Below are 117747 nucleotides of genomic sequence, written 5' to 3'. Positions count from 1 at the left end.
TTTTTAAATTAACAAATTCCTATATTCTTAATGAATAACAAACGTTTAATTAAAAAAGTTTATTTAAAAATTTTAAATTTGCACTAGCTAATTAGAAAACTCTATTTAAAAATTTAAAATTTAAAATTCTAATATTAATTCCTAATGAAGTGGCTTCTTAACCGTTTTGATTTTTAAATTTAAAATTTTTTATTTGTCACATTTATAATTTTTTTCTATTTATTTCGTTTACATTGTTATTTTTTAGATTATTTCAGCACAACAATAGAGGTACTTTCATCTTTTTCTCTCTTTTTACTTATAAGTTATTCATTTTCAATCTCTTTATTTAAGAAAATGAAAAAAAAATAATTTTAACTATAAGTTGAATTTATTGATCGTGAGATTAAACTTATATTTATTTGAAAAAAGGTACTTTTGTAAAAAAATATATATTATTTTCCGTAAAATATGTTTACGTAACTAAATAAATGAGAATAAAAAAGAAATTAAAGCAACCATTGAAGATAAAACCTGTGCAATTTTACATATTTATCTTTTTTTACGCTTTTGTACAAATATTTACTTTAGATATAACTAATTTATCTATAACTCTTTTTTCAAATTTGAAATGAAATGTGTAACAAGGAGCACAACATTATATGCCAATTACTTTTCTAATGAAGTTAGTAAGATACTACGTTGTCGATAAATTTTTATTAGCTTTTTGATATAAAATTTAGGGTAAAATTAACATGCTATTATTACAGTTATATATGTTCTTATTTTTTTATGTCTCCCTCCTTATGGTTCAAGAATATTATAAACTTCAAACTCTTCTATTTATATTTTACTTTGAATAAAGATAAAATAACATATTTAACACGTTTATTATATAACGACGATAATAGTGTTATACTAAATTAAAAAAATATATGGTTATAAAATATTATTTTTAATTTAACTTATCAAATTTAAATATAAGCCCGTGCATCGCACGGGTTTAACACTAGTATCTCATAAAGGGCATAAAGCCGCAGCAATGATCTCTAATGCACTTGAGCACAAGATTATTACTTTGTAGTTACTTTGCTTTCACAAATGACGGTTTTACCATTCAACAACTACCACAGATCTATTACGAATCTACGATTGTTCATGTGATCCATGTGTATGAAAAAGGCTTGATGATGAATGATTATTTAAATTTTTAATCGAGGCTTTCTTTTATATAAAATCAAACTAAATTAAAATTCAATCATCATATCATTTTGTACATAATTTTACACCAAGTGTGTGACAATAGTATATTATTTTTGAATTGGCCGAGTAGATATTCAATTGTCTATTTAAATTTTAAACAAGTGTAAAAAATTCGAATTTTATCGTATGTACAATATATTTGTCAGAAAATAAAAGTCAGATATTAATAAATCAATTTTTAATCTATTAAATTAAAAAATATTATAAAAAATAAAAAAATGATATCTCTAATTATTGATGTAGACATAATTATTAATTGGGTTTATTTTTTATATTAAATTTGGTGTATTTTACTTTTATATACTATACTTAAATGTACGACAATTTGTAAATGAAAATCAGACTAATTTGGTGTAGAAAACAGATAATAAAATAAAATTAAATATTAAATATTAAATATTAAATAAAATTTAAAATTTTTTCAATGTTTAAATAGATCTGTTCGATTTACTCTAAAATAATATTGTATTATTAAAAAACAAAATTACACCATTTGATTCTAATGCCATTAATTTAAAAAATCGAATTTGTCTTATACCGTATTTTAAAAATATTATTGGTATGGTAAAATTAGTCACTAAATTTAACTATAAATGTATTTATATAAATATATGTGTAGTTTAATTTATTTTTAATGTATATTTATATTCTAACATGTATTTTATACTAGTGACTAATTTTAATGACTAATTTTAATATATAGGCAGCATAATTGCCATGTTTTTGTGTAACACTAAAACTCCGAAACGACTAATATATTCATTATATTCTCTTCTCGATCTCATAAAAAAAAAGAGTAAAATAACAATTAGATCTTTAAAGATTTTGACTTTGGACTAATTAATCTTTAAAGAAAAAAAAATTCTGTCAATTTATCAACTAAAATTTAATGGTGATGCTTATATGTACTATTAATTACTCTAGCGTGTCTATCTATGAAAAATAATCATATAGATAACAATTTTTGGAACAAAACTTTACCTGTTTTAATAGAATTTTTGATAAATAAAGGGTAATTGATAAAAAAAAATATAAAAACTCAAAAGATAATAATTATTAAATATTTTACGGTCTAAAACTACATTGTATTCATACTTATATGATAATAATGAGACATATATCACTATAAATAATGAAATATATGAACCATTTCATTTTATGTCGTACTATTTATTCACAGAAAAATATACATATTTACTGTTTGCTATATTAAAAATTTAATTGATATTTAAAAAAAAAAAACTAATTATTCCAAAATCAATCTCTTCAAAGATGAGAAAAAATTTTGCCCAATAATAATAATGAAGTGAAAAATATCTTAAGGGTGATTGAATAATGAACATAAGAGCTAAGCAAATAATTGGATGGTTGGGTCCGTTACCAAAACGAAGAGAGAGGCAGAGCAGTTCCACGTTCACACTCTTCCTTCTTGCCATGTCCATGGCTTCCTCGAACAAAACGTTATTGCTCAGCACCTTCTTCCTTCTCATCATCATAACGGCTCACCAAGTTTCCACCTTGAAATACCCATTTCACCCTCGGGACCTTCTCCCTCTGCTCCCAAAGCAACTCTCTTGGCCGATCCTCAACTCTCTCCACAGTGCGGTCGACCTTCTTCCGGTCTTCGTCGGCGCCGCCTCTAACACCTCCTCACCGGATAACTCAGTCGAGTGGAAAGGTGCTTGCTTCTATGAGAACAAGGCTTGGATGGTGTTCCATAACAATAGTCAAACCCAGTATGGCGGTGGCACCCTTCACTTAAAGGTCTCCTTTTTATTTTTATTTTTTCTATGTATTATTAGCTTTTGTTTTAGTTTAACTCCTTCATGTGAATTTCAAGTTTTGGCAATCTAGGCAGATGGTATTTATTAGAGAGAGACAGAGAGAATGAAAATCTTGAATTTGAGATTTTAAGATAGGTCTTATGGTAAAAATTGTAGTTTACTAGTTGAATTAGATCGATGAATTAAGCAACCTTGTTTTTGCTGACGTTATGAAATCTTAGTATTGACTGGCATATAAGATAAGCATTAAGTAGAAATTGATCATAATTTTTTAGCTATTTTGTATTTTCCCCCCATTCAGTTGGAAAAGTATAAAGATAATCCTGTGGGATTTTGGTGTGCCTGAGAGTATTTTCAATTTTCAACATATTAGGGTGCCTAAATGAGGAGAGGGTAACAGACCTATTATGGAGTTTTGCTTCAGATACAAGTTTGTGTTTGAGTAGTTTTTGGTAGAATTTGATTGGAGATATTGACATTTGGAAGGTTTAGAAATTTTCCTTTGGTGGTCATCTAGATTAGATTGCATCAAAAGAGAATGAGGTGACTCGATTTACAGCAAATCGTTATTTTGATAAGTCATTATTACTGTATGCAGTTCTATGTTTATATTTCTATCACCTTCTGATTTTACCCATGCAAACATGTCTTTGGTCGTTGAAGGAAGCTGACTTATTGCTGTATCTATATGCTTATCTAGGTTAGCGAAGCTCATAGTTGGACATGCTTAGATCTTTATATATTTGCTACCCCGTATCGAGTAACATGGGATTATTATTTCCTTTCACGGGAGCATACACTCGAGTTCAGCGAGTGGGAAGGCAAAGCTGAGTATGAGTATGTAAGTGGCCATCGCTCCTCTTTACACTATCATTGAGTACGGTGTTGAAATACGTGTTTTGGTTTTAGAGATACTAACTCTCTTTGTCAATTAGGTGAAAAACCATGGGGTATCAATTTTCCTTATGAAAGCTGGGATGTTGGGAACACTTGAAGCACTATGGGAGGTCTTTCCTTTATTTACAAATACTGGATGGGGTGAGAACTCCAATATCAACTTTTTAAAGAAGCATATGGGAGCTTCTTTCGAAGCACGTCCTGAGCCGTGGGTTACAAATGTCACCGCTGACGATATCCACTCTGGTGATTTCCTTGCTGTTTCAAAGATCCGAGGTCGTTGGGGTGCTTTTGAGTCTCTAGAGAAGTGGGTTAGTGGAGCGTATGCTGGACACACTGCCGTTTGCTTAAGGGATTCCGATGGAAAGCTTTGGATTGGGGAGTCAGGACATGAAAATGAAGAGGTAAAATATTTAAGTTGCATTATCAGTTTACATATCATTTGTTATATATTGTTGTTATTTCTTGATAATTCCATGACTTTCCAATTATACTAATCCTTCGCAATTTGAATATTTCTTGAAATCTGTATATATAGCTTTGAGTATTTTTTTTTTTATCTTCAAAGAACATTTTCCATTAACCATGTCTTCAACAGAGTAGTTAAGCCTACATTTTCAATTGCAGGGAGAAGATATAATTGCTTTGATTCCATGGGATGAGTGGTGGGAATTTGAGCTGAATGAAGATGACTCCAATCCCCATATTGCACTTCTTCCTTTGCATCCTGATGTTCGTGCCAAATTTAATGAGACTGCTGCCTGGGAGTATGCAAGAAGCATGGAAGGAAAGCCATATGGTTACCACAACATGATCTTCAGTTGGATAGACACTTTAACCGGAAACTATCCACCTCCTATAGATGCTAATGTGGTATTAATGAAATCATCAATTCTTATTAAATTGTGTTAGATTGCATGCAACCTTGAGTTGTTTCCCCCTAAATTTGAAGCCTTATCTTTTCCGACAGACAGAGAATCATCATACATAACATTGATTTTTGCAGAAATTTGGCATGAGCTTTGACACAAATTATACAGATAATATATTTTTTTTTCTTCAAGTACTGTATCATCAGCTCATATGTGTCTTATTGTAATTGCTTGTCTGCTACCTAAAAAGGTCTTTGCTTAATTCCAAAAACAAACAAAAAGTGAAGGATAAATTTACAAAATGTAAACTATGTCTCATATTTGTTTTAGCTACATGCTACAAATCGTACGATTCTCATGAATGAGTCTTTTGTACTTTGTTCCTCTGCAGGTTGCTTGTGTTATGACAATTTGGAGTCAACTACAACCTGCATATGCTGCAAATATGTGGAATGAAGCTTTGAACAAACGATTAGGCACTAAGGTATGCCTGTTTTAGCAGAAGATGCTTGTGATGTGATCTATTGTATATATTAGTACACCATGGTCATTTTGGATTCGTATGTATCAGTATATTCAAGATATTGTTAGGCACCTAATATGAAAAACTGAACTGTGTAATATTTTGGTGTATCAACAGGGACTTGATCTTTCACAAGTTTTGGTCGAAGTTGAAAAGCGTGGATCATCTTTTGAACAATTGCTGACAATTCCGGAGCAGGATGACTGGGTCTACAGTGATGGGAAGTCAACTTCTTGCATTGCTTTTATACTTGAGATGTACAAAGCGGCTGGATTGTTCAACCCAATTGCTAGTTCTGTTCAAGTGACAGAGTTTACAGTGAGTTTGTCTATGAAGTTAGAAAAACTTCTTTGTAGTAGTTTCTTGACCAAGTGCACATGGACTTACTTTTTTTTATGCAATTAATGCAGATAAAAGATGCATACATTCTGAATTTTTTCGAGAACAACTCTAGTCGATTGCCGAATTGGTGCAATGATGGAGACACTGTGAAGCTTCCATATTGTCAGATCAAAGGAAAGTACCGAATGGAACTTCCGGGATACAACAGCATGGAACCGTATCCTCATATGAATGAAAGGTGCCCATCTCTTCCCACAAAGTACTACAGACCTGAAAACTGCTAGGAGTCATCACTCATCATCTCCACTCCATGGGATGATTCTTTCACCAGATTTTTTCGCCTCTTAGATTTGGATCATTTAGGACATACCAGATGAATTATTGATATTGGTTGTAAACATATGTTGAAATAAGAAGTTATCAACAGTTCAACATTGTAGATGTTCTTGTATCAGAAAGTTCATGTATCATGGATTATGATTATCTTTATAGTTTGTAGCCAAATTTGAACATGTAAATATATACAAATTGATTGCCTTTGTATCATGCAAAATTTATTTAAATGTCTATATCAGATACAAAACCTGTCCCAAGTCTTGCAACATTTTCCCCCTTCCATGATTGATTTAGCTACATTTTTAGTTGGAAATGGTTGGATTGTGAGCTGTGAAAAATGGCACATTTGTAGATGTCTAGTTGACATTGGTTCTTTTCCCGTTTATCCATTTCTTCCCATTTAAACAAACGCAAAATATGGTTAAGTTTCTTTGTATTCTCTTAAAAATGTAGTTTTAACTTCTAACCACATCAGAAAAGTGGAAAAAAATTCTTCTTTAAAATGCATAATTAATCATTCAAATGATTTGAGAGTGAAAAATTGGTTTATTATGAACTACTCTACTCGTTGATCAATTCTAACCAATTAAGTATTCTTATTGTTATATATGGTTGTTTGCCAAGTTTAATAGGGAATATACAGAAAGCATCATTAATTGTAAACCGACCCTATATCCTCTTCACCTCAGCATTTATTTGAAAAAAGTACAAAATCATATGAAAAAGCCAGCTTGAGTTTAATTTATGTGGTAACCTGCCAACAATGGCTTATTTATGGTACTACAGTTCTTGACATGAAGGTTTAGTCTTTAAGGAAGATTTTTCCTTGGCCAAATCTCAATTGGAAGCCCTTGAGTTGGAACTGGCATTGGATCTCTACTGAAGTTATCGTCTGCACATAATTTCCAACTGAAGCTTGTCACAAGATAATGGATTGAAACAAGAGTTTCAATCCTGGCCAACTCATATCCTGGACATATTCTTGATCCCCCACCAAATGCAATGAAGCAGTATGGAGGAATAGACAATTGGTCTTCAAATCTACTTGGATCAAACTTTGTTGGCTCTGGGAATATGCTATTGTCCATTTGAGTCATTGCTGTAACCCAGAAGATCTATAAACATGAAAAGTTATAGAAAGATTTTTAGTCACTGACATGATTGAATAACTAATAATATAACGAAGTTCATTGATAACTGTCACCCTTAAGATTAGTTGGATGCAGTTTCTCCCAATGGTAAATCTAAATCTTTATTAAGGGAACTTTGAAATTGCACATTGGTGTTAGAAAGTTTGTCTGAGTGGTGATTGTTTATCTTACTTGCCACCCTTTGGGAATAATGTATCCATCATATTCAATATCTGTCACTGCCTTTCTGAAGCTACCAAAGATGGGAGGAAACATCCTAAGAGTTTCCAATGCTACTCTCCATGTGTACTTCATCTTTGCAAGGTCTTCCCAAGTTAGAGGCTCTCTTGATTGCTTGCTTTTTGCTATCTCTTCTTGTTCTGCAAGCACATACCCAAATACATACATGTCTTATACTAGTTTGAGTGAAGTACCAAAATATCCTCCGAAAGAGAACTTTGCCGGCGAAATAACCTGTTAAAAAATGAATATTCATCTGATATACCCAAAGATTAGCTCTATTTGACAAAATCACTCAATCGTACGTCAGACTACTTTTGGTTGGCGGAAATGCTTACATGCCATCTGGTTATTCACAACAATGTAAGCAATTCTGTCAACTGAAATCTAGGATTGAGTGAATATGTCAAAGGAAGCTAACCTTTTGGATATTATCGGATGAATATTCAATCCTCTGTTGATTATTTTGTCAGTGAAGCAATCTTTCGAAGATTATTTCAGCAGAAATATGCCACCCTTTATGTTACACACAGAATCATCTATTCATCATATTCATACCTTGAAGAACTGCTGCAAAAATTGCAGGTTCATTAGCTAAGAGTCTGATAAGGAAAGTGATTAGAACAGATGAAGTGTCATATCCAGCAACCATGACAAGCATGCTATTATGAATGATCTCCTTCTCAGTGATAACCTGTTCATCACCAGCACTTTGTATGCCAATTAAGCAAGTGATCAAATCTTGGTGAGTAGAGGCTTGATTTCGCTCAAGTTCAACCCTTTTTCTGTCCACAATCTGCTTCAACATCTTCTGGATCCTTGCACTTGCTCTGAGGCTGCGATTGTAGCGTGTGAACGGCAAGTTAATAGGAATTGACCACATTCCTTTGATCATTGTATGGAAAGAAACTAGGAACTGATCTCTCTGCTTTCCAGGCTCAAGACCAAACAAAAGAGAGCAAATTATGTTGAATGTGAGTGTCTTCATCAGAGGTAACACCTACCAAAATAAACAAAAAAACAGAAGGTTAGACAATATTTTCTTCCAACATTGATTTGCCTCCTACAATCTGCTAGAAAAGAAGGAACACTCTAAACTTGCTTTTTGTTAGGATTTGAATATCTCTTCTTTTCCCTCTCTACATGACATTATTAGAATATTTAGATTGCGTTATTGTACAACTTGGTTTTTCTTTCATAGTCACATCACATACCTTAACATTCTGTTTTCCCTTCCAATGCATCTCAAGGTGCCTCCTAACTTCTCCATCAATCTTCTGCACATACAGCTTCAAGGATTCTGGCTTGAGGAACGACATGAGCGCGCTTCTGACTCGCTTATGATCTTCGCCATTAAGTTCAAGTATGTTCCGATCTCCCAAGATCATCTTAACGGACTGTGTTTGCTGGTTAGCAATTGTGCCTCCATTGTTAGAGAATATGAACTTGTTTGCAGCCTGTCCATAAATCAAAACAGCTGGTGTTCCAAACAAGTTTAGCTTAGAAACAGGACCATACTTTCTGATCCTCTGTTCAATCCATTTCTCTGCATTGTTTGAACGCATAGCTCTAAGAAGGCCAAGGCTTTGACCAATGATTGGTATTCCAAGTGAACCAGGTGGGACCCTTTTGGATGGCTTTCTTCTTCTGATCAAAAGAAGAAGAACTGGGATTAGTAAGAGGAGAGTAGCAAGGAGAACACTCATGGTTTCTTGGATTCTAAAGATTCCTAGCAGTGTTTTCTGTTTCAGTGATGCTTTTTATAAAAAAAACAAACTACTCTGAGTAGCTGCAGCCGGCTGTGTACACCTTCCATTGAATCTTTTATCTTTTAAATGATCGAAACTCTAGTAGTTAATTAATTCTAATCCAATAATGTTTTGACACATGGTATGATCTAATTTTATTATTGATATATGTTTGGCAGTTTAGCTTTTAAATATATGGTTTCTAGCTATTTTATTATACAGGTAATCATCACATCATTGCTGGTATTTTTTTTTCTTTCGTCTCTTTTCTCTAATTTTCAACTTTCAAATCAATGCTCAAGAATGCTCAGGATGTCAAAATCTCCATTTATTATAGAGTATGGGTGTTAGAACATAGATAAGAACTGTGAAGAGGATATGTGTATGTAAATAGGCAAGTTCTTCAAAGGCAAAGGTTTCTTGTGCCTACACTATTTTGTTGTTACTTGTTAGCTTTGTTCTCTTTATATTTGAGATTTATAACAGTTTACAAAGATTTAAGTACCTAAAAGATCAAATTGTTGACTGTTAGAAAGTAATTCTTGTCCATTTGACAATGTAGGTGGTGTGAGAAAAGAATTAGATACTAAAAGTATTATTATTCATGTAGTATAAGATTTAATAGTAAGGATTTGTTTGGTTCATTGATTCTGTGTGAAATTAAGGAAAAGAGATTTACAAATAACTTCTAGAGAAAAGGACAAATAGGTCCTTGATCTTTTGATCTGCGGACATTTAAATCCCCAACGATTTAAAAACACATTTAAGTCTCTGACCTTTTCAAAATCTAGACACATCGATATATGGATGTACACGTGGGAGAGTTTTTAAAATGGGACAAATTAGACCCGGGGATCGATATGTCCAGATTTTGAAAAAGTCAAGGACTTAGATGTATTTTCAAATTCTTTAGAATATAAATGTTTGGAGACTAAAAGGCCAAAGACTTATTTGTTCTTTTCTCTAACTTCTATTATAAAATATAACTTAAAATATCACTTTTGTCTCAAATATTTATTTGAGAGTTGAGACAAAGATATTACTTTATAATAATAAAATACTAAAATCTACTATATTTTAGCTCAGAAAACTCAACTATTAAAAATTCCACCATATTTTTACCAAAACCAGATTCATCCTAAGGCTGAGGATGTAAGTCTAGTGGTATCAAACTCTGGCTTCAAGCGTTATATTCCGTAGAGCGTATGGACAAACTACTTTGCAAACACAAGATTGACCTTACATTCTTGTAATCCTAATATATATATATTAGTGGATATTACTTGCCAATTTCGCTGAAGTTTTTAGGCACATTGGTTTTTTATTTCTTCCCATTTTTATCTTTTTTTTTTTTGGGTCAAAGATTTAGACCAAAATCTGGCCCAAATCTAATACAAAAGCTCAAAGCCCCCAACTCAATCCGGAAATCAAACACACGTTTCCCTCTTCATTTTTCCACAAAGCTAGACTCTTTAACTTCCATTATAGCAAGTTTTCCTCAGCAAGCAAAGCAGATGAACGGCCGCTCTCGACGCGGAAGAGCTCCAAATCTAGGACTTGTACTTGGAGTAGGCCTGGAAACCTTTTTTTCATGAGCGTAAGTTTTTTAGAAGTATCATCGGCATGATTTAGTTAATAAGTAATAGACTTATAGTCCCTGAAAGTCACTAGTTTGTTGGTAAGATCAGCACCCCGAGTATGACTTAACAGAATAAAGTCAGTTCATGATTTAATTGAATTTAACTACGTAATACATCTCAGATGACAGGTAGATTCAAGCCAAACCAGGAAGAATTTTATTCCCAGAGTATGGACAAATGAATATTTAGACAGTAGCCAAATAACAAATGTTAATACATTTCATTTGCAATTTCATCAATTTAGTCAATCATGCAATAAACAAGGTGCTTGCCAAGTGTGGTATGGTGATATGGTCTCATACTCTCATGTATATTTAGACAACGGAAACAACTACTTTCAGTTCCATACAATGAAATCACCAAGTATACAAGTACAATGATATAGTTCAGTCATCTGAGAATGTATGCAGGTCGTCCAAACATATCTTGATTCTAGGAAGAAAACATTTGGATATATCATTTTATTGTTCACTCTGCCTTGGCAGAGAGATGGTTGCCACCAGTTGCTAGTTTGAAGAAATAAAAGAGGGTCATAAGAGCACTGCAACAAGAAAAGAAAGGCAGAATGTCTTAATTCCATACACAAGCAATTCAATGTTGCAGCTTGGAATGCAATCAATGAACATCCATAGGCAGTAGTTTATAAATAATAAACAGCCTAACCTAAATTGCCCCAAGTCAATAATATCAACTAAAATTTAAAGATCAAATTATAAAAGTAAAATAATCCACCGCCAGCATAAATGTTCAGTGAGACACCATTAACAATGTTTAATGCAAAATAGTGCTTGGTGACAGGTGGAGCAATTGGACAAAATATAAGGGTAATATATAGTGTTACTATAATCACCAATGAGATGCTAAAACAAATTATCTTGAAAAAATGGGATGGGGAAGCCTTCATTTTCTAGAAAAATAAAAGATTCAGAGAAAATAACTAGCTTTGCGGGTTTGCATTAATTTCATCATATAATCACAAGTTGGCAACGCCAGTGAGAATAAATATGTTTGGCGTATGAGGGTGAGAATTAATCCATTATCTTAATTACCTAAGTCCTGCTACAAGACCAGCAGGCATAATCTTGGATGTTTCCATGTATCGCTGTCCCATGACCCATGTTAGTGCGACTGCGGTAACTGAGAAAAAAAAGGAGAGATTATTTCACAAATATTTACCATAGTTAATACAGCGTGAATGGCATGTAAGATGAATATTCATGATTAATTTTTGGATGCATAGATACGAACAATGCATGTCATTTAGTTCTATTCTGCCAAAGTTTCTGCATGCACTTATTATTTGGTAGGGCTAATGACAATCGTTGCTGATTGTTGCTCGTATGGAGAATGCTTTTACATTTAAATGTCTGCATTACTGTTAGAGATATAACCATTCAAGTTGCCTCCTCAAGCTTTTTCATTCGGATCTTAACAGACATGGCAGCAATCCTAGAGCACTCACTCAGCTCTACTTTATATGAAAATTTTATTTCTAAAGAATCCTTCTCTTCTTTTCCAGTGAATAGAAACAAACAAATTTAACAGAAAACAAACATGTTCTTTCAATTTGTAAGCATTCTAAACCTAAAACAATTTTCAATATACAATTTTACTTTCAGAACAATATCTTCGTTCACTTTACTAACGAGGATAAATGCATTCATACAAATCTCTCATCTCTTTATTATGTATCACCTATTTCACTCTCTCCCTCTTAGAAAATCCTACTAAACTAGTAAGCTTCTGGTTAGTTAAATTAGAAGCTATAAGCTACTTAAAATCCTAAAAACCAAAAACAGAATCAATTTACTACTTTTAATTTGATTAAATTGATCATTATTATTACTCTTAAGCAGATTCAAATCTTCCAAATCGTAAACTGAATCACACAAACGGACCAGCTAAATCACGATTTCTAAACATACGACTAATTTGAAAGTCAACGATGAAAATAATACAAAATCTGAGTAAAACAGAAGCAGCTGAAGGATGAGAAAGAGCTATTACTTGTTTCGATAAACAAAGCGAGGTAAGAGTTCTTGCGCTTGTTGAAGGCATTGAGACTGAGATAACCGGCGAAGATGAGAACCAAGCCGGAGCCAACGCCTCCGCCGAGAGAAGCCAGGCTTCCTCTCCTGATGAAAGCGAAGAGTCCACCGCCTACCAGAATCAAACCGTACGGAATCGTGAAGCAGAAATCGTGCATTTTGTATTTTTTTTTTTTCTTGGAAAGTGAAATTTTCCCGGAGAATTCAGATGTTTCGAATCGGAGAAACGAGAGAGAGAGAAAAGAAAAGAAATGTTAGCTCAGATCGCAAGGAAGACCGGAAGAGTGTGTAAGAATCTGAAAAACTGTGAGCTAAGTGGCGCGTGGATTGCACAAGTCAATACTAATACAGAATGGGAATTTTACTTTTCGTTTCCGTATTTGCCCCTTGACTATTGAGTAATTTCGAAATTGTCCTTTTTAGTTTGTTGGGTCAAAGTCAACCTATTTCTTTCTTTTGAATTGGTTAACTTAAAACTTAAAAGGGAAAGTGTGGCAAATGCTACTTCCATGCATGTTCTACTCATGTTTGAGGAGTAAAATAGTCGATGAATCCAAACCATACAAATCAATCTGACGGTTGAGATTAAATATTTTATTTCATTTTTCTAAATAAAATGCAGTTAGAGCATGCAGCAACATTATTTCAAGAACCTTTGGTGAACTACTATATCTGTGGTAGTGTAATTAAATTTAATATTTTTGACAACTTTTTAATATTGGATTTAAAATCAATTTTTTTTATGTAATACTCTCTTCGTCACAAAATAGTTATATGAATTAAAAAGATAAAGACGCTGAAAACGTCTTTTTATAAAGATATTTTTAATAATTAAAATTTAATACATATAATCGATTAAATTGTGTTATTTTTGTCAAAATTAGGCTAGACAAATTGATCTGACCGAAAAATGGTGAATCAAATCTTGAACTGATCTAAATTAATATTTTTTTATAGAAAATGACTACAATACCCTCATTATAGAAAATGATTAAAATACTTCTATTATATATATATATATATATATATATATATATATATATTAATTTTGAGAATCTTAAATTTTAGTTCTTTATTTTTCTATCGTAGGGTTAGGATTTAGAATTTTTTAAATTAATAAGAGTATTTTAATCATTCTTTATAATAAGGATATTGTAATCATTTTTTATAAAAAAATTAATATTAATTTAAACCAGTTCAAGATTTGATTCACCATTTTTTAGGTTAATTCAATTTGTCTAACCTAATTTTGACAAAAATAAGATAATTCAATCGATTATATATATTAAATTTTAATTAGTGAAAAATATCTTTAAAAAAAGACGTTTTAAACTTCTTTATCTGAGTAGCTCCCATTGAAAATATCTTAATTTAAAAAAAATTTAAATAGGTATATGAAATTATGGTTATTAATTATTATTTAACCCTTACATATACGTACACTCTCCTTTTTTATTTATTCTCTCTCTTTTTAATAGTGTTAATAAAGAGAATTATATATCATTAAATATTTGTGTAAAAATCTTCACTGCAAATTTATCCTTGGACCACTAAAATGTAATGGAATTGCTTGAATAAACAATTGGTACCTAGATAAAAACTAAATTAAAGAACTAATTCTTTACCTAGCTTCTATATGGTAATATTCTCTTTTTTCATGCCAGCCTCACGTTTTATTTTTTTGTCATTTCTATATATATATTTACCAGTTTCCTTCTTCATTCCTTCCTTATCTAATTTAATATATCTTCACCAATCATTTTAAAGTAACATATTTTCATCATCCACATTGCATTGCACATTAATATCATTACCGTTCTCTTGTATATTTCAACATACCAGGTAAACAATACGATGGGAACACTTGTTTTCCTCTCACTCTATTATCTAATAATTAACCTCTCACGTGTATATGCATGTTACTATTTTTAGTCTTAGTCTTGTGTATGTCATGGAGCTATAATTTATCAACACATAATATGATACAACCTATATATATTATATATATTTATATACCTATATAATAATATATACTAATAGGCTTCATATAAATAACCGTATTTGGTTATTGTTGTAGACAAGATACGCCAATTAATGTTAAGTAGTGTTTACTTTGTCTGAGAACACAGAATATATATACCCTTTTTTTTTCTTCTCGTTTTTCCGTCTGAACATATAGAAATTAAACTTGAATAACAAGTTAAAGATTTAGCTATCCAATTTTGTAACTTGTAGATAAAAGGTTCATGCATGGCTTCTAACATTGAACTAACATTGAAAACTCAAGTACAATCGACTTCGCGTGAAGTTGATAATTGAGAACTACTGTTAAATAAAAATTTAGTTAAATTAGTCAAATCATCTGCTCAGTTATCAACTTCACGTGAAGTCGACTACATCTGAGTTTTTACCATAATCTAATATATTAGGGTGTTATCATTTCTAATGGTTATGTTACGTTGTGATGCATGCATGTGGATAGATATATGGAGAATGATGTAGCTATAGCGGTTGAAGCAATGCTGAAGAACGCACAACCTTTGTTTACAACCGAAAGTTGCTGCATCTACAAGGTGCCCAGTCAAATTCGCCAATCAAACGAAGATGCATACACTCCAAAGATTGTTTCTATTGGCCCTCTTCATCACGGGAATTCCAGGCTGGTAACTATGGAAGGGCACAAACAGGTTTACTGTCAACATTTCATTCAGAGATCGGAGGTAAGTTTAACCGACTTGGTGAGTTGCGTGCAACAGTTGGAACCTCAAATCCGTGCATGTTACTCTGAGAAGATCGATCTCACAGTGGATGAATTGGTGAAGGTGATATTCATAGACTGTTGTTTCGTAATTGAGCTTTTCCTCGGACATGTGTGGATGAGAAATGATGCTATCCATTCAAAATCGTGGATGGGTACTCGGGTAGCGCAAGATCTGATATTACTTGAGAATCAGATTCCTTTTTTTGTCTTTGAGAAGATATACAATCTAGCTTTTGCTTCTCGCTTAAACGGTGGTAAACTCCGTTCATTTATGTGGATTGCTGTTATTATGTTTCCATATCACAACAAACAAGGAGTGTTACCACCGGCAGGTGGCAATATAGCACACTTCACTGATCTGGTTAGATACTTGTACTTGCCACCATCTCATAGAATACCTTCAAGGAACCCTGTACCATTAGTTATTGGTCAGAGTGCATCTGAGTTAGTTGAAGCAGGAGTCAAGTTCACAGTAAATAAACCATGGCACGGCATTGGCATACTAGACTTGGAATTTGAACATGGTATTCTTAAAATCCCGGATATTGTAGTAGATGATTCCACTGAAGTTTGGTTGAGGAACATTGTGGCTTTGGAGCAGTGTCACTATCCTCGACATCACTACATCGCCGACTACGTTAACTTCCTTACTCGACTTGTCAACAGAGACAAGGATGCGGATGTCCTCATTAAAGCTGGAATAATTCGGAGTACGATAAGTGGTAACGATACTTCAGTGGCTAAGCTATTTAAGGATGTTGATAAAAATTTTACAGTGTTTAATGTCAATGCTAATTATCTCGAAATTTGTGATGATTTGAAAGCTTATTGCAAGCATCCTTGCCACACTAAAATGGCAACTCTCAGACGCGATTATTTTACCACTCCATGGAAGACAGCAACTTCCATCGCTGGAATTGTATTACTCTTTCTTACTTTTGTTCAGACTATATGTTCTATTCTCCAAGTTTAATAAGTAGTACTAAGGTTACCACATAACCACATGCATTCACAAAAGGCTACTTAAATTTGAGATGTGTTAGTTATTATTGTCAACACTGCAGAATTTTAATTTGTATTCTTTCATTAATTTAAGATTGTAATATATGTTACTACTCTTTTGAGTTTGTAATTTATATATATTATTATTGTTGCATTCCATTTTAATTAATTTGTCAATAATAATTAGATTTAGCTAGAAAGCAAAACAAAACACTACCAAAGTGATTGGAGAAACAAATAAACATGCGCCTTACTCGGAGAAGATGAGATCAATCTCACGGCGGATGACTTTCGGGAAGGTGATATATATTGATATTCTTAATTGAGCTCTTCCCAGGAGCTGAGTGGACAAAGTCTCACATATTTTAAATATAAGGTCTCTAAATAGTTTATAAATGAAAATTTTTATGAGAAATGCTAGGGGCCAGTAATTTTGGTGTTTTGTAACTATCAATTGGCCATCAATAGTGTTTTTAATGGTGTAAGATTATATTTAATGGTGGGAGATCATTTACTTTTGTTTTGATGGTTAAGTGCTAGCCAAAAACCACAAAAATTGTTGACTTCATAGACTTTTTTAATTTTTATTTCACAAATTAAATTTTAAAGTTAAAATTGATTCACTCAATCTCAAAGTTAATATAACTTATAATTTAATAGATTATATTATGTATGTATACATTAAAATCAGTTACAAATATATTGTTAGACTTAGATTTTGAACATGGTATTCTCACTCTAATATGACTATACCTTTGGTGAATTGAATATGATGACTATGGTCTATCTACAAATCAGGAAATGATTAGTGGCAAGGTTTTGACCTCCTTAATAACTTCTATCCCAAAATGAGTTCCAACAATCTTCACTGCAAATTTATCTGATCCATGGACCACCAAAATGCAAGGGAATAGCTTGAATAAACAATTGGTACCTAAACAAAAACTAAACTAAAGAAAAAATTCTTTACTTCTATATGTGGTAGTTTTCTCTTTTTCATGTCAGTCTCACCGTTTTTTTGTCATTTCTATATATTTACCAGTTTCCTTCACTCTTGCCTTAGCTAATTAATCAGTATCTTCATCAATCATTTGAAAGTATCATATTTTCATCATCCACATTGAAGTGAACACTAATATCATTAACGCTTCCTTGTATATTTTCACATACCAATTACCAGGTAAACGACACGATGGAAACACTTATTTATTTATCTTTTTTTAAAAATCTAATATCTAATAATTAGTAGGAATTATAAGGCAGGCTATCTACTCTGTCCTTTATATGTACAGTGCATGCAAATACATATTATTTATTTTATCAATTCATATTCAAATTCTGTATAATATAAATACAAATTACACTAATTTATTTATTTATTTATATATAGTTATGTATCTTGTGTTGGTAAAAAAATTGTCAGTTATAAACAGAATGCTTGCCTCGTCTGAATATAGATATAGGTAGCTAAATTTGTCCATAACTTGTAGAGAAAAGGTTCATGCGTGCATGGCTTTCATTAATTATTATCATTTCTATAACCTTTCTTCTTCCTGGTGGCGCTATATAGATATATGGAGAATCATGTAGCTAAAGAGTTGGAAGCAATGCTGAAGGAGGCACAACCTTCGTTTACAACCAAAAGCTGCTGTATTTACAAGGTGCCCCATGAAATCCGTCAATTAAACGAAGATGCATACACCCCAGTACTTGTTTCTATTGGCCCTCTTCATCACCGGAATTCCAGACTGGTAACCATGGAAGGTCACAAACAGGTTTATTGCCAACACTTGGTTGGAAAATCGGAGGCAAGTTTGAGCGATTTGGTGAGTTGCGTGCAACAGTTGGAACCACAAATCCGTGCATGTTACTCTGAGAATATCGATCTGACAGCGGATGAGTTGGTGAAGGTGATATTCATAGACTGTTGTTTCATAATTGAGCTTTTCCTCAGAAGTTTGGCGCAGAAGACAGAGGATGATGTTATCCTCCCAAAAGATTGGAAGGAGCATCGAGTGAGATATGATTTGATATTACTTGAGAATCAGGTTCCTTTGTTTGTTGTTGAGAAAATATACAATCTAACTTTTGCTTCTCGCTTAGATAGTGGTCGATTCCCTTCATTTATGTGGCTTGCTGCTGACATATATTTTTCATATTACAACAAACAAGGAGTGTTAACACCGGCTAGTAGCAGTATAGCACACTTCACTGATCTGCTTAGATACTTCCACTTGCCACCATCTCATAGAATACCTTCAAGGAACCTTGCACCGTTTGTTCTTGGTCACAGTGCATCTGAGTTAGTTGAAGCAGGACTGAAGTTCCAAGTAAATAAATCAAGTCATTGCATACTTGACTTGGAATTTGAACATGGTATTCTTAAAATCCCACACGTTATAGTGCATGATAGGACTGAAGTTTGGTTGAGGAACATTGTGGCTTTGGAGCAGTGTCACTATCCTCGACATCACTACATCACTGACTACGTTAACTTCCTTGCTCAACTTGTCAACACAAACAAGGATGCGGATGTCCTCATCAAAGCTCGAATAATTCAGAGTGATATAAGTGGTAATGACACTTCAGTGGCTAAGTTATTCAGAGATGTTGATAAGAATACTATACTGATAAATCATAATGCCAATTGTGTCAAAATTTGTGATGATTTGAATGCTTTTTACGAACATCCCTGCCGCACTAAAATAGCAACTCTGAGACGCGATTATTTCACCACTCCATGGAAGACAGCAACTTCTATTGCTGGAATTGTATTGCTCCTTCTTACTGTTATTCAGACTGTATGTTCCATTCTCCAGCTTCATTCTTAAATAACTAGTATTAAGGCTACTACTATAGCCACCTGCATTCACAAAAGAGGCTACTTAAATTGGAGATTTGCTAGTTATTATATTATTGCAACACTCTATTACGGATTCTAATTTAATTTGTATTCTTTCATTAATTTGTTGTCATGAATGATATCATGACAATTATTGTAATATATGTGACTACTCTTTTCAGCTTTGTATTGATATTATTGTTGCATTATTCAATTTCGTAAATAATATATAATAATATTGATAATGAGATTTAGCTAGAAAGCAAAACACTACCAAAGTGATTAGATAGAAATAAACAAACATGCACTCATACAGGTAGGCCGTGGTAGAGATAGGAAAAATACATAGAGCAAGAAAGAGAGAAGGTCATTATATTTGCTTTATTTACTATGACTCACTAAATTTTTACGCTAAGAATTTTTAAGTTTTCATGTTATCATCAAAAAGAAAAAAAAAAAAAAAAAGAAGAAATCCATGTAATGAAATCATGCTAGCTAAAATGTCATTTATTTTTTCCAAACTTGTCAGGAAAAATTAAAAACCTTAGAGCAAAAATATGAAAAGATGATTATGAAATATAAAAAATATTAAAACATAAATATTACATCTAATTCAAAATTTTAAGATAAAAAATTAATGGTCTGTTATCTTATAAATTTTTTATTTTTTGTTATTTTCTTTAATATAGAACTAATTTCATACACTACTCCTCACACTTGCAATATTAACACGCAGTTTAGGGATATTAGAGTATAAGTTAGTTATCACAATAAGAGTTAGTTAGATTTCTGGTATGTAAGTCTTGCATGACAGCATAGGATATATATACTTGTTATCAATTCACTACGTATTCTCTCATTCTCTTCTTGTTTCTCTTTCTCTCTTCTCTTCAACCTAATTCAATATTCCTATACTAACAATAAGTAAAGAAAAAAAGGTAGGTTAAAGGATTAGTACCTGTACCTAACCAAACTATATTACATTAAGAAGTAACATATTCAAGTCTTTGCTTCCTTTGCATTCTTTTTTCCTTTTACAAATTATGTATATATAGTTGTTGGCTTCCTTCAATACTTAATCACTATCTTCAATCACTTTTGAAGGCTTTCTGATCTCTAGTACTATTCTTTTAATTTGCTTCCTTGCATTCATTTTTTATATGTTTCTCATTGAGCCATACCTTATGATATATGTACACAGTAATAGTAATACATAGTTATATGTGCTTTTTTACATAGAAGAATGGAATGATGTTTTATCACTTTTTTATTTATACATCTATTTAAAAACTTTCTTTTAGGTATACAAGGGAAGTCTTAGATTTTATCTTCCCTATGTTTATCAATATTTTTAATATCAAAAATAGGTACATACTAGAATATATTTCTCTCATATTTTACATATTTATTCAATATAATTCACTCCTCTATCAAATTCTAAAAAGTCAATAACTTTCAACAACAATAGTTGACTGACACACATAAATGAGCATATGCACGCATAGATTAATAGAAAGCATCTATAGACATAAACAAAGATAAATTATCTAAAAATAATGTAAATTCATAATTTATTGAGTTATAATGTATTTATAATTTGCCACAATAAATTCACCTTTTACAATTTGCCGTGGTATTTTTTATAATTTATCCCTATTGATGGATCATTTTTGAAGTTTTATTTAAAAAATACAATTCATTTCCGGAGATTTGATTTAAAAAAATGAAGTTGAACAAAAACTGAACAGGAACCCGGTACTCTCACACTTTTAATTCAATCAAAAAATGAACTTGAACAATCTTCACTGAAAATTTATTCTTGAACTACCAAAATGTAATGGAATACCTTGAATAAAGAATTGGTACGTATGCAAAAACTAAATTAAAGAACAAATTCTTTACTTCTCTATATGGCAGTATTCACTTTGTCATGCCTCACATTTTTCTTTTTGTCATTTCTATATATTTTACCATTTTCTTTCACTCTTTCGCTAGCTAAATTCGGCATCTTCATAATCATTTAGAAGTGATATTTCAAATAATTTTCATCATCCAAGTTGAATCTGGTGGGTGCTACTCTACGGTTTGCACATACATATCATCCACATTGAATTGGACACAGTTTTGGACAATAATATCATTATTATTACTGCTCTCTTAGCTTGTCTATTCCAACGTATACCAGGTAAACGAGTGGACAAATTTATATTGTGTATTACAAATTTCCTTTCATTCTTGTCCAACATAAATATGTCACAAGTAGCATAATAATTAGGCATAAGCATGCACATGCATAAGATTCAATGTTTGTCTCTTGTCATACTGCTAATTACATCAATTTTTCTTTTCTTTTGAAGATGGAAAGTTAACTAAGATAAAGATTTAGCTAGCTAGCAAGCCAATATATTAAACAAAATTGTTATATGAGTCATTTTAATATATATTTTATACTGATAATAAATTTTGATAATATCTACTATAATTATAAATTAAAACATACTTAAAAACGCCATCTTCACCTAATTATTTTGTCTATGAGTTTCAATTATATAATTTCATGTTTTTATTTTTGTTTTTTCAAAAAATACACCTTGAAAAATAAATAGATAATATATATTTATGCACATATATATATATATAGTTGTTTTTTCTTAGAGTAATTTATTACTTCTAACCAAAAAATAAAATAAAATAAAATGGTGTTTATATTTTTTATTTACACTTTCTTTTTATGGTATAAAAGATGTTTTTTTTTTAAAAAAATTTCTTTCACTTCTTATATAAAAAATAAAATATAAAAAAAAAGATGTACATAAATTAGAAAGAGTAATACTAGGGGGCCAGCAGTATTTGTGATTGGTAGCCATCAATGATGATTTGATGGTGTGAGATTGGTGTGAGATTTCATCCAATGGCTCACCTTTCTCTACTGGTTACATGCTGGCCAAAATGCAATAAAATTGCTGCCCCCTAGACTTTTCCAATTAGAAATGATGCATATAGTATTATTTAAAAGAATTTTAATAATTAACAATTTTTTTAATTAGAAAAAATATAAACTAACTCAAAACTCGTAAAAAATTAATTAAAATGAATAATTCGTTAAATAATTTTGTGAAATGAATTCATTATTTCAGTATCATAACTTGCCTTCAAATCTTTCATCTTGAGAAAATAAGAGTTTACAACTATCATCACCTTGATATATATATTATCATAGATATGGAAAATGAGGATCATGTAGCTATAGAGTTTGAAGCTATGCTGGAGAAGGCACAGCCTCTGTTTTCAAACAAAAGCTGCTGCATCTACAAGGTGCCCCACGATATCCGGCAAACCAATGAAGATGCATACACCCCCATGGTTGTTTCTGTTGGCCCTCTTCATCATCAAAATCCAAGGGTTTTAAATATGGAAAGCCACAAGCAGGTTTATTGCAGACATTTTATTGAAAGATCCAAGGCAAGTTTGACCGATTTGATGAGTTGTGTTAGAGAGTTCGAACCACAAATCCGTGTATGTTATTCTGAGAAGATCGATCTCACAGTAGATGAATTCGTGAAGTTGATATTGGTAGATTGTGGTTTCGTAATTGAGCTTTTCCTCAGAAATTATAAGTGGATGACAAGGGATGATGTTATCTTCTCAAAACCATGGCTGAAGCTTCGGCTAACCTATGATTTGTTGTTACTCGAGAATCAACTTCCTCTTTTTGTTTTCGTGAAGCTATACAATCTAGCTTTTGCTTCTCCTGATGGTGACGATGAATTCCCTTCGTTTATGGATCTTTCTTGCGGTTATTTGACTTATTTCTCAACTGAAAATATCAACATCAATAATGTCAACGACCAAATAGTGCACTTCACTGATTTGTTTAGATACTTTATTTTACAAAAACGACGACCTTGTGAAAGAAAACACAAAGATTTGGTTCTTGGTCACAGTGCATCTGAGTTAGTTGAAGCAGGACTGAAGTTCCAAGTAGTAAATAAATCAAGTCCTATTGACATACTAGACTTGAAATTTGAACATGGTGTTCTTACAATCCCGCATATTATTGTAGATGATTCCACTGAAGTTTGGTTGAGGAACATTGTGGCTTTGGAACAATGTCACTATCCTCATGAACACTACATCGCTGACTATGTTAACTTCCTCGAACAACTTGTCAACTCAAACAGGGATGCGGATGTTCTCATCAAAGCTGGAATAATTCAGAGTGATGTAAGTGGTAGTGACACTTCAGTGGCTAAGCTATTCAGAGATGTTGATAAACATATTGTAGTGGAAAATTATAATGTTAATTATCTCCAAATTTGTGATGATTTGAATGCTTATTACAAGCATCCTTGCAACACTAAAATGGCAACCCTGAGACGCGATTATTTCCCCACTCCATGGAAGACAGCAGCTTCCATTGCTGGAATTATATTGCTCCTTCTTTCTGTTATTCAGACCGTATGTTCTATTCTCCAAGTTAAATAACTATAGCTACAAAAAAAGGCAAGCTATTCATGAGCTTCTGAAGGTGGTTGATTCAATAATCTACTTAAATTTGTATTGTCTTAGTTATTATATTATTGCCAAGACTGCATGGTATATTTTAATTTCTGTTCTTTCTTTTAATTTAATTAACATTGTATAATATATGTGACAACTCTTTTAATTTGAGCTTTGTAAATTGTAATTGATATATATTATTGTCGCGTTCCATATTGTCAATGATATATAATAATATTAAGAAGATTTAGCTAGAAAAGAAAACACTAGCAAAGTGATTAGAGAAACAAATAAACATGCACTCATATATGTTAGATACCAGACAAATGACACAGCAAAATATAGAGATGAAAAATTAGAAATTTGTATAAAATATGGAAACAATTGAATAACTTTCTTTGAGAATTACAACTTCTCTCTATCACAAGGAGACTACAATAACACTCTCTCTTGACAAAAGGAGAACACACTTTTCTCTATATATATAGAAGAAAACTACTCAAAGAAATATTATGTTATTCTCTTTGGATGACTTGATTGAAATGAATTAAAGAAAAACTCAATTTATAGGTGACTCTCTTCAATATGAACCATCCGTCAATTAGAGGTATATAATTCTTCTCTTTTTCAACCACTAAAATTCTAAGGTTATAAACTAAGATTGTTTATTACCTCTCATTTTATTTAGTTATTATTTATTTATATATTTTCTAAAATTAGCTTTACTAATTTTCACAATCTCCCACTTAAAGCTAATTTTGATAAATTTTCAAAATTCATGTTGCTCATGTATTCCATAGGCCGTATGAGGATCTACACCATTCAAACTTTTCTGTGTTGATTGGTTTTGTCATGGCATCTGCTAGGTTATCTTTAGTGTGAATCTTCTGCATATCAACACTTCCTTCTTCTACTACTTCCCGAACAAAGTGATATTGTACTCCAATGTGTTTTGTTCTTGAATGAAAGGCAGGATTCCTTGCAATGTGCAAGGCACTCTGACTATCACAATACACAGAAATCTTCTGTTGTTTGTGCCCGAGTTTTTCTATCAACCTTTGGATCCAAATAGCTTCCTTGCATGCTTGTGTAGCTGTCATATATTCAGCTTCTGTAGTAGATAAAGCTACAACAGTCTGTAATTTAGATAGCCAGCTGCGCTCACAGTTCCTCCTGCAAGTGTAAACACATAGCCTGTAGTAGATTTTTGTTTATCAAGATCACCTGCAAAGTCTGAGTCGACATATCCATTGACAATGAATTCTGATCCTCCAAAATATAATGCAACATTTGAGGTTCCTTTGATGTATCTCAAGATCCTCTTAACAACATTCCAATGCTCTTTACCCGGATCTGCCATAAATCGACTTACCACCGCAACTGCTTGAGCAATATCTGGCCTTGTACAGATCATGGCATACATAAGGCTTCCCACCACTGATGCATACGGTACTCGAGACATTTCCATCCTCTCTGCTTCACTACTAGGGCACATACTTGAGGATAATTTGAAATTCATAGGAAGTGGGGTTGAAATTGGCTTACATTCTTGCATATTGAAGCGTTGCAAGATTTTCTTCAAATAATTCTTTTGCGATAGCCAAATCTTCCTATCCTTTTTGTCTCGGTAAATTTGCATCCCTAAAATCTTGTTTGCTGGTCCCAAGTCTTTCATATCAAACTCCCTAGCCAACTGTGCCTTCAATTCTTGGATTTGATCTTTGTTGGGACCTACCACCAACATGTCATCCACATACAACAGTAGAATGATAAAATCATTATCACCAGACCTCTTGTAATAAGTACAATGATCTGAACTAAGTTTGTTGTATCCAAGACTAATAATGAAAGAATCAAATCTCTTGTACCAACACCTTGGCGCCTGCTTTAGACCGTACAGAGATTTAGTTAACCTGCAAACCAAGTTTTCTTTTCCTTGTTCTTCAAAACCTTCTGGTTGAAGCATATATATCTCTTCTTCAAGTTCTCCATGAAGAAAAGCAGTCTTTACATCTAATTGCTCTAGATGTAAATCAAATGCAGCACACATAGCCAAAACTACTCTAATAGTAGTTAGTCTCACCACCGGAGAAAATATTTCATTGAAGTCAATACCTTCTTTCTGAGCATATCCCTTGACAACCAATCTTGCACGATATCGTTCCACCTGATCATTACTATCTCGTTTGATCTTGTAAACCCATTTGTTACCAATGGCTTTCCGACCTGCTGGAAGTTCAACAAGTTTCCAGGTATGGTTCCTATGTAATGCCTCAATTTCTTCTTGCATTGCTGTCATCCACATAGAAGCGTCTGGATTGCGCATAGCCTCCATAAAAGTTGTTGGCTCTCCATCTTTTGTCAAAAGACAATATGCATCATGGTTTGTCAAAACATAATTTGAGTGTCATGATGGTGTTCTTCTTTGTCGAGTGGATCGACGAACTTCTATGTCATTAGCCTCTGCTTCTTGTTCTTCGTGCTGTGGTTCTGCTTCAGAAAGATCACCTTCTCTGCATTTTTCATCTATTTGAACAGTGGTTATCTCTTTAATAGTGCTGTCATTTTCTTGTTCTTTTTGCAATTCATCTTCTGCAAATATCACATCTCTACTGACAACTACCTTGCGGGCAGTGGGATCCCACAGGCGATACCCGTTAACACCGTCAGCATAACCCAAGAATATACATTTTCTAGACTTTGGGTCTAGCTTTGTTCTTTCTTGGGAATTGTACATCACGTACACAGGACAACCAAATATATGTAAAGAAGAATAATTAGGTGGCTTACCTTGCCACATCTCCATTGGTGTCTTTAACCCAATTGTAGTTGATGGTGACCGATTTATCACATAACAGGCGGTTTTAACAGCTTCTGCCCAAAAAGACTTGGCTAAACCTGCAGTTTGCAATATAGCTCGTGCTCTTTCTAGGAGAGTCCTATTCATTCGCTCTACTACACCATTTTGCTGAGGCGTATATGCAACTATGAATTGTCGTTGAATACCTGCTTGCTTGCAAAATGTTAGAAAATCACCATCAACATATTCTCCTCCATTATCTGTCCTTAAACACTTGATCTTCTTTCCAGATTCAAGTTCTAACTTTGCTTTGAACTCTTTGAACATCGCAAACACGTCTGACTTTTTCTTGATCGGGTACACCCATAGCCTCCTAAAGTAATCATCAATAAATGATACAAGATATTTTGCTCCTCCTAGGGATATCTCCGGCGATTCCCACACATCAGAATGAATCAACTCCAATATGTGCTTGCTCCGAGCAGTTGATCTACCAAACGTCAATCTATGTTGTTTGCTTGTAACGCAGTGCTTACAAAATGGTAAGTTTACCGATTTGAGCCCGGGAATGAGATTACGTTCTACAAGAATCTTCAAGCCTCGTTCTGACATGTGGCCTAGTTTGCAATGCCATATCATCGTCATTTCTTCTTGGCTTGTTGAAGCAACTGATGCCTCTGCCTCTTGCAAAGTATCTCCCATAAGCATGTATAGATTTGCTGCAATCTTTTCTGCTTTTATTACCACAAGAGCTCCTTTAACAACTTTTAAGATCCCACCTTCAATATGGGTCTTACAACCAAATTCATCCAATTGCCCAATCGACAACAAATTCTTCTTCAAGCCTTTCACGTGTCTTACCCCTTGAAGTGAACGAATAGAACCATCAAACATTTTTATTTTGACAGTACCAATTCCAACAATTTCTAAGGCATGATCGGTTCCCATAAACACAGATCCTTCCAAGACAGGTTCATATGTACAAAACTAATCACGATGAGGAGTCATGTGCCATGTTGCTCCTGAATCAACAATCCAAACATCAGTGAGCTGTTTACTGCCTTTAGAACCAATTGTTGCTTCGCCATACAGGATTTCTCCATCATTAGAGGTACTTGCAATACATCCTTGAGAACTTGATCCTTCTGGAACCTTCTCTATACTCTTCTTATTCCAACAATCTTTTTTGAAGTGCCCTCTCTTACCACAATTGTAGCATTTGACCTGCTTCTTATTTTGTGACTTTGGTTTACTTTGACTCCCACTGAAACCACGCTCCATTGATCTCCCTCTTGTCATCAACAAAGCCTCTACTTGTTTTGAGCTTTCTAATCTATCTTCCTTATTCTTGCGCCTAGATTCTTCTTCAAGAACCGCAGCAGCCATGTCATCAAAAGAAAGATAATCAGTCAAAACATTATTAGTTAAGTTAATGATAAGCTGATCATATGAATCTGGTAGACTTTGAAGTAAGAGCTCTGCACGTTCATTTTTCGCTATGGTATATTCCAACGATGAGAGTTGGAAAAATAGCGTATTTAGATTGTTGATGTGATCCGTTGCCGATGTGGATTCACTCATTCGAAAAGTATAAAGTCTTCTCTTCAAGAATATCTTGTTGTGAAGTGACTTGACTTCATATAATTTGGTGAGAGCATCCCAAATTTCCTTTGCTGTCTTTTTCTCTGCTACACTTGATAAAACTGAATCAGCTAGTGCCAAGTGTAAGTTTGCAACAGCATTGTTGTCCATCTCCTTCCATTTTTCATCTGTAATTCCAGTGGGTCTACCTTCAATTGCTGTCACGCAATTGTCTTTTCTCATAATGGCTTTTATCTTCAATTTCCATATGGAAAAATTACTCCCACTGAATTTTGAAATTTCATACTTTGCTGCCATTTTTTTTAAACGGTAACTCGCAGCGGAAAAAAAAATATTAATCAGCAACCTTTGGCTCTGATACCACTGTTAGGTGCCAGACAAATGACACAGCAAAATATAGAGATGAAAAATTAGAAATTTGTATAAAATATGGAAACAATTGAATAACTTTTTTTGAGAATTACAACTTCTCTCTATCACAAGGAGACTACAATAACACTCTCTCTTGACAAAAGGAGAACACACTTCTCTCTATATATATAGAAGAAAACTACTCAAAGAAATATTATGTTATTCTCTTTGGATGACTTGATTGAAATGAATTAAAGAAAAACTCAATTTATATGTGACTCTCTTCAATATGAACCATCCGTCAATTACAGGTATATAATTCTTCTCTTTTTCAACCACTAAAATTCTAAGGTTATAAACTAAGATTGTTTATTTCCTCTCATTTTATTTAGTTATTATTTATTTATATATTTTCTAAAATTAGTTTTACTAATTTTCACAATATAGAGTAGAGATAGGAAACATTAATAAAACAAGAAAAAGAGAAATGGTCATTATATTTGCTTTATTTTTAATACGACTTAATAATAAATTGTTTACACCAATAATTTTCAACTTTTGATTTTATCATAAAAAAGAAAAAAATTCCATGAGACCAAATCATGCTAAAATTTCATTATTATTTTTTCTCAAATTAAACATATCAGAATAAATTAATAATTTAATTAATTTCTTCTGCCTTTCAAATTTTAAACTGAATTTTTCTGAAGTTGTAAAAATCAATAAGTACTTAGTAACAGAGTTCTTCAGCTTCAATAGTTTTCTTGGTTAGCATATAGTATTTTAGAATAATTGGAGCCTTAATCTAACAATTGAGATTAAATATTTTATTTCATTTTGTTAAATGGCGTGCAGGGTAAAACACTTCACTAATTATCATTAGATATATATACACTCTATTTAACCCTTATATACACTCTACTTCTTTATTTATTCTCTCTCTATCTTTTGATAGTGCTAATGAAAAAAAAATATTAATGGTACGTGGTCTTTTAAATAATAATTACCTTTTTACCAAATAAATTTGAAAAGTAGAAACTATTCAAAGAGAATTATATATCATGAGATATTTGTGTAAAACTATTTGGTGAAATTGTGTTGTGTACTCTCATGGACCACCAAAATGCAAGGGAATAGCTTGAATAAACAACTGGTACCTAAACAAAAACTAAATTAAAGAATTAATTCTTTACTTCAATTCTATATGGTATGTAGTACAGTATTCTCTTTTTCATGCCAGCAGCCGCACGTTTTATTTATTCATTTTTGTCATTTCTATATATTTACCATAGTTTCCTTCACTCTTCCTTAGCTAATTCAATATCTTCACCAATCATTTTAAAGTACCATATTTTCATCATCCACATTGAATTGCACATACCAGGTATATTTCAACATACCAGGTAAACAATACGATGGAAATACGTGTTTTTCTCTAATTTAATATCTAATAGCTAGTTAGCCTCCCACGTTCTATATTGACTTATTTTTAAATAGTTTTCGGATATATTCTTTGATTATTTTTCAATATGATATTTAGACACAAAATTTCATTTAAATTAATAATTTGATGCTTTTAATAAGGATATACCAAATTCTATCACGTGGAGTGATTTTTCTAGATAAATTATATTATATTTTAAAATAATTTTTAAAATATATTAATAAGTGTATTGATTTTGTTTTCCAAATTGAGCTCCGTTAGTCGTCAGCCATAGTTTTATTTTATTTTATTTTTTTGTTAACATACACTTCTAAAAAGCGTGCAAAATCTAAAATATAATTCATATGTGCATTTTTTTTTTATTAATTTGTGTGTAAATTTTATGTAAGATAAATACATATTAATTATACTAATGAGAATGTTAAGAGGTCAATATTTTTAGTATAAAAAAGTTGTGTTTAAATACAAGATGAAAATAAATTAAATAAAAAAAAGTTGGGAAGATAAGATTTTTAAATTTGTTTTCATTCTTATCCAATATATATATATATATATATGTCACAAGTGTACCAACACAATGTTTACTTCTGATGAACTGAGAAATTAAACTTGAATAACAAGTTCAAGATTTAGCTAGCCAATTTTATAATAAAATCTTTACGCATGCATGGTTTTTATGAATATTATTGCCTATTCATATAAAGATAATTTTATATAAAAATAATAATTAGATAATTTAATATATTTAATTATTATTTTTACATAAAATATCATTTATATATTAAATAAGAAATATTCAAAATTTATTATTTTTTGTTATCACTTAATTATCAATTTAATTTCTGTAGTCTAATTAATTTTTTTAGTCTAGTACTCAAACAATATAATTTATCCCATATTTTGAACATTAACGACTAAATAATGGATAAAAATAATAAATTATAGTAATCCACTAATATTTTTCTTGTATCATTTCTAACCTTATTTCTTTTTTTTTTTTTTTTCTTTCTTTCTCTTGTGCACATGCATAGATATATGGAGAATGATGTAGCTACAGAGCTTGAAGAAATGCTGAAGAAGGCACAACCTTTGTTTACAACCAAAAGCTGCTGCATCTACAAGGTACCCCATGAGATTCGCCAATCAAACAAGGATGCATATACCCCGGTGATTGTTTCTGTTGGCCCACTTCATCACGGGAATTCTGGGTTGGTATCCATGGAAGGCCAGAAACAATTTTATTCTCAACACATGATTCAAAGATCGGAGGCAAGTTTGAGCGATTTGGTGAGTTGCGTGCAACAGTTGGAACCACAAATTCGTGCATGTTACTCAGAGAAGATCGATCTGACTGCGAATGAGTTGGTGAAGGTGATATTCATAGACTGTTGTTTCATAATTGAGCTTTTTCTCAGAGATTATCAGAAGACTACAGAGGATGATGTTATCTTATCAAAATCGTGGATGCTTACCGGGGTAATGTATGATTTGATATTACTTGAGAATCAGGTTCCTTTGTTTGTTTTTGAGAAGATATACAATCTAGCTTTTGCTTCTCGCATACATGGTGGTAGATTCCCTTCATTTATGTTGCTTGCTGTTATTTATTTTTCATATTTCAACAAAGGAGTGTTAACACCGGCTAGTAGCAGTATAGCACACTTTACTGATCTGTATAGATACTTCATCTTGCCACCATCTCATAAAAGACCTTCAAGGAATCGTGGATCCTTAGTCCTTGGTCACAGTGCATCTGAGTTAGTTGAAGCAGGAGTCAAGTTCCAAGTAAATAAATCAAGTCATGGCTGCATACTTGACTTGGAATTTGAGCATGGTATCCTTAAAATCCCACACATTATAGTCCATGATTCCACTGAACTTTTGTTGAGGAACATTGTGGCTTTGGAACAGTGTCACTATCCTTATGACCACTACATCACTGACTATGTTAGCTTCCTTACTCGACTTGTCAACAGAGACAAGGATGCGGATGTCCTCATCAAAGCTGGAATAATTGAGAGTATGATGAGTGGTAATGACACTTCAGTGGCTAAGCTCTTCAACGATGTTGATAAAAATCTTATAGTGTCAAATGTCAATGCTAATTATCTCAAAATTTGTGATGATTTGAAAGCTTACTATAAGCATCCTTGCCACACTAAAATGGCAACTCTCAGACGCGATTATTTCACCACTCCATGGAAGACAGCGGCTTCCATTGCTGGAATTATATTGCTCCTTCTTACTGTTGTTCAGACCGTATGTTCTATTCTCCAAGTTAAGTGCGATGAGTAGCACTAAGGTTTTACACACTACTTTTACTAGCTACTACATATATATCCTCAAAAAGAGGCTACTTAAATTTGAGGTGTGTTACGTTATTATTGCCAAGACTCCATTACAGATTCTAATTTAATTTGTATTCTTTCATTAATTTAAGGTAAAAACTCAAGGTGAAGTCGACTTCACGTGAAGTTGATATCTGAGAGCCGTTAGATGAAAATTTAGTCAAATCAGTCAAATCATTTAACGGCTCTCAATATCAACTTTACATGAAGTCGACTGCATTTGATTTTCCACCTTAATTTAATTAAGATTGTTGTTAGAGATATAATTATTTATATTGTTTTTTTTTTCGTTTAAACTTTTGAGGTGAATTATATCATGACAATTATTGTAACATATGTGATTATTCTTTTGAGCTTTGTATTGATATTATTGTTGCATCATTCAATTTGGTCAATAATATATAGATGAAAAAGTATAGGTAATTAACAACATTGGTAAACAATGTAAACAATAGATATATTGGATGTTCATTTCATTAGGTGCGCGGATGGTTATTCTAATTTAAAATTTAAGTGAGTAATTTGGAGGTGTAATATATTTTTATTTTATTGATAGTTGTTCATGTTATTCAAGAAAGTCGTTGGTAATTAACACCCAACCAATTAATTACCAACCAACTTTTCATCAATTGGTAATTTTAATTTTTTAAATTATCATTAATTAATGATTATTCAATTTTTTTTTAAAAAAATATATAATTAATAATTATTAATTACAGTTGTTTAATATTGATTGATTAAAAGTTATTTACTTATACTTTTTCATAATAATATTGATAATGAGATTTAGCTAGAAAGAAAAACACTACCAAAGTGATTAGAGAGAAATAAATAAACATGCACTCGTATAGGTAGGGTGGTAGAGATAGGAAAAATATATACATAGTACAAGAAAAAGAGAAGGTCATTATATTTGCTTTATTTACTACGACTTACTAAATTTTTACGCTAAGAATTTTCAAGTTTTCATGTTATTATAAAAAAAAAAAAAAAAAAGAAAGAAGAAATCCATGAAATAAAATCATTCTAGCTAAAACGTCATTTATTTTTTCCAAACTTTTCAGGAAAAATTAAAAACCTTAGAGCAAAAATATGAAATGATGATTATGAAATATCAAAAATATTAAAGCAATTACATTCTACATTTTTACTTAAAGATCTTAGAGAGCTAAGTTTTTTTTTTTCCCTAGGAATTGAAGCAATTCATCAATACAAAATTGGACATGCAAGTGAAAGAATATAAGATGAGAAGACACAATATTCAATTCAAAACATCAAAGTTTGAGTTTCTCATTTTATAAACTCATGACTCATCCTTACTTTCTTTAATATGAGACTAATTTCATACACTACTCCTCATATTTGCAACATTAACACTTAGTTTCTGACGGAATATTAGAGTATATGTGAAGAAAGTTAGTCATCACGGTAAGAGTTAGTTATCCATGTTAAGAAAGTTAGTTATCAAGATTTCTGGTATGTAAGTCTTGCATGACAAGCATAGGATATATATACTTGTTATCAATTCACTACGTACTCTCTCATTCTCTTCTTGTTTCTCTTTCTCTCTTCTCTTTAACCTTATTCAATATTCTTATACTAACAATAACCGTTATAGGAATAAAGTAAAGAAAAAACGTAGGTTAAAGAATTAGTACCTAACCAAACTATATTACATTAATAAGGAACATATTCAATTCTTTGCTTCGTTTGCATTCTTTTTTCCTTTTACAAATTATGTATATATAGTTGTTGGCTTCCTTCAATACTTAATCACTATCTTCAATCACTTTTGAAGGCTTTCAGATCTCTAATACTATTCTTTTAATTTGCTTCCTTTCATTCATTTTTTATATGTTTCTCATTGATGAGCCATACCATATGATATATGTACACAGTAATAGTAATACATAGTTATATTTGCTTTTTTACATAGAAGAATTGAATGATGTTTTATCACTTCTTTATTTTTACATCTATTTAAAAACTTTCTTTTAGGTATAAAAGGGAAGTCTTAGATTTTATCTTCTCTTATTTTTTATCAATATTTTTAATATCAAAATTAGGTACATTACTGTGTTGAGGAACCCTATATTACTGAGACAGAGACACTGACTATGTTATGTTATACTCATTGGTCATGTTAGATTCTCTTGGTTAAGAACAAGATCATTCTTAATCTTCACTGCAAGCAGAAATTTATCCTTGGACCACCAAAATGTAAGGGAATAATAGCTTGAATAAACAATAATTGATGCATAAATTAAACAAAAACTAAATTAAAGAACAAATTCTTTACTTCTATATGGTAGTATTTTCTTTTCCGTGCCAGCCTCACATTTTCTTCTCTGTCATTTCTATATATTTACCAGTTTCCTTCACTCCTTCCTTAACTAATTCAATATCTTCATCAATCATTTTAAAGTATCATATTTTCATCATCCCCATTGAATTGAGCATTAATATCACTATCGCTCCCTTGTATCCTTCAACATACCAGGTAATTAAACAATAATACGATTGGAACACTTGTTTTTTTCTAAATCTAATATGTAATAATTAGTAGGGGTGCTAAAGTAGGTTACCTATATGTATAATGCATGCACAAATTTTTAATTTTATGTATTTGTATTCAAGTTCTGTATACTGATTTATTATTTATATATGTATGCTGTGTTGGTTAAGTATTGGTCAAAATTTATCAGATTTGTAAACATAATGTATACCTTTTCTGACAATACCGATTATACCTCTTTTTCCTTCTGATCATAGAAATTGAACTATACTAACTGTTAAAGTAATTAACTTGTAGACAAAGGGTTGGCTTTTATCAATCATTATCGGTTCTTACCTTTCTTTCAATCTGGTGGTTATATTATCATGCATGCATGTGAATAGATATATATATATGGAGAATGATGTAGCTAAAGAGGTTGAAGCAATGCTGGAGAAGGCACAACCTTTGTTTACAACCGAAAGCTGCTGCATCTATAAAGTGCCCCACCCAATCCGCCAATCAAGCGAAGATGCATACACCCCAGTGCTTGTTTCAATTGGCCCTCTGCATCACGGAAATTCTAGACTGGTAACCATGGAAGGGCACAAACAGTTTTATTGTCAACATTTCATTCAAAGATCGGAAGCAAGTTTGTCCGATTTGGTGAGTTGCGTGAAACAATTGGAACCTCAAATTCGTGCATGTTACTCGGAGAAAATCGAACTCACAGTAGATGAATTGGTGAAGGTGATATTCATAGACTGTTGCTTCGTAATTGATCTTTTTCTCAGAGATTATGAGCGGACAACAGAGGATGATGTTATCTTCTCAAAAGATTGGGTTTGGAATCGGGTAAGCGATGATTTGATATTACTTGAAAATCAGGTTCCTTTGTTTGTTGTTGAGAAAATATACAATCTAGCTTTTGCTTCTCACTTACATGGTGGTGGATTCCCTTCATTTATGCTAACAGTATAGAACACTTCACTGATCTGCTTAGATACTTCAACTTGCCACCATCTCATACAACAACACCACTTTTAAGGGAACCCAAAGCGTTAGTTCTTGGTCACAGTGCATCTGAGTTAGTTGAAGCAGGAGTCAAATTCCAAGTAACAAATAAACCAAGTCATAGACACCAAAAGAATAAATCAAGTCATGGACACCAAAAAGATGAATCAAGTCATGGCTGCATGCTAGACTTGAAATTTGAACGTGGTACTCTTAATATTCCACATATTGAAGCGGATGATGCGACTGAAATTTTCTTGAGGAACATTGTGGCTTTGGAGCAGTGTCACTATCCTAAAGAACACTACATCCTTGATTATGTTATATTCCTTGGTCACCTGATGAAAACAAACAAGGATGCTGGTGTCCTAATCAAAGCTGGAATAATCGGTTGCATATTTGGTGGTGATTATGAAAGTAAAGTGGCTAACCTATTCGGTGGTGTTGGGAAGAATACTGTGGTGTCAACGACTAGTGCTTGTTATCTCAAGTTTTGTAATGATTTGGATGACTACTGTATTCATCCATGGCACAGTCTAATGGCAACTCTGAGGCGCGATTATTTCACCTCTCCATGGAAGACAGCAGCTTCCTTTGGTGGAATTGTGCTGCTAATTCTCACTGTTATTCAAACCGTATGTTCTCTTCGCCAAGTTTAATGGTAGTAGGTTTGAGGTTTATGTGTTTAAATAATGTAGACATCCACAATTCACTAAGAAGGTGTGGATTACTGCAAGTGCTGCTAATAATATAGTGGTATATATAGTTGCTTCAATGTTATGTTATTTGTATGTGCTACTATTTTGAACTTTTGAATTGATATTGTTTCTTCCATTGTTCTAATTGGGTTCCATTTTGTCAACATATAACCAGTTTCAGTATTATTGCATGAGAAGACAGAAGCTTTACAATCTAATGCATGCTAATATGTCCAAATTAAAGTTGCAATAAGTTGGATGCTATATACATAGATCCATGCAACGCTCTGCCTGTAAGTTGATAAGGACTGCTAATAATAGGTACTCTAATTCGTGATAATTTAGACACAAAATTCTACTTTTGGTTATGGAAATTAAGATATACACACAAAATTATTTTATTTTTAGAGATAGAAAATTTATTCTATAGTTTCAATACTGCAAAAGAAAATTGGCGACAAATTTAAAAATATTGTCCTATCCTTATTCTTCTTATTTAATTAATTACTTTATTTATCTTTGCATGTATTTCTTTTTCAAAGACAGAATCCAAACACACTCTAAAAATTAGGAATATACTGAAATAAAGTAAAAGAATAACTTACATTAAGAAGTAGTAACCAGAAAACTATATTCAATTCTTTCCTTCGTTATATAAAGTTATCAATTTCCTTCAATAATAACGATCTGCAACCATGATCCATATTGAGTCCCACCCCTTGTTTTCGATTTTCAAGAAGAAGATGGTAAAAGCAGAACGTGACCAAAATGCTTCTTTCAATTGGACCTCTTAGCATGGAACCACAAGGTATTGTTAGACATAGAAGCTAAGATAGATATTTATAATTAATACTCTACATTTATAAAGTAATTAAATATCATCTCACACTATTAAAAAATATTAGTGATGGCTAATTGATGATTACAAATCACAAAATGTACTGATCTTATAGCACTACTGATCATTATAATTAGATTTTATTCTTTAGCCAAATAGATAATAGGAGAGGTGGGTTCTCACATTCAGATTACAATGATATATAGAATACATAGAACACATATTACAACCCCAAAAAAAAAAAAGAAAAAAAAAGGAACACGCTCTCCCTCTCAGATAAAAATTTAAATTAATACTTATTATTTTATAGTAAAAAAAATTGTAAGTATTAATTTGAATATATGATAAAAGAATCAAGCCTCGCATTTTCTAAAATAGAAATTCTAATAGCTGTTATAAGTCCAAGATAATCCTTATCTCAAACCATAACAAGATGTATTTTAGTGTTGTTGCATGAGACAAGTTTTTCCCATATTATATTCATTCTAACGAAAATTTGTAACCTTTATTGACTTGGGTCAACTCATGAAGTCAAGCTATTCTTATTGAATATTAGTATATTACATAGGATGCTTCCTCTTCAATAATTGGAAAGGCCTGTTGCTTTTGATCTTACTTTTACTTTCCTTTCTTGTGCCTAGCTAGCTTCCACCCAATATGCATTGTTTTGGTTTAAGCACTAAGCAAATTTCAGCCACACTATCTTTCACTTCCTGCTGGTAGCTAGAAATTATTATCGAAGGATCATCACACTTTGAGGCTGCAACATCTTACTGTGAGTTAAATTCCACATATCTCATTCTTACTTAATTAGCTCTATATTCTTCATTTCTAATATTTATTTACTATTGGAACAATGATTGTGCTGTGAAAATCTACTCTCTTAGCCATATTTTTTTTTAATCTTTCATATTAGTGAAAAGTAAGATCTACTGCGATGAGGTTGGTATTTAAGAATTTGATTATATTAACACGGAGTTAATAATTCGAGTGACAGTGGAATGTTTACAGTTCAAGAAATTAGAAAAAACCTCGTGTGTGTGTTCTCTTGCTAAAAAAAAAAAAACTCGATTATAGAAGATAACTTTTTGTCAACGATAAATTTTGAAAAATCCTCTGTTTCACTACCTTAAGTTTTCTAACTAGTTATCACAAATTTCTTTTTCTTTTTTATTTTTTCTTTCTGAACATAGAAATAGAAATTGAACTTGAATAAGTGAAAGATATATTAATGTTGCAAGTGTGAAAAGTGCATGAAATTAGTCCCACGTCAAAGAAAATAAGGAAGAGTGAGCAGTTTATAAGATGAGAGACCATTAATTTATTATTTTAAGATTTTGAGTTGGATGTGGTATCTTCTCATCTTATGTTATCTCACTTAATTCTTCTTCAAAATTTCTCCGGTGGTTGAGAGCTCTCCAGGGGCGCTCAACAAGATATAGCTAGCTAATTTTGTCCATAACATGTATACAAAAGGTTCATGCATGGCTTTCATCAAGTATTATCATTTCTAACCTTTCTTTTACTAATCAAACCTCTCTCCCTTCCTTAATATACCTCTTTGAGGTGTCTTTTGCGAGATGATTTAGAGATCCTCCTCCTGCGAATCCTCCATTTATCATATGAACATGTCTGTCAGGGGTGTGAGGTGGACGTTCAACTCGTCCGACCTCTTCGGTGTGAGGTGGACGTTCAACTCGTCCGACCTCTTCAGTGTGAGGTGGACGTTCAACTCGCCCGACCTCTTTGGTTTGAGGTGGACGTTCAACTTGTCCGACCTCTTCGGTGTAAGGTGGACGTTTAACTCGTCCGACCTCTTCGTCCCTTCTTCTTTTTCTTGGTTTATCCACTTTATTGGCTAAGTACCAATCTAATCGCCCTTCTCTTGCCAATTTCTCTATGACATTCTTTAGGTCGAAACACTCGTTCGTAGGATGTCCGTATATTCGGTGGTATTCACAGTATTCTGTCTGATTTCCTCCTCCTTTCTTACTTTTGAGTGGGCGAGGTGGTGGGATCTTCTCGGTATGGCATACTTCTCGCTAAACATCCACAAGAGACACTCGAAGAGGGGTGTAATTGTGGTATTTTGTAGGCTTCTCACCGAGTTGATCTTCTTTTTTCTTGGACTCTTTATCCTTGTCCCGTGGTGGGTTAGGAGAATTCGGTTTTTGAGCTCTCTCATAGTCGATAGTTCTCCTCCATGTTGATATATTTTTCCGTCCTTTCTTGAACCTCGTTTAGAGATGTTGGGTACTTCTTGGATATTGAGTAGCTGAAAGGTCCTTCTCTTAGGCCATTGATGAGTCCCATGATGGCCGCTTCTGTTGGAAGACTTTGTATGTCAAGACATGCTTTGTTGAATCTTTTCATGTAGTTGCGAAAACTCTCCCGATCTCCTTGCTTGATCCCTAATAAGCTTGGAGCGTGTTTGGCTTTGTCCTTCTGGATGAAAAATCTGGCAAGAAATTTCTTAGCTAGGTCATCAAAACTTGTGATGGATCTAGGGGGTAAAGTGTCAAACCACTTAATTGCTGTCTTTGTTAGGGTTGTTGGGAAGGCTTTGCATCGAATAGCGTCTGAGACGTCGGTGAGATATATTCTGCTTCTGAAATTGCTGAGATGATGGCTTGGATCCGATGTGCCGTCGTACGGAGTCATGTCGGGAGCTTTGAAATATTTTGGGACTTTGGCCTTTATGATCTCTTTGGTGAATGGGTCTTGATCTTTGTGGGAGCTATCTTCGGGATCAGGCCAGATGGTTTTTGTTTTAAGGTCGGCTTCGAGCTTTAAGAGCTTGTCCTCTAACTCTCGATGTCGCCTAATTTCTCTTCGAAGGTCCCTCTCAGCTTCCCGTTGAAACTCGGTCTCTTTTTCGAGCTGTTTGAGGCGATCTTGTTGAGCTTGAAGTGCCTCCATAATTTCTGTACTTGGCGAGTTTTTGTCTTTATTTGGTTGAGATGCATCTTTTGGTGTGGTGTCCGCGTTCTTATGCGGCATCCTGTTCTCTAGATCAGAGTCGTGGTCGTGGTCAAGGTTGTCCGCCATGATGATGGGATGACTTCCAGGTCCCCGGCAACGGCACCAATGTTCCGAGGGTTACCTGAAACTGTAGGTCAATCTCGGACGAGATCTTCTGTGCTGGTCGGAGTGGACGTGTCCGACTTGTGGATGGTGACCGGAGCTGTCGTGTCCGACTTGTTGGACGGGGTGTGCTGCTGATCCTTCGTCACCGGAGGGTGGTGGTACCTGCAAGGGACTCCGATGCTTAAGTTAGCATGGATTTTTAGCAGGTTATTAGTAGAATCAGAGTATGAGTTATACCTGGGTGCTCCAGTGTATTTATAATAGTGTGGAGTGACCTTTCTGGAGATAAGATAGTTATCTTATCTTATCTTTGAGTGAAGTCATCTTATCTTTAAGGGGAATCGCCTTTATCTTTCTGGGCTTTTGACTGCCTTTAGATTGGGCTGTATTCCTTCGTTTGGGCCTACTTTGGGCTCCTCTGGCGATTTGGCCGAGCTCTTTGAGAAGAGGTCGGTAATGAGCCAACCTTCCAAGAGGTCGGTCATGGGCCAACCTTCCAAGAGGTCGGCCAACCCGGTCCATTATAACTCGAACCGATGCATGAATAGAAATGAAAATCACCTTTAACTTCTGACTTCTTCTTGATACAGATTGATGTGGGTGATTAGACTTCAACCTTGTGCTTAACCTTCTTTTTCTTGCTTCTTTAGTGAATAGTTTAGGGAATAAGCTTTCTCGCACTTCTGTGATTTCTGACCAAGATGAAAAGTGAACATTACTTTTGGTAAAAGCAAATGAGAGGGATCAGCTTGGAGTGATGGATACAGGCTTGGATTATTATTTGAACTTTTATTTGAGCTTCGTAATGAAGATTATTATTATTGCATTGCCTTTATTTTGTCAATAATATATAATAAGCAAATGTTATTCGTACATTCAAATTACTTACTAAAATCAGTAATAAATGTATTTATGTATAAATATATATGTAATTTAAGTTATTTTAATATGTATTTATATTTCAACATGTATTTTATACTAATAACTAATTTTAATAGCGCCAATGAATTATAACTCAAATGGTATAGTCTCCTTACATTCAGCTAAGAGGTCGCAAATTTGAGTCTCTCTATTTTTGATAAAAAAAAAAAAAAAAACTAATTTTAGTATATATATATATAATAATATAGTCTTATATAATAATATTAAGATTTAATTAGCTAGAAAACATGTTATTGCTTTGTTTTTGACGTTGGATTCAAATAGGTGAATATTATTGAATGATTTGTATCCTAATTAATAATTAAATTATAAATTAATCTCTAAATCGCTTGTTATTCCAATAATTATTCACTTTTTTAAGTTTTGGACAATCTCTTCTCTTGAATAACTATTAATAATTGTCTATTTTATAAATAGTTAAATATTACCATGCATTATTTAAATATAACTAACTAGAATAAAACAAGTCAGTTATAGCATATACGAAGATGATGGAAAATGTTTTTTTTTTTTTTTACATAAAATCTTGCTTCGAGTATATATAATAAAAATATTAGCTTAAAATAATTGACTTGAGATTAAATAAATACATTAGATAAAATTAATTATACAATTTGAGTTTTGTGCATAAAAAGCTAGAACAAAATATTTGTTCGGAGAATCAATCAAATGAGAGAACATAAGATAAGAAGACACTACATTTAAATCAAAATTTTAAGATAATAAGTTAGTGGATCTTTTAACTTATAAATTCCTCACTCTTTTTTGTTTTCTTTGATGTGAGACTAATTTCATACACTTTTCACACTTGCAACATTAACAATACTCACTTGAAAATAGAAGAAAAAAAAAACCGAGTACTTATAAAGTGACAGGATATTATAGCATGATATATGTAAGAGCCAGTATAATAGAAATGAACATAATCAACATTGCCAAGTGTCAACAGTTTGACAATCTAAGATAGACATAATCAACATCTTTTTTTTTTACATCTGTTAAATTATTATAAATCATTATTCCTTGGTTGCGTCTCATATTTTTTTTTATAATATATTATATTTTTTATTACTTCTTTATATCCACTTATAATAAGTGTTTAAAAATAATTCAGTGGGAAAATAAATTTACAATAAATTTAATTATAAATTTCGACATAATTAATTAATAATCCAAAATCCAAATTTTGACATTCTTAATTAAATTATAAAATTGATAACTGAGAGTTTTTAGATATAACAATTTAGTCAAATCTATCAAATTATTTAATAACTTTTAATTATCAACTTAATTACAAGTGATGAATTTCTACTATATTTATTTGTTAGTAAAAATACTTTCTTGGAAGAAGAAAGTATCGGCGTATTAGAGCCTTGAAGTTTAGGAAGAGGAGAAGATTCAATGGTGGTCGCATGAGTAGCAGAAGTACAATTAGAAGTTTAGAACAAGTGTTCGAGAAGAAAAAGTAGAGAACACCAATTGGCCTTTTTTATTTTTAAATACTCTAAAGTCTAAATTCTATATTCTTACGGAAGGTTTGTGCTTTTTTCTTTTAAATTTATTATTATTATTATTATTATTATTATTACTAAAATAAATACTTAACTTCTAATCCTTTAATATTAGTGAAAAGTAAGATATATGGTGATGATGAGGTTGGTATTTAAGAATTTGATTAATATGGAGTTAATAATTTGAGTGACAGTAGTGGAATGTTTACCGTTCAAGAAAAAAAAAAAATCGTGTGTGTGTTTTCTTGTTTAAAAAAAAAAAGAAAAAGCTGAAATATTGGTAAGAATATTAAACTAACTTCTTAATCTTTAGAAGAACTTAAACGATAATAAATATAAGACGTAAATTATATTCCACTCAACTACATTTAACAAGGAGGATACATGCATGAAATTATTTATATTAATAAGAAAAAGGAAGCTTTTATAAATTAGGCAATATAGAACTTTTAAGAAGAATAAAGTTTGCTGTACTAAACAATAATTTATTTTAATATATATTTTATATTAACAGTTAATTTTAGTGTTTAAATTTAATATTCTCCTAGTATGGTTAGATTTTATATATGATGAAACGTGATATGCATGTTTCAATCATTAATTCTTTGCCACTAAAAATATTTTGTCCATTAGCTATTAATGAAATAATAAATGATTGTCTAGGTTAGGTATATGGGTATAGTAGCAAGTTTAAAGTTAATGGTTCTCATTGTGTGAGCTCACTTGTTGGCTGTTGCAATACACAACACAAACGCAAAACACAAAGGAATACGATAACAGCATAACATAAAATATTAAAAATAAGACCCAAAAAATAAAACATAAAAATTAACATTTTATATTTTATTTAAAAATTTTGAAAAGAAAAATAAAATAATAAAAAAGATAATTATAAAAAATTAATAAAAATAATAAAAAACAAAAATAAATTATATCTTTTATTATTATTTTTATATTTTTTTATTAAAATAAATACAAAATATATTAATTTAATATTTTTAGACATAATATTTCTATTTATATCTAATCTGCTAAACACATTTTTATATTTTAATATTTTTGTGCCGATAAACAATCACAACCCAAAAGATAACTTTTCATTCTTGATTTAGCCCCTTTCACTTTTAGTTATTACTTGACCACATGGTTAGCGAACCAGGCAGCTATTCACCTCGTTAGACGGTAGTTATGACCCACTTTTAATTCCTAGCCCAATTGCCAGAACGGAGACACAGTATATAGTACCTTCAAAACATTAATGGGTGGGATAGAATTCACCTAAATATTAATTCAATTCAACAATGTTAGGTAACCAAAAAATTTTGTATAGCTTGGGTCAACTCATGATTTCAAGTCGTCTCGATTGCAAAGGATCCTTCCGTTTGCTTTTAGTATTTGCTTATATAAACCAATACTTTCAGTGCCAAGCTTCCATCCAATACATACTTCCTATTGAAAGAAAGAATTTGGTATAGTCACTAATAAGCAAATTCAGGCACACTATCTTTCACTTTCTGGTGGCCAAAATTATAGAAGGATCATCACAGTGTGAGGCTGCAGCATCTTGCTGTGAGTAAAATTGCACCTATCACTTTCTTACTAAGTTCTATACTACTGTTCATGTCTAATATTTATTTATTTATTTATTTATTATTTTGAAGCAATGGTTGTGCTGTTAAATCTACTGTCTTAGCAATATGTTCTCTTTTAACCTTTCATAGAGTTATCATCTTAATATTAGTGAAAAGTAAGATTCGGGGTGACGAGAAGTATAGGAAAACAACCAATTTTTTTTAACAATCTAAAAAATAAGTTAAAAAAAGGTTAATTTTAATTTTAAAAATTAAATTTTAAATTAATTAGATATAATATTTATTTTGAATTTGGCTTTTATTTATGTTTCATCTGTCAAATACAATTTTATATTTTAGTATTTTTGTGCTTATAAACAAATACAATCCAAAAGATAACAAGGCAATTCAAAGCTTTTAAATAGTAATTTATGAGTACAATTTTTATTATGATACAGTGAAGATAATATATATACCTAAAAATAATAAAAGTCTATGTGACAAGTAATATGTACTAGAGGTTGATTATACTTTTTAGTATTTATTAGATATTATAAATTGTGTAAGAAAAATATTTTATTTTGATATATTATATTTAATTATCGTTAAACATAGACATATTTTAAAATATTGATTTTAAATTTTTTCTACGTAAAATATTAGTGTTATTTTTTTAATCTATTTTAATGGTATATTAATTTGGTCACCTTTTACGTAAGTTATTTATTTCGTTTCAGTTCCGATGCAAATTATTCCTTAATAATAAAATTATTATAATTAAAATTTTATCCTTTTATCATGTAGAGATAATAGAAAAATAGTAGAAAACTAACACTTTTAGTAAAATAAAATAGAAAATTAATTATTATTGATTTAAATACAAGACAAAAGTAAAAAAAATCATTAGATATGGCTAAAATTTCAATTTGATTCGCACTAAAATCATTGGATTCAATATCCGTAATTTTTAACTTGGATCCATCCGCAAATGTGCGAATTGGATATCAGATATATTCGCAAAATACAAAAATATTTTTAAAAACTTATTTTTATTAAAAAAGTATCAATAAAATTCACTTTTCTATTCTTTTAAATATGTTTACTTTTAAAATAATATTAAACATATTTTTTTAAAATAATAAATTAAAATAATATAACATATATGATAATTATTAGTTGAAATAAAATATAAAAAAATATTTATTTTTTATTTTTTTAAATTAATTAGTGATTATTCAAATTTTATTTTTTTAAAATATAAAATTAATAATTATTAATTGTAGTTGTTTAACATTGATTGATTAGAAGTTGTTTACTTATACTTTTTCGTAATAATATTGATAATGAGATTTAGCTAGAAAGCAATACACTACCAAAGTGATTAGAGAGAAATAAATAAACATGCACTCATGTAGGTAGGGTGGTAGAGATAGGAAAAATACATAGAGCAGGAAAAAGAGAAGGTCATTAATTCATTATATTTGCTTTATTTACTACGACTAAATAAATTTTTACGCTAAGAATTTTCAAGTTTTCATGTTATCATCAAAAAGAAAAAAAAATCCATGAAATGAAATCATGCTAGCTAAAACCTTAAAAACCTTAGAACAAAAATATGAAATGATGATTATGAAATATCAAAAATATTATAGTATATGTGAAGAAAGTTAGTTATCACAGTAAGAGTTAATTAGTTATCCATGTTAAGAAAGGTAGTTATCAAGATTTCTGGTATGTAAGTCTTGCATGACAAGCATAGGATATATATACTTGTAGCATACAGAGCATAATGCACACAGAGAACTCATTTCAATTCTTTCTCTCTTCTCTTCAACCTTATTCAACATTCCTATACTAACAATAACCGTTATAGGAATAAAGTAAAGAAAAAACGTAGGTTAAAGAATTAGTACCTGTACCTAACCAAACTATATTACATTAATAAGGAATATGATCCAATCAGTGGCTAAGAGAATAGGGTTGAATTTTAGTCCCTTTTTTGTTGAGTAATATTTGTTGTTTTATAGAATGTTTCAGGAGAATTTTCTGCGTTTTGTCTCATAATTAGATACGAGATATTTTTTTAATTTTGTCTCCTTAACAACAGAAACTGAAATGGAGTAGAAGAGAAAGAGATAATCACACCAAGAAGTATCCTGGTTCAGCTGCTAAGTGCAATGCAACCTACGTCCAGTCTCCATCACAACAATGATAGAATTTCACTATAATCAAACAGATTACATACACCAATTCTTCCCTAAAAACTACCCATTCCTATATGGGACAAGTCCAGAATCTATCCCCAATCCTGAACTTGACTTGGTCACCTACCAAGCTTTCAACTCCTAAGTGCTAACCCAACTTGCAAGGGGATTCCCACAGAATCATGATACACAACACATAGATGTACAAAGGACCTCTAAGACACCTATGACTTTTTCTTTAATTTTGTACACTCTGCCTTTTTTCACTCACTGACTTTTTCTTACAAACCTTACACCGTTTGCCTTTTTCACCATGAGACTCAGAGAGACAAAACTACAGAAAATACAAAATGAAACATATTAAAGGAGAAGAACTTCTGTTAGCTTGGGTAGCTATAAGAACTCTGTGCTTACTCTCCTTGTCTCAAGTCTTGGCTGTTCACCTTTATTATAGAAGGGGAAGCTTCCAAGGTTGAAACGGTTCAACCGAGCCAACTTCTTCTTCTTCAATACCAAAACCGGTTCGGACAGAGAGAAGAGAGAGGGAACCGAAAGCAAAAACCAACATGCAATTACCTCTCTCTCATCCCTTCTCATCAAGGTTCATCAATCTTAGCCTTCCATCTTGACTTGGTCCCCAATAAGGATTTCTGACCCTTGATGAACGCTCGATCCTTGACAGCTCCATCTGTTCCATTTTTGCTTCCTCATTCACGTAGCTACAGTAGCTACCTTCTGTGATGGATGAACAAAAAGTAGAAACGAGGCATACCACATGGACCTTCTTCTCTGACCAAATTGGATTGCTACCATTTTTAGGCATGTAGATCTTAAGGCTTCTTCACCACATCTTGCCATTAGTGGTAAAGATCTCAGCCACACTATACTGTAGATCTTCCTTTTGCAAGGGCCATCATCACCTTAGCCGCTTGCTTCTTCCTAACTTCTATTTTCTTCTTCTGATTACTTACTTCTACCATCTTCTTCTCTAACACTGAAATGACCGAAATGAAGAGAGAGAAGAGAGAGAAGTGAGAAAAGCTTTCAATGGAAGTAAAGAAAGAAATTAAAATTAATTAAAACCCATTTTCTATCTCTCTAGCCTTGTAACGTGTGAAAAGTAAATGCCATCAAATCAATTTTAACTTTCTCTTTCATGTTACCAATACAATTAAACCAAGTTAATTAAACTTGAATTCCATCAAAGAGGAAAATTGGGTAACCGTGAAAAGCATGCACCATTACTTTCTTTCTTCTTCTAATTTTCGGACCAAGCCTTGTTGGTCTTATAACAAAGATTAATTGGGCTTGCTCATTAATTTTCTGGCCCAACTAACATATGAATAATTCAGCTATATGTCATGTAGAATATTTGTGCAAGACTGAATATATTTTCTTAACATATTTTGGGTTTTAAGTTGCTTTATACCCAATAATCAAGATTTGCACACAAAATAAAAATTATTAACTAAATAATTTAAAACTTTAAAAATAAATTAATAATTTTTAATATTTTTAATAATGTTTGATCATCACAGTGAACTTGAAGTTTTCCAAACTTAACAGAACATATTCAATTCTTTTCTTTGTTTGCATTCTTTTTTCCTTTTACAAATTATGTATATATAGTTGTTGGCTTCCTCCAATACTTAATCACTATCTTCAATCACTTTTGAAGGCTTTCAGATCTCTAGTAGTATTCTTTTGCCTCCTTTCATTCATTTTTTATGTTTCTCATTGACCTATACCATATGATATATGTACACAGTAATAGTAATGGATAATGCTAGTTAATCAATGAATTTTTTGAATAACATAAATAACAGGCTTTAAAATTAACCCAATTTAAATAAAACACACTTCACTCTAAATTACTCACCTAAATCTTAATATTAGATAACTATCTGCACACCTAGTAAATTGAATATCAGATATATCCATTGTTTATATTGTTTAATATTTTCATTATCTACCTATATTTTTCTAATAGTACTACATAGTTATATGTGCTTTTTTACATAGAAGAATTGATTGATGTTTTATCACTTTTTTATTTATACATCTATTTAAAAACTTTCTTTTAGGTATAAAAGGAAAATCTTAGATTTTATCTTCTCTTATTATTTATCACTTTTAGGTATATATATTACTGTGTTAGCAACTCTATAATTCTTAATCTTCACTGCAAGCAGAAATTTATCCTTGGACCGCCAAAATGCAAGGGAATAATAGCTTGAATAAACAATAATTGATGAGTAAATTAAACAAAAACTAAATTAAAGAACAAATTCTTTACTTCTATATGGTAGTATTTTTTTTTCCGTACCAGCCTCACATTTTCTTCTCTGTCATTTCTATATACTTATCAGTTTCCTTCACTCCTTCCTTGACTAATTCAATATCTTCATCAATCATTTTAAAGTATCATATTTTTATCATCCCTATTGAATTGAGCATTAATATCACTATCGCTCCCTTGTATCTTTCAACATACCAGGTATAATTAAACAATAGTACGATTGGAACACATGTTCTTTTTCTCCTAAATCTAATATCTAATAATAATTAGTAGGGCTGCTAAAGTAGGTTACCTATATAAAGTATAATGCATGCACAAATTTTTAATTTTATGTATTTGTATTCAAGTTTTGTATACTAATTTATTATGGAAAAGTATAAGTAACCAACAATATTTTTGAACAATGGGAATTAATATTTTTAGTCAAAATTTATCAGATTTGTAAACAGAATGTATACCTTTTCTGACAATACCGATTATACCTCTTTTTCCTTCTGATCATAGAAATTGAACTATGATAACTGTTAAAGATTGAGATAGCCAATTATGTCCATAATTAACTTGTAGACAAAGGGTTGGCTTTTATCAATCATTATCGGTTCTTACATCCTATACTGTGAAAAGGTTATATATACAGTGCCGTTTGTTTTTTTTTTTTTTTTTTTTTTTTTTTTTTTTTAAATATATATACGTATATTGATGCACATACAAAAGGGGAACAATTAGCGTGCAACAATTTCGGATGCAACGTAAACAACGCATATATATATTGATATAATAAAATAAAATCTAATATTTTCGATGATTAAATTATGGATGGCTCTGATACCACTTGTTGGAATAAATTATTTTAATAACCAGATAATCCATATTGAATCACCAAAAATATATATATGATAATGCAGAAGCGTACCTGAATTCATAAATATGAATTATGATTGGAAGAGTTTGGATCTTGTGGTTCTTTCGATCTTCCTCAACCAAAGCCTTCTGTATTCCTAGGAGGCTGAACTGCAACTCTTTTGATGGGGAAAGAGTAACAAAGGCGGCTTTGGTATATTGGGGACCGAAACCCTGAAGGTCTATTTATATTTGAGTATGGCACCCATTAAACCCTTAAGCCCAAATAAAATAGTATCTAAAGCCCAAAAGATAATATATCTAAAATCCATAAAGATAATTATCTAAGGAACAAAAGATAATATCCGGTTTTATTCTCATTTAATTCCAAATCAAAAGTAATAATGACTTATTCAATTTAGCATTTATAACAATAAATGAGATCACCATTATATAAGTTATTTAATTTGAAATAGCATAATTTGTGATTATAATTAATATATGTATTGCCCACAAATAAGTTAGGAAATCAAATAATTTCCTAACAAGTTATCCTCCCACGTTCTACATTGACTTGTTTTTAAATAGTTCTCGGATATATTCTTCGATTATTTTTCAATATGATATTTAGACAAAAAATTTTCATTTAAATTAATAATTTGATGCTTTTAATAAGGATATACCAAATTCTATCATGTGGAGTGATTTTTCAAAAAGAGACTACTTAAATTTGAGGTGTGTTACGTTATTATTGCCAAGACTCCTTTACAGATTCTAATTTAATTTGTATTCTTTCATTAATTTGATTAAAATTGTTGCTAGAGATATAATTATTTATATTGTCTTTTGTTATTTGTTTAAATTTTTGAGATGAATGATATAACAATTATTGTAATATATGTGATTATTCTTTTGAGCTTTGTATTGATATTATTGTTGCATTATTCAATTTCTGTCAATAATATATAATAATAAATTCGGTTAGGTAATCAACACGCACCCAACCAACTAACTAACTACTAACCAACTTGTCATCAATTAGTAATTTTGATTTTTTAAATTGTCATTAATTAGTAATTATTTAAATTTTAATTTTTAAAAAATACAAAATTAATAATTATCAATTACAGTTGTTTAATATTAATTGATTAGAAGTTATTTACTTATACTTTTTCATAATAATATTGATAATGACATTTTGCTAGAAAGCAAAACACTACCAAAGTGATTAGAGAGAAATAAATAAACATGCACTCATTGTTAGTATAATCATTCTGCATCTCTACTCATTCTATCCATCATCTAGAAGTCACAAGTATTAGCAAGTAGTTAGGCCAGCTCAGCAAAGTTTGTTACAGCTGTTAGCCCCACAACCAACTTGTATCACTCACACACTCTGCACCCAAAACAACTGATATAAGTATCACTCACTGATTCTGTATCAAACTAATGTTTCTAATCACAATGCAACGTTCTTCTTCTCCCCTTTCTCTCTGTTCTCTCCTTTCTCTCTGTTCTCTTCACACATCTAGCACACTCACTCTGTGATTGTTGCTCAATCACTAGCTACTGATACCTTACATGGTATCAGAGCTTCGGTTCAAGATCCATGGAAAACTCAGTGTCTTCCGCCTCACAAAACCAGGAAAATCGAGCTTCACAGTCGCAATCAATAACAATGGCGTCCATAGCAAACTTTCCAGCAACAATTAAGCTAGATGAAGACAACTTCAAAGCTTGGAAGCGCCAAGCACTAGCATGTGTCAAAGCCAATAGACTCCACAGTCACATCACTGCTCTATCGATTCCAAGTAGATTCAATTCCGATCAAGACAAGATTGAAGGAAAAGTTTCACAAGAATTTGAAGAGTGGGAACAGCGTGATGAATGCCTAGTAGCTTGGATGCTCTCTGCTATGAATGAGGTCTTTGTGAACAAGGTTGTGGAATATGAGTATGCGCATGAAATTTGGACGGCACTTGATGAATACTTCACAGCCAGACTCAAATCCAAGATCAGAATGTTAAAGGCGCAGTTAAAGATGATCAAGAAGCAAGGTGCACCAGCAATGGAGTACATTTCCAAGATCAACAAGGTAACCAACTCCCTAGCTGCTCTTGGCGCTCCACTGTCAAAGGAAGAACACATTGAAGCTGCTTTACAAGGTTTGGATGAAGATTTCAGTGCTTTCATCACCATGGTTAACTCCAGAATAGATCACATGACCATTAGTGAGTTTGAGTCGCAACTATTTGCTCAAGAGGAAGTAAATGAAAGATTCCGAAAGCCTGATCTAACTATGGTTCATGCAAATCTTGCTCAAAAGGAACAAGGTGCAAGCAAAGCCAAAGATGAATATGCAGGAGAAGAACCCTATGGAAACTACAAAAACTATGGCAGAGGACAACCGGGCAGAAGAGGAAGAGGAAGAAGCTTCAGAGGGGGCAGGTCATGGTGGCAAGGAAATCGGCCTCAGTGTCAACTATGTGGGAGAATCGGTCACACAGTTTGGGAATGCTTCCACAGATTCAACCAGAACTACCAAAACCCTCATTTTCAAACCACCAACAATGGTCCTCCTCCACCTACTGTTGGCTTCCATTAGCACCCTCACTTAATCAATTCACCAGTACAGCAACCAGGAAACTCACATCACACTAGTCAAGGTCAAGGTCCTCCTCCTCAGGCTTTGCTTGCGTCCAACAACTGTTCAGACCAGGGGTGGTATCCGGACTTAGGAGCATCACACCATATCACCTTCGATCAAATGAACCTGGTCAACAGCTCAGAATATGAAGGACCTGAACAAGTATTTGGAGGTAATGGCAAAGGTATGAGTATTGCTAATATTTGGAGGTCTATTATGCATGCATCTATGTCCAAAAAGTTTTTCAAACTTCAGAATTTGCTTCATGTTCCAAATATCTCAAAGAACCTTGTGAGTGTCTCTAAGTTTGCACTAGACAATGGAGTATTCTTTGAATTCTGGCCTTACTTATGTGCTGTGAAATGCCAGGAATCCAAGAAAATCCTGCTCCAAGGCAGACTTAGCAATGATCTATATAAGTTTGATGATGTATAAATCTCAAGGCCAGTCAAAAAATCTGGTAAAGCTCAAGCACATGTAGCTGAGCAGAAAAAGAAAGATTACACACACATTGCAAAAACAGAAAATAAAGAGCAACAAAAAGCAATAGAACAGAAAGAAGTAGCAATAATAAATCCAGAAAAAGAAAAGCAAGGCTGCAATAAGCTCAGTATCAGCAATAGGTGTAGCAGCAATGTTAATAGATGTAGCAGCAATGTTGACATTAAAATTGGTGATTCTTGTGTAAACTCAGCTGATAGCAATGAATACAGTTGTATGCATTTACCTATTTTTGTCTCTCCTGTATCTATGTCCAAAAGTAGTTCAATTGTGCTTTCTGATGCTGCTATTAAAAATCCTAATGCCTCCACTCGTGTAATTTCGGGTACAATATTGCATCCTGAAGTTAACACTACAAATAAATTTTCTGCTTTACTTACAAAAGCCAAATCTGATGCTCTCACTAACACCAATACTTCCATTTATGTTGATGCCAACACAAACAGAACCAAAAACCACTCTTGTACTACTGCCTCTGATGCAGATAGAGCCAATTACACCAGCAGCCATTCTCCATCCACCTCAACTTCAGAATCCACTCCCATAGACTATACTGGTACCAAAGGTACAAAACCCCTTCCCTACATAAATTCCTACTCACCCAAAAAGGAAACCCACACCAGCAACCTTTTACCCCCAAAAGACAGTCAAACCAGTACACACCCCAGCAGCAATTCATTATCAAGAGCCAACCAAATCAGCAGCCATTCTCTGTCCACCTCAACAAATAAACTTTCTGCTTTACTTACAAAAGCCAAATCTGATGCTCTCACTAACACCAATACTTTCATTTATGTTGATGCCAGCATAAACAGCACCAAAAACCACTCTTGTACTACTGCCTCTGATGCAGATAGAGCCAATTACACCAGCAGCCATTCTCCATCCACCTCAACTTCAGAATCCACTCCTATAGACTATACTGGTACCAAAGGTACAAAACCCCTTCCCTACATAAATTCCTACTCACCCAAAAAGGACACCCACACCAGCAACCTTTTACCCCCAAAAGACAGTCAAACCAGTACACACCCCAGCAGCAATTCATTATCAAGAGCCAACCAAATCAGCAACCATTCTCTGTCCACCTCAACCAATCACCCTTCACCCACACAAGACAGCCAAACCAGTAACACCTCATCCTCCGCCTCAGCCACCCTTGACCTTTGGCACAAAAGACTTGGCCACCCCTCTCACACCATCACCAAAGCCATCCTCAGCAGCCAAAAAATTCCCTTTTGCACCACAAAAACCATTCCCCCTGTAACTCCTGTGTCATCAACAAAATTTACCAACTTCCCTTTCCTTCCTCTCAAACTCAATACACACAGCCTCTAGACCTAGTGTTCTCTGACCTCTGGGGTCCTTCCCCACAGCCGAGCAAGTCAGGTTTTCGTTACTATGTTTGCTTCATCGATGCCCACAGCCGATACACCTGCACCTATCTCCTAAACACCAAAAATCAAACCTTCACAGCCTTTCTCCAATACAAAGCCATGATAGAAAAACGAACCGGCCAAACTATCAAAGCTCTCAAAACAGACCATGGTGGGGAATATCTTTCCAACATTTTTCAACAGTACCTTAGAGACCAGGGAATTCATCATAGACTCACCTGTCCACATACACACCAACAAAATGGATGTGTTGAGCACAAGCACCGCCACTTAACCGAAACTGCCCTCACCCTTCTCTCTCAAGCCTCCATGCCTCTCTCCTTCTGGGATGAAGCCATTCTAACCTCTACCTACCTAATAAACAGACTTCCCACACCAGTACTAAAGCTAAAATCCCCACTAGAAGTACTCTTCAACACCCCACCAAACTATACCCTGCTAAAACCCTTTGGTTGCCTGTGCTATCCCTGGCTCAGACCCTACAATAAACACAAATTTGACCATAAATCAACAAAGTGCATTTTCCTAGGCTACACCTCTGACCACAAAGGCTACAAGTGTCTATCCCCATCAAGAAGAATCTACACAGCCAGAAATGTCATCTTTAGTGAACAAGAGTTTCCGTACCCAACCCTCTTCCTCAACCAACCCCAACCCAACCCTACCCAACACTCCACCACTGTCCCTCCGACCACATACACCTTTCACCCTCCTTACTTGTCAAACATGCATAATATGCCTCCCTCTAATACTAATACTGTATCTCTATCTTTACCTTCTATGCCTGTTGAAGTCCCTAATGTTGCTGAAGCAAGTACTAACAATGTTGAAAATGCAGATTCAGTTGAAACTGTCCCTTTGCAGGTGGTGATCGGGCAAACTGTGTAGCCTTCCAGTGCTGCACTTCAACCCTCATCCTCTCAATCTCCCAATCCTGCCCTTGCTGAAACAGCTACTCAAAACAGGCACCACATGCAAACCAGGAGCAAAAGTGGAATTTTCAAGCCTAAGGTGCTAACTGCAGTAATGAATCCTGCAGTATGCCACAATCACAAGGCCTGAAATCTCCTTCTCAGTAAATAAAGTAGCCCAGTTCCTTCACAATCCTCTTGAGTCCCACTGGAAAGCAGTGAAAAGAATCCTCAGGTACCTGGCAGGAACCACAGAGTATGGTCTAAGATTCAGTAAATTCACAGGCTTCAGGATCTATGGCTTTTGCGACTCTGATTGGGCCAGTGACATTGATGACCGCAAGTCAACCAATGGGTATGGCATTTACCTTGGCTCAAACTTGGTATCCTGGGCCAGCCGAAAGCAAACAGCTGTATCAAAGAGCAGTACCGAAGCTGAATTTCGAGGGATTGCAGATGCAGTGACTGAAATTGTCTGGCTTCAGAATCTTCTCAGTGAAATCAGAATTTTGTGCTCAACCAAACCAGTAGTATACTGTGACAACCAAAGCGCAGTTCTGCTCTCTGCCAACCCAATTCTGCACAATAAATCCAAGCACTTTGCTCTCAACCAATCTTTTGTTCGAGACTATGTAACTAGAAAAGAAATATTTGTTAAGCATATCCCAGCTCAAGACCAACTAGCTGACACCCTAACAAAACCTCTCTCAGCCTCAACCTTTACCAAATTCAGGAGCCTGCTTAGAGTCTTCAACACAACATCATCATAGGCCCTCGGTTTGAGGGGGCGTGTTAGTGTAATCACTCTGCATCTCTGCTCACTCTATCCATCATCTAGAAGTCACAAGTATTAGCAAGTAGTTAGGCCAGCTCAGCAAAATTTGTTACAGCTGTTAGCCCCACAACCAACTTGTATCACTCACACACTCTGCACCCAAAACAACTGATATAAGTATCACTCACTGATTCTGTATCAAACTAATGTTTCTAATCACAATGCAACGTTCTTCTTCTCCCCTTTCTCTCTGTTCTCTCCTTTCTCTCTGTTCTCTTCACACATCTAGCTCACTCACTCTGTGATTGTTGCTCAATCACTAGCTACTGATACCTTACACTCATTATAGCAAGAAAAAGAGAAGATCATTATATTTGCTTTATTAATTACTACGACTTACTAAATTTTTACGCTAAGAATTTTCAAGTTTTCATGTTATCACATCAAAAGGAAAAAAAAAAAAAGAAGAAATCCATGAAATGAAATCATGCTAGCTAAAATGTCATTTATTTTTCCATACTTGTCAGGAAAACTTAAAAACCGTAGAGCAAAAATATGAAAGGATGATTATGAAATATCAAAAATATTAGAGTATATGTGAAGAAAGTTAGTTATCACAGTAAGAGTTAATTAGTTATCCATGTGAAGAAAGTTAGTTATCAAGATTTCTGGTATATAAGTCTTGCATGCATGACAAGCATAGAATATATATACTTGTAGCATACTCATTTCAATTCACTACTCTCTCATTCTCTTTCTCTCTTCTCTTCAACCTTATTCAACATTCCTATACTAACAATAACCGTTATAGGAATAAAGTAAAGAAAAAACGTAGGTTAAAGAATTAGTACCTAACCAAACTATATTACATTAATAAGGAACATATTCAATTCTTTGCTTTGTTTGCATACTTTTTTCCTTTTACAAATTATGTATATATAGATGTTGGCTTCCTCCAATACTTAATCACTATATTCAATCACTTTTGAAGGCTTTCAGATCTCTAGTACTATTCTTTTGCTTCCTTTCATTCATTTTTTGTGTTTCTCATTGACCTATACCATATGATATATATACACAGTAATAGTAATGGGTTATACTAGGTAACCAATTATTTTCTTGACATGAATAATGGGTCTTAAAATTGACCAAATTCAAGTAAAATACATTACATTTTAAATTACTCACCTAAATCTTAATGTTAGAATAACCATCCGCATACTTAGTAAATTGAACATTCGATATATCTATTGTTCACATTGTTTAATATTTTTATTATCTACCTATACTTTTCCAATAGTAATACATAGTTATATGTGCTTTTTTACGTAGAAGAATTGAATGATGTTTTATCACTTTTTTATTTATAGATCTATTTAAAAACTTTCTTTTAGGTATATAAAAGGAAAGTCTTAGATTTTATCTTCTCTTATTTTTTTTTATCACTTTTAGGTACATTACTGTGTTGAGGAACCTATAATTCTTAATCTTCACTGCAAGCAGAAATTTATCCTTGGACCATAAATGTAAGGGAATAATAGCTTGAATAAACAATAATTGATGCATAAATTAAACAAAAACTAAATTAAAGAACAAATTCTTTACTTCTATATGATAATATTTTCTTCTCCGTGCCAGCTTCACATTTTCTTCTATGTCATTTCTATATATTTACTAGTTTCCTTCACTCCTTCCTTAACTAATTCAATATCTTCATCAATCATTTTAAAGTATCATATTTTCATCATCTCCATTGAATTGAGCATTAATATCACTATCGCTCCCTTGTATCCTTCAACATACCAGGTAATTAAACAATAATACGATTGGAACACTTGTTCTTTTTCTCCTAAATCTAATATCTAATATAATGCATGCACAAATTTTAATTTTATGTATTTGTATTCAAGTTCAAATTTATTATTTATATATGTATGTTGTGTTGGTTAAGTATTGGTCAAAATTTATGAGATTTGCAAACAGAATGTATACCTTTTCTGACAAGACCGATTATACCTCGCTCTTTTTCCTTCGATCATAGAAATTGAACTATAATAACTGTTAAAGATTGAGCTAGCCAATTATGTCCATAATTAACTTGTAGACAAAGGGTTGGCTTTTATCAATCATTATCGGTTCTTACCTTTTTTTTTAAGAGAACCATTTAGATAAAGACGCTTAAAACGTCTTTTTTTAAAGATATTTTTTAATAATTAAAATTTAATACATATAATTAATTAAACCATGTTATTTTTGTCAAAATTAGATCAGATAAATTAATTTTGACCAAAAAATCGATGAAGTACATTTTGAACCAATCTAAATTAATATTTTTTATAAAAAATAACTACAATATGCTTATAAAAATAACTAAAATAATCTTATTATTATTATTATATAAATTTTAAAAATCGAAAATCCTAACCCTTTCCTTATCTCTGTGCCATCAGAGTTAATTTTTAAAATTAAAAAAGAAAAAAAAAAAAATATATATATATATAATATATGAATATTTTAATATTTTTTATAATAAAATTATTATAGTCATTTTTTTATAAAAAAAATATTAATTTAGTCAATTTAAAATTTAATTTATTAATTTTTTGGCTAAATCAATTTGTCTGATCTAATTTTAATAAAAATAATATAATTTAATTAATTATATAAATTAAATATTAATTACTAAAAATTATCTTTAAAAAAATACGTTTTAAACATATTTATCTTAGTGGCTCCCTTAATTGGATCCGGTGGTTATATTATTAGCATGCATGCACGTGAATAGATACATGGAGAATGATGTAGCAATAGAGCTTGAAGCAATGCTGGAGAAGGCACAACCTTTGTTTACAACCGAAAGCTGCTGCATCTACAAAGTGCCTCATCAATTCCGTCAATCAAACGAAGACGCATACACCCCAGTGCTTGTTTCAATTGGCCCTCTGCATCACGGAAATTCTAGATTGGTAACCATGGAAGGACACAAACAGGTTTATTGTCAACATTTCATTCAAAGATCGGAGGCAAGTTTGACCGATTTGATGAGTTGCGTGCAACAGTTGGAACCACAAATTCGTGCATGTTACTCGGAGAAGATCGATCTCACGGTGGATGAATTGGTGAAGGTGATATTCATAGATTGTTGTTTCGTAATTGAGCTTTTCCTCGGAGATGAATGGGTGATAAATGATGTCATCCCTTCAAAATCTTGGATGGCTTATCGGGTAATGCAAGATTTGATATTACTTGAGAATCAGGTTCCTTTTTTTGTCTTTGAGAAGATATACAATCTAGCTTTTGCTTCTCGTTTAAATGGTGCTGAATTCCCTTCATTTATGAGGCTTGCTTTTGGTATATTTAAAATTCACAACCACCAAGGAGTGTCGCCACCTTCGAATGGTAGAACTATAGCACACTTCACTGATCTGCTTAGATACTTGTACTTGCCACCATCTCATAGAATACCTTCAAGGAACCCTGGATCGTTAGTTCTTGGTCACAGTGCATCTAAGTTAGTTGAAGCAGGAGTCAAGTTCTCAGTAAATAAACCATGGCACGGCATTGGCATACTAGACCTGGAATTTGAACATGGTATTCTTAAAATTCCGCATATTGAAGTAGATGATTTCACTGAAGTTAGGTTGAGGAACATTGTGGCCTTGGAGCAGTGTCACTATCCTGATGACCACTACATCACTGACTACGTTAGCTTCCTTGCTGGACTTGTCAACAGGGACAAGGATAAGGATGTCCTCATCAACGCTGGAATAATTGAGAGTATAGTAAGTGGTAATGACACTTCAGTGGCTAAGCTATTCAGCGATGTTGATAAAAATACTATAGTGTCAAATGTTAATGATAGTTATCTCAAAATTTGTGATGATTTGAAAGCTTACTATAAGCATCCTTGCCACACTAAAATGGCAACTCTCAGACGCGATTATTTTACCACTCCATGGAAGACAGCAGCTTCCATCGCTGGAATTGTATTACTCCTTCTTACTTTTGTTCAGACTATATGTTCTATTCTCCAAGTTTAATAAGTAGTACTAAGGCTACCACATAACCACATGCATTCACAAAAGGCTACTTAAATTTGAGGTGTGTTAATTATTATTGCCAACACTCTATGACAGATTTTAATTTGTATTCTTTCATTAATTTAAGATTGTAATATATGTTACTACTCTTTTTGAGTTTGTAATTTATATATATTATTATTGTTGCATTCCATTTTAATTTGTCAATAATAATTAGATTTAGCTAGAAAGCAAAACAAAACACTACCAAAGTGATTGGAGAAACAAATAAACATGCGCCTTACTCGGAGAAGATGAGATCAATCTCACGGCGGATGACTTTCGGGAAGGTGATATATATTGATATTCTTAATTGAGCTCTTCCCAGGAGCTGAGTGGACAAAGTATGATGTTTTCTTCTCAAAATATTACAACTTACAAGTCTCACATATTTTAAATATAAGGTCTCTAAATAGTTTATAAATGAAAATTTTTATTTCACAAATTAAATTTTAAAGTTAAAATTGATTCACTCAATCTCAAAGTTAATATAACTTATAATTTAATAGATTATATTATGTATGTATACACTAAAATCAACTACAAATATATTGTTAGACTTAGATTTTGAACATGATATTCTCACTCTAATATGACTATACCTTTGGTGAATTGAATATGATGATTATGGTCTATCTACAAATCAGGGAATGATTAGTGGCAAAGTTTTGACCTCCTTAATAACTTCTATCCTAAAATGAGTTCCAACAATCTTCACTGCAAATTTATCTGATCCATGGACCACCAAAATGCAAGGGAATAGCTTGAATAAACAATTGGTACCTAAACAAAAACTAAACTAAAGAACAAATTCTTTACTTCTATATGTGGTAGTTTTTTCCTTTTCATGTCTTTGTCATTTCTATATATTTACCAGTTTCCTTCACTCTTCCCTTAGCTAATTAATCAGTATCTTCATCAATCATTTGAAAGTATCATATTTTCATCATCCACATTGAAGTGAACACTAATATCATTAACGCTTCCTTGTATATTTTCACATACCAATTACCAGGTAAACGACACGATGGAAACACTTATTTATTTATCTTTTTTTAAAAATCTAATATCTAATAATTAGTAGGAATTATAAAGCAGGCTATCTACTCTGTCCTTTCTATGTACAGTGCATGCAGATACATATTATTTATTTTATCAATTCATATTCAAATTCTGTATAATATAAATACAAATTACACTAATTTATTTATTTATTTATATATAGTTATGTATCTTGTGTTGGTAAAAAAATTGTCAGTTATAAACAGAATGCTTGCCTCGTCAGAATATAGATTTAGCTAGCTAAATTTGTCCATAACTTGTAGAGAAAAGGTTCATGCGTGCATGGCTTTCATTAATTATTATCATTTCTATAACCTTTCTTTCTTTCTGGTGGCGCTCATGCACGTACATATATATATATAGATATATGGAGAATCATGTAGCTAAAGAGTTGGAAGCAATGCTGAAGGAGACACAACCTTCGTTTACAACCAAAAGCTGCTGCATCTACAAGGTGCCCCATGAAATCCGTCAATTTAACGAAGATGCATACACCCCAGTACTTGTTTCTATTGGCCCTCTTCATCACGGGAATTCCAGACTGGTAACCATGGAAGGTCACAAACAGGTTTATTTCCAACACTTGGTTGGAAAATCGGAGGCAAGTTTGAGTGATTTGGTGAGTTGCGTGCAACAGTTGGAACCACAAATCCGTGCATGTTACTTTGAGAATATCGATCTGACAGCGGATGAGTTGGTGAAGGTGATATTCATAGACTGTTGTTTCATAATTGAGCTTTTCCTCAGAAGTTATGAGCACAAGACAGAGGATGATGTTACCCTCCCAAAAGATTGGAAGGAGCTTCGAGTGAGATATGATTTGATATTACTTGAGAATCAGGTTCCTTTGTTTGTTGTTGAGAAAATATACAATGTTGAGTCTGCAGCGGAATTTTGACTTCTAATAGCTACAAAGTAATATGAAATTGAACACTACTCACAATAATGCACTCGCTATATAATTACTAAAGAGAAAAAAAAAGGAAAGAAAATGAATAATTGCTAAGGATATGTGAATTCCTTTAATTTTACTTTTTTTTTTGATTGAATACATTTTGATTTCACTCATTTATATAGTTTCCTAACTTCTATAAATAAAATAGTTTCCTATAAACGCTCTTTAACTCCACCAATTTCTCCAACTTCTCTCTTCCATCCTTTGTTTGCCTCCTTTGTTTTCTCTCTTCCGTTCTTTTATTCTCACAATTCTCCACCTCGTTCACAATTTGAAATCTACTCAAATTTTGGACGATCAAAGTATAGTATTCATATCTGGTTGCATCATTAGACAATAACTGCCTAACATGGAACAATATTGAGCAATTTCAAACAGTGTTGGAACTTGCTTCCTGACACCACTTTAGTCAACATGTCAGCGGGATTTTCATCCGTGTGTACTTTTACAAGAGAAATGTCACCTTTCTCCATAACATCACGCACGAAGTGATATCTAACATCAATATGCTTGGTACGAGCATGATGAACCTGATTTTTAGCCAAATGAATTGCACTTTGACTATCACAATTCAGATCCACGCAATCTTGCTTCAACCCCAAATCATCTAGAAGACCTCTTAGCCACATTGCTTCTTTCACCCCTTCTGCTACTGCCATGTACTCAGCTTCTGTAGTAGATAGTGCCACTGTAGCTTGTAACATCGATCGCCAACTAACTGGAGCACCTTGTATTTTATATACATAACCAGTCGTAGAACGTCTTCTATCTAGATCACCAGCATAATCAGAATCAACAAAGCCGCTGATTTGACATGATTTTCCACTAAAGCATAAACCTGTGTCAATGGTGCCCTTCAAGTATCTTAATATCCACTTGACTGCTTCCCAGTGTGCCTTACCCGGGTTTGCCATGAACCTGCTAACAACACTTACTGCCTGTGAAATATCTGGGCGTGTACATACCATAGCATACATTAGGCTACCGACTGCACTAGCATAAGGTACATTTTTCATGTAAGCCTTATCCTCTGCTGTTGTGGGAGATTGTTTACCAGAGAGCCTAAAATGTGGAGCCAACGGCGTTACCACCGATTTAGCATTTTTCATTTCAAATCTTTCAATGACGCGCTCAATGTATCCTCTTTGGCTCAAGAACAATTTTTGGCTTGATCTCTCCCTTTTAATTTCCATGCCTAATATTTTTCGTGCAGCACCCAAGTCTTTTGTTTCAAATTCTTTACCAAGTTGAACCTTTAACATATCTATCTCTACCTTGCTCTTAGAGGCAATAAGCATGTCATCCACATACAATAGAAGATAGATATAATCACCTCCAGGAAGCTTACGAATATATACACAACAATCATAATTACTTCTGGAAAAACCTTGTTTTAACATAAAGGAGTCAAATCGCTTATACCATTGCCGAGGAGATTGTTTCAATCCATATAGCGATTTCCTCAAGCGACATACCTGACTTTCTTTACCCTCAACCTTGAAACCCTCAGGCTGATACATGTAGATTTCTTCCTCTAAGTCACCGTGCAAGAATGCAGTCTTCACGTCAAGTTGTTCCAATTCAAGATCACCATGAGCAACAAGACTTAAAAGCACTCGTATGGAAGTGTGTTTCACCACAGGAGAAAATATCTCGTTGTAATCAACACCTTCTTTTTGTGCAAATCCCTTCGCTACTAACCTAGCTTTGAATCTTGTACCATCTGACTTAGTAGGATCTTCTTTTCTTTTATACACCCACTTACAACCAATTGCAGTCTTTCCCACGGGCAATGGGACCACATCCCATGTCTTGTTCTTATGAAGAGATTGCATCTCTTCCTCCATAGCGACCAACCAACTTTCTCTATCTTTGTCTTTGATAGCATGTTTGAAGGTGACCGGCTCATCATCCTCCACTGAGAGTGCATAATCTACCAAGTTTAGCTGCCCATAATGTCTCAAAGGCTTGTCTGACCCGAACTTCTGAACAAATTTATAATTCCTCTTTGGCCTAGTAGATGCCAAAAAATCCTGCTGCAGCTGTTGTAATGCATGTGCATTTTCTCGCTGAATTTCCTCATGATCAAGTTCATCCTCTGCGTCATCTCGAGTAGCATTAGGATGCTCCACCTGAACATTACTAGAGTCTATTTGTTGGTATTTAGACTCTATCTCCACCACTTGAGTATTTGAAGTTTTTCCAACATCACCATCATCTGGCACCATATCTTTAGACAAAGCTACCATAGATCGTTCATCAAAGGTAACATCCCTGCTAATTACAAACTTAGAATCATTTACACTCCAAAGGCGATAACCTTGAACCCCTCTTGGATACCCCAAAAAGATTGCCTTCTTTGCTCTATCATCAAGCTTATTATCTTTGACATGATAATAGGCTGTGCATCCAAAGACTCTGAGTTTCTCGTAATCTGCATGTTCCCCTGACCACACCTTATAAGGTGTGTTTTTATCTAGAGAAGAATGTGGGGATCGATTCACTATGTAGCAAGCTGTAGCAACTGATTCTGCCCACCATTCTCTGCCTAACCCGGAATTAGAGCGCATACACCTTGCCTTCTCAAGTAGCGTACGATTCAGTCGTTCGGCGACTCCATTCTGTTGTGGTGTTTCTCTAACTGTCCAGTGTCTTGTAATGCCTTCTCGGTCACAGAACTCCTTGAAAGCCCCATCCGTGTACTCTGTGCCATTATCAGATCGTAGAGTTTTTAACTTCCTACCCGTTCGATTTTCAACCATTGCTCTCCACTGCTTAAAAGTGTCGAATACCTCATTCTTATGTTTGAGGAAGTAAATCCAAACATACCTGGAATAATCATCAACAAAAGTAACAAAATACCTGGAACCACCCTTGGAAGTAACTTTAGCCGGGCCCCAAACATCAGTATGCACGTAGTCTAACAACCCTTTGCTTTTGTGCTTGCTTGTAGAAAACTTCACCCTGTGTGCCTTTCCATACACGCAATGCTCACAAAATTCCATTTGTGGTTTCTTCATATTCTTCAGCAAACCTTGTCCACAAAGCAATGATAGACCTTTCTCTGACATATGTCCAAGCCGCATGTGCCATATTCTCGTGCAATCTGTTTGATCTCTACTTCCACCGATTCCAACTGCTAACTCACCTATAACCGTTGTCCCCAAAAGAGAATAAAGATTACCGTGACGAAATCCTTTCATCACTACCAAAGAACCACGAACAACTTTCAGTACCCCATTTTCCGCAACTATTTTGCAACCATTTTTCTCCAACAAACCTATGGAGATCAGATTTTTCCGCAAGTCTGGAATATGTCTCACATCCTTTAAGGTTCTTACGACACCATCATGCATCTTGATTCTTACAGTACCCAACCCCACAGTTTTACAAGCATGATCATTGCCCATTAAAACTGTGCCACCATTTATGCTTTCATAGGTAGTAAACCACTTCCTATTTGGACACATATGGTGAGAGGCTCCTGAATCAAGAATCCACTTATCGAAGATTTCATAAGATTGTTCTGTCACAGAGTAACAATCTTCCTCATCATTTGAGACGTAGCTTGCTTCTTGCTTTTCTTTTGGGTTTTCGTTGTTCTGTTTCTTGAAAGCTATCTTCTTATTTGGACAATTTGCTTTGAAATGTCCAGCTTCACCACATTTAAAGCATGTTCTCTCCGCGTGAGGTCTAGATTTTGTCCTAGACTTTCCACGCTTATTACCTTTTCCTCTTTCATTAGTCCTTCCTCTAGCCGCGAACAATCCTTGTGCTTGATCATTATACTCTCTTCCATTTGAAGATGACATTACACTTGTAGCAACCTTACGTAGATCATCTGCTAAAAGTGATGCCCTCGTCTCATCCATGGTCAGAGTGTCACCCACCAGCATCAATGTCTGCACCAGATTTTCATAGGACTTCGGTAATGAAAGTAACAATATGAGTGCCTGGTCTTCATCATCAACCTTCACATCTATATCCTTTAAGTTTGATATGATCCTATCAAACTTATTGATATATTCTCGGATTGAGGTGCCTTCCTCCATCTTGCATGTATACAATTTGGATTTTAAGTAGATCCTGTTAGTTAGAGTCTTTGTCATGAAGTTACTCTCTAACTTTAACCAGACGCCTGCTGCAGTTGCTTCTTCGTTCACCAAGAAAGCAACATCCCTCTCAAGGCATAAGATTATTGCAGCCCGTGCCTCAAGATCTAATTCTTCCCAATCCTCATCTTCCATTCCTTCCGGCTTTTTCTCTTTTCCTGCTAGTGCCTTGTGTAACTTTTGTGATATAAGCAGATTTTTCATCTGCATCCTCCAATAGGAAAAATCATTTTTTCCATTGAACTTCTCGATTTCATATTTGCCTACTTTGACATTACTACTAGTAGAAGCCATTATATTCAAAATTGAATTTTACCACTCAAATAATGAATAATATAATGTTGGCTCTTGATACCAATTGTTGAGTCTGCAGCGGAATTTTGACTTCTAATAGCTACAAAGTAATATGAAATTGAACACTACTCACAATAATGCACTCGCTATATAATTACTAAAGAGAAAAAAAAAGGAAAGAAAATGAATAATTGCTAAGGATATGTAAATTCCTTTAATTTTACTTTTTTTTTTGATTGAATACATTTTGATTTCACTCATTTATATAGTTTCCTAACTTCTATAAATAAAATAGTTTCCTATAAACGCTCTTTAACTCCACCAATTTCTCCAACTTCTCTCTTCCATCCTTTGTTTGCCTCCTTTGTTTTCTCTCTTCCGTTCTTTTATTCTCACATACAATCTAGCTTTTGCTTCTCGCTTAGATAGTGGTCGATTCCCTTCATTTATGTGGCTTGCTGCTGACATATATTTTTCATATTTCAACACACAACGAGTGTTATTACCAGCAGCTGGTAGCACCATAGCACACTTCACTGATCTGCTTAGATACTTCCATTTGCCACCATCTCATAGAATACCTTCAAGGAACCTTGCACCGTTTGTTCTTGGTCACAGTGCATCTGAGTTAGTTGAAGCAGGACTGGAGTTCCAAGTAAATAAATCAAGTCATGGCATACTTGACTTGGAATTTGAACATGGTATTCTTAAAATCCCACACGTTACAGTGCATGATAGGACTGAAGTTTGGTTGAGGAACATTGTGGCTTTGGAGCAGTGTCACTATCCTCGTCATCACTACATCACTGACTACGTTAACTTCCTTGCTCAACTTGTCAACACAAACAAGGATGCGGATGTCCTCATCAAAGCTCGAATAATTCATAGTGATATAAGTGGTAATGACACTTCAGTGGCTAAGTTATTCAGAGATGTTGATAAGAATAATATACTGATAAATTATAATGTCAATTGTGTCAAAATTTGTGATGATTTGAATGCTTTCTACAAACATCCCTGCCGCACTAAAATAGCGACTCTGAGACGCGATTATTTCACCACTCCATGGAAGACAGCAACTTCTATTGCTGGAATTGTATTGCTCCTTCTTACTGTTATTCAGACTGTATGTTCCATTCTCCAGCTTCATTCTTAAATAACTAGTATTAAGGCTACTACTATAGCCACCTGCATTCACAAAAGAGGCTACTTAAATTGGAGATTTGCTAGTTATTATATTATTGCAACACTCTATTACGGATTCTAATTTAATTTGTATTCTTTCATTAATTTGTTGTCATGAATGATATCATGACAATTATTGTAATATATGTGACTACTCTTTTGAGCTTTGTATTGATATTATTGTTGCATTATTCAATTTCGTAAATAATATATAATAATATTGATAATGAGATTTAGCTAGAAAGCAAAACACTACCAAAGTGATTAGATAGAAATAAATAAACATGCACTCATATAGGTAGGCGGTGGTAGAGAATAGAGATAGGAAAAATACATAGAGCAAGAAAGAGAGAAGGTCATTATATTTGCCTTATTTACTATGACTCACTAAATTTTTACGCCAAGAATTTTTTAGTTTTCATGTTATCATCAAAAAGAAAAAAAAAAAAGGAAAAAAAGAAGAAATCCATGTAATGAAATCATGCTAGCTAAAATGTCATTTATTTTTTCCAAACTTGTCAGGAAAAATTAAAAACCTTAGAGCAAAAATATGAAAAGATGATTATGAAATATAAAAAATATTAAAACATAGATATTACATCTAACTCAAAATTTTAAGATAAAAAATTAATAGTCTGTCATCTTATAAATTTTTCATTTTTTGTTATTTTCTTTAATATAGAACTAATTTCATACATACACTACTCCTCACACTTGCAACATTAACACGCAGTTTAGGAGTATTAGAGTATATGCGAAGAAAGTTAGTTATCACAATAAAAGTTAGTTAGATTTCTGGTATGTAAGTCTTGCATGACAGCATAGGATATATATACTTGTTATCAATTCACTACGTACTCTCTCATTCTCTTCTTGGTTCTCTTTCTCTCTTCTCTTCAACCTAATTTAATATTCCTATACTAACAATAAGTAAAGAAAAAACGTAGGTTAAAGGATTACTTGTACCTAACCAAACTATATTACATTAAGAAGTAACATATTCAAGTCTTTGCTTCCTTTGCATTCTTTTTTCCTTTTACAAATTATGTATATATAGTTGTTGGCTTCCTTCAATACTTAATCACTATCTTCAATCACTTTTGAAGGCTTTCTGATCTCTAGTACTATTCTTTTAATTTGCTTCCTTTCATTCATTTTTTATATGTTTCTCATTGAGCCATACCATATGATATATGTACACAGTAATAGTAATACATAGTTATATGTGCTTTTTTCCATAGAAGAATTGAATGATGTTTTATCACTTTTATATTACATCTATTTAAAAACTTTCTTTTAGGTATAAAAGGGAAGTCTTAGATTTTATCTTCTGATATGTTTATCAATATTTTTAATATAAAAAATACGTATATATTAGAATATATTTCTCTCATCTTTTACATATTTATTCAATATAATTCACTCCTCTATCAAATTCTAAAAAGTCAATAACTTTCAACAACAATAGTTGACTGACACACATAAATTAGCATATGAACATAGATTAATAGAAAGCATCTATAGACATAAACAAAGATAAATTATCCAAAAATAATGTAAATTCCTAATTTATTGAGTTATAATGTATTTATAATTTGCCACAATAAATTCACCTTTTAAAATTTACCGTGGTATTTTTTTATAATTTATCCCTATTGATGGATTATTTTTGAAGTTTTATTTAAAAAATACAATTCATTTCCGGATTTGATTTAAAAAAAATGAACTTGAACAAAAAATGAACTGGAACCCGGTACTCTCACACTTTTACTTCAATAAAAAAATGAACTTGAACAATCTTCACTGAAAAATTATTCTTGAACTACCAAAAATGTAATGGAATACCTTGAATAAAGAATTGGTACGTATGCAAAAACTATCAACATCAATAATGTCAATAACCAAATAGTGCACTTCACTGATTTGTGTAAATACTGCATTTTAAAACAACGATTGACCTTGTGAAAGAAAACATAAACACTTGTTCTTGGTCACAGTGCATCTGGTTACTTGAAGCAGGATTGAAGTTTCAAGTAGTAAATAAATCAAGTCCTATTGACATACTAGACTTTGAAATTTGAACATGGTGTTCTTACAATCCCGCATATTACTGTAGATGATTTCACTGAGATTTGGTTGAGGAACATTGTGGCTTTGGAACAGTGTCATTATCCTGATGAACACTACATCGCTGACTATGTTAACTTCCTCAAACAACTTGTCTACTCAAATAGGGATGCAGATGTCCTCATCAAAGCTGGAATAATTCAGAGTGATGTAAGTGGTAGTGATAAACATATTCTATTGGAAAATTATAATGTTAATTATCTCCAAATTTGTGATGATTTGAATGCTTACTACAAACATCCTTGCAACACTAAAATGGCAACCCTGAGACGCGATTATTTCCCCACTCCATGGAAGACAGCAGTTTCCATTGCTGGGATTATATTGCTCCTTCTTTCTGTTATTCAGACCGTATGTTCTATTCTCCAAGTTAAATAACTAGTAGCTACAAAAAAAAGGCAAGGGCAAGCTATTCATGAGTTTCTGAAGGTGGTTGATTCAATAATCTACTTAAATTTGAATTGTCTTAGTTATTATATTATTGCCAAGACTCCATGGCATATTTTAATTTTTTTGTCATTAATTTAATTAACATTGTATAACATATGTGACAACTCTTTTAATTTGAGCTTTGTAAATTGTAATTGATATATTATTGTTGTGTTCCATATCTATTCTTAATATATAAAAGTAGGTAGATAGGTTTATCCACATTATTTTTAAGTTATATCTCTTCTTCTACTAACACCATATCAACACCAACGCTTACTTGGTAAAATTTTAGAATCCACGACTCAAATCTTGTCAAATCAACTTTTATTTTCACATAAAAAAACACAAAAAACAACTAAAAAACACAATAAAAACCAACAAATTAACTTTTTCCAAATCAATCCTTATTTCTAAAACAACAAAAACACAAATTAACATTTACTCCAACAAAAAGCTCTCAAAACCAAAGAGCTTATTACCTTTCTCAAACCCTCACCCTCTTAGCACCTCTCTGTACCAAGATCCTATTTCCTCCATCCTCTTCCGGTCCCATCCTATTTTCTCCATCCTCTTTTGGTCCCATGAGCCATTGTTTTTTCCTCAAAACAAATTGTACATCGCGATGTCCATCTCCGGCGGAGCCGCATTGCATAAATTGCAGAAACCAAGGCAAACTCCATTCCTCCTCTTGCGGTTTCCCTGCCAGAGCTCGATTCTGGGTCTCAGACCAACGTCACCATTCGGCGCCGCCAACGTAGGAAATTTGTCTCAGGTATCTTCCTAAAGATTTTTAACTTTGCCGTTTACTCTTCTCATTGTTCAATATCATTTTCAATAGCCCTATTTATTTGTTATAAATAATAACATTTTAATTGTGAACTCATTGCAAGTAGCACAAGTTTATGTATTCCTCTTTTGTAAACGGTTCTGTCCAACACTCACAACCAAAATTAATGTGCATTTAAAATTATTGCTCCCTATATACTATCGATTGCAATATTTCATCATCAAATTATAAATTGTTATTTTACATGTGGAGTACTTCTTCCACAATTTACATTTACGTGTTCCTCTTTTTCAAATTGTTATTCCACGTCTTATTCTCTTTGTTGTAGAATACCCAAAATTGCTAGATGAAAATCAACCAATCATTATTTAGTAAAATATTTTAAAAAAAATTAAAACAAAAAACTCTTATCTATTATTATTCAATTGAAACATCAAGTACTAATTAAATGCAATAAACATACATTAAAAGTATCATAATAATAATAATTATAAAAAATTTCAATTACAAATATTCAAATTCTACAACTTATACATATTAAGACTCTTACTACTCTTCATTTCTTAATCTCTTATACTAATTGTCAAAAATTCCTTAAATTTAATATAACATTTTTATATGTTTTTCATTCTCATTCATTTATTTTTTTCATTATTTACAAACAAAAAAATCGCAAGAAAAGACAAAGTGGTATATATTTTTAAAAATAAATAAATTCAAAATCTATTTATAATATGTTCTTTAAAATATTTTTAATATAACATTTATTAAAATATACTATATAGTATAAATAATCTACCTCTCCGCATTGCGCGAGTCTCACTCTAGTTGTCAATAATCTATTATATATCTCTAATTTTAAGGCCAAAATGTGTCACATATCATTCTTTCATTGCAATTGAAATTAAATTTTTCTCTTTAAAATTAAAGAACTCTCCCCTCTTCTCTCTTGAATTCCTTTCTCTATCTCTCTCATTTCTTCACTCACTCTATCTCTCTTATATATCATTATCAATGACTAATTACGAATTTGACAATCAAAATATACAACATAACATTCTCTAATTTATTTAAATTAAATTAAAATTGAAATTGAAATATAGCTATATTATATATTATATTTATATATTACTAACTAATTTAATAACTAAAATGTGTCACATGACACTCTCTTATTAAAATTTAGAGAAAATATTTTTCTCTAAAATCAGTAAACATCCTTCTTATATTTTCTTATTTACCTTTCTCTTTTTTTCTATTTATCTTTATTCTTTCCCCTCTATATATAATTTATAATTCATATTTTATATTAGTAATTTGACAAATCAAAATATGTCACCAGATATTTTCATTATAATTAAAATAAAAAAATATTTTAGCTTCTAAAATTAACAAACTCCCTCTTTCATTTTTTCTTTATCTTTTTCTCTGTTTTCTCTCGTTCTTTATTTTTCTCCACCTTTATGTTCTACAAAAAATAAAATTAACAACATAATATAATTTTAAAAAAATATTATTATATACATATTTTTTATTTAATTTTAAATTTTTACTACTTATCTTTTTAATATATATTTTCACTTCTTTTCTTTTAAATATTTATTACATATAATTTTTAAAAAAATACTAATGTTGTGATTAAAAGTGAAAATCAAGATTCAATTGTTTTAAAAAAATGAGTTAATTTTATAACTATCAATATAAATTTTTTTATGTTAATATATAATTATATTTTTATATATATAGAAAAAATATTATTTTTAAATAGCAAGTATAAAAATTAATTATTTTTATTTGTGCAACAAATTTAATATCTAATCAGATATAAAAATATACATGTTAAATTCTTTTAGACAACAAATGTTAAAATTAAGTAAAAAAATTAAACTATTTCATTTGAAAATAATAACTAAAAAACTTATTATTTAATTTTGTTTAAGAATTTAGCCGACGGGAACTTTTGTCGCTTACGATCATTTTATAAAAATAGTTTAATGCTATAAATTTTTTGTGTCATAATCTATAATACCAGGATCGACGTAATTTTAAAAGATTTATATTCCCGTAATATTATTATGGGTAAAAATACTAATATATAATAATATTAAGAATATTTAGCTAGAAAAGAAAAAAAAACTCTAGCAAAGTGATTAGAGAAACAAATAAACATGCACTCATATATAGAGTAAAACAAGAAAAAGAGAAATGGTCATTATATAACAAAAAAGAAAAATTCCATGAGACCAAATCATGCTAAAATTTCATTTATTTTTTCTCAAATTAAACATATCGGAATAAATTAATAATTTAATTAATTTCTTCGGCCTTTCAAATTTTAAACTGAATTTTTCTGAAGTCGTAAAACTCAAATAAGTACTTAGTAACAGAGTTCTTCAGCTTCAACAGTTTCTTGGTTAGTAAGAAACGAGAGATTTTTAATAATTTTAAATAGATTTATTAGTCTTTATCTTTAAAAATCATTGTCACGTAACATTTACACTTAACACGTTAGTCGATTATTATTTCGTAACCGGTTTGAGAAGATAATTTGACCAATAATTTTAATGGATATAAATTAAATGGATATAGTATTTTAGAATAATTGGAGCCTTAATCTAACACTTGAGATTAAATATTTTATTTCATTTTGTTAAATGGCGTGCAGGGTAAAAGACTTCACTAATTTTTTTTTTTTTTTAACCAAAGATAGGAGACTCGAACTCGCGACCTCTTAATTGAGTATGAGGAGACTTATGCCATTTGAACTATTACTCATTGGCAAAAGACTTCACTAATTATCGTTAGATATACACACTATTTAATTTAACCCTTATATACACTCTACTTCTTTATTTATTCTCTCTCTATCTTTTGTGTAAAACTATTTGGTGAAATTGTGTGTTTACTCTCACAATAGTGCGTTTTTACTTCCATCCCAAAATGAGTTCCAACAATCTTCATGCAAATTTATCCGATCCTTGGACCACCAAAATGCAAGGGAATAGCTTGAATAAACAACTGGTACCTAAACAAAAATTAAATTAAAGAACTAATTCTTTACTTCAATTCTATATATGGTATGTAGTACAGTATTCTCTTTTTCATGCCAGCCACACGTTTTATTTATTTATTTATTCATTTTTGTCATTTCTATATATTTACCATAGTTTCCTTCACTCTTCCTTAGCTAATTCAATATCTTCACCAATCATTTTAAAGTACCATATTTTCATCATCCACATTGAATTGCACATATATCATTATCGCGCACTCCTTTGTATATTTCAACATACCAGGTAAACAATATGATGGAAATACTTGTTTTTCTCTAATTTGATATCTAATATCTAATAGCTAGTTAGCCTCCCACGTTCTACATTGACTTGTTTTTAAATAGTTCTCCAATATATTCTTCGATTATTTTTCAATATGATATTTAGACAAAAATTTTCATTTAAATTAATAATTTGATGCTTTTAATAAGAATATTATTTAGACAATAAATTTTATTATAAATTTTGACATAATTAATTAATAATCCAAAATCCAAATTTTGACATTCTTAATTGAATTATGAAATTGGTAAATAACAATTTAGTCAAATCTATCAAATTATTTAATAACTTTTAATTATCAACTTAATTAGAACGGATGAATTTCTACTATATTTATTTGATAGTAAAAATACTTTCTTGGAAGAAGAAAGTATCGGCGTATTAGAGCCTTGAAGTTTAGGAAGAGGAGAAGATTCAATGGTGGTCGCATGAGTAGCAGAAGTACAATTAGAAGTTTAGAACAAGTGTTCGAGAAGAAAAAGTAGAGAACACCAATTGGCCTTTTTTATTTTTAAATACTCTAAAGTCTAAATTCTATATTCTTAATTACGGAAGGTTTGTGCTTTTTTCTTTTAAATTTTATTATTATTATTATTATTATTATTATTATTATTATTATTATTATTATTATTATTAACTACTAAAATAAATACTTAACTCCTAATCCTTTAATATTAGTGAAAAGTAAGATCTATGGTGATGATGAGGTTGGTATTTAAGAATTTGATTAATATGGAGTTAATAATTTGAGTGAGAGTAGTGGAATGTTTACCGTTCAAGAAAAAAAAATCGTGTGTGTGTTTTCTTGTTTAAAAAAAAAAAAGAAAAAGCTGAAATCTTGGTAAGAATATTAAACTAACTTCTTAATCTTTAGAAGAACTTAAACGATAATAAATATAAGACTTAAATTATATTCCACTCAACTACATTTAACAAAGAGGATACATGCATGAATTTATTTATATTAATAAGAAAAAGGAAGCTTTTATAAATTAGGCAATATAGAACTTTTAAGAAGAATAAAGTTTGCTGCACTAAACAATAATTTATTTTAATATATATATTTTATATTAACAGTTAATTTTAGTGTTTAAATTTAATATTCTCCTAGTATGGTTAGATTTTATATAGGATGAAACGTGATATGCATGTTTCAATCATTAATTCTTTGTCACTAAAAATATTTTGTCCATTAGCTATTAATGAAATAATAAATGATTGTCTAGGTTAGGTATGGGTATAGGAGCAAGTTTAAAGTTGATGGTTCTGATTGTGTGAGCTCACTTGTTGCAATACACAACACAAACGCAGAACACAAAGGAATACGATAACAGGGTAACATAAAATATTAAAAATAAGAGACAAAAAAATAAAACATAAAAATTAATATTTTATATTTTATTTATAAATTTTGAAAAAAAATAATAAAAAAATAATTATAAAAATTACAAAAAATAATAAATTATATCTTTTATTATTATTTTTTATATTTTTTTATTAAAATAAACACAAAATATATTAAGTTAATATTTTTTGACACAATATTTTTATTTATATATGCCTCATCTTCTGAACACACTTTTATATTTTAATGTTCCTACCTATAACCAAAACGCAGGCCAAAAGATAATAATAAAGCAATTCAAAGCTTCTATAACTTGTGAGTGAAATTTCTACTATGATATAATAATTAAGGATAATATACTTAAAAAATAATAAAATTCTAATGACGAGTAATATGTACTTAGAATTTGATTATACTTTTTAGTATTTATTAGACATTATAAATTGTATAAGAAAAATATCTTATTTTGATATATTATATTGTAATTATCGTTAAATATAGATATATTTTAAAATATTGATTTATATTTTTATTTTATTCAATTTAAAAAAAAAATTACGTTAAAATACTAGTGTTATTTTTTTTTTAATCTATTTTAATGGTATATTAATTTGGTAACCTTTTACCGTTTTACATAAGTTATTTAGTTCGTTTCAGTTCCGATGCAAATTATTTTTTAATAATAAAATTATTATAATTAAAATTTTATCCTTTTATCATGTAGAGATAATAGAAAAATAGTAGAAAACTAACACTTTTAGTAAAATAAAATAGAAGATTAATTAGTATTAATTTAAATACAAGACAAAAAAATAAAAAAAAAATATTAGTCACTTGATATTTTTCGAATTCTAACAGGTATATAATGCCAATATTTCCTCAAAAGATCAAAGGGAAATTACGTTGGACAATGTGCCTGGTCAGTTGGGGACGAGAGTTCGAACTTTGAACTTTAGAACCAAGAATTCACTTTGACATGTTCTTTTCAATCCACTCCTGTATTAAATTATAGATTTCTGGAGAGTCAATAATTTGTAGGGAAGTATCCTATATATAATTCAATTTGACTTCGGTTTTCGTTTTTATTAAAAGAAGAAAAATACAAAAAAATATATATATATATTTTCATTCTTGATTTAGCCCCTCTCACTTTTAGTTATTACTTGACCACATGGTTAGCGAACCAGGCAGCTATTGACCTCCTTAGACGTTAGTTATGGCCAAGACATGTGGGACCCACTTTTAATTCCTAGCCCAATTGCCAGAACGGAGACACAACAGTATATATAGTAACCTTCAAAACATTAATTGGTGGGATAGAATTCACCTAAATATTAATTCAATTCAACAATGTTAGGTAACCAAAAAATAATACGCTTTCATTACTCAGTATTAATTAACGATATTTTGTATAGCTTGGGTCAACTCATGAATTCAAGTCGTCCCATTGATTGCAAAGGATCCTTCCTTTTGCTTTTAGTATTTGCTTATATAAACCAATACTTTCAGTGCCAAGCTTCCATCCAATACTTCCCATTGAAAGAAAGAATTTGGTATAGACACTAAGCAAATTCAGGCACACTATCTTTCACTTTCTGGTGGCCCAAATTATAGAAGGATCATCACAGTGTGAGGCTGCAGCATCTTGCTGTGAGTAAAATTGCACATATCACTTTCTTACTAAGTTCTATACTACTACTGTTCATGTCTAATATTTACTTATTTATTTATTTATTATTGAAGCAATGGTTGTGCTGTTAAATCTACTGTCTTAGCAATATGTTCTTTTTAACCTTTCTTATAGTTAATTACCATCTTAATATTATTAGTGAAAAGTAAGATTTTGGGTGACGAGAAGCACAGGGAAACAACGTTTTTTTTGTAACAATCTAAAAACAATAGGTTAAAAAAATTAATTTTAATTTTAAAAATTAAATTTTGAATTAATTAGATATAATTCTTATTTTAAATTTAACTTTCAATGACGTTTTATAAAAAAATATTTTTTAATTATAAAAAAATTTTGTAAAAAATATTACTTTAATTTTTAAAAGACAAAACGTCACTGATATGTTATAAAAAATATTATTTTAATTATGATAAAATAAAATATTATTGATATTTTGTAAAACACCACAATAATATATATATATATATATATATATATATATATATATATTAACACATAATTTATATTACTTTTAAAAAATTTACCACTCATAATTTAATATAAATATAAAAAAAATTTTCTCGTTACGATGAAATAGTTTAAAGTCATCTATTTTAAATAGGTTAATAATTTTACTATAGCGAGAATAGTCAAAAGCTGATTTTGATTGGTTACGTCAAGAATAATATTAAACTAATAGCTTCTTACTCTTTAAAAGAATGTAATCCATAATAAACACAAAACTACTTAAACAACTATATTAAATGTACATTAAAATTAATTATTAATATAAAATATAAAATATAAATATATTAATAACTAATTTTAATATATAAATAATATTTTTAAAACTTAAATCATATTCCACTCAACCACATTTAACAAAGGGGATACATGCATGAATTATTTATATTACTAAAAAAGAAATTTTTTTTATAAATTTCGCAATATGCAGTTAGGAATTCAAAGATTTTAAGTTGTGGAACAAACATATAGTATATAAAGATAAAAAAAAAATTATAAATATATCAAAGAATATATAGATAAATAACATAAAAATATTAAATATTAATAATTTTTTATTTATTTATTATCAATATTGATATATTGATAAGTAATAATGTGATTATTAATTTACTTTTTATAAATTAAATAATATGATAAACAGATTAATTAATATGATAAACAGATTATTTTCTAACTTATATATGAATTTTAAATTTTTATAAGACATGAGGATGGAGATACGACATACATAAAATATAAAATATTTTTTAGATAAATTGTAATGATATTTTTATATTTTATTGATACTAAAATATAAATTAATTTTTTAATCATTTTTAATTATATATAATATTTAAAATATTTTTTATTTTAATAAAATAATAACATATTATATTTTTAAACTTAATAAGGCTAGACACTATAATACGTGATAATATTTAAGTATGTCTAAATATATCTAAAAGATAATTTTTGTTCTTTGTATATGACATACACTTGATGATATTTAACTTTATAATCTAATGCATATAATGCTGAATATGTGCAAATAAAATTTCCAAAAGTTGAATGGCTATATACAAATATCCATGCAACGCTCAGCCTATAAGTTAGATGTTATATATAAAGATAAGGGAAAGTACGAGGAGCTAATGAAATATTTATACAATGTGTACAATGGAGGTTTATGGAATATTAGAGATATAATTATTAGTGTTATCTTTTCCTATCAGCTGAAGCTTTTGGGATGAGTGGTATCATAACATAGTATTAGAGCGCTAGATCCAAAAGATCAAGAGTTTGATTTTTGGTGAACCCCAAAATTAATTTAATTTTTCGAAAAGATGTTTATTATCCTTAGTACAAAGATAACATTCTATTTGATATAACATATTGAGAAGCTTTTAAATATACTAAATTACTAATACACTGGCAGTAATTTTTAACCATTAATTATATAATATATAAAATTAAAATTAACGGTTAAAAATTATTAAAATATCGATATATCGATATATTTAAAAAATTTCCTAACATATTTATTCTGATGGTAATACCATAAAATTTACCTCTGAATTTTAAAAGTTTTTTTCTTTTTTTTTACATATAAAACCTAGGTACTATGCCACTTTGACCAGCCTATCGAATCTATCATTCTCATTTTTTTTATTAACTTATATAGTACATCCAGAATACTTAAATCATTTTATTTTTGATAGAATATTTTTTCAATTTGTTTTTCTTTAATATCAAACTCACAAATTATATACCTTTAAATTATATAGCAAAATCAATGCATATATACCTCTTTATATATCCATAACCATATGAATCAACGAATCGAACAAAATTTTAGATGGCAAAGAACATCAAGGAATGCCCAGTAAAAAATAAGGTTTGCGAATTTATGGACTCAAATTGATTTTGATTGAAGCTAAACCAACCAAGTACCATTACATATACCCAAACAGAATCAATCACATATACAGCAGATGTTTCATATCGATGTAAAAAACAAAAAACAAAAGAAGAGAGCAAAACATGCGTTATGTTAAAATAATTTTTTTTTTCTCTATTTTCAAAATAATATATATTGATATCAAAAAATTAATAATAAAATATAAAAATAATTGTTAACAAAAATTTTAGTAAAATCACAATTTAATAATTTAAAAATTATTGAAGAGTATCTTAGAAAAAAATAATTTAATTATTAATTTTTTTAAAAAAATAGTTTGATAAAAATACAATTTAATTAATAAAAAAATAATTTATTAAAAAATATTTTCTTAAGCAAAATTTAATGATAAAAAAATAAATTTTTTTGTTAAAAGATATTTTTATAAAAAATAATTTGTTTTTTCTTGAAAAGTGGGTTAGTTAACACAAAAAATTTAAAATAAATTAAAAAAAAAATTTTTTAAAAGTTATAAGTCAAAGGAAATATACATTTCACAAAAAGATACTAGCATGTTGTGTTGGTCAAAGCGTGTGGCCAAGCACTAACACAAATAACAAATAATTTTAAGCCCAGAGAAAGAAGAAAAAGAAACAAGGAGTGGCTGGCCAATTACCAACACAAATAACAAATAGTTTTCAGCGCAGAGAGAGAAGAAGAAGAAGCAACAACAGCAGAAGAAGCAGAGACAGGAACAATTTAGAGTATATTTATTTATTTATTAATTATAGTATATTATAAGCATTAATCATGTACCTGCGGCATACATCTATGTAAATATGGTAAGAAGGCTAGCCAAATTTGTCCATATATAACTTATGGACAAATGATTCATGCATGGCTTTCATGAATTATTATCATTTCTAACATTTCTGATGGTTCTCATGCACGTGAATAGATATATGGAGAATGATGATGTAGCTATTGAGGTTGAAGAAATGCTGAAGAAGGCACAACGTTTATTTGCAACCAAAAGCTGCTGCATCTACAGGGTGCCCCATATAATCCGGCAATTAAACGAAGATGCATACACCCCAACGGTTGTTTCTATTGGTCCTCTTCATCACTGGAATTCCAGGCTGATATCCATGGAAGGCCACAAACAGGTTTATTGTCAATATTTCATTATTGAAAGATCGGAGGCAAGTTTGTCCGAGTTGGTGAATTGTGTGAGACAGATGGAACCACAAATCCGTGCATGTTACTCGGAGAAGATCGAGCTCACAGTAGATGAATTGGTGAAGGTGATATTCATAGACTGCTGTTTTGAATCGAGTTTTTCCATAGATGTAAAGAGGGGACGGCAGAGGATGATGTTATCGCTTCAAAACCGTGGATGGCTTCTCGAGTAGGACATGATTTGTTATTACTTGAAAATCAGATTCCTTTGTTTGTTTTCGAGAAGATATACAATCTAGCTTTTCCTCCTCTCTTAGATGCTGGTGGTGAATTTCCTTCATTTATATTGCTTGCTGCTCATGCGTTTTCATGTTACAACAAACAAGGACTGTCATCACCGGCTGCTAGCAGTGTAGCACACTTCACTGATCTGCTCAGATACTTCTACTTGCCACCATCTCATACAACACGTCATTTAAGAAAACCTGAAGCGTTAGTTCTTGGTCACAGTGCATCTGAATTAGTTGAAGCAGGAGTCAAGTTCCAAGTAACAAATAAATCAAGTCATGGCTGCATACTAGACTTGGAATTGGAGCATGGTACTCTTAAAATTCCACATATTAAAGCGGATGATGCGACTGAAATTTTCTTGAGGAACATTGTGGCTTTGGAGCAGTGTCACTATCCTCATGACCACTACATCCTTGATTATGTTATATTCCTTGGTCACCTGATGAAAACAAACAAGGATGCTGGTGTCCTAATCAAAGCTGGAATAATCGGTTGCATATTTGGTGGTGATTATGAAAGTAAAGTGGCTAACCTATTCGGTGGTGTTGGGAAGAATACTGTGGTGTCAACGACTAGTGCTTGTTATCTCAAGTTTTTTAATGATTTGGATGACTACTGTATTCATCCATGGCACAGTCTAATGGCAACTCTGAGGCGCGATTATTTCACCTCTCCATGGAAGACAGCAGCTTCCTTTGGTGGAATTGTGCTGCTAATTCTCACTGTTATTCAAACCGTATGTTCTCTTCGCCAAGTTTAATGGTAGTAGGTTTGAGGTTTATGTGTTTAAATAATGTAGACATTCACAATTCACTAAGAAGGTGTGGATTACTGCAAGTGCTGCTAATAATATAGTGGTATAGTTGCTTCAATGTTATGTTCTTTGTATGTGACTACTATTTTGAACTTTTGAATTGATATTGTTTCTTCCATTCTTCTAATTGGATTTCATTTTGTCAACATATAACCAGTTTCAGTATTATTGCTAATGGTGAATATTAATATGTCCAAATTAAAGTTGCAATAATAAGTTGACTGCCATGCAAGACTGCTAATTGGTGATAATTTAGACACAAAAGTCTTTTGGTTATGGAAATTGAAATATACACACAAAATTATTTTATTTTTAGAGATAGAAAATTTATTCTATAATTTCACTACTGCAAAAGAAAATTGGAGACAAATTTAAGAATAACTTACATTAAGAATTGGTAACTAGCTAAACTATATTCAATTCTTTCCTTCAATTCGTTATATGAAGTTATCAATTTTCTTCAATAATAACGATCTGCAACCATCATCCAAATTGATGAGTCCCACCACTTCTTTTCAGTTTTCAAGAAGAAGATGGTAAAAGCAGAACGTGACCAAGATGCTTAGCATGGAAAACTGCTTAGCATGGAACCACAAGAAGGTATTGTTAGACATAGAAGCTAAGATAGATATATATTTAGAATATAATATTCTACACGTATTACTTTTTATAATCATTATAACTAGATTTTATCCTTTAGCCAAATAGATAATAGGAGAGGTGGGTTCTTGGTTCTCACATTCAGATTACAATGATACATAAAATACATAGAACCCCCCAAAAAAAAAGAAAAAAAAAAAAAGAATCCATGTATAAATTTCTCTCTCTCCCTCTAAGATAAAGATTTAAATGAATACTTACCATTTTTTAGTAAGAAAAATTGTAAGTATTAATTTGAATATAAGATAAAAGAATCAAGCCTCACATTTTCTAAAATAGAAATTCTAATAACTGTTATAAGTCCAAGATAATCCTTATCTCAAACTATAACAAGATGTATTTTAGTGTTGTTGCATGAGACAAGATTTTGCTATATTGTATTCATTCTAACGAAAATTTGTAACCTTTATTGACTCGGGTCAACTCATGAAGTCAAGCTATTCTTATTCAATACAAAAATGTTATTTGTATACTAAAATTAGTTACTAACATCAGTTACTAATATATTTATGTATAAATATATATGTAGATTAATTTATTTTTAATATATATTTGTATTTAAATATAAATTTTATATTAGTGGCTAACTTTGATGGCTTATTTTAGTATACAACGTAGCATAATCCAATTGAATATTACATAGGATGCTTCCTCTTCAATAATTGGAAGGGCCTGTTGCTTTTGATCTTACTTTTACTTTCCTTTTTTATTATGCAAGGTTTTGGTATAAGCACTAAGCAAATTTCAGCCACACTATCTTTCACTTCCTGGTAGTATCTAGAAATTATTATCGAGGGATCATCACATTTTGAGGCTGCAACATCTTACTGTGAGTTAAATTCCACATATCTCATTCTTACTTAGCCCTATATTCTTCATGTCTAATATTTATTTATTATTGCAACAATGATTGTGCTATGAAATCTACTCTCTTAGCAATATTTTTTTTTTTTAATCTTTCATATTAGTGAAAACTGAAAAGTAAGATCTACTATGATGAGGTTGGTATTTAAGAATTTGATTATATTAATACGGAGTTAATAATTCGAGTGACAGTGGAATGTTTACAGTTCAAGAAATTAGAAAAAACCTCGTGTGTACGTGTTACGTTCTCTGAAAATACAGATTATACCTTCTTTTTTAGTTTTTCTTTTTGAACATAGAAATTGAACTTGAATAAGTGAAAGATAAAAGGTTCATGCATGGCTTTCATCAAGTATTATCATTTCTAACCTTACTTTCTTTCTGATTATTCTCATGAAGATGAATAGATATATGGAGAATCATGTAGCTAAAGAGCTGGAAGCAATGCTGAAGAAGGCACAACCTTTGTTTACAACCAAAAGCTGCTGCATCTACAAGGTGCCCCATCATATCCGCCGGTCAAACGAAGATGCATACACTCCAGGGCTTGTTTCAATCGGTCCTCTTCATCACGGGAATTCCAGGCTGGTAACCATGGAATCCCACAAACAGGTTTACTGCCAACACTTCATTCAGAGATCAGAGGCAAGTTTAAGCGACTTGGTGAGTTGCGTGCAACAGTTGGAACCACTGATCCGTGCATGTTATTCTGAGAAGATCAATCTAATTATGACTGCATAATTGACTTGGAATTTGAACATGGTGTTCTTAAAATTCCACACATTTTAGTGCATGATATGACTGAAGTTAGGTTGAGGAATATTGTAGCTTTGGAGCAGTGTCATTATCCTTGTCATCACTACCTCACTGACTACGTTGACTTCCTTGCTCAACTTGTCAACTCAAACAAGGATGTGGATGTCCTCATAAATGCTGGAATAATTGAGAGTACCATAAGTGTTAATGACAGTTCGGTGAATAAGATATTCAGTGATGTTGGGAAAAATATTCTAATGGAAAATTATAATGCTAATTATCTCCAAATTTGTCATGGTTTGAATGCTTACTACAAGCATCCTTGGCACACTAAAATGGCAACTCTGAGACGCGATTATTTCACCACTCCATGGAAGACAGCGACTTTCATTGCTGGAATTGCATTGCTCCTTCTTATTCTTAATCAGACAGTATGTTCTTGATACAGGAGTATGTATCTTTATGTTTGTGTCATTAATTAAAGTAGTCTAGTTTGAGTTAGTCTCACGCCGCTCGAGTCATGAAAATTTTTCCTCCCCTAATAGTATAAATATGCGTATGTGGGTTCTTGACTATTTTCACCATAATGGGGTTGTTAACCTCACTAAGATTGGTGGCCCAAGCGACGTCCCGGCGTCAGTTCTATTCTCCAAGTTTAATTAATAAAAGAAATATCATGGTGATGAGTTCTGTACTATTATTAGTAGTAAACCTTATATCCTAAATTCTAAATAGATAGTAAAATAAAATGTTTACTTTGGCTTGTGTGGCTCTCATTCAAGTTGCTACAAGTACAACAATATACTTCTCTTTTAAAATATCTATAAAAAAAAAAAACATAGAAAAAAAAAACATGAAATTTTAAATTAAACTCTTCAAAATTTTAAAGAATTTGAGCCTGAAGAAGTGACTTCAACATTCCACATATGTGTGTTCCAAAAAGAAAAAATCAATTGGAGAAGATAAGTTTTACAAATGAAATGGTGATGAGAAAATAAAATAAAATCTATTTTAGTATTGTTGCATGAGACAAGCGTTTGCTATGTTCATTACTAAATTTTGTAAAGTTTGGTGATTTGGGTCAACTCATGAAGTCAAGTCAATCGATTGATTATTACAAAGGATGCTTCCTCTTCAATAATTGAAAGAGTCTTTTGCTTTTGATCTTACTTTTATGAACCAAAAGCGCGTACTGATTGATTAGTTTACTTTCCAGTTTCCAATGCCTAATCTCCACCCAGTATGCATGGTTTTGGTTTAATCACTAAGCAAATCCATCCACACAATCTTTCACTTTCTGGTGGCCAGATTTATTGAGGGATCATCACACTTTGAGTCCTGCAGAATCTTAATTACCGTGAGTTTAAATTCCACATGTCTCTATATTCTTCATGTCTAATATTTGTTTATTTTTTTTGTTGAAGCAATGATTATGCTGTGAACTCTACTGTCTTAGCATTTTATTTTGTTTTTTTTTTAATTCCACATAGTTACCAACTCAATAGTAATGGAAAAGTAAGATCTATGGTGATGAAGTTGGTATTTAAGAATTTGATTAATATGGAATCTGATAAATTTTAAAGATGATGAGGAAATCATTGGTGGAAATAGCTTTCATAATACTGTTAATTTGAGGTGTAATTATTGCAAAACTGCTAATAAGTACTCTCGTTCGTGATAATTTAGACACAATTCTTTTGGTTATGGAAATTGAAATGGAGAGCCACAAAATTGGATAGGACTTTGTGACTGGGTTAATCGGTAATAAGTAATCCGATAACTCAGTCGGCTAACCAATTCAATTATGATATAATTATGATTATATTTGTCGAAAATAAATAACAACAATAAAATTTTATTCAAATAGGATGGAGTTAATTACATAGATTAGATAATGTCATTGAGTCATATTTTACATATTATTTATAATAAAACTATTTATACATAGATCTCTTTTGATTTTATCTTGTGTATAGTCTTTTTGAATTTTCCTTTATTTTTTGCTATCTATCTATTCATCTTATGTCATTCACCCTTCTAATTGGATACTCCAGTGATCTTCTTTCTACATATTCAAATTATTTGTTAAAAGATTCTACAATCTTTTCAATAATAAGTACAACTCCAATTTTTTTTCATATATTCGTATTCCTTATTTTATTACTTAAATCACTTTATTTTTTTTGGGATGTTTTCCCTTTCACTTCTGTGTTAGTATTTTAATTTTCCCTCTTATGCAAAATTTACATTTTATATATTGCATTTTACTACGACTTGTATAAAAATTATACATACACCTCCAAAACTTTTTTCCACAAATCTAACTTCTTGTTTATTGTTTCTTTTGATTCTCACATAAAAACGATGTCATCTACAAAAAATATACACTATAGTATGAGTTCTTGGATATGTTCAGCAAACACTTCTAAACTCAATATAAAAATATACGAATTTAGTGCTAATCCTAGGTGCTTTCTTATCCCAGTAAAAAAAATCCTCTATTTCACTGCCTTTAAATTTTCAAACTAATTGTCACAAATTTCTTTTTCACACTTGTCCAACATATATATGTCACAAGCGCGTTTACGTTCTCTGAGAATACAGATTATACCTTTTTTTTTCCTTTCTGAACATACAAATTGAACTTGAATAAGTTAAAGATATAGCTAGCTAATTTTGTCCATAACTTGTAGACAAAAGGTTACCTATATGTATAATAATGCATGCACAAATTTTTAATTTTATGTATTTGTATTCAAGTTCTGTATACTAATTTATTATTTATATATGTATGTTGTGTTGGTTAAGTATTGGTCAAAATTTGTCAGATTTGTAAACAGAATGTATACCTTTTCTGACAATACCGATTATCTTTCTTTCAATCTGGTGGTTATATTATTATCATGCATGCAAACGTGAATAGATATATGGAGAATGATGTAGCTAAAGAGGTTGAAGCAATGCTGGAGAAGGCACAACCTTTGTTTACAACCAAAAGCTGCTGCATCTACAAAGTGCCCCATCAAATCCGCCAATCAAGCGAAGATGCATACACCCCGGTGCTTGTTTCAATTGGCCCTCTGCATCACGGAAATTCTAGACTGGTAACCATGGAAGGGCACAAACAGTTTTATTGTCAACATTTCATTCAAAGATCGGAGGCAAGTTTGACCGATTTGGTGAGTTGCGTGCAACAATTGGAACCACAAATTCGTGCATGTTACTCGGAGAAAATCGAACTCACAGTAGATGAATTGGTGAAGGTGATATTCATAGACTGTTGCTTCGTAATTGATCTTTTTTTCAGAGATTATGAGCGGACAACAGAGGATGATGTTATCTTCTCAAAAGATTGGGTTTGGAATCGGGTAAGCGATGATTTGATATTACTTGAAAATCAGGTTCCTTTGTTTGTTGTTGAGAAAATATACAATCTAGCTTTTGCTTCTCGCTTACATGGTGGTGGATTCCCTTCATTTATGCGGCTTGCTATTAGTTATTTTTCATATTTCAATAAACAAGGAGTGTTAGCACCGACTAGTAACAGTATAGCACACTTCACTGATCTGATTAGATACTTCATCTTGCCACCATCTCATAAAAGACCTTTAAGGAACGATGGACCCTTAGTCCTTGGTCACAGTGCATTTGAGTTAGTTGAAGCAGGACTGAAGTTCCAAGTAAATAAATCAAGTCATGGCTGCATACTTGACTTGGAATTTGAGCATGGTATCCTTAAAATTCCACACATTATAGTAGATGATTTCACTGAAGTTTGGTTGAGGAACATTGTGGCTTTGGAACAGTGTCACTATCCTCGACATCACTACATCTCTGACTACGTTTCCTTCCTTGCTCAACTTGTCAACACAAACAAGGATGCGGATGTCCTCATCAAAGCTCGAATAATTCAGAGCAATGTAAGTGGTCATGACACTTCAGTAGCTAAGCTATTCAGAGATGTTGATAAGAATATTATAGTGGTAAATCATAATGCCAATTATCTCCAAATTTGCAATGACTTGAATGCTTTTTACGAACATCCCTGCCGCACTAAAATAACAACTCTGAGACGCGATTATTTCACCACTCCATGGAAGACAGCAGCTTCCATTGCTGGAATTGTATTGCTCCTTCTTACTGTTATTCAGACTGTATGTTCCATTCTCCAGCTAATTCATTCTTAAATAATTAGTGCTAAGGCTACTACTATAGCCACATGCATTCACAAAAGAGACTACTTAAATTGGAGATTTGCTAGTTATTATATTATTGCCAGCACTCTATTACAGATTCTAATTTGTATTCTTTCATTAATTTAATTAAGATTACATATTGTGTATCTGACACTATCCTAGTCTTTTTTTTGAGCTTCTTAATGAATATTATTATTATCAATCCTGCTAAGTTAGCAATAGTATTTCTACCAACTTCTGTCAACTCTTGTTTATAATTGTGTTTAATGGAAGTATCTTTATAGATGTGTCTAATACAAATATATTTTTTTATAACTGTGTCTAATGGAAATGTCTTTATATATATATTTTCTGGATATGTCTCCTTATACATGTGTTTAAAATATAATAATTAATTATTGTTGGCAATAAGTTGAAAGTTGGCAGATAGTATATTGGTATCTTATAATTTTCCTATTATTATTGCATTGCCTTTATTTTGTCAATAATATATAATACACAAATGTTATTCGTACACTTAAATTACTTACTAAAATCAGTAATAAATGTATTTGTATATAAATATATATGTAATTTAATTTATTTTTAATATGTATTTATATTTCAACATGTATTTTATACCAATAATTAATTTTAATAGCGCCAATAAATTATAACTCAAATGGTATAGTCTCCCTATATTCAACTAAGAAATCGCGAATTTGAGTCTCTCTATTTTTGATAAAAAAAAAAACTAATTTTATTATATATATAATAATATAGTCTTATATAATAATATTAAGATTTAATTAACTAGCTAGAAAACATGCTATTGCTTTGTTTTTGACGATGGATTCAAATAGGTAAATATTATTGAATGATTTGTATCCTAATTAATAATTAAATTAATCTCTAAATCGCTTGTTATTCGAATAATTATTCACTTTTTTTAGTTTTGGACAAATCTCTTCTCTTAAATAACTATTAATAATTGTCTATTTTATAAATAGTTAAATATTACCATTATTTAAATATAACTAACTAGAATAAAAAAGTCAGCTATAGCATATACGAAGATGATGGGAAATGATTTTTTTTTTTTTTTTACATAAAATCTTGCTTCGAGTATATATAATAAAAATATTAGCTTAAATAACAATAATTGACTTGAGATTAAATAAATACATTAGATAAAATTAATTATACAATTTGAGTTTTGTGCATAAAAAGCTAGAATAAAATACTTGTTCGACTATCGTAAAGATTAATTTCATACACTCCTCACACTTACAACATTAACAATACTCACTTGAAAATAGAAGGAAAAAAAAACCGAGTACTTATAAAGTGACAGGATATTATAGCATGATATAAGTAAGAGCCAGTATAATAGAGATGAACATAATCAACATTGTCAAGTGTCAACAGTTTGACAATCTAAGGTAGACATAATCAACATCTTTTTTTTACATCTGTTAAATTATTATAAATCATTATTCCTTGGTGGCGTCTCATATTTTTTTTTATAATATGTTATATTTTTTATTATTTCTTCATATCCACTTATAATAAGTGTTTAAAAATAATTCAGTGGGAAAATAAATTTACAATAAATTTAATTATAAATTTTGACATAATTATTAATAATCCAAAATCCAAATTTTGACAATTTTAATTAAATTATGAAATTAATAACTGAGAGTTATTAGATATAATAATTTAGTCAAATTTATCAAATTATTTAATAACTTTCAATTATCAACTTAATTACAAGTAATGAATTTCTACTATATTTATTTGTTAGTAAAAATACTTTCTTGGAAGAAGAAAGTATCGGCGTATTAGAGCCTTGAAGTTTAGGAAGAGGAGAAGATTCAATGGTGGTCGCATGAGTAGCAGAAGTACAATTAGAAGTTTAGAACAAGTGTTCGAGAAGAAAAGTAGAGAACACCAATTGGCCTTTTTTATTTTTAAATACTCTAAAGTCTAAATTCTATATTCTTAATTACGGAAGGTTATTTGTGCTTTTTTCTTTTAAATTTATTATTATTATTATTATTATTATTATTATTATTAAAATAAATACTTAACTCCTAATCCTTTAATATTAGTGAAAAGTAAGATCTACGGTGATGATGAGGTTGGTATTTAAGAATTTGATTAATATGGAGTTAATAATTTGAGTGACAGTAGTGGAATGTTTACCGTTCAAGAAAAAAAAAATCGTGTGTGTGTTTTCTTGTTTTGAAAAAAAAAAAAAAAAAAAGAAAAAGCTGAAATCTTGGTAAGAATATTAAACTAACTTCTTAATCTTTAGAAGAACTTTAAACGATAATAAATATAAAACTTAAAATTATATTCCACTCAACTATACATTTAGCAAAGAGGATACATGCATTAATTTATTTATATTAATAAGAAAAAGGATTAAAGGAAGCTTCTATAAATTAGACAATATAAAACTTTTAAGAAAAATAAAGTTTGCTGTACTAAACAATAATTTATTTTAATATATATTTTATATTAACAATTAATTTTAGTGTTTGAATTTAATATTCTCCTAGTATGGTTAGATTTTATATATGATGAAACGTGATATGCATGTTTCAATCATTAATTCTTTGCCACTAAAAATATTTTGTCCATTAGCTATTAATGAAATAATAAATGATTGTCTAGGTTAGGTATGGGTAATTGGGTATAGTAGCAAGTTTAAAGTTAATGGTTCTCATTGTGTCAGCTCACTTGTTGCAATACACAACACAAACGCAGAACACAAAGGAATACGATAGCAGCATAACATAAAATATTAAAAATAAGATACAAAAAAATAAAACATAAAAATTAACATTTTATATTTTATTTAAAAATTTTGAATAAAAAATATAATTATAAAAAATTAATAAAAATAATTAAAAAACAAAAATAAATTATATTTTTTGTTATTATTTTTATTTTTTTATTAAAATAAATATAAAATATATTAATTTAATATTTTTAGACATAATATTTCTATTTATGTCTCATCTACTAAACACACTCTTATATTTTAATATTTTTATACTTATAAACAAATACAACCTAAAAGATAACAAAGCAATTCAAAGCTTCTAGTAATTTGTGAGTTAGTACTTTGAAGTTTGAACTTAAAACCAAGAATTCTCTTTGACATATTTTTTCAATCCACTCTATTAAATTATAGATTTTTAGAGAGTCAATAATTTGTAGGGAAGTATCCTATATATATATATATAATTCAAGTTGACTTCGGTTTTCGACTTTTCGTTTGTATTAGAAGAAGAAAACTACAAAAAATGCTGATTTTTTTTTATACAAAAGAAATATTGGTGTTTTTTTTAGGAAATAGGATTATTTTGTGTAACTATAGAAAGATGGATTTTGTAGATAAAAGATCAACACGTGAAGGTTTAGTGTAACATATGAGAGCATGTTGGACACGTAGTAGTATATTGACCAATATATGAAGCGTGTTAAATGAATTCTACAATACTGTGTAATATACTTCAAATATCAATATTTAAGCAAAATACCATTTCTATTTTCATATTAAAAATAATTTCTGTAATATTTTCATTCTTGATTTAGCCCCTCTCACTTTTAGTTATTACTTGACCACATGGTTAGCGAATCAGGCAGCTATTCACCTCGTTAGACGTTAGTTATGGCCAAGACATGTGGGACCCACTTTTAATTCCTAGCCCAATTGCCAGAACGGAGACACAACAGTATATATAGTAACCTTCAAAACATTAATTGGTGGGATAGAATTCACCTAAATATTAATTCAATTCAACAATGTTAGGTAACCAAAAAATAATACGCTTTCATTACTCAGTATTAATTAACGATATTTTGTATAGCTTGGGTCAACTCATGATTTCAAGTCGTCCCATTGATTGCAAAGGATCCTTCCTTTTGCTTTTAGTATTTGCTTATATAAACCAATACTTTCAGTGCCAAGCTTCCATCCAATACTTCCTATTGAAAGAAAGAATTTGGTATAGCCACTAAGCAAATTCAGGCACACTATCTTTCACTTTCTGGTGGCCAAAATTATAGAAGGATCATCACCGTGTGAGGCTGCAGCATCTTGCTGTGAGTAAAATTGCACATCTTACTTTCTTACTAAGTTCTATACTACTGTTCATGTCTAATATTTATTTATTTATTTATTATTGAAGCAATGGTTGTGCTGTTAAATCTACTGTCTTAGCAATATGTTCTTTTTTAACCTTTCATAGAGTTATCATCTTAATATTAGTGAAAAGTAAGATTCGGGGTGACGAGAAGTATAGGAAAACAACCATTTTTTTTAACAATCTAAAAAATAAGTTAAAAAAAAAAAGGTTAATTTTAATTTTAAAAATTAAATTTTAAATTAATTAGATATAATATTTATTTTGAATTTGGGTTTTATTTATGTTTCATTCGTCAAACACAATTTTATATTTTAGTATTTTCGTGTTTATAAACAAATGCAATCCAAGAGATAACAAAGCAATTCAAAGCTTCTAGATAATAATTTATGAGTAAAATTTTTATTATGATATAGTAAGGATAATATATATACCTAAAATTAATAAAAATCTATGTGGCAAGTAATATGTACTAGAGGTTGATAATACTTTTTAGTATTTATTAGATATTATAAATTGTATAAGAAAAATATTTTATTTTGATATATTATATTTAATTATCGTTAAATATAGACATATTTTAAAATATTGATTTATATTTTTTATTTTATTCAATATAAAATTTTTTCTACATAAAATATTAGTGTTATTTTTTTAATCTATTTTAATGGTATATTAATTTGGTCACTTTTTACGTTAGTTATTTAGTTCGTTTCAGTTCCGATGCAAATTATTCCTTAATAATAAAATTAATATAATTAAAATTTTATAATTTTATCATGTAGAGATAATAGAAAAATAGTAGAAAACTAACACTTTTAGTAAAATAAAATAGAAAATTAATTATTATTGATTTAAATACAAGACAAAAAATAAAAAAAATAATTGGATATAGCCAAAATTTCGATTTTATCCGCACTAAAATTATTAGATCCAATATTCATAATTTTTAACTTGGATCCATCCGCAAATGTGCAGATCGGATATATTAGCAAAATACAAAAATATTTTTAAAAACTTATTTTTATTAAAAAATATCAATAAAATTCATTTTTTTATTCTTTTAAATATGTTTATTCTTAAAATAATATCAAATATATTTTTTTTAAATAATAAATTAAAATAATACAACATATATGATAATTATTAATTGAAATAAAACATAAAAAATATTTATTTATTTATTTTTTATTTTTTTAAATTAATTAGATATAATACTTTTTTAAATTGTCATTAATTAGTGATTATTCAAATTTTATTTTTTAAAAATATTAAATTAATAATTATTAATTGTAGTTGTTTAACACTGATTGATTAGAAGTTGTTTACTTATACTTTTTCATAATAATATTGATAATGAGATTTAGCTAGAAAGCAATACACTACCAAAGTGATTAGAGAGAAATAAATAAACATGCACTCATCATATAGGTAGGGACCGTAGGGTGGTAGAGATAGGAAAAATACATAGAGCAAGAAAAAGAGAAGGTCATTATATTTGCTTTATTTACTACGAGTTACTAAATTTTTGCGCTAAGAATTTTCAAATTTTCATGTTATCATCAAAAAGGAAAAAAAAAGAAGAAAGAAGAAATCCATGAAATGAAATCATGCTAGCTAAAACCTTAAAAAACTTAGAGCAAAAATATGAAATGATGATTATGAAATATAAAAAATATTATAGTATATGTGAAGAAAGTTAGTTATCACAGTAGGAGTTAATTAGTTATCCATGTTAAGAAAGGTAGTTATCAAGATTTATGGTATGTAAGTCTTGCATGACAAGCATAGGATACATATACTTGTAGAATGCAGAGCATAATGCACAGAGAACTCATTTCAATTCACTACTCTCTCATTCTCTTTCTCTCTTCTCTTCAACCTTATTCAACATTCCTATACTAACAATAACCGTTATAGGAATAAAGTAAAGAAAAAACGTAGGTTAAAGAATTAGAACCTGTACTTAACCAAACTATATTACATTAATAAGGAACACATTCAATTCTTTTCTTTGTTTGCATTCTTTTTTCCTTTTACAAATTATGTATATATAGATGCATGTTAGCTTCCTTCAATACTTAATCACTATCTTCAATCACTTTTGAAGGCTTTCAGATCTCTAGTACTATTCTTTTGCTTCCTTTCATTCATTTTTTATGTTTCTCATTGATCTTATACCATATGATATATGTATACAGAAATAGTAATAGGTTATGTTAGGTAATCAATGACTTTTTTGAACAATATGAACAATGGGCTCTAAAATTGACCAAATTCAAGTAACACACATTACACACCAAATTACTCACCTAAATTTTAGTGTTAGAATAACCATCTGCACACCTAGTAAATTGAACATCCGATATATCCATTGTTTACATTGTTTAATATTTTCATTGTTTATCTATACTTTTTCAATAATAATACATAGTTATATGTGCTTTTTTACATAGAAGAATTGAATGATGTTTTATCACTTTTTTTTTTATTTATACATCTATTTAAAAACTTTCTTTTAGGTATAAAGGAAAGTCTTAGATTTTATCTTCTCTTATTTTTTTATCACTTTTAGGTATATTAATGTGTTGAGGAACCCTATAATTCTTAATCTTCATTGCAAGCAGAAATTTATCCTTGGACCGCCAAAATGCAAGGGAATAATAGCTTGAATAAACAATAATTGATGAGTAAATTAAACAAAAACTAAATTAAAGAACAAATTCTTTACTTCTATATGGTAGTATTTTTTTTTCCGTACCAGCCTCACATTTTCTTCTCTGTCATTTCTATATATTTATCAGTTTCCTTCACTCCTTCCTTGACTAATTCAATATCTTCATCAATCATTTTAAAGTATCATATTTTTATCATCCCCATTGAATTGAGCATTAATATCACTATCGCTCCCTTGTATCTTTTAACATACCAGGTATAATTAAACAATAGTACGATTGGAACACATGTTCTTTTTCTCCTAAATCTAATATCTAATAATAATTAGTAGGGCTGCTAAAGTAGGTTACCTATATAAAGTATAATGCATGCACAAATTTTTAATTTTATGTATTTGTATTCAAGTTTTGTATACTAATTTGTTATGGAAAAGTATAAGTAACCAACAATATTTTTGAACAATGTGAATTAATATTTTTAGTCAAAATTTATCAGATTTGTAAACAGAATGTATACCTTTTCTGACAATACCGATTATACCTCTTTTTCCTTCTGATCATAGAAATTGAACTATGATAACTGTTAAAGATTGAGATAGCCAATTATGTCCATAATTAACTTGTAGACAAAGGGTTGGCTTTTATCAATCATTATCGGTTCTTACCTTTCTTTCAATCTGGTGGTTATATTATCATGCATGCATGTGGATAGATATATGGAGAATGATGTAGCTATAGAGCTTGAAGCAATGCTGGAGAAGGCACAACCTTTGTTTACAACCGAAAGTTGCTGCATCTACAAGGTTCCCAGTCTACTCCGCCAATCAAACGAAGATGCATACACCCCGGTGCTTGTTTCAATTGGCCCTCTGCATCACGGGAATTCCAGACTGGTAACTATGGAAGGGCACAAACAGTTTTTTTGTCAACATTTCATTAAAAGATCGGAGGCAAGTTTGACCGATTTGGTGAGTTGCGTGAAACAATTGGAACCACAAATTCGTGCATGTTACTCGGAGAAAATCGAGCTCACAGTAGATGAATTGGTGAAGGTGATATTCATAGACTGTTGTTTCGTAATTGATCTTTTCCTCATAGATGAGTGGGTAATAAATGATGATGTCATCCATTCAAAATCGTGGATGAGTAATCTGGTAATGCAAGATTTGACATTACTTGAGAATCAGATTCCTTTTTTTGTCTTTGAGAAGATATACAATCTAGCTTTTGCTTCTCCCGTTAATGTTGGTGTACCCCCTTCATTTATGAGGCTTGCTTTTGGTATATTTAAAATTCACAACCACCAAGGAGTGTCACCACCTTCGGATGGTAGAACTATAGCACACTTCACTGATCTGGTTAGATACTTGTACTTGCCACCATCTCATAGAATACCTTCAAGGAACCCTGTACCGTTAGTTATTGGTCACAGTGCATCTGAGTTAGTTGAAGCAGGAGTCAAGTTCACAGTAAATAAACACGGCATTGGCATACTAGACTTGGAATTTGAACATGGTATTCTTAAAATCCCGCATATTGTAGTACATGATTTCACTGAAGTTTGGTTGAGGAACATCGTGGCTTTGGAGCAGTGTCACTATCCTGATGACCACTACATCGCTGACTACGTTAACTTCCTTACTCGACTTGTCAACAGAGACAAGGATGCGGATGTCCTCATTGAAGCTGGAATAATTTGGAGTACGATAAGTGGTAATGATACTTCATTGGCTAAGCTATTTAACGATGTTGATAAAAATTTTATAGCGTCAAATGTCAATGTTAATTATCTCAAAATTTGTGATGATTTGAAAGCTTATTACAAGCATCCTTTTCACACTAAAATAGCAACTCTCAAACTTACTCTCAGACGTGATTATTTTACCACTCCATGGAAGACAGCAACTTCTATTGCTGGAATTGTATTACTCGTTCTTACTTTTGTTCAGACTAAATGTTCTATTCTCCAAGTTTAATAAGTTCTTACTTTTGTATTCTTTCATTAATTTAAGATTGTAATATATGTTACTACTCGTTTGAGTTTGTAATTTATATATATTATTATTGTTGCATTCCATTTTAATTTGTCAATAATAATTAGATTTAGCTAGAAAGCAAAACAAAACACTACCAAAGTGATTGGAGAAACAAATAAACATGCGCGTTACTCGGAGAAGATGAGATCAATCTCACAGGGCGGATGACTTCGTGAAGGTGATATATATTGATATTCTTAATTGAGCTCTTCCTAAGGAGATGAGTGGACAAAGTATGATGTTTTCTTCTTAAAATATTACAACTTACAAGTCTCACATATTTTAAATATAAGGTCTCTAAATAGTTTATAAATGAAAATTTTTATCTCACCAATTAAATTTTAAAGTTAAAATTGATTCCCTCAATCTCAAAGTTAATATAACTTATAATTTAATAGATTATATTATGTATGTGTACACTAAAATCAGCTATAAATATATTGCTAAACTTAGATTTTAAACATGATATTCTCACTCTAATATGACTATACCTTTGGTGAATTGAATATGATGACTATGGTCTCTACAAATCAGGGAATGATTAGTGGCAAAGTTTTGACCTCTTTAACAACTTCTATCCCAAAATGAGTTCCAACAATCTTCACTGCAATTTTATCCGATCCATGGACCACCAAAATGCAAGGGAATAGCTTGAATAAACAATTGGAACCTAAACAAAAACTGAACTAAAGAACAAATTCTTTACTTCTATATGTGGTAGTTTTCTCTTTTTCATGTCAGCTTTACGGTTTTTTTTTTTTTTTTTTTTTGTCATTTCTATATATTTACCAGTTTCCTTCACTCTTCCCTTAGCTAATTAATCAGTATCTTCATCAATCATTTGAAAGTATCATATTTTCATCATCCACATTAAAGTGAACACTAATATCATTAACGCTTCCTTGTATATTTTCACATACCAATAATTACCAGGTAAACGACCCGACGGAAACACTTGTTTTTTTTCTTCTAAATCTAATATCTAATAATTAGTAGGAATTAGAGTGAGACGCACGCAATGTGCGGAGAAGTAGATTATTTATACTATATAGTACATTTTAATAAATATTATATTAAAAATATTTTAGAGAACATATTATAAATAAATTTTGAATTTATTTATTTTTAAAAAAGACATAGGTTATTTATATTAGAGTTATATAAAACTGCATTTTCTTTTTTTTTTTTTTCATTTTTCGATTTGCATTAATGGCTACACTTTGTCTTTTTTTGCGATTTTTTTTGTTTGTAAATAATGAAATAAATAAATTAATGAGAATGAAAAACGTATAAAAATGTTATATTAAATTTAAGGAATTTTTGACAATTAGTATAAGAGATTAAAAAATGAAGAATAGAAAGAGTCTTAATATGTATAAGTTGTAGAATTTGAATATTTGTAACTGAAATTTTTTATAATTATTATTATTATGACACTTTTAATGTATGTTTATTGCATTTAATTAGTACTTGATGTTTCAATTGAATAATAATAGATAAGAGTTTTTTGTTTTAATTTTTTTAAAACATTTTACTAAATAGTAATCGGTTGATTTTCATCTAGCAATTTTGGGTATATATTAACTCTTCCGGTCTGTCATTACCACTGCAAATTGTTTTACAACAAAGAGAATAAGACATGGTCAAAGAATGATAATCCATTCTAAGTAAATTGTGGAAGCAATACTGCACATGTGGAATAACAATTTGAAAAAGAGGAACACGTAAATATAAATTGTAGAAGAAGTACTCCACATGTAAAATAACAATTTATAATTTGATGATGAAATATTGCAATCGATAGTATATAGGAAGAAATAATTTTAAATGCACAATAATTTTGGTTGTGAGTGTTAGACATAACCGTTTACAAAAAAGGAATACATAAACTTGTGCTACTTGCAATGAGTTCACAATTAAAATGTTATTATTTATAACAAATAAATAGGGTTATTGAAAATGATATTGAACAATGAGAAGAGTAAACGACAAAGTTGAAAATCTTTAGGAAGATACGTTGGCGGCGTCGAATGGTGACGTTGGTCTGAGACCCAGAATCGAGTTCTGACAAGAAAACCACAAGAGGAGGAATGGAGTTTGCCCTGGTTTCTGCAATTTATGCAATGCGGCTCCGCCGGAGATGGATATCGCGATGTACAATTTGTTTTGAGGAAAAAACAATGGCTCATGGGACCGGAAGAGGATGGAGGAAATAGGATGGGACCGAAAGAGGATGGAGGAAATAGGATCTTGGTACGGAGAGGTGCTAAGAGGGTGAGGGTTTGAAAAAGGTAATAAGTTCTTTGGTTTTGAGAGCTTTTTGTTGGGGTAAATGTTAATTTGTGTTTTGTTGTTTTAGAAATAAGGATTAATTTGGAAAAAGTTAATTTGTTGGTTTTTATTGTGTTTTTTAATTGTTTTTTTGTGGTTTTTTATGTGAAAATAAAAATTGATTTGGCAAGATTTGAGTGGTGGATTCTAAAATTTTGTCAAGTAAGTGTTGGTGCTGACATGGGATTAGTAGAAGAAGAAAAATAACTTAGAAATAATGTGGGTAAACCTATGTACCTACTTTTATATATTAAGAATAAATTATAAAGCAGGCTATCTACTCTGTCCTTTCTATATACAGTGCATGCAAATACATATTATTTATTTTATCAATTCATATTCAAATTTTGTATAATATAAATATAAATTACACTAATATATATATATATCTTGTGTTGGTAAAAAAAATGTCAGTTATAAACAGAATGCTTGCCTCGTCCGAATATAGATTTAGCTAGCTAACTTGTAGAGAAAAGGTTTATGCGTGCATGGCTTTCATTAATTATTATCATTTCTATAACCTTTCTTTCTTTCTGGTGGCGCTCATGCACGTGCATATATATAGATATATGGAGAATCATGTAGCTAAAGAATTGGAAGCAATGCTGAAGGAGGCACAACCTTCGTTTACAACCAAAAGCTGCTGTATTTACACTTCAGTGGCTAAGTTATTCAGAGATGTTGATAAGAATACTATACTGATAAATTATAATGTCAATTCTCTCAAAATTTGTGATGATTTGAATGCTTTCTACAAACATCCCTGCCGCACTAAAATAGCAACTCTGAGACGCGATTATTTCACCACTCCATGGAAGACAGCAACTTCTATTGCTGGAATTCTATTGCTCTTTCTTACTGTTATTCAGACTGTATGTTCCATTCTCCAGCTTCTTTCTTAAATAACTAGTACTAAAGCTACTACTATAGCCACATACATTCACAATAGAGACTACTTAAATTGAAGATTTGTTAGTTAATATATTATTGCCAACACTCTATTATAGATTTTAATTTGTATTCTTTCATTTATTTAATCAGAAATGTTTGGTAACCAAAGAAAATCAGCCAAAAACAACCATAACTTACTTTATTTAGTATTTATTAATTATTACGATAATTAATTAATGCTAAATAAGGCAAGTTCTGACTGTTTTTTTTGTCTACCTAGCATTACCCTATTTAATTAAGATACATATTGATCTGGTCTTTTATTTAAGCTTTGTAATGGATATTATTATTGCATTACATTTTGTCAATAATATATGATAATATTAAGAAGATTTAATTAGCTAGAAAACAAAACATTACCGATTGCTATTGCATTGTTTTTCACCTTGGATTCTAAAAGGTAAATATTATATATTATATCCTAATTCATAATTAAATTAATCTCTAAATCGCTAGCTTGTTATTTCAATAATTATTCTTTTTTTAGTTTTGGACAATCTCCTCTCTTAAATAACTATTAATAATGAGTTAATAGTCAATTTCGTCCCTGAAAGATACCTCAATCTCCATTTTCGTCTTCGAAAGTCAAAATTAATCAAAATCGTCCTCCAAATATACCTTACCTGATCACGTTCGTCCTTCCGTCATCTCTCTAGCTGAGTTGGCAAACGTCCGCTGACGTAAGCCGTTAACTGCCAAGGTGGCAGAGAACAAAAACGACGTCGTTTCGGTAGAAAGCACTCCTAGGATTGAAACGTCGCCATTTTGTCTTCAGAGGAAGGATTCAAACGTTGCAATGCGTTACCCCCGTTCTGTCTTTCACCATGGCAGCACTTTCACCTTCACCTTCTCCTTCTTCTCCTTCAACATGCCCCATCGACTTCAACTATGTTAAGAGAGTTCTATGAAACCCTTCAGCATGTGAGAATTTCCACTCTTTATCATCAAACTTGAGCAACTGTTGCACCTCGCTCTTATCTCTAATCGGAATAGGGTTCACGCAGTACCTTAAAGCAACTACAAATTTCAACCTCCCAAACCTTGAAACCTCAACCTCATGCGTCCATGATTTCCAGTCTCAGCTCAATTCCTTGTCTCTCCAAAACAACCTCGTTGACTTGTGCTTTGACCCTCACCAGTTCGTCATGTCCCGAAACGTCTGCGCAGGAATTAAAACCCTAACTAAAAGATTGGGACAAGAAGGTTGGTCAAATCACGCCTCTTGATACTAGTTGCAAACAAGACCTCACTGATCTTTTGCTATGTGATGTGTGTCTTACTGCGGGGTTTCAGGTGCAGCATAAACTTGTCTCCATTGATGGTAATGCTTCTCACTCTGAAAATTGTTTCAAATTTACTATTCTATATGCTGCTGCGTTTGTGAATCAGTATGGACCTGAAAGCAATGGTGCCATGAGTTGCATCTTTGGTATGTCACTTTACCCACAGGGTGATGGTTCTGTTGGAAAAAATCACCAGGATTTGGTTTTTGGGTTAACTGGTGCTGGTGTTGCTTTGTTAGTTATGTCTTGTTTGTTAGGGGTTTATGTTTGGTATGATAGGAAGGTTAGGAGGAAGAAGCTTAATGATGATGAATTTGATTTTGATCCTGAGGAACAAGGGTCTAGGCGTAGGTTGAGGCCGAATACGGGGTCTATTTGGTTCAAGATTGATGAGCTTGAGAAGGCTACTGATAATTTCTCAACCAAGAATTTCATTGGCAGGGGTGGATTTGGGCTTGTTTTCAAGGGGGTTTTGTCCGATGGTTCGGTTGTGGCGGTTAAGAGGATCTTGGAATATGATTTTCAAGGGGATGTGGAGTTTTGTAATGAGGTAGAGATTATTAGCAACCTGAAGCACCGGAATCTGGTGCCTCTTCGAGGCTGTTGTGTAGTGGTGATGATGATGAAAAATTTAATGACAGGAGAAGTCAGAGGTTTTTGGTTTATGATTACATGCCGAATGAAAATCTTGAAGACCATCTGTTTCTGGTGAGTGAGCAGCAAAAGTTGAAGAAATTGCTGACTTGGCCTCAAAGGAAGAGCATAATCTTGGATGTGGCAAAGGGGTTGGCTTATCTGTCGTGCGATGCATGTGTTCACGGCGATATATTTATCGTTCAAATTGGGATTAGGGTTTATCCACTCTAAGGACTAATTTGACATCTTAAACAAGAGTTATCTTGTCTTCAACAACATGCTACAGCCTGGCGTTTGCCACCTTGGCAGTTAACAGCCTATGTACGTTTGCCAACTCAGCTAGGGAGATGACGAACGTGATCAGGTAAGGTATCTTTGGAGGACGATTTTGATTAATTTTTACTTTTGAGGACGAAAATGGAGATCGAGGTATCTTTCAGGGACGAAATTGACTATTAACTCTATTAATAATTGTCGATTTTATAACAATTATGTTACATGTACACTAAAATTAGTAATTAATATAAAATATATATTAAAAATAAATTAAACAATATATATATATATATATATATATATATATATATATATAGTGACTGATTTTAATGTACAAAATATCATTTTTGATTTCATAAATAGCTAAATATTATCACTATTTAGATATAACTAACTAGAATAAAATAAGTCAGCTAGCTATAGTATATATAAAGATGATGAAAAATGAATTTTTTTTATATAAAATCTTGCTTCGAATATATATAATAAAAATATCAATTCTACTAGGTAACTAACAAGTCAGGGTGCGCTTTTTATTTTTAATATGGAGGTAAGTTTGGTGTCTTACTTCGTTATGGAGTACACAGGTGCTTGACCTGCATGTGGTGACAGTGGAACACAATTCGGACCGAGGGAGTTGTGGTAGTAGAACTCGGACGGTCCGTTTTCAAAAAAATAAATTTTTATGCAAATTCGGAGGGTCCGTTTTCTAATTAAAAAAAAATTAATCGGAAGATCCGATTAGTTCACCGTAAAATTTAAAATTTTCATCTCTCATATTTCGGACCCTCCGATTTGGTACCTCATTTTTTTTGGCACACAACTCCCTCCCTCCGATTTCTTGCTCCATTGGTACAGCCAAAAGCTACTCCACAACTCCCTTCTTCCAATTTCTTGCTCCATTGGTACAGCTAAAAGCTGCCCCACATCCTTGTAAAACACCCTTTTACTCCATACCAATGCGTTACACACATAGATGAAGAACATAATTAGACACTATTTCTACCAGTGTTTCTTATTCTCAACATATAACCAAATTCAGTATTATTGCATGAGAAGCTTTACAATCTAATGCATGCTAATGCTGAATATGTCCAAATTAAAGTTGCAATAAGTTGAATGCTATATACAAAGATCTATGCAACGCTCTGCCTATAAGTTGAATAATGTTATATACAAAGATAATTAGTTGAATGTTTACTAAAGACATTCCTAAATGATGACTGTTCTGGTGCAGTTATCTGGACTTGACCTTGTTTCTAGAAGTCGCCGCCGAGTAAATATCTCCAACGCCGACGTATGAACTTGAAGGATCTGAGCTTTCCATCCAAAGATATTTCAGGTTGCGAAAAATATGAGCACAAAGGAGTGTACTTGCAAAAGGCACTCTGATACTTAAGTTAGTATTGTGTATTTTTTGTATATCCTGAGGATACGATGTCTTACCTTTTATAACCGAGCATCAACTGTTACACTTTTTATCGCCGTTATCATTAAGTGATATCATTTGAATAAATGGCCGATTTGTAACGTTCGAAACGATTTATAATGGTTCGGCCGAGTTATAGCTCGTAAAGCCGATTTATACTTGTGGTAACGGCCATATTAATGACAATGGTTAGAAATATAATTATTAATATTGTTTTTTTTCTTATCTTTTTCTATCGACTTAAATTTTGGAATGAGTAATTTCATTATACGATATCAGAGCACCAAAATTGCTAAGTACTCTAGTTAGTGTTAATTCTCTATCTTAATACTTTGAATCTTCATGCATGGCTTTCATCAATTATTTCTTTGAATTTTAAGGACACCATGCTCAAATTCCAAGTCAAGTATGCAGCCATGACTTGATTTATTTACTTGGAACTTCAGTCTTGCTTCAACTAACTCAAATGCAGTGTGACCAAGGACGTTTCTTAAAGGTCTTTTATGAGATGGTGGCAAGATGAAGTATCTAAGCAGATCAGTAAAGTGTGTTATACTGTTACTAACCGGTGTTAACACTCCTTGGTTGTAAATAAAGGTTGTGCCTTCTTCAGCATTTCTTCAACCTCGATAGCTATATCATTCTCCATATATCTATGCTTGTGCACAAGAAAAAAAAAGAAAAAAAAAAAGAAAGAAAGAAGTTTAGAAATGATTGAAGAAAAATGTTACGAGATTATCATAATTTATTATTTTTATTCATTATTTAATCGTTAATGTTCAACGTATGGGATAAATTATATTATTTGATTACTAGACTAAAAAAATTAGACTATAGAAATTAAATCGATAATTAAGTGATAACAAAAAATAATAAATTTTGATGGCTTTATAATATTTTTTATTTAATATATAAGTAATATTTTATGTAAAGATAATAATTAAATATATTAAATTATCTAATAATTATTAATTATTATTTTTATATAAAATTATCTTTATATGAATAGGCAATAATATTCATAAAAACCATGCATGCGTGAAGATTTTATTATAAAATTGGCTAGCTAAATCTTGAACTTGTTATTCAAGTTTAATTTCTCAGTTCATCAGAAGTAAACATTGTGTTGGTACACTTGTGACATATATATATTGGATAAGAATGAAAACAAATTTAAAAATCTTTTCTTCTCAACTTTTTTTTATTTAATTTATTTTCATCTTGTATTCAAATACAACTTTTTTATACTTAAAATATTGATTTTTTTTTATCAAAGATAGGAAGATTCGAACCTACAACCTCTAAATGAATATGGAAAAACTATGTCATTTAAGTTATAATTTGTTGGCTAAAAAATATTGACCTTTTAACATTCTCATTAGATTAATATGTATTTATCTTACATAAAATTTACACACAAATTAATAAAAAAAAAATGCACATATGAATTATATTTAATTTTAGATTTTGCACGCTTTTTAGAAGTGTATGTTAACAAAAAAAAATAAAATAAAATAAAACTATGACTCACGACTAACGGAGCACAATTTGGAAAACAAAATCAATACACTTATTAATATATTTTAAAAGAATAGAAAAATCACTCCACGTGATAGAATTTGATATATCCTTATTAAAAGCATCAAATTATTAATTTAAATGAAATTTTGTGTCTAAATATCATATTGAAAAATAATCAAAGAATATATCCGAGAACTATTTAAAAACAAGTCAATATAGAACGTGGGAGGCTAACTAGTAGCTATTAGATATTAAATTAGAGAAAAACACGTATTTCCATCGTATTGTTTACCTCGTATGTTGAAATATACAAAGGAGCGCGCGGTAATGAACTAATGATATCAATGTGCAATTCAATGCGGATGATGAAAATATGGTACTTAAATGACAAAAATAAATAAATAAATAAATAAATAAAACGAGAGGCTGGCATGAAAAAGAGAATACTGTACTACATACCATATAGAATTGAAGTAAAGAATTAGTTCTTTAATTTAGTTTATTCAAGCTATTCCCTTGCATTTTGGTGGTCCAAGGATCGGATAAATTTGCATGAAGATTGTTGGAACTCATTTTGGGATGGAAATAAAAAAGCACTATTGTGAGAGTACACAACACAATTTCACCAAATAGTTTTACACAAATATCTAATGATATATAATTCTCTTTAACAAAATGAAATAAAATATTTAATCTCAATTGTTAGATTAAGGCTCCAACTATTCTAAAATACTATATACTAACCAAGAAAACTGTTGAAGCTGACGAACTCTGTTACTAAGTACTTATTTGATTTTTACAACTTCAGAAAAATTCAGTTAAAATTTGAAAGGCAGAAGAAATTAATTAAATTATTAATTTATTCTGATATGTTTAATTTGAGAAAAAATAATAATAAAATTTTAGCATGATTTGGTCTCATGGAATTTTTTTCTTTTTTATGATAAAATCAAAAGTTGAAAATTCTTGGTGTAAACAATTTATTATTAAGTCGTAGTAAAAATAAAGCAAATATAATGACCATTTCTCTTTTTGTTGTTTTATTTATGTTTCCTATCTCTACTCTATATGAGTGCATGTTTATTTGTTGGTAGTGTTTTTTTTTCACCTTATTTGTTTCTCTAATCACTTTGGTAGTGTTTTTTTTTTTTCTAGTTAAATCTTCTTAATGTTATTATTATATATTATTGACAATATGGAACGCAACAATAATATATATCAATTACAATTTACAAAGCTCAGATTAAAAGAGTTGTCACATATATTATACACTGTTAATTAAATTAATGAAAGAATAGAAATTAAAATATGCCATGGAGTCTTGGCAATAATATATTAACTAGGAAAAATCTAGAGGCCAGCAACTTTTGTATTTTTTTGCCAGCACTTAACCATCAAAATAAAAGTGAGTGATCTTCCACCATTAAATCTAATCTCACACCATTAAAAACACTATTGATGACCAATTGATAGTTACAAATCACCAAAATTGTTGCCCCCTAGCATTCCTCTATTAACTAAGACACCTCAATTCTAAGTAGATTATTGAATCAACCACCTTCAGAAGCTCATGAATAGCCTGCCTTTTTTTGTGGCTACTACTTATTTAACTTGGAGAATAGAACATACGGTCTGAATAACAGAAAGGAGGAGCAATATAATTCCAGCAATAGAAGCTGCTGTCTTCCATGGAGTGGGGAAATAATCGCGTCTCAGGGTTGCCATTTTAGTGTTGCAAGGATGTTTATAATAAGCATTCAAATCATCACAAATTTGGAGATAATTAACATTATAATTTTCCAATAGAATATGTTTATCAACGTCTCTAAATAGCTTAGCCACTGAAATGTCACTACCACTTACATCACTCTGAATTATTCCAGCTTTGATGAGGACATCCGCATCCCTGTTTGAGTTGACAAGTTGTTTGAGGAAGTTAACATAGTCAGTGATGTAGTGTTCATCAGGATAGTGACACTGTTCCAAAGCCACAATATTCCTCAACCAAACTTCAGTGAAATCATCTACAGTAATATGCGGGATTGTAAGAACACCATGTTCAAATTTCAAGTCTAGTATGTCAATAGGACTTGATTTATTTACTACTTGAAACTTCAGTCCTGCTTCAAGTAACTCAGATGCACTGTGACCAAGAACTAAGTGTTTATGTTTTCTTTCACAAGGTCGTTGTTGTTTTAAAATGCAGTATCTACACAAATCAGTGAAGTGCACTATTTGGTCATTGACATTATTTTCAGCTGAGAAATAACTGTAAGAAAGATCCATAAACGAAGGGAATTCATCGTCACCATCGGAAGAAGCAAAAGCAAGATTGTATAGCTTCACGAAAACAAAAAGAGGAAGTTGATTCTCGAGTAACAACAAATCATAGGATAGCCGAAGCTGCAGCCATGATTTTGAGAAGATAACATCATCCTCCGTCGTCCCCTCATCATATCGGAGGAAAAGCTCAAATACGAAACCACAATCTACCAATATCAACTTCACGAATTCATCTACTGTGAGATCTGTTAGGATTTGATTGAATTAGTCCCACATTGCTTATGATAGCAAATGGAGTGGGTGGCCTAAGCTATAAATATGAGGCTAAGTTCTCCATTTGTTTTTACACCAGTCGAAAACACTTTAAGCTTGTATCTGATTTTTCTTTTCCTCTGTACTCTTTGATTAGAGAGTGTTGTGAGGTGTAGTTAGATATTTGCTTTGAGAGAGTGTGGGTGTACTGGGGTGCCGGTGTTAGAGAGAAAGAAGTCTATGTGTTGTAACAATTTTCACATAGTGATATTCTCTGGTTGTCATTTGACAACGGCCGTGGTTTTTCTCCGGTAATTGGAGTTTCCACGTTAAATTCTTGTGTTGTGATTGTGTCTATTTTATTTCTCTGTCAACGGTGTTTTCTCAAGGGAGAATGGTGTCTTATTCCCAACAAGTGGTATCAGAGCTTCGGTTCGGTGGGATTTATTCTTAGTATGCTCTGTGGTTGCAGCCTAGTCTGACCTTCCACATCAGAAAAGAATTTTGTCCTGTGGCTTGAGGTTGATCTTTGGTTGCTGTTGTTGTTGCTGGAAGGCAGTGTGACACTGTGAGAGTGCAGTTTGGATAGGTTCTGGCTAAGGAAAGACTTGGTATTTAAGTGTGTCCATTGTGACCCACCTCTCTTTCCTGGGGACCCTTCCTAGTGCACGGTCTACAGTTGAGTTATACTATTCCAGTATACGGTTGCAACAATGTCAGGATATTCAAGTGCTGTGAAGCTTGAAATAGAGAAATTTGATGGAAGAATCAATTTTGACTTGTGGCAAATACAAGTCAAGGATGTGTTGATACAATCAGGTTTGCACAAGGCATTGAAGGAGAAGATCTCTGGTATGAAGGATGAAGAATGGGAGGAACTAGATTTGAGAGCTACAAGTGCTATTCGCCTGTGTTTGGCTAAGAATGTTCTTGCAAATGTGCAAGGAATGAAAACAGCCAAGGAACTTTGGGATAAACTCGAAGGGTTGTATCAGGCAAAGGGCATCTCAAATCGGTTGTTATTGAAGGAGCAGTTCCATAATCTACGCATGGATCACAATGTGAAAATCTCCAACCATCTTAGTGTTATCAATGGTATTGTCTCTGAATTAGAGGCAATTGGAGTGAAAATTGATGATGAAGATAAGGCACTGAGGTTCATATTGTCTCTTCCCTCTTCCTATGAGTATATCAAACCTATTTTAATGTATGGGAAGAAAACTCTGAATTTTGAAGAAGTTGCCAGTAAGCTCATTGCTGAAGAAAGAAGAATGAAAAATGAGGGTAGCACTTCATCAGATTTGGCGCTTGTAGCTAGAAGTGACAATTATGGAAAAGGAAATCGTGGAAGGAGTGTAACATGCTGGAAATGTGGAAAGCCTGAGCATGTAAAGAGAAATTGTCCAGGTAATGCGGTTTCAGAAAAAGACTCTCAATCTGATACTTGCAATATTGCTCTCTCTATGAGAGAAGATGATGTTCTCTAGAAGACAAGAAGTATCCTCATGGTATTACCGCACTGCCATGGATAAGGATAAGTTGTGGCAATCGGGTCCACAATTGCACACGGGCATTGGTTGGCGTTGAGATGCAAGGTGTGTGGCGGAGTTAGGTCGATGACTGAAGAACTTCCAGGAAAAGCCAATTTGGAAGTTGCACCATGAATTTTCAGCAAGGTTTCGATCTGTACCAAGGTGAAATGCTTGGAGTGGTCTAATTCCAAGTGAGTATACTTTCATGGTGGAGTATGATAGTTCTCTGAACTATGATTGTCGGTATAAACAATGGCAGCAAAGAATTATCGGTGTTGACAATGGAAGCTGAAGATTTGTGACTATTTCAATCAAGGTGGAGATTGTTAGGATTTGATTGAATTAGTCCCACATTGCTTAGGATAGCAAATGGAGTGGGTGGCCTAGGCTATAAATATGAGGCTAAGTTCTCCATTTGTTTTTGTACCAGTCGAAAACACTTTAAGCTTGTATCTGATTTTTCTTTTTCTCTGTACTCTTTGATTAGAGAGTGTTGTGAGGTGTAGTTAGATATTTGCTTTGAGAGAGTGTGGGTGTACTGGGGTACCGGTGTTAGAGAGAAAAAAGTCTATGTGTTGTAATAATTTTCACATAGTGATATTCTCTGGTTGTCATTTGACAACGGCCGTGGTTTTCTCCGGTAATTGGAGTTTTCACGTTAAATTCTTGTGTTGTGATTGTGTCTATTTTATTTCTCTGTCAAAAGTGTTTTCTCAAGGGGGAATGGTGTCTTATTCCCAACAAAATCGATGTTCTCATAGTAACATGCACGGATTTGTGGTTCCAACTCTCTTACACAACTCATCAGATCGGTCAAACTTGCCTTGGATCTTTTAATGAAATGTCTGTAATAAACCTGCTTGTGGCTTTCCATGCTTAAAACCCTTGGATTTCGATGATGAAGAGGGCCAACAGAAACAACCATGGGGGTGTATGCATCTTCATTGGTTTGCCGGATATCGTGGGGTACAAGAATGCAGCAGCTTTTGTTTGAAAACAGAGGGTGTGCCTTCTCCAGCATAGCTTCAAACTCTATAGCTACATGATCCTCATTTTCCATATCTATAATAATATATATATATACATATCAAGGTGATGATAGTTGTAAACTCTTATTTGTGCATAAATATATATTACCAAATTTATTTTTCAATATGTCTTTTTTGAAAAAGCGAAAATAATAAAAACATGAAATTACTCCCACAAAATAATCTGGTGAAGATCGCTTTCAGAAATTATTTTTTTTATGGAACTTTTGTTGGTGTATTGGCCGAATATGGGTGAAGGAGGTGTTTGGCCGAGGATGGTGTCAGATTCAACACGCTGGGAGCGTAATGGCTGAGCAAGTTTGGCGGCGTGGCAGCTCCCCGTCAACACACACGGGGCGTGTTGACGTGGCGACGAGATAGAGAACAGTCAACACGCAGGGGGTGTGTTGTTGTGGAACCCGTGAAGCAGTGCAGGTTGTTGCTGGGTTCCAAAACTGTAGCAGCATCACACGGGGGTGTGTTAGTTGCAGGCCTACCTACATGTAGGGAACACCCTCCACTCCGATAACCAGTGCCCTAACACTAACACTAACACTAACACTAACGTCTATCCATATGTAAATACACTAAGTTCTCCCATTTTCAGCCAAAACACCTCTTTTTACTCTATAACCAAATTATTTAGCCAATGGCTTTTTTACGTATGTTTTAATTTATAATTATGTTAGATATCATTAAAATTTGTTATAAGTATAAAATATCTTTTAAAATATAAAATATACATTAAAATGGCTAATATAGCAATTTTGTTTAACTTATTGGCTTGCCAGCTAGCTAAATCTTTATCTTAGTTAAGTTTCCATCTTCAGAAGAAAAAAAATTGATGTAATTAGCAGCATGTGTATCTTATGCATGTGCAGCTTATGACATTTATGTTGGACAAGAATGAAGGAAATTTGTAATACACAATATAAATTTGTGCACTCGTTTACCTGGTATACGTTGGAATAGACAAGCTAAGAGAGCAGTAATAATGATATTATTGTCCAAAACTGTGTCCAATTCAATGTGGATGATATGTATGTGCAAACCCTAGAGTAGCACCCACCAGATTCAACTTGGATGATGAAAATTATTTGAAATATCACTTCTAAATGATTATGTAGATGCCGAATTTAGCTAGCGAAGGAGTGAAAGAAAATGGTAAAATATATAGAAATGACAAAAAGAAAAATGTGAGGCATGACAAAGTGAATACTGCCATATAGAGAAGTAAAGAATTTGTTCTTTAATTTAGTTTTTGCATACGTACCAATTCTTTATTCAAGGTATTCCATTATATTTTGGTGGTCCAAGAATAAATTTGCAGTGAAGATTGTTCAAGTTCATTTTTGGATTGAAGTAAAAGTGTGAAAGTACACAACATAACGAGTAAAACAAAACGCTTTAATTCTAACAAAACAATCCATTGGGATCAAAAATTAATTTTGTGAGAGGGAATTGTATTTTTAAAAGAAAAATTAAAATGTAATTAGCTAGGGACAAATTGTCTTTTTAATATTTAAATTTTTTAAAAAAGAAATTCACTAGGGACAACTTGTAAAAAATGCCGGAAGCAAATTGTAGAAAGCAAATCTATTTTCATAAGTACATGCAATATTAACTCAATAAATTATGAAATTACATCATTTTTATGGAATTTATTACTTTCTACACCACCATTTGCATATTAATTAGTGAAATCTTTTACGCTCTAACTGCACTCCATTTAACAAAAGGATTAATCTCTACGTACAAGTGATTTTGCTATACAAGTCTTACAAGTCCTCTAATTAATATTACGCTCAAACACGTTTGTTATGTACATATGTTCCACGCGCTTCTAACAGATTTTTAACTCAATCAACGCGCGAATATATAACTTCTTTTTTTGAAAAGATTTCGTTTTCTTTTTCGAATTTCTTGCCTTCTCTCTTCGATCTCTTTCGTGAGTTTCTCTCTGCCTTTTCCTTCGTCATTTACGTGCGTTTCTCTCTGCTTTCTCTTTCTTCATTTACGTGCTTTTCTCTCTCTGTTTTCTTTCTTTGTTATTCTTGATTTCCATTATTTTTTGACATCAAGCTCTGAAATCGTTTTTGAAGATAATAGATGATTCAACTTCAGATTGTCAGATGAAACAGAGTGAAGTGAATTTTGAAACTGAATCCAATGAAATTCTTGAGGTGTGATTTAGTTTTAGTTAGTAATTGAATCTGAATTTGAATACAGTTAGTAGTTTTTTATTGTGTAGCTAATGCGTGAACATTGCCTGCGAAATTTGCTGTTAATTCTTTCTTGTTTGAATTGAATCTAATGTACTAATTTTTATTAGAATTGATATAATTTTGTTCATTTTATATCAGACGTTCGGGTGTAGATTAGGAATATTTGGGTGTATTTTAGAAAAGTTTGGGTGTATTTACAGTTTATGACTTTTCATCTGACGGAGGGTGAATTGTCTTATTCTTTTAGTTGAATTATTTTTGATGAGTTTGGAAAACTTCAAATTAATTTGATGATGATCAAACATTATTAAAATAATTAATTGCAAAATTATTAATTTAAATTTTAAATTCACATATAATGATTAATAATTTTGTGTGCAAATTTTGTTTTGGGCCGAAAATAACAAGCCCAACATGAAGTGAATTTTCAGCCTTAATGTTTAAATAAACTGGCTGAATTAGTGATGTGATAATTGGGCCAAAATTTTGGTAAACAAGCCCAATATAATCAGTCTTGTGCAAGAAAATATTTTAAATATGTGGCTGAATTATTATTGTGAAAGTTGGGCCAGATTTTGTTTAACAAGCCCAAATTAAATTCTTTGCTAGACCAATAAGGGTGTGGTCCGAAATTGAAAAAGAGAGAAAGCAAAGGTTGCATGCTTAATTCGATTACCTCACTCTCTTTTTGGATGGATTTCAAATTTATTCAACTTGCTTTAATTGCATTGGAACCATGAGAGAGAAATAGCAATTGATTTGATTGTCATCATTAATGACACACGCTATTAAACAAAAGGGAAGTGGAAATTAATTCAATTTAATTCTTTTGATCAAATCATATTGAAAGTTTTCTCTCTTCTCTCTCATTTCTCTCATCACTTTCGGTCATGTCATAGAGAAGAAGAAATAGCAAGCTATCAGAGATATGGCACTGTAGCAGTGAAGCTAGGCTCAAGCATGAAGCCATTGTGATGATGGCGGTAAGAAAAAGAAAATCTACAGTATGGTGTGGCTAAGATCTTTACCACAAAATGTAAGATGTGGTGAAGTAATCTCAAGCTCTCCATACCCAAAAATGGAAGAAATCCAACTCGGTCAGAGGAAGAAGATCCCTTGGAAGCATGGCTCGTCTCTACTTTTGATCAACCACCACAGGAGGTAGCTACTGTAGCTACGTGGAGGAAGAGGCAAAAGATAAGAGCAGGAGGAGCTGCAAGCATCAAGGACTCATCAAGGGTCAGGAATCCTTCTTGGGGAGCAAGTCAAGATGGAAGGCCCGAATTGATGAAGATTGGTGAGAAGGGATGACACAGAGGTAATTGCATGTTGGGTTTTACATTCGGTTTCCTCTCCTCTCTCTCTGGCCGAACCGGTTTTTGCTTGAAGAAGAAGAAGTTTAGCTCGGTTCAAGAGTTTCAACCTTAGAGGCTTCCCCTTCTATAAATAAGGGAGAACAGTCAGGGCTTGAAGCAAGGAGAAAAGAGCAAAAAGCACAGAGTTCTCATAGCTACCCAAGTTAACAGAAGTTCCTCTCCTTCAATGTGTTTCATGTTGTATTTTTCTGTTTAGTTTTGTCTGTCTTGAGTCTCATGGAAAAAGACAAACAGTGAGGTTTGTATGAAAAAGCCATAGAGTGAAAAAAGGCAGAGTATACAAAATTAAAAGAAAAAGCCATAGATGTCCTAGAGGTCCTTTGTACATCTGTGTTGTGTTTCATGATTCTATGAGAATCTCCTTGCAAGTTGGGTTAGCATTTAGCAGTTGAAAGCTTGGTAGGTGACCAAGTCAAGTTCAGGATTAGGGATAGATTCTGGACTTGTCCCAGATAAGAAGGGTAGTTCCTCGGGAGAATTGGTGTATGTAATCATGATGATTATAGTGAAATTTCATCATTGTTGTGATGGAGACTGGATGTAGGCTGCATTGCACTTGGCAGCTGAACCAGGATACTTCGTGGTGTGATTCTCTCTCTCTCCTCTACTCCATTTCTATTTCTGCTGCATAGGAGATAAAACTGAAAAATATCTCTTACCTGGTTACGAGATAAAAAGAAAATTTCTCATGGCTAGGTACGAGACAAAAAGCAAAAAGTCTCCTTAAGTTATTTCAAAAGGCCAGCAAGTGTTACTAAGAAAAAAGGGCTAAGATTCAACCCCCCATTCTCTTAGCCACTGAGAACCATCAATTTTAGTTTCTGTTTAGTTATGATTCATGAATCTGGTTTTTGTTATTTTTTATGATGGTTTTATAGTTGTATTTGCATTCTATACTTTGTGCTTATTTTAATATGGTGTATTTTGGGTGTATTTTACAACCCTTCTGTGGTATTAATGACCAGTTTTGTCACAGCCCAGTTTTGTCATAGAGAAGATTAAAGCAAATATTCACAAAAGTGAGGAAGAGTAGAACTAACTAAAAGATAAAAGAGTCGCAAACGGGAACCAAAACTGAAATCATTGAAAAAGCAAGTTCAAGAAAAGTTGCCAAAGGATAACTCAAGGATGGATACAAAGAAGAGGAAAAGAGTGGCAAGAAGCGGCAGAAGTCGCAGGATAACAACAACCAGAAGACAACAACGACATAAAGGACAAAGATGACATTCCTACAGGCCTTTGATAGTGCCACAATTTGTATAAATAGGGGTGCTTCTACTTATACAATTGTGATTCTACCATAGGACACTTGCTCCATATTACACAGATTAAACCTAAGCTCTGATACCAATTTGTCACAGCCCAAAATGAGCCATGACCGGCGCTCAGGAAAATAATCCTATAGCAAGCCTTATATACTCAAATATAAATTGAATAAGAAAGTTACAAATATTTTACAAGTTCTAAAATAAATAGTTATACATTTTTAACAAAAATTAAAATAATTAAGAATGGTTGGACCCTGCCTGTGTTATATGGAGCATATATACATCTAAGAATTCATCAACGAATAAGTACTCATTGCAGATCGTTACATCTTGAATAGAGAGTCTCACATAGACAAGTAATTGTTCCTGAAAAATGTTTTTAGAAAAAATGGGGTGAATTTTACAACTCAGTGACTAGACAATACATCTATAATCGACATGAGACCATATAAACATCATATTAAAATAATTTTAATTAGAAAATAATAATTGATAATAATAAGTGAATCAATAAGGGAGTTCTCATACAGAAATCAAATCAAAAGTCCACACTTGGGCGGCTCCACCTCAATGGGTAGCCCTTTCCTCTCGTGTGTCCTAACAGAATAACAGATCTAACGTGTGGCCTACACGTTAGGCTAGCAACACCCCTGCTAGCTGGGGTCTGAGTTAGATGCATCTAAGTTAACGTCATAACCGCCGTTAACTACGGTTTTCTAATACGAGCCTTCCAAACCAATTCAAAACATATAATTTTAAACACAACAAATCTTTGATCTTTCAAATATATAAGGTATCGAATCAAATCAAATCATATTATACTTTCTCATCAGAATCCTTTCCAATCATAGTTTTTCAATCATAACTCATTTCAAATATATTTCACAATCTTTAAACTAAGTGAATACCAACAAATACTTCAATGCTTCAAAAACAGATATTCAAGTAAATTCAAACAATTTAAAATAATGCAAAACTTCATAAAAAAATATATATGGTCATGTATAGTTTCGAAAGTATAAACTTCATAAAAATGAATTATTCAATTTTAATAAATCAATTATTCTAATCAATTTAAAACCGTTCTAAACAAATGTAATGAGTATAATTCAAAGATCATAATAGATATATGTCAAAATAATTATAGATGCATAATCAAACAATTATAAATGTAAAGTCTACTCACAACTTGGTCCCAAGGGACCGAAGATACCAAATCCGGAGTGTCAAAATTGGAGGATTGACGTAGAATGGAATGAATGAGCACAAAATTTGGATTAGGGCAACGACAAGGTGGAGTTGCGATAGTTTGGGTTATTGTCAGGAACGGTTCAGCTCCAGCGGCACCAACAGCCCCATTAGCAACCAAGGTTCACCGAACGGCGACCGGTGACGAAACAGCCCTCCATTCACGATGGCTCCTCTCGCACGTTCTGTTTCTCTCTCTTCGAGCTCTCTCTTCTCTCTCAACAATGGCGACGGCGACTTGGCAAGGCGGCAGTTGAAGCTCAGCAGTGACGGAGACAAGGCGCGGCAGCTGTCCTTTCTCGTCTCGTCTCTCGCGCTCGTCCCCTCTCTCGGATGCATCTCTCGGTTCTGGCCTCTGATGGCGACGCGACGGCAGCGAGTTGGACGCAGCTGGCGGCGACGTGACGGGACACGAATGGCGAGCTCCAGGCTGGCAGTGACGAGGCGTGGCTCTCTCTCTCCTCACGTGGTGGCTTGGTGTGGACAGCTCCCTCCTTCCTCCCTTCGCTTCTTGCGGTCTCCCTTATTCTCTCT

At 31.7% G+C, this 117747-nt stretch overlaps 14 protein-coding genes and 2 pseudogenes across 19 annotated transcripts; 13 read left to right on the top strand and 3 right to left on the bottom strand.

Moving 5' to 3' along the window:
• Positions 1-2539: 2539 nt before the first annotated feature.
• LOC107609316 (uncharacterized) lies at positions 2540-6243 on the top strand. The gene is made up of 7 exons (XM_016311228.3): positions 2540-3006; positions 3727-3867; positions 3962-4327; positions 4551-4796; positions 5187-5279; positions 5436-5636; positions 5729-6243. Exons 1-7 carry the CDS (start codon positions 2578-2580, stop codon positions 5942-5944), a joined length of 1692 nt encoding a protein of 563 aa, XP_016166714.2. The 5' UTR covers positions 2540-2577; the 3' UTR covers positions 5945-6243.
• A 408-nt stretch (positions 6244-6651) lies between these two features.
• On the bottom strand, positions 6652-9176 carry LOC107609841 (cytochrome P450 716B1-like). Its single transcript, XM_016311887.3, has 4 exons — positions 8581-9176; positions 7925-8366; positions 7319-7506; positions 6652-7111 (listed from the first exon to the last, which is right to left on the bottom strand). Exons 1-4 carry the CDS (start codon positions 9070-9072, stop codon positions 6806-6808), a joined length of 1428 nt encoding a protein of 475 aa, XP_016167373.1. The 5' UTR covers positions 9073-9176; the 3' UTR covers positions 6652-6805.
• Positions 9177-10887: 1711 nt separating this feature from the next.
• Positions 10888-13119, bottom strand: LOC107609768 (protein FATTY ACID EXPORT 6). Its single transcript, XM_016311791.3, has 3 exons — positions 12762-13119; positions 11804-11891; positions 10888-11295 (listed from the first exon to the last, which is right to left on the bottom strand). Exons 1-3 carry the CDS (start codon positions 12958-12960, stop codon positions 11223-11225), a joined length of 360 nt encoding a protein of 119 aa, XP_016167277.1. The 5' UTR covers positions 12961-13119; the 3' UTR covers positions 10888-11222.
• Positions 13120-14547: 1428 nt separating this feature from the next.
• On the top strand, positions 14548-16536 carry LOC107606527 (UPF0481 protein At3g47200-like). Its single transcript, XM_016308579.3, has 2 exons — positions 14548-14644; positions 15285-16536. The coding sequence occupies exon 2, from the start codon at positions 15289-15291 to the stop codon at positions 16534-16536; it is 1248 nt and encodes a 415-aa protein (XP_016164065.1). The 5' UTR covers positions 14548-14644; positions 15285-15288.
• Positions 16537-18139: 1603 nt separating this feature from the next.
• Positions 18140-19396, top strand: LOC107606529 (UPF0481 protein At3g47200-like). The gene has a single exon (XM_016308581.2). It carries the CDS (start codon positions 18140-18142, stop codon positions 19394-19396), a length of 1257 nt encoding a protein of 418 aa, XP_016164067.2.
• A 2022-nt stretch (positions 19397-21418) lies between these two features.
• LOC107606530 (UPF0481 protein At3g47200-like) lies at positions 21419-24073 on the top strand. The gene is made up of 2 exons (XM_016308582.3): positions 21419-21592; positions 22628-24073. The coding sequence occupies exon 2, from the start codon at positions 22630-22632 to the stop codon at positions 23890-23892; it is 1263 nt and encodes a 420-aa protein (XP_016164068.1). The 5' UTR covers positions 21419-21592; positions 22628-22629; the 3' UTR covers positions 23893-24073.
• A 5915-nt stretch (positions 24074-29988) lies between these two features.
• Positions 29989-32705, top strand: LOC107606531 (UPF0481 protein At3g47200-like). Its single transcript, XM_016308583.2, has 2 exons — positions 29989-30063; positions 31136-32705. Exon 2 carries the CDS (start codon positions 31140-31142, stop codon positions 32397-32399), a length of 1260 nt encoding a protein of 419 aa, XP_016164069.2. The 5' UTR covers positions 29989-30063; positions 31136-31139; the 3' UTR covers positions 32400-32705.
• Positions 32706-34314: 1609 nt separating this feature from the next.
• LOC107606532 (UPF0481 protein At3g47200-like) lies at positions 34315-36803 on the top strand (annotated as a pseudogene).
• Positions 36804-38026: 1223 nt separating this feature from the next.
• LOC107606533 (UPF0481 protein At3g47200-like) lies at positions 38027-60311 on the top strand. Of its 6 annotated transcripts, none has more exons than XM_021106984.2 (3): positions 38031-38271; positions 57634-57707; positions 58967-60311. In XM_021106984.2, the coding sequence occupies exon 3, from the start codon at positions 58971-58973 to the stop codon at positions 60219-60221; it is 1251 nt and encodes a 416-aa protein (XP_020962643.1). In that variant the 5' UTR covers positions 38031-38271; positions 57634-57707; positions 58967-58970; the 3' UTR covers positions 60222-60311. The 6 variants fall into 6 exon arrangements, 4 of the variants coding, with proteins under 4 accessions (XP_020962643.1, XP_016164072.1, XP_020962642.1 ...); XM_021106983.2 differs by lacking the exon at positions 38031-38271 and adding an exon at positions 44085-44605; XR_015892210.1 differs by lacking the exons at positions 57634-57707; positions 58967-60311 and adding an exon at positions 50016-50756 and having other exon boundaries at positions 38027-38271.
• Positions 60312-61166: 855 nt separating this feature from the next.
• Positions 61167-67839, top strand: LOC107606534 (UPF0481 protein At3g47200-like). The gene is made up of 3 exons (XM_088493597.1): positions 61167-61275; positions 61686-62189; positions 67080-67839. The coding sequence occupies exons 2-3, from the start codon at positions 61690-61692 to the stop codon at positions 67837-67839; spliced, it is 1260 nt and encodes a 419-aa protein (XP_088349723.1). The 5' UTR covers positions 61167-61275; positions 61686-61689.
• Positions 67840-80897: 13058 nt separating this feature from the next.
• LOC107606535 (UPF0481 protein At3g47200-like) lies at positions 80898-82197 on the top strand. Its single transcript, XM_088493596.1, has 2 exons — positions 80898-81302; positions 81335-82197. The coding sequence occupies exons 1-2, from the start codon at positions 80903-80905 to the stop codon at positions 82195-82197; spliced, it is 1263 nt and encodes a 420-aa protein (XP_088349722.1). The 5' UTR covers positions 80898-80902.
• Positions 82198-84369: 2172 nt separating this feature from the next.
• LOC107606536 (UPF0481 protein At3g47200-like) lies at positions 84370-85164 on the top strand. Its single transcript, XM_016308589.2, has 2 exons — positions 84370-84424; positions 84493-85164. Exons 1-2 carry the CDS (start codon positions 84370-84372, stop codon positions 84972-84974), a joined length of 537 nt encoding a protein of 178 aa, XP_016164075.2. The 3' UTR covers positions 84975-85164.
• Positions 85165-85702: 538 nt separating this feature from the next.
• On the top strand, positions 85703-88871 carry LOC107606537 (UPF0481 protein At3g47200-like). Its single transcript, XM_016308590.3, has 2 exons — positions 85703-85888; positions 87455-88871. Exon 2 carries the CDS (start codon positions 87459-87461, stop codon positions 88716-88718), a length of 1260 nt encoding a protein of 419 aa, XP_016164076.1. The 5' UTR covers positions 85703-85888; positions 87455-87458; the 3' UTR covers positions 88719-88871.
• A 3753-nt stretch (positions 88872-92624) lies between these two features.
• On the top strand, positions 92625-97534 carry LOC107606538 (UPF0481 protein At3g47200-like). The gene is made up of 2 exons (XM_016308591.3): positions 92625-92822; positions 96251-97534. Exon 2 carries the CDS (start codon positions 96255-96257, stop codon positions 97512-97514), a length of 1260 nt encoding a protein of 419 aa, XP_016164077.1. The 5' UTR covers positions 92625-92822; positions 96251-96254; the 3' UTR covers positions 97515-97534.
• A 2243-nt stretch (positions 97535-99777) lies between these two features.
• Positions 99778-103006, top strand: LOC110264784 (putative receptor-like protein kinase At1g11050 pseudogene; annotated as a pseudogene).
• A 4597-nt stretch (positions 103007-107603) lies between these two features.
• Positions 107604-111128, bottom strand: LOC110264618 (UPF0481 protein At3g47200-like). The gene is made up of 2 exons (XM_088493351.1): positions 110821-111128; positions 107604-108534 (listed from the first exon to the last, which is right to left on the bottom strand). The coding sequence occupies exons 1-2, from the start codon at positions 111126-111128 to the stop codon at positions 107604-107606; spliced, it is 1239 nt and encodes a 412-aa protein (XP_088349477.1).
• Between the last annotated feature and the right edge of the window lie 6619 nt (positions 111129-117747).

Source organism: Arachis ipaensis, chromosome B7 (assembly GCF_059453495.1).
Source record: "Arachis ipaensis isolate K30076 ecotype BB chromosome B7, ASM5945349v1, whole genome shotgun sequence".
Taxonomy (NCBI): domain Eukaryota; kingdom Viridiplantae; phylum Streptophyta; class Magnoliopsida; order Fabales; family Fabaceae; genus Arachis; species Arachis ipaensis.
This window is presented reverse-complemented; position numbering and strand designations above follow the sequence as displayed.

Bases quoted from the DNA above. Each gene is read 5' to 3' on its own strand.
- LOC107609316 (XM_016311228.3), top strand. From the start codon at position 2,578: ATGAACATAAGAGCTAAGCAAATAATTGGATGGTTGGGTCCGTTACCA. The intron at 3,868-3,961 runs GTAAGTGGCCAT...TTTGTCAATTAG, and splicing joins GCAAAGCTGAGTATGAGTAT to GTGAAAAACCATGGGGTATC. The intron at 5,637-5,728 runs GTGAGTTTGTCT...CAATTAATGCAG, and splicing joins TTCAAGTGACAGAGTTTACA to ATAAAAGATGCATACATTCT.
- LOC107609841 (XM_016311887.3), bottom strand. From the start codon at position 9,072: ATGAGTGTTCTCCTTGCTACTCTCCTCTTACTAATCCCAGTTCTTCTT. The intron at 8,367-8,580 runs GTATGTGATGTG...TTATTTTGGTAG, and splicing joins AGGGAAAACAGAATGTTAAG to GTGTTACCTCTGATGAAGAC. The intron at 7,507-7,924 runs GTATGAATATGA...ATGTGCTTGCAG, and splicing joins TTTTGCAGCAGTTCTTCAAG to AACAAGAAGAGATAGCAAAA.
- LOC107609768 (XM_016311791.3), bottom strand. From the start codon at position 12,960: ATGCACGATTTCTGCTTCACGATTCCGTACGGTTTGATTCTGGTAGGC. The intron at 11,892-12,761 runs GTAATAGCTCTT...TTTTTTTCTCAG, and splicing joins CGCTTTGTTTATCGAAACAA to TTACCGCAGTCGCACTAACA. The intron at 11,296-11,803 runs GTAATTAAGATA...TTCTTGTTGCAG, and splicing joins GGTCTTGTAGCAGGACTTAG to TGCTCTTATGACCCTCTTTT.
- LOC107606527 (XM_016308579.3), top strand. From the start codon at position 15,289: ATGGAGAATGATGTAGCTATAGCGGTTGAAGCAATGCTGAAGAACGCA.
- LOC107606529 (XM_016308581.2), top strand. From the start codon at position 18,140: ATGGAGAATCATGTAGCTAAAGAGTTGGAAGCAATGCTGAAGGAGGCA.
- LOC107606530 (XM_016308582.3), top strand. From the start codon at position 22,630: ATGGAAAATGAGGATCATGTAGCTATAGAGTTTGAAGCTATGCTGGAG.
- LOC107606531 (XM_016308583.2), top strand. From the start codon at position 31,140: ATGGAGAATGATGTAGCTACAGAGCTTGAAGAAATGCTGAAGAAGGCA.
- LOC107606533 (XM_016308586.3), top strand. From the start codon at position 58,971: ATGGAGAATGATGTAGCAATAGAGCTTGAAGCAATGCTGGAGAAGGCA.
- LOC107606534 (XM_088493597.1), top strand. From the start codon at position 61,690: ATGGAGAATCATGTAGCTAAAGAGTTGGAAGCAATGCTGAAGGAGACA. The intron at 62,190-67,079 runs ATACAATGTTGA...TTTTATTCTCAC, and splicing joins TTGTTTGTTGTTGAGAAAAT to ATACAATCTAGCTTTTGCTT.
- LOC107606535 (XM_088493596.1), top strand. From the start codon at position 80,903: ATGGTTCTCATGCACGTGAATAGATATATGGAGAATGATGATGTAGCT. The intron at 81,303-81,334 runs GTTTTTCCATAG...AGGGGACGGCAG, and splicing joins AGACTGCTGTTTTGAATCGA to AGGATGATGTTATCGCTTCA.
- LOC107606536 (XM_016308589.2), top strand. From the start codon at position 84,370: ATGGAATCCCACAAACAGGTTTACTGCCAACACTTCATTCAGAGATCA. The intron at 84,425-84,492 runs GTTTAAGCGACT...TATTCTGAGAAG, and splicing joins CATTCAGAGATCAGAGGCAA to ATCAATCTAATTATGACTGC.
- LOC107606537 (XM_016308590.3), top strand. From the start codon at position 87,459: ATGGAGAATGATGTAGCTAAAGAGGTTGAAGCAATGCTGGAGAAGGCA.
- LOC107606538 (XM_016308591.3), top strand. From the start codon at position 96,255: ATGGAGAATGATGTAGCTATAGAGCTTGAAGCAATGCTGGAGAAGGCA.
- LOC110264618 (XM_088493351.1), bottom strand. From the start codon at position 111,128: ATGGAAAATGAGGATCATGTAGCTATAGAGTTTGAAGCTATGCTGGAG. The intron at 108,535-110,820 runs CATCGATTTTGT...CAATCAAATCCT, and splicing joins CGTGCATGTTACTATGAGAA to AACAGATCTCACAGTAGATG.